The sequence below is a fragment of the Condylostylus longicornis genome, unplaced genomic scaffold, assembly GCF_029603195.1.
Source record: "Condylostylus longicornis isolate FDR11 unplaced genomic scaffold, ASM2960319v2 ptg000005l, whole genome shotgun sequence".
NCBI classification, from domain to species: Eukaryota; Metazoa; Arthropoda; class Insecta; order Diptera; family Dolichopodidae; genus Condylostylus; species Condylostylus longicornis.
Window position 1 is genome coordinate 3,261,026 of NW_026577974.1, and position 141,407 is coordinate 3,402,432.

Sequence of the window (141,407 nt, forward strand, 5' to 3'; positions counted from 1 at the left end):
TGTGGTGTGGTGTGGTGTGGTGTGGTGTGGTGTGGTGTGGTGTGGTGTGGTGTGGTGTGGTGTGGTGTGGTGTGGTGTGGTGTGGTGTGGTGTGGTGTGGTGTGGTGTGGTGTGGCGTAGAGTGGTGTGGTGATATATTCTGGAATCAAAAACAAGGAAATCAGACAGACAAATTTCGAATGACTAATCGAAACAAATACGTTATCTGAGACATCGTCATAATAGGATATTGTAAGTAAAATAATCTATGATGGCCTCTTTGATTATTTGTTTCAAATAATTTCTTCAATGTAAAAGTATGAAATATTTAGTATGAAATAATGCTATGAATATTATTCAGAGAAAATTCAATATAAACTTTATTTACTTAGAAAACAATTTCTAAAGAAATATTCAACAAATTTATGAATATACGAAGAAAATTCGATTATTATTAATAAAAATATCAAGAGAATTTTCTGCACAAAGAGCAAAAATAGAAAATCGTAATATGAACAAATTTTTAGTAAAAAATCTTACAATGTCCATAAATTCTAACAGAGAAAAAACTATATAATATCAAAGAATGTCTAACATATTTCTCTTTTCAGTTGTTTCAAAATTAAATAAATGTACTTAAATATATTTTGTCTATAGTTTATTATACATTTAATATAGAAAATATGCTATGTAGGAAATAAAATTTTATCCATATATTACACATTTTCTATGGTATATGGCCGGATTATTATTAAACTTTGTATAAGTGCTTACAAATTTTATTTAGCTAGAATAAAATTTATAATAAAAACTTTTTTTTCACAGTAATTATTTGAAATTAATGCAATTTTTGTTTTTCTTTTTTTGAGAAATTATTTGACAAATCTCTAAAAGTATTTTTTAAATAGATTATACAATAAAAAGTTTCTCTTCTCTTTCGATTTTTTTTTTAATATTTCAAATCATTTATTATTATTATCTAAATATACGAGTACATGTGTATGTCATGTTATCTGTGTATGTAAAAAATTGGTATAAATATGCAAGAGACTAAAAATTTTATTTGTCATTAAATTTGGGAAATAATCTTAAATTTTGTTATACTTTTAGAAGCTATATAAGGTAAAGAGAATTAAAAAGGGATGGAAGGAGGGGAGAGAAGTAGAAAGGGAATAGAGAATAGAGGTTAAGAGATAGATATAATAATAAATTTGAAAATCTTTTTCTAAAATAATCTAAAACAAAATATATTGAAATTTTCTCTTGTTTTTTTTTCTAAAAACTTCTTTCAAATCATATGATTAGTTTCTTTCCTACATTTTTTTTTTTTGTAACTAAAAGACCAAAATTTAGATAATTTAATAAATATTTCTGAGAAAAAGAAACTCAACAACAACAACACAACTTATAGTCGTGTCTCATGAAAAAATATCAAAAAGAATTTTAAATAAATTCAAGTAAATTATATCTGGAAAATGGAATGTCCTGGTTTGTCTTTTAGCTTTGATAAGTTGAAAACAGTAAAAGAGAAAATGAACCATATTTGGTATACGTGTGTTAAAATTTAGTCTAACATAAAATGCACGTGTGTGTGTAGATATAGACAAAAATAAAACAAGAAAAAAATAAGAATTTGGTTCTTATCTTCAAAGTAATAAATTTAAAGATTTTGTCCTGTATTTTAATATAATATACACAAACAATTTCTTTTCAGTAGGTGTATGAGGCCTTTATCCTATATACTCAGCTAAGTGCTCATATAAGAAGTTAGGATTTTCATTTTATATTTGAAATTCAATAAAGCTTCTTCTATTTTGTGTATATTTTCTTGTATAACGTACATATTGTATATACTCTATGTGTCTTATATGCGAGAAAAAGTGTAATATGCATAAGAGGCTTCAAGTATCATGATAACTACTTATTATATTTATATTTGTATATTATACATTTACTGGAGGCCGTACATATTTGACGAAGTTATATTAGAATAAGAGAAAATATGTATAATATATAATTATTTCTGTTTTTATTAGAAAATACAAGATGAATGGAACATTTAACATAAAATTTGTAAAATTACATTAAAAACAAAATAAATGAAGAGAAAATTTAAAAAAAAAAATTTGATATGGAACAGCACATAGCCGAATGAATCATGTTAATTTGAAATAATTTGAACGCTATTGAGAGTCACATTACTCGATTTATTACAAAGAATGTACAGGCTTACTTATTTTTAGGAATAACAGTATGTTTACAAAGTGAAATTTCAGTTCTTAATTTTATTTTTTTAAAGTTACCGTTAGTACCGTTAGTAGCATTACATTGCCAGGCCTCTATAAATGATTTTATAAAAATGAGCACCAAAATGAGCTCAAAAATGAGCCATTGAATCAAATTGGCAGAATGAGAAGGAATTCTTAAAAATTGCAAAAAAAAACAAAAATTCAAAAAAACAAAAAAAAAGAGAAAACGACTTGAGGGGAATAAAAAAAATAAGAAATTGAGAGGAAGAGAAAGTTCACTCACTAAAAACAAGAAAGAGATTCTTAAAGTGAGTAAAACAAACATTAAGATTTATTGCATAATTTTTTAACAGCAACATGTTTATATCTTTTGATCATATATTAAGAGTATATACTTGTATATTTTTATATATATGTACGTGTGTTTATTATCACTTCTAAAGTATATGAATGTCGCTATTTTAAAAAGATATAATTCACAAATACAGAAAACATATGTACACACACGTGTTCGTAATATACATATATATACACGTATATTTTGTATAATATGTGAATATAATGAAGAAAAAGAGAGCCGTTTTAAAATTTGTCACATAAATTGCCGGAAACAGAATTTCTAGTTTTTTTTTTTTAATATCCTTTATAATGTCCTTATATTGTAGAATGTCCTTCTTTTCATTTTGATTTTTATTGCACAAAAAAAACATATTATTATAGTCTAAGTTAATTGTCCATTATATGTACAATTCATTTTAATTTTTATTTTTATTGCCTCATGATTGTTGAAATTGCACATATTTAGGGATCAAAATTATTATGGATTATAAGAAGAGAGGGGATATAGAATATATTTATATAGAGGATAAGACAGGGATAATATTATAATTAATATCTGTAATAAAATATTATTTTTTATATAATATAGTCAGGTTGATTTTTCAAATTAAAATTTATTTTATTATTTCTTACATTGTACTCGTAATAGTATGGTATAGTGAAAATCTTGAATGCAAAGACTATAAAATTTAAAGATAATGTCTTGTCCTTCTATATTATTTTATTCGATTTTAATGGATGGAGTGAAAAATATGGAGTCTTCCTTATCTCAGTTTGTTTTAAGAAAATTAATAATTTTTATTTAATCTTTTTTTTATTTCGAATTATTTGTGTGCCACAGTTTTTCTCAATTTATTTAATAGAATTTTTAAATTAAATTGTGCGAAAAATTAAATTTATGGAATTATTTTCTAATTAATTACACTAAAATTTGTAATTGGGAATAAAAAAATTCTTTAGAACTTAAGAAATTAAATTACAATATTAAAATAATATTTTTTTGTTTTTTTTTTTTTTGTGACAGGAATATAAAATATTACAATTTGTATACTGAAGATAATAATTTTCTAGAAATCTTAAAAAATTTTATGTTGAGTCTGTTAAATGGCGTGTATAACTTGGAAGTGCGACCGTTTAAAAGAGTAAAACAAATTTAATTGCAAGACTGTTTAAAATAAAATCTTTTGCCGTATTAAATTAATATTTAAGAATTCTGTTCACATTTTTTTCAATATTCCTTACTTAGCTGACACATTTACACTATATAATCCTTGAAAATTCACTATTAAACTAAATTTTCTTTCTAATAAACATTATTACTTTCCCATATGGGTATTCAAGTAATTCTCAAGTATAGTTTTTGAGAATCAATTAAATTATACTACCATATGGAATTGTAGATGAAGCTAAGTGCTATTATTTTAATAACATAATAACAATATTTAAAGAAAATTGGATTAATTTACAAAATATACAAGAATAAACATTATACAATTACCCTGTTGTCACATTAACAATATTTTCAAATCTTATATTATCTTTTTAGAGTAGAACTCTAATTACACACTATTATGAACATATTCCGCAAGTGCACTTATTTTACACTTATACAATAGCTTTACTTTTATTTTTCTTCAATATGTGAAGTATATGACGTTATCTAAATGAAAGTACATTAAAAGTAAAGGCGTTTTATTTAATTGCCTTCTGGAGGATAAAGTGTTACATAGCATTTTTGTACTAATATTTTTTCTTTTATATTTTTAATTTTCAACACCATTTTTTCCACGAAAAATAAACCACACACTAATTATGTTCATAAACGCGATATTCTCATTTATTAAAAGCAACATGTTGTTGTAGTGTTAATAACCTTAATGACAAACATGCATAATATATATAAGTATACGTAGTATATACAATATATGTATAGATATTTTTTTTTACTAAAGTAACTAGGGTGTAAAATATGTTTATGTGCATAATATAAAATTATTAACTATGATTTCGGTATATAAAAAAACAAAATATTTTAATAATACAAATTTTAAGATGAAAGTCATTTTGTAGGAAATTAAAATATTGTGAATGTATGTGTGAATGTATTTGGTTAGAAAGTCATCATAGTTGCATGTTAATATTAAATTTGTATTTTAATTTAGAATTTTAATAATATATAGACTTTAGTAATAATGGTAAAATTTATGTTATAATAAAAAAATTTTGTATAAAAGTATTTGTAAAGGCCTTATACTAAATCATGAAATTACTTCAGAATTATGTGAGTGATTGTGGAATTATACGATTAAAGGTGTGGTTACTGAAAAATCGACAAATTATGCCTATTGATTGTGTGTTAATAGTCCTTCGATTTTGTCTGAAAATAGGACAAATTACAATTATATTAGCAATATTTAAAGATTTTCTTTTCCAATTCTCAGCGGGACCTTAAGAGCAAATTTATTCGGATGGTTGTTCATGAAAAGCAAATATTTCTGTACTAATTGTAGTGGTTGGATACATTGCAAAAGCATTGATCAAATTGTCTTTACTTTTTCTTAATATTTAATACACTCAAATCTAGCAGACTTCTTCTTAACCTTTAACTTCTTTATTAGGATCAAACTTGTTTACATAAAACTGACGCTATGGCGTTGGTGAGTGGATCTTTCAACTCTGAGTAATTTTCATTCTCAAATATTATAAAATTATTTTTTAATTAAAAAAAAATCCCTAAATATAATTAATGAGTTCATTTAACTATATGATTTTTAAAAATTTTTTAATAAATTGATTTCTTTAACTTTTATTCAAAAATTATTTTGTGTTTTTTTTTTCATTTTTTAAGATTTATTAATAAACATTATAATTTGTTGTTGAAAGAATTAAAAATAATAATCATAAATAAAATTTTTGTAATTATTAATTTGTATACATTTTATTTAATTAATATTTATTATGGTAATGATTGAAATAATGTTGAAATTTAAATTTATAATGACTTTATTTACCACACAATAGCCATAATTTTTACTTTTTGTATAATGGTGTTTATTTAATTGGTGCTAATAATATTTGTGTTATTGCTGATATTATTGCAGTAAAAGTTGAAATAAAGAGAGAAAATTAAATAGTAAAAGTAATTTGCGTTACGCATTTCTCATTATTTTCAATGGAAAACATTTGATGAGAAGAAAAAATAATTATAAAAATTGAGAATAATAATGGCACAAAACAACAATAAAAAAATTATTTTCAAAAGCTTTTAAACTATTCAGAAATCATATTAAAAATTTAGGTCTCTGGTGAAATTATGACCTTGATGTTAAGTTTGCGAATAGCCGCACTGAAAGCAAAGAAACAACGGCTTAGTTTACAAAAAAGGAGAGCACACCCCCTATGGTTTTCTAACCATTCAACCAAATTCAGCTAAGTAGAAGATTATGGTAGTTGCACCCCCCCTCAATCAAGGCACTTTCATTAGACCCAATGAACTCGAGAGTTTTGTCGATGGATGCAGTACAATAGCGGTTTTTAGTAAGCTTAACCATACTGTATGAACTGCGCGGGCATTTTTAAATTTAGAGAATCCCAATTGGCGTCAAGAAACGGCATAGCCTATGTCTTATAAGCCTCAAACCCAATCCAGTGGTGTCATAAGATCCGTATCCAGTGGATTATTTGGTAGTCGGACTTATAGCGGACTGTAGTGAACGGATTCTTTTCTATACCAGATCACCTCATAGAGTATATTGACCTTACTAGTTACGGGGCTTCGGCTTTGTGGGATACTGTTTACAAAAGTCAATGACGCCCCAATAAGAACAAGGTAAAAGTTGTCGAATGAATGAGCCAGAACCAACCACTGCATCTTTTTTTCGTTGACTACTCTTTGGGTCAACTTCGATGCTTCCATTAAATCATCATTGATGGTGGAGGCAATATCGCTGAATGGGTCATCATCGATGAACTGAGTAGGTGATTGAACTACGTTATCCAGTTTCAGAGACTCCACTTTAAACCGGGGATGATAATAGCTGATAGTCTCAGACGGGTGAACTGTAATGGCTGATTCAAAGTAAAGAAGTTGCCTTCCTTTGTACGGTGGAAGTTATTTGAGCTTACGAGGAGTTTCTAATAACAACAAATATTTTATTTTGCGAAAATATTCTTGCAGACTGTAAGTAATTCAATTAAAATGGAAATTTTTCCACAATAACATTAATGAAATTTATTGACATGAATATGCAATTTATTTTCTTTTCAGATATTTTTATTAATTTATTTTAGAATTTTATTATGCAAATTTTTTGATTTAAAAATAACAAAAAACGAAACGCTGCCTAGTTGTCTAAAAGTAATGTAAACCGTAAGTCAACTACACAATTATCGTATAAAATAATGTGAGTATGTATATGAATTACTCAATTTATATATACAAAAATCCCATAATAAAAATGTTAAATTGCAAATACAATATTGTGAAGTTCATTTTTTTATTATTTGTATATAATTTTTGGTTTATATTCTACTACACGACAGAGCAAAAAAATTAAAGAAATTTTGGGTGGAGGTCTCCCATCTCTTCTTTGGAAATCTGTACAACCATTACGTATATACTGCAATGAAAATATGGGAAAAAAATTTTTTTTTTGTTATAATTTTAACTACGTTACGGTTGAATAGGTTTTATGTTGGTATTTTCAATAAAATTTACATAATGGTATTTTATGTTTCCGCTCTAACTATACCAAAAAAAAATATATTTCTAATATGGTATATTGTATGTCCAACACATAAAGTGTCTCTGATTTCAAAAATTGGGAAAATTCATATATGCTTTTAAAGTTTCCATAACAAAATTAAACCTCCATTTTAATTTCGTCTTGTTTGTATACGAATCATATGCAATTTTGGTACTGCAACTTCAAAAGTAAAGTTTTTCTCTTCCTCTATTGCTCCCTCTCCGGTTTTTAAATAAAATGCTTTAATTTTATTTTTTATTCTCTCGGAAAAGATAGAAGTAAAACAGTTAAAACTAACAGAGGCAGCAAAATTTTGAGTGATTTTGAGATGGGAGGACTAGTTACCGGCTTTAAATTTATAATGATACTCTGCCTGGACAATATTTTGAGAGATATTTGAAAAAATCTTCTAAAAAATTTCAAACGCATTTCTTCGAGTGAAACTATTCAAATACGACGGTTGGCTTATTCCCATATGCAAGGACCTAGCTGTCTATGGAGCAAGGAGGGATCATGGTAAAGGCAATGAAAAATTTAGAAAATTCACATACAGTTGTTCTTAATGAAATTACAATTTACAAAGTAAAAAGGAAATATTTAATCTGTTTACACACCCTGTAAACAATTTTTTTTTGACATATGATGTCAAAAAAACCTAAAAAAATAAAATAATGTTTTATAAGGCCATATCATTATATTTAAAATAATATTTATAAATGTCCTAAATTGAATTATGGCTATTAAAAATTTTATGAGCCATTCGAAAACTAACTTCTGCAAAAAAAAAAAATTATTTTTGTTAAAGATAGAAAAATCAACCATAACATTCATATTTTTTTTTTTGTAGTAATGTCAAAAAATTTATGACAGAATACCAGATAATCACTGCAATGACACATTAACATAAAATGTCGGTCGAAATGCAAAGTAGTTATTTTTTTTTTTATTTTGTATAAAAATGGGTTTTTTCTAACAATGTTTTTTTTTTCTCTCTTTTTATGTTTTTGGCAATCGTTTTATGAAGTGGTAATTACACTATAGTACTTTACATTTAATGGATGGAAACAAAGGAGATTCGTACAAATAAATGAGTGGAACAGTTTTTTTTTTAATTCGTTTAAAATTATTATTTAAGTGTTGTGGAAGAAAATTGGAAGCTTTTCTTTATTAAAGTGCAGGTGTTCTTAGTTGTAGTGTTATAGATTTTGGAGACTGTAGATTTGCAAAGGACCCAAATGTGGTAAGAGAACATCTCCCACCGCAGACATTCGTGATTTATTGCATAGCTCCTTCTCGCTCCCGTCTATAATATGCCTGTTATAAGTGTCAAGCTCGAAATATTCGTAAGCAAATTGGTAGAAACAAGCATTATAGTATTTATGAGGCACTCTTGATATATGAAAATTCACTACATTATAAGACACATTTCTAAAACTCTAAATCTTTCTTGCAAAATACAAAATTAATTATAAAGTCTCCATTTCAACTTTTACAATTTAAAAAATAGACATGCAATACACTTTTCAATTTCATAATTTTTGTTATGAGGTTTTTAAAATATTCAAGAAAATTAAAAATTTCCAATTTTATTTTCCAAATTTTTCATAAGTTTTTATGATCCTAAGTTGGTTAAAGTGTAAAGATTTGAGAAAAGAGAAAAAAAAATTAAAAATTCAAATTTTTTACTCTCGCATAATAACTTTTTATTGGTGGGGGTGGAAATCTCTCTAAAGTCAATAAAAAGAACACAAGAGCGAAAAAATTACACAATTTTTTAATTTTTTATTGGACTCCAAGGTTAGTCGGTAAAAGAAAACTTGATAAAAAATTAGAATTTCTAAATTTTTTATTTTTGTAAATTTTCTGCTTTAGGTTTTTTTTTTTTTTGTTAGATAACAATATTTAGCGTCTTCGGTGTTTCTTGTACAAAAAATTTGGCAAATTATAACAAAAAACCGCAACTGAATTTCAAAAAGAATTGTACTTATAGCTTTTGAAAAATGTTCGAAATAAATTTTATTAAAACTTCCAAAATAATTGTATGCAAATTATATTTTTTTTTTCTTTAAGTAAAAAATTTTCATTCAAATTCTCATTAATCAAATAAAAATGATTTTTAAACTTTATCTTATAAACTCATAAACTTCAAATGAAATATTTAAGATGTATTCGAAATTTTATTATAACTTTTTAGACATTTAGACTCATACCCTCATAAATTTGAACATTATTTGTACATACATATAGGACCGGTTCTGATTTGTTTGACGCCCTACGCGATTTCCGAAAATTGCGTTCGCTCTCCCTTCCCTCTCCCCTCCTGATAAATTGCGAATACATCACTTTCTTGCGATAATTGAATACAAGATTAGTCATAGGGTTAAACTTTCAGCTTTTTATTTTAGAATTTTTCTGAATAGGAACATGTACCGTTAAGTTAATTTCACTGCAAATAGAAAAAAAAAATTTTTTTGGGAAAACACGTAAAGGAAAAAGTATTTTCTAAAATTTTGTTTTTTTTTGAGTCCACAATGGCGTCCATGTCTTCCCGCGCCCATTGCAAATGTTTACTTTGCCAATATGGTAGATCCGGCACTGCATACATATATTCGTTTGTGTTACCACGATGTACAAATGCATGTATGTATTTGTTACTTTGATATGAAATAAAATCTAAAAATAAGTTGGAAAAAAATTTGGACAAATAAAATGCATGAATAAGCTTTTTTTTTTATTTTGTGCTATTTTTATGCGGTACCTTAAGGACATAACAATATTGTTATATTATAAAAATGATTTATATAAAAAATTTAATAAAGATACTGAAAAATCTAAAAAAGAGAAAAATTAAACAAACGAAAAAGATCGAGAAATTATCGTCATCAATCATAAATCCTTGCAAAAGTATCCTTATCAAAAATCTTATAAAAAGAAAATTTAATAATATTTAAAATGAATTTTTTTTTTATATTTATCCTTGGATATTACATGACGTATAAAGTACATACACTATGTATTATATGATTATAAAACAACTACGTATGTGTATGTATGTATGTAAATTATGTGTATGTGTAAATAAGTAGATGCTATATAGGTAATAAATTCAGATTAAGTCAATTCGGTTTGTAATGTAGCACATTTCTACTCAACAGTTCAATGCAGACTTTTTGAAACTACTTTTTTGCAATTGCATACTTTTAGGATGAGACCTCCCCACTCCATATCAAAACAAAGCATTTTAATATTGTGGTCGAATTTGACGGACAAAAGGGTTAATTAAGATGAAAAATAGAGACCACACTCTAAAGGCGTTGCAATTTCGGAAATATAATATGCCGAAAACGGAAATTTAAAGTAATTTTTCGGGAGGCGATAACGTTATGTAGATGGGGAAGTAGAATAAAATTTTGTTCAGGTATAATTCTATGAGTAACAGTCTAAGGGAATTAGAATAATACAAATTTTATTAAGAATTTAAGAGCAAATAAAAGAAGTGATTCAAATAACCTTTTAACAGAGAGACAGAGATGGAGTGATTTGCCTTTAATAATAAGTCTCTCATAACAAAATCGCGAATGAACGGATCGATTAAAGATATTTAGCACATTTTTTTCAATATTTCAGAAAATATTCTAAAAAAGTGACATCTAATCAATTTTAATAGAAAAATTAAAATAATTTTTTTTTATTTTAGAACAATGAAAACGGCAACGTAACAATCTTTAAAAAAAAATAATCATTATGATCTTAAAAAATTGTTACCTCCAACTACCACTCTAGACATTCGAAATTTACTCTGAATATATAATGCAGTATTAATAGTTTTTCAGTCATAATTATGTGTACCTAATAGGCAACATTTATGTAATTGATGCCTCCCACTCTCATTCCAAGTTCATTTGAAGTGTAATTTTCGATTAATTTTGTCTGCATTGCATCCAAGGAATGAAACATCATTAATTTTACAATCATGTAAGGTTAAGATTTTTTTTTTGTGAAATTTTCAATACACACACATATAACTAAATAGAAAGTTTTAAAAATTTTATTCTTATCATTTGTTGTGTCATAAACATCCGCATTCTTATGACAAAAGAATATGTTACAGTTTTTAATGTGGTAAGAAAAGAAAAAAGAGAAAGATAATTTATACTCTTGTCAATTGATTTTCAAATGTAATTGATAAAGTGATTAGTTGAAGACATATTGTATAATACGTGTATGTCATATTTACAGTAATATATATATAGTAAATTAGGTTAATAAGACCTATTAAATTATATTGAATTTATACTGAAATTCTGAAAATTTTTAAATGAGTACAATATTTATGCTTTAAGATAATTTCTATAATTGTAGATAATTTCTATACCACGCGAATTTATTAAGATTATTATTTAATTTTTAAGTTATTAAATAACATTTTTCTGTCTAATAAAGTAATTTTATTATAATTTCAGAATTTGCAAAATTCATAGTGTAATTTACATTTTCAATTTAATTATTTCATTTCATTTCTTCTTACAGGATTTCATTTTTTAATCCTGTAATGATTCTTATTGTTGAAACGGTAAACAACTTTAACAGTTTAATAAATTTATGTCATTTATATAATTTTTAAATTATTAATTAAATTTTAGATCAAGAAATTTATTTTGCCTGCTTATATTTGTTCAACTTCTTTGTAATGATGCTAGGATATTCTATTGGAATTAAAGGTAATGTTGAATCCCTTACATTGTGCATTTGGACATTAAAATAGTGAAATTTAATTCGTTTACTTTTTTTGTTAAATGGCTGACATTTTCTTTTAATATTTTAGTAGTTAATTTTTTAAAAATGCGAAAGATAATTGAAGATTATTAATTTATCATTATCCTGGTTTATTTTGTTTCTAGAAAATTAGAAAATAATTACGTTTTGAATGGAATTTTAAATGGTAGATTTATCATGATCTATACTTCATTTAATTGAATTTTTCATATAATAGAACTACGTGAAGTGAGTCTATGTTTATATTATAGTGGTATACTAATGTCCCAATATGGAACTTTTCTTTTTTTTCTTCCTTGTTATTCGCCTTGGGAACATAGGGCTTCAACATATCTTCTCCAATTCTCTCTGTTTTGTGCCCACGTTCTGCATGATTGTTCTAGCTCCTTATTCACACTTCTTCTCCAGGTTTTTTTTGGCTTCCACACATTTCTTTTTCCTTGGGTACTCTACTCAAGAGCCTGACGCGTAATCGGTTTTATTTGGTGCTTTAGAATATGACCACTTCCATTTCCTTCTTCTTATTTGTATGTCTATTGTTTCTTGTTTCGTAATCAGCCACAGCTCTTGGTTCATAATTCTTCTTGGCCAGAATATTCGACGCATAAATTTGAGGCATTTGTTTACAAAAACCTGTATCTTCTGCATATTAGCTTTGGACACCAAGCATGTCTCACTTCCGTGAAGCAGTACCGATTTAACACACGTGTTGAATATTCTTAATTTAGTTCCGCGTACTATGTGAGTTGGCTTCCAGGTTACTCACAACCTGCCGAATGCTATTTTGCCTTAGTAATTCTATGCTCCATGTCTTTATTAGTTCCCTCATCTGTAGTTATTGTGCTGTCCAGGTATTGAAACTCGGATACCTCTTTAATTGGGATACTCTATATGTAGATGAGTACTCGACCCGTGCCATTAATTGCCATCAGCTTGATTTGTATTGTGTTTATTTTGAGACCGGTTTTCTCTAATTTTTCAACCAACTTGCTTCTATCATTGCTATTTTTCTGATTGTTCTCTGATATAATTGCCTCTACTATTTCTCTGATAGTTGGTGCTCTCTCTGCCGATAGTAGTATCTTCTCTAATGTTTGGCTATATATCTTCGAGTTCTGTAATTTGGGTTTGCATGTGGGTTCCTGCGAAGTCTTCTTTCCATTTGTTCAACTGATCTTGGGTTGTTGTGAAGAGACTACCATTCTTGTTCTTTATCGGTAATTTTCAGTACATTTTACTTATATAATTTTTTTGGAAACAAACCGTTGACTACACAATTCAATACTGTCTTCTGATTCGATGATACCGGAGTGTTGTACATTTAATAACACTTATGGAATATGTATCTAGATGAAAACAATTTACATTATGGGCTGATAAAACATTATTATTGTAAAGGATATTCTATGTTATATATAAAGTTAACCTTAAGTCTTAAATTTAAAAGAGAAAACAATAAAAATTAAGAAGGAAAAATTAATATAAATTATTAAGTTATAAGAGTTAAAAATGAGAATGGATAAGATAAGAAATGCATTTATCAAAACTACTATAAGTATCTCATTATTCTTCTTCTTCTTCCAATAAACAATTATTCTCATATACAATATACAATGTATTTGGAATAAATAAGTATGTAATATGCAATATAATAAGATAAATGCTTGCATTATTGTAGAAAACTATGTATACGTTATATATAGAAAAATATGAAATATTTAAATTGATTTGAAAGCTTATATACCAAAAATAATAACGAATTGGAAAATAAAATATTATCAATAAAATCCTGATTCTCGATTATATACCCGTGTATATATAGTGTATATTATACGTTACAGTAAGACCAGAAGTAAGAACGGAAATGATCCTTGAATAAAGCTAAAGAAATAATAATCTTTGTATATTATATACATAATATATAAGAATTTATTTTCGAAAGTAATTTATTTATTTGTCGTCTCAAAAAGAAATATTTCCTGTGAGATATTAATGAAAACTATGAGTATAGTTTTCATCTTAACTTTTATCCCACAAATATATTATATACATTTGGATTATATATCAATATATGACGTACACATATACGTGTTCAATTCTGTATAATAGAATATTTATCTTATAATAATAATAATTTGGTGTATGTAAGAAATTTTCTTTTAATTGAAATAAAATACAGAATAATGATGAATTTTCATATATGCAATAATAATCTAGAAAATATTGGTTTTCTTAAAATTTTGTAAGAAATTTAAATTTTGATTATTTCTGGTTTACTTTGAATTATTATTAAGGAATTTGAATTTTTATAGAAATAAGAGAAATATTTTTAAATTTCAATCACCATTTATCATTTCAATTGGAATTGAATTTAGAAATACAGAGTGCGACATTTATAATATTTATAATAGTACAAGGTATTTTAAATCCTGGCTGGTGGGCATACCGTTGTGGAATATCCCTACGGAAAAGTTGCTCGGATTTATCAGAAGGGTAAGTCTCAAGGAGGTGTTCTAGGCAGGACACTGCCCATTCGTGATGGGGGCCACAATAGATTTTTCAGGTCGCGGTGCAGCATTACGCAATTCTACAATCTACAGTCTACAATTTACAAGGTGTTTTGAATTAAGCGTATATATTTAATTAAATATCAAATATATTTTTCTAATTTAAGACAATATTTCGAATATATTTTCGAAAAAAAACTAATATAAATTTTCGGAAATGTTGATTTATTCTTGAATTGCTTTATGCAAATAAAAATATTATAAACGAAAATCACTTTGCATAAAAGAGTATCTAATTGAGAGGAGTAGTACTACAATTTTTTTTCGGCAGATGGCCAGAAATTTATTTTAAAATGAAAAATAAGAAAGCCATTAATTCTGACATTATTATTTAAGGTTTTATGCGTGTATAACAGAATTGCCTCTTAGAACTTAGAACAGCTCTCCTGTTCTTATATCTAAAGAGTTACTCTCACTTAATAATCGTTATAGCATTTTGAAATATTAAATTCTCTCAAAAAGAACGCTCTCATTTTATATGAATTCAAATGATTTTTCTAATATGACACAATAATTTTTGTCTTATTACTCATTCACCAACTCTTCCATAATATTAAATTTGATGGATTGTCCATTATTTCGAAAAATTATAATCTATTTACAGTGGATACTTTGATGAAGTTTCTTTTTTAAAATGTTACATTATAAATTGTTATACACATGTATAACAACATGTACATGTAAGAACAATGTATATAACGTGCAAATATCACTTAAATAAATTAAAATATTGGACCATAATAATAATTATTCTTATACTCCGTACTCTTATATTGAAATTATTAAAGAGGACTATGTGTATAAATGAATGAATAATTTGCAAATAAGGTGGAAATAAAAATAAACAAAAAATAAAAAATGCTTTTTTACCTTTTTGTTTGTTTTTTTTTTTTTATAATAATTCTTTATTGAATCATTTTTATTTTAATTATCCATCCATTATCATAATTATTTTGTATTTTATCTATGTACACACACAGCGCATTATTCACTTTTCTTTATTTTCTTTTTATATTATATTATTGTGTTATACAACTTTTCTGTTATATACGGACACTTGACATTTTATTTTAATGTGATAAAATTCTCATTGTTTATCACAGTTTTTATTAATTAATTTATAATTATATAATTAATGTTATCCTTTTTGATAAATTTTCTTCGCCTTTATTTTTATATATATATTTTTTTTTTTAATTGTTATATTGTATAAAAGTTTATAATTGTTATATGTGTATTACAGTATATGAGGAGAATGTATACAGTACTTGAATAATAAAAATTGCATATATTGGCTTTCAAAATGGTACACAAAATAATAATTGTGTTGTGACATTTTTAAGAGCTGATATAAATAATGATAATAAAAATAAAAGTGGGAAAAATAATAAAAGGGAGAGAGAGAAAGAGAGAAATGATAATGCAATGATTTTTGAATTTATATTAATTTTTTAATTGAATGGTAAGAAAAGAGATTGAAAGAGATACATAAGATTTTTTTTTTTGTGTTATTATAGTTGGTGATATATTGGAGAAATTTAATTGACATTAGCATTATTGAAGTAATTCAAAAAAGTTTTTAAAGTTCTCTCAATGTTACGTTGATTTGAGTGTTAAAAATGACATTAATAACAATTGCATTTATGACATGAATGCTCAACACTTTTGTGTTGTAAGATTTTATGAGTATACCTAAATGAAATTTATTATTGTTTCGTGATCAGTTGATATTACTCACTTTAATTTTAATTGTTCACACCAATTTTTATTACCTCTATTTTAAAGTTAACTGTATATTTTTTGTCCACTTAAAATGTAATTTAATTTAATATACAATAATGCTATAAATAAAATATGTGTGTGAAAAAGGGCAACAAAATTTAAAAAAAAAAATGAATTGCATATTCTCTGGTTAGATAATAGTGTGAAGAATCCTCAAAAATATTAAAAAAAAATTATACAACAAAACTAACAACTTGTTGAAACTATTTTTGAAACATATGAAAAATAAATAAAAAAATTATATTTGCAACAACAACAACAAGAGTGTAAAATAGAGAAAAAAGAGTGAAAAGTATAGAGTGTTGTTTTCTATTTTAGTTCTTGCATTCTGAACTTTTGGTTTTTTCTTTTTAATCTTTTAATGTTGCTTGCGCGTGTAAATAATATCATTCTTTTTTATGTTGTATTAAATTGCATTTTAGTTGGTTGTTGTTTACTTGCAATTTATGACCGAATACATTTTTTCTCCCTTTTTTTTGGTGCTTAAGAAGTACTCATGAAAAATTGCTATATTTTTATATAGGGTTCTCAAATTGTATACAAACTAAAATCATTTATGATGAAAATTATAAATTTTTTGTTTATTTTTTTTTTTGAAGAATTTGAGAGAAGGAGAGGAGTCACATTATACCTTTGGGAGTGTATTGAAATAGGTATCTTTATTTGGTGAAAATATTTATAACACTGAGCAAAACGACATCACTTTTCAGAGAGTGAACACTGGAAATGATAATAAGTGTGATAATAATTTTCTGTTTTCTCATTTTTGCTATACAATAATGTCAGAATGAGTAGAATTTTTGACTATTCTACACTTTCTTATTATAATACTAGTAAATTATATAAAGCCACATAGATTTGACAGTTAGAGAGAGATAAAGTGAGTAGAAAGAAAGAGTATAAAATGAGTATCAAAAATACGAATTCAAAAATCATACTACTACGTTTATTTGCATTACTTGGCATGTGTTGCTGTAGTTCGTAAACATATTCTTCATTCCGGAAAAAATCTTCTTACAATTTTGTAACATACTTCAGTATTTATGCTTAAATACTTTATATTAGAAGAAAAATACTAAGGATCTTTGCACTTAAGTGTACCTACGAATTGTCAACTTTCTGTGATACAAAAATATTTTACAATATAAAAACTTAAATTTAAAAACTTTTAACTTTAATTTTTTTTTGTTTTTGTTATCATCTTATGTAATTTAAGAAAAAATTCAAGTTAAGAGACAAAATGCAATCAAGTTCAACTTTTTTTTTTTATTAATTTTTCTATTTGTTTTCTTTATGTACTCATTACTTTAATAGAGTAAATTATAATTGTTATGAGAGAGGAGATGACTTGAATGACTCCATTACCCTGTAATGATCATTAAGACACATCTACACGTGATGTACGTATACTTTTGTGAGAGCACAAAACAGAGTCTCTATATAAAACATAAAAATTTGTATGAATTTTTGAAATTGTAATAATAGTGGTATAAAAATAAAACTTTCAAAAATAAAATTGGTGTGTTTTAGAAAAATTTTGAAATTGAGGTAAAAATTAAAATCAGTTCTATTGAACGGACCAAAGGATTGCTTTTTTTTAAATATTGTAAAATTATAAAAGAGGCAATGAGAGCTGTATGAGGGAACTGTATGAATGTATAAAATAGAGTGAAACGAAAATCGAGAGTGGAGAATTGAGAATAAAATGAAGAATGTAAATGAATTATCATGATTTATGAAAGAGAAGTTAGACTGCAGGAGAATATTCATGACAAAAAAAACAGATGGTATGTATTATTTTGCAGCTGTATGTAATGTAGTTAACGTCTCTCTTTTTTTTCTGTCAAACTAGGACTGCTTCCATTCAAATTGTTAGGAAATTCCGATAAACTTTGTCAAAATCTTCATTTTGTTATGACAAACTGCTTTTTAAAAGTGTATATGTGTAAATACTAAATTTTTTATGACTGAAACATCTTGGAAAATTTCACTTCAATATTTAAACAAGAGGATACTAACATTGAACCAATATCAATCTGGATTCACGTAAATAGACCGCCATAATGTTGCTTAAAAATGACTGAGTTGAAAACTTTTTCATTCATTTACTTCAGGTTTTATTTATTTATGCATATAGATATTGATGCAGCAGAGTTTTTTTTTAAAGTTCTCTTTACATTTGTTTTTAAGTTTTTATTTACTTTTGGAAAAGTGCAATCTCTCGACCTGCATTTATCGTTGTGCTGTTACATTTAGAATTATTGTAAGCATTATGGATGATTCATTTTTTTTTTATTTTTCCACTCTTTTTGCTCTTCTCTTTTTTTTTTATCATTATTTTCATTATTATTTTTTAACTATTACAATTATTATTATTCTTTATATTGTACAATAAGAGTTGCTCTTGTTGCTGTTCTTGTTCCTAGTGCCATGATGATGTTTTATTTGCAGAGAATTTTTATTCGTTTTTGTGTTGAAGAGATGAAAATGTGATAAAAGAACACTTGTATGACAGTATAAAAATGATATTAAAGTATAATATTTGTGTGCATATGTGTGTGATATTAAAGTATATTGGTATATGTATAAGATTATGTATTAATGCGGAAAATTTTTATTTTATATATTTTTAATGAGGGTTCTTTACGAAAAAAAAATTTTTTTTTCTATTTTTTATGGGATTTTTTGCATACAGTTTTGGTTGTTCTTATTAGTCTCCGTTTTTGGTTTTTTATGTTAATATAACTGTAATTTTATGTAAATGTTGTAAGATTTTGGAAAATAAAGAATATACAAATTATACTTATGCTTTAATTTAAATGGTGACTCTTTGACGGTAACATACTGAATGCAATTTTATTATAACAAACATCCGATGTTATAGTTTGCCTGTAGGCTACAATTCTTGAATGGCTGTAATGTGATATCCGTCCAATATAGAAAGTAGGGGGTTTGACATTCAGAAGCAGCTGTTTGCGACGTGACGTGATCAATATAATATGTGTATATATGATGCTTTGTATCGACTGCTATAATCACGGGGGCAGCTTAGTGTATCGACTATGGTTATATTCATACAAGTTGGTCATACATGTCGGTCATCCATGTTGGTCATGCATGTTGGTCACACATGTTGGTCATACATGTCGGTCATTCATGTTGGTCATGCATATTGGTCACACATGTTGGTCATACATGTTGGTCATACATGTTAGTCATACATGTCGGTCATACATTTCGGTTATACATGTTGGTAATGCAAGTCGGTCATGTATTTCAATATAAGTCACACAGTTTGAACGGATGTTTGAAAAGTACCTGTAATATACGGTATAACATTTAACTTTTGAATTTTAAAATAATGACTTTCATACTGCAACTTTCATGTCATACATATTGTCGATTCTTATACATTTTTTTTTAAAAGTTCACTTTTTTTTTATCAAACACAAACAATTTAAAAAAAAAAATTATAAAATAAATAAACATTATTTTCACAATGTTGATATCAACCGCTGCTACAGCTGGTTGAAGGGGACCAAATCGTTTCAAATAACAAATTTGACCCGAAGCAACCAGCTCCATACAGGGTTGTTTTTTCTCATACGGTTAATAATAAGTACAAAATGTTTTTTTAAAAAATAATATTTTAAATTGAGTACGTGCACAAAAATATATTTTTAAAAATAATTATAATTACATACATAACGCAATTTCATATACATACATAAATGTAGTGGTATGATTGCACACACATTTGAAATGATATAATACTATATACAAAATTGTGTACAATATAAACGAACATTTTGTATTAAATAAGTTAAATTTAATTTAAATGTGACCACTTTTAATTAAAAGCAATTATTACTTACCACATATCCCATAATTGTAAAGTTGGAAAATGGTTTTTTATTGTTTGAAATTAAATTTAATGTAATAAAATAAAAAAAATACAATAAAATAAAACTGCATATCGGAGCAGAAAAAAAAAATAATGAATACAACAATTTGTGGTTAAAATTTTATAATAAAAAGTTGATCCATTATAACAAATTTTTTATTGTTACGAGTATTTCACATAGCTAGTAGACTATGCTAATTTATGTTTATTTTAATGATATGAATAGGTTATTTTTTTTGTATTATTTTTGTTAATTTAAAGTGCGTATCATGTTGCAAGGATGTAAACGCGTTCAAAACCTTTTATGTAAAAATTATTTTTATTAATTTAACAAATTTTTTGATTTAATCTAGTTTTAAATAAATTCTAATTGTTCTGTGTTGTGATAATGTCGTAGTAAAGAGTGGCGATTGTTCCTTTTCGTTCATACCATATGTATGAATGTTGTCATAATTAATTTATTTCAAAAAATATAAATTTTATTATATTGACTATTATTAATCAGCTTGTATTCGCTTATTTTAAATTTAATTTTCTAATAAATTGCTACATATGTATCTGTAACATGATAGTATAATGATAGAAAATCAATGCCCCTAAATATATGCAAATAGTATTGTGTATGAGAAAAATAAATCTTAAAATATACAGTATTTTAATATAAGCTACTTAAACACACGCTGTGTGAATCAAAACACAAATGAATCAAAATTAAATATTAATAAAAAAGTAACACCAAAATTTTCTTTTATAATATTCTAATATGTTATACATACACATTTCAATATATACGCAATATAACAATAAAATGCGGTTACTAACAATTCATATACGTTTGATAATAAATAATAATAAATATGGGTAATAACAATGTAATGAAAAATCAAACAATACAAGTTATTTATAACGTCGTTTATTAAAATTTATCACGTGTATTCAATGTAATTTATGTAAGTATAATGGAAAAATGAATATAATTTGTATAACTTTTATCAATTATTATTGTATGGCATAAAAACCGAGTTTATTGTTCATCATTTCAATTCATTTTATTTTTATTTATATCATATTGGTGGATAGATGTCACTTCATTTATTCCAGTGAGTACCTTTAAGTTATATGTATTACAATTTCTATATGAATTGATTATGTTTGTTTATAACACTATTCTCGACAATTCATTAAAAGAGTGTTTTTCAATGAAAAAGTGAGTGAATGCTTTGAAATTGATGTTAAATAATAGGTAAAAATGAAGTGGATGCCGTGAATATAGGAATATGTAAAGAAATACATAAGTTTTTTGATTAGTATTGGAGTGATATTAATTTTCAAAAATATTGCATATTTATAGGGGCTTTAAAAAGCATGTTAGATTTTTGCATTAAGACTATTTGCCAAAAATGCAAATAAACTCTCATTTTAATTATTTACACCTGAATTTTTTATTTATTTCAAGCTTTAAATTACATTAAGGCTTAGTTAATCGGATAATTATGCGAATAATTAACCAATAAAGGGAGAAAAAGGGAGAAAAATGGAGAAAGTAAATAAAAAAAGGAAAAATTGATAACATTTTTCTCTTTTTCTCTCATGTTTTTTCTTTTTGAGCATCATTTTTTTTAATGCTCTAGCAAAATACAACAACAATTACATGTAAAACAAAAGAAAAATATTAAACTAAATTCTTAATTTTTTATCCTTTTTTTTTTTTTTCGTTTGTTTGTTTATTCTTGTTTTACTTTTTTTTTGTGATGTAGGTGCACACCTTTTAATTTATATTTGCGAGATTATATTTAACCATTCTTAGTTTAGTTAAAAGAGTGTGCCCATCCAGAGATTTCAATATAAAATATGATGAATGAAAAAATTTTGAATTTTCAATCCAAAAACTCGTAGCCCCCTTGATGAAGCGGGAACGAGTCTGGAGTCAAAGAACGCGAAGTTTGCTAGCACTAAGCGGGATTTCAGTATTGCGTTTGATATTTTGATGAGACACTTTGCTTATTGTGGAAGATGGCATGAAAGCTAGACATTGCCTCCTCGGACGTCTGCCCGAGTTGCTAGGTTTTTGAAGTTGCAAAGACCATGCAACACGTACTTTGTGAGTATCTTGGTCTTATACAAAGCAGTAGATACTTTTTCATGGAGTCTCATTTCGGTAAGTTGGAAGAGCTCTCGGCCGCGTATGTGAGCTGTGTATTGGATTTTTTTAAGAGACTTTGATGGATTCAGCCAGGAAGAACGCGTAGTTGTGGAGTCTTTTATTGACGTAGTGCTGGATGGCGTACAGAATGTTCGAGTAATTTCAATTATCATACTTATTTTTTGCCATTTTTGAAATTTTATTAAAATCTTCTTGGAAATTTGAACTTAAGATTGTTCTGTTTTAACTTTATATGAATGTATTTTATTTAAATGTGTATTATTGTTTTGGGTTCTAAAAATGTGATTATTGCAATATGGTCCACCCTGTGTTATGCATATATAACAACGATTATCTATATTTTTTTTTAACGACTGTATCCTTTTATTATCCTTAATGGTATCATTAGTCTTGATTGTACTGCTTGCAAATCACATAAATGAGTTGCGATTATATGGCTAATATAAATGAGTATAAAAGGATATTTAGTGGGAGGATTTTTATCTAAATATTTGTTTAAATATCTTAAATTTTCCATTTTTTGTTGTTTTCCTTACTTATTTCTTCTTCTCTTTTTCGTGGTGTTGATTCTATAGATGGTTTGGTTGTATGATATTTTTACGTGTTGGTTTTGCAAGGAAGAGAAAATTATTCTTTTATTTTTAGTAATTATTTATTTAGAATACTTTTATTCTTTTCTTCTCATTCTTCAATTTTTTTTTCTTGTACAAGTTACTCTTAAAGGAAAGTTGATATTTTATTTGTTAAATTAGAAACAAAAGATTTTTAGACAATCCTTAAAAAACTGATTATAAAAAGGTGGAAATAAGGAAATTGAAAATTTAATTACGAATTAGATAAGGAGTGGTTTTTAGGAAGAGGTAATGTAGAGTGTTCGATTGACTTTGAATTGGGCAGAGAAAAGACTGCTCATTGATTGGGTTCGGTCACAGAAATTATTCTATGCAGAAGAAATCTTAACGCTTATAATGCAAAAATTTTTAAAATAAATGGAGTAACAATGTTTGTTTTAAGTTTTCCAAGAATCTTTCGGTATAATTATGAAATCTCAATTAAATTTTTAAAATAATAAAAATGTTGTTTGCAAGTCGTCTAGTTGATTGTTATCATAATTAATAATTTGCAACAATAAGAAATTATGAAGTGAAATTTTTTTATATTTGTTTTAAATGCAATTTTATTACAAATTTATTCTATCATTAATGACTATTTTATATCGGAGTTTATTGTGTCTCAAATAAAATGATGAGGTCACTTAAAATTAATTTCAGTTATTATTTATACAAAATTTTCAAGTGACCATTAATAAATTATTTTAAAAACGGATGTAGGAGATGTTAATGTACTTATAGGATATCATTATAAGATTGCTATTCAATGAAAAAATGAGTGAATACTAGGAGTTGTGATGCCAAATTATGAACAAAAGTGAAGTTGCTGCTGTGAATAAAAATTTATGAGGTAATACCAGAATAATTTGATTAGTGCTGAAACAATATTGATTTCCAAGAATATTGCATATTTACAGGGGCTTCAAAAACATGAGATTTTAATGTGTAGACCATTTTCCAACAATGAAAATTTTACCCTCACCAGTTGACGAGTATTACCTCCGAACAAAATTAAGTTGAAAATTTTCAAAAAATTTTCCATCATTTTGGATATTTTTTCTTTTTTTCCATTATTTTACTGTTAGCAATTAAAAGAGTGTCTTCTGGTAACATTGTAAATACAAGCTCATTAGAAATTATGGTCAAAATTATTACTTTTTTCTTATATAGTGGAAATATATTGTATTTTTACTGTCATAAATCTGTGTATATATAAAATTGTAATATTGTCTAAGAAATTTTTTTGTGTATTGAAGCGTTAACCTAGAAATGTGGAAAATTAATGGTATAATATGAAAAAACAGAAAAAGGAAAATTAAATAGAAATAAAAATGAATTTTTATATTCATTTTCAAGGACTAAGATACTAAAATATCTGCAGGGTAATAAAATAAAAAATTTTATTACTTTTTTTTTTTGTGGGACATTCTTATATTTTATTTGGCAAGAAATAAGAAAAGTTCAATTAAAGGACTCCTTTTTCTCTCTTTTGATGTTGGCAAATCAATTTGTATTTATATTAATGTTTAAGAAACTTGTATAATATTATGATATTTCAAGTTTTTATATGACAATGCTATAGTTGTTCTTTAAAACACGTTTAAGGTCAGTGCTGTTGAATTTATTATAAACAATTAGAAATCAATTTAAAAATACAAACTTAAGAATTCTTCTCATTTTTGTACATGAATTTTGTTCTACATTATGTAAGGATTGGATTGCATTTTGCAAAAACCAAATATTTTTCAATAACCAATTAATTATATAGAATTTTTTTTCGCCTGTAATTATGTTATATTTACTAAAGAATTCAAATTTTATTGAAATTCATAATTGTTTACGATACCTAGTATCGTAGGTTTCTTATTGTTATTTCAATTTCATTTAATCGAAATTTCGTTAAAATTTACGCGATAAGTTAAAGATAACGATAATTTTTTATGAGCTCATCCTAAATATATGCAAATTTTTATATCTTAATATATAAATCCCTTATTGGTTACTGATAATGAAATATTTTATTTGAAGTCATAGATCATGATTTTGCTTATAAGAAATTATAATGGGTATTTTTGTTATAAGCGAAGTATAATCATCTAATTTTGTTCTATAAATATGGAAAATTTTGTTACATAATCATGTTATTAAGTACATAATTACTAGTATGACAAACTGCTAATTAATTGTAAAATAAGCACTCAATATTGCTACTATTCATTTTTTCTAGTTGAAAAAATTTCCTACAATTCTTTCTGCATTGTAAAATTTTATTTGATACATCATTGAGCCTTTTGAGTACCATATTTTGTTGCTTTTGTTTATTTTTTCATTTCTTGTTGCCAAAATAATGATAATTAAAAATTCATAGAAATGTTCATAACACAAGTGTAATGTTGCTCAAAATCAACAAATATATACGAGTAAATGGGAGTTTCAACTACAGGACACTAAAATTCGAATTGTTTAAAGAATATTTCGATCAAATTTATTTACGTGTTTTGTTTGCGTAAATGTGTAATAAGAGAAAATTTTGTTTTACTTCATATTATTTAATTGCATACTCTCAGTTAATTTAGGTTTTCGTCTTATATTTGATTTTGAATTTTAACTAATATGCTTTAAGTTTTTTAAAGACTATAGAGCTCAACATTTAGACCTATTTTTAATAAGGGTAATATGTGTAGTTCAATATTATTATTTACAAGGATACAGAACATATAGGCAAAAATTTCCTAAATTAAATTTCACAAATATCGTATACCATGCTGGGATCTACTTAAAGTTTAAATCGAGAAAATAACCTTAAGGATCCTTTTATCCTTTTTTTGTTTACATACTATCACTTATATATTGTCATTATATATTATCAATGTGTACAAATTTTCGTACTTTAAAATATAAGAAAAGAGCAGATGAGACAAAACCTATTGTATTTTCTGTGTTTTTTTTTTGCTGTGGTATAAATTATACAAGGAAAACAAAATGAAAATTTCACCAATTTACGTTTTGTTTTGTTAAGACAAAAAAAAACCTCATTTTGATGTAAATTTTAATGGAATCACCATAACCATGTTTATTTATAACTAAATTTTCTTTCTAACAACTCATTCATTCATTCATTCATTCAGTCATTCATGTCTTGTTTGCATTCATTTTAAGAATCTGTATATAAAGACATTTATGTGACGGAATACATGCTCATATGGTACTTGGGTATTATTAGAAATTCTCATTATTATTATTATTATTATGTAAAATGCCCCTTACATTATATGGATACTTTTTCTTTTTAAATTAAGGTTACTTACAATTTTTATATACATAAATACATATTGTTATTTATACTTTATAATTTGTGTATATATATGTTATGAATAATGCAGTAATTTTCGAACAAAAAAGAAGAAGGAAAAACGAAGAAGTATAAAATTAAAAACTCAATTTTCAACTAATCATATATAGTTAGAAAATTATTTTGATCCAAATAAGAGAAAATTGAAGATTGAATTACAAAATTTCATAAATGAATATTAGAGTTTTGTTGAAATAAAAAATCTACATAATACAAAATGTTTAACATTCAAAGTGGTGATATTGGTGATAAAAAGTGTTGAATAAAAAATCTTCTATTACAAATTATGTAATTATATGTGAAGAATATAAACGATAATTATTATTTAAAAAAATTGGAATTACGTTATTAATATCGTAATTTTTATATCTGCTTTACGTGAAATATTAGCTAGCAAATTCAATAAAATTCAAATTAATATTGGTATAAGTAAAAATTAATTTCATATTTGATTTTATGGTTAATTTATGTACAGAGAAGGTACAAAGCCGTATGTATGTCAATTGAGTTGAGTCAATTACTTTGTATAATTGAAATCATTATTATTTTTTTCTTCTTATGAAGCATAGTCATTTCATCATATTCATTATAAAGCCAGCTAATTAGATGCACAAAATTTTAGAATGAATATTTCTTCATGATTATAGTCCTAAAGTCCTAGTTAAACATTCTCATTGTAAAATTTATTGAATAAATTTTAAAAGGTAATTTAATTTAAAATGTAAATATCTTGACAGTAAATGTCGTGGCAGTAAATATCGTGACAGTAAATGTCGTGACAGTAAATGTCGTGATAGTAAATATCGTGACAGTAAATTTCGTGACAGTAAATATCGTGACGGTTAATGTCGTGACAGTAAATGTCGTGATAGTAAAGGTCCCAACTCTAAATGTCTTAAGAGTAAATGTCTGGACAGTAAATGTCTTAACAGTAAATGTCTCAACAACAAGGATTTTCATAATAAATGTAAATGATTTCACAGCAAATGTTTTAACAGTAGCTGATTAGTCGAGCTTGCAGTAAAGTGATGAAGGTTTCTCCATATTCCAGAGAAAATACTTTTATAATATTAACAACTCTCGCCTATAATATGCTACTATAAAAATATTGTCTCATATTAAAAATCTCTCAGTCGAAATTTGGACGTCGTAGAGTTCATTCATTTTTCTATAATAAAATGCAATTAATTAAAGGGTAAATATTACTATTATTTTGTATATATTTTTATAAAAGAACCTCATTATTCTCAATTGGAATACAATACTCAAGTATAATTAATTTACGATATTATACTTATACTATAGAAGAAAATTCGACATTATTTGATTAGAATAATGTAAAAAAAAACTCAATAATAAATGTAGAATAGCCAAAAATTGCATTCTCAGAATTACATTTTTAAATTGTATTTTATAATAGAGACTTTTCCATATCTTATCCATTTATTATGTTAATAAACGTAATTTTAATAAAGGTTATATTCATTATGTATATTCCAAAATAAATGAAAAACACTATTCTGAGTTCATAAATGAAATCATCATTCAGATTACAAATTATACACATTACATTATATTTTTAGATGTACATGCAAGTGTTTCCATAATAAATTTAGTAATAATTTATATTCATTTTTTTTTTTTTTTTGGAAAATGATGAAATATTCAAGTCACATTTTATATAATAAACTATAATAAGCATATGAGGAGATAACAAAAAGGCCAAGTTCTTTTGGAACAAAAGATTTTGAAAAAAATTTGTACGATATGGGTCCCTGTGACACACAACTTACACAATATTATAAATTTGAAATGGTACCAAATACAAAAAAGAAACTTTATTAATATAAAAAAAAAACTAAAAAGAAAGGAAAAAAAAAGAATTGTAATTTCATAAAAATATTTCTGTCATGTAAGCATCAAAAGAATTTTTAAAAGAAAAATTACAAAACAAAAAAAAAAAGGACATAAAAGGACCAAAACAAAATTCAACAAACAAAAGGCATATAAATGAATGAATAAATGGTTGAATGAATGTATGAATGAATGAATGAATAAAAAGTTGCTGAATAAAAACTGCATGAATAAACAAATGAATATGTGTGGGTCCTATACAATCTGCAACAAGAATTAAATACAATGTAAAAATAAATTATATACAATTCTATTTTAAATCTACATACATTCACAATAATTATTTTATATATACATAAATATTGTAGCCGTAAAAATGTCATTTGAGGTACGTACATAGGAATACGTAAACGAACAACATAATTATGGGTATAATAATTTCCATTTTAGCATAATTTACAAAAATTTCTTTAATTTTTTCTTTCATTTCAGTATTTAAACGCTCTAAAGCACCAGTTTCTATAGAAGACACCATAATCCAGGAGTATGCACGAGTATGCAGCCAAAAAGGGTGGGTACTATGAAATCTAAAGGTATTGTATCAATCAAAATCATATTCAATGGGTAAGTCCAGTGTTATCCATAGTCTCTTCAAAGACAACACATTAAAATTAAGACACTTAGCGTTTTTTGTCGTCGAAATTACAAAATTGGTAAGTTCACCCCTTTACAAACAAATAAAAGTTTCAGTGATTTTTTAGCACTTTTCTTTGAAACTGAATTTTTAGTTTAATTACTCGTAGCTTTGAATTCAAGTCTTTACTATAAGCATTCAGTAATAAAATTTCTGTGTCAACTACTTGAAATAAATGTGAATATTTCGTAAAAGAGGAAAATATCGATTGAGTTTTTTTAGGAAACCGGAACTATATTGATGACAATCGAAATGAGGAAAATGTGAATTTTCACATTAATTTGAAAAATTACTGACTTTTTTTTCTTTTTCAAATACTTCTTATTATAAATTATCCTTACTTTGTAAAATATGAAAGAGAACAAAAATATCCTTGGGTACAGTTGTTATGTAATTTGAGTTCTGTATTCGTTCCCTTCAAAACAAATAAAAATATCTAATAAGAAAATTACTTTTTTCGTAATTAATATGCATCAACATTAACCTAAACAAAACAACAAAAACAAAAGTAGTATTTTCCTTTTTCGTTACACTAATTACATGGTTTAAGGATAGTTTTTTTTTCTTCTTTCTTTTCATTTTATGTAAAAGGATTTTTTACTCTTTTTTGATATTTTATTGTGAATTCTTGTTTTTTCTAGTTCATTATGTAAAGAATTACAACTGGATGTCAACACAATAATGAAACCAATAATAATGAAAAAAAAAAAAAACAGCAAAGAAAAAAATAAAGAAGTAAAAAAGGATACGGAAATTGAAATAAATTTTTGAATAACAATATGTTTGTTCGTATATGCTTTGTTGGACAGAATAAGTTTTAGTTGATCAATAATCGTAATTGCCATTGTACATTTATGAATTTAATTAACAACATTTTTTGTTGGTATACAAGTACAATATTATTTAAAAGAAAGAAATTTCCTTAAAGGATAAAATTATACAATAATTGAAATATGAAATAAAAGTTTTCAGAAGGAAATTGGATTTAGGTTCAGATGGAAAATATTTATTGTACAATTATATTAAGAAAGGAATCCGGAAATTTAGTTGTTATTTATAAAAAAATGAGGTAAAGATTTATATTGACCGAATCTATATTTGCGTTCGTGATGGATCTAAAATGTGTGGCGAAATTTAACAAATATTCCTATCGGTAATTGCCTAGTAATTTACATTGTAAAGTTGTTGGCTGATGGAAGCCTATGAATGGGAAGTATCTGTCATACCAAATCTAAACAGAACTATGACCAAACATAGAGATACTACAATTCAGTAGTATGACCTCTCATATTAAATGGCTCAGTTTTTTAAGGTGTTGACGTTGAGTATATCGAACAAAATCGATGTTATGTGACAGATAAAACACAGTGATTTATAATGCTCAATGTCAACACAATTGTGTGAGAAAATTTATGCTTTCTGGAGCATAATTTTTATTCAAGCATTTATTGATATCTCCAACATTTATATTCGCTATGTCCGTATTGCGCTCGAAGAAGTAAGACTAAAGAAATCTGTACTTGAAGTTTTCAGGCGCCGGACACGATCATAGGAGTTGGATCATCGTTTAATCCTCCCTTTCGTCACATCAGCTTCTCTGGAGATCGTTTACCTATCGGAGGGAAAGCAAATCTCTTGTACAATACAAGTCATTCTTCCGCCATAACTGCCTTGTCACCGTTAACTGCCTTAAACGTTGTTCCATTCGCTCATATGAGGTTAAAACGCTACGCCGCTGCATTGCGCACCAGCTACATTGTATTTAACACTATAATTGAGTATTTTAAATTTTATAATTACAAGTCAGACACATTGAATTAATTACAAATATTGTGTTTAATTTTAAGCGATTGAAATTAAAAATCAACCGATTTTGTATAAAATTTCTTACCCAAACCAGAATTGGTGAATTTTTTGTTTATTTTAAATATAACCATGACTATTTTTTTGTTTCTTTTTTTAATAACCAACAATTTGTACATTTGAAATTGAAAAAATAATATGAATTGCATTTTTTGTTTCTCTTTGATGCCCTATTGCTTTAAGGAGTGGCAAAATTAATTTAATGCAAACGTTATTATCCTTTTTCCATTGTTTTTAGCACTTTTCCAAAAATTTTTTGAAAAAAAGTGCTTATTAGTTTCACTCTGTCCGTCCGTCCGTCCGTCCGTCCGTCCGTCCGTCCGTCCGTCCGTCCGTCCGTCCGTCCGTCCGTCCGTCCGTCCGTCCGTCCGTCCGTCCGTCCGTCCGTCCGTCCGTCTGTCCGTGTGTCTGTTTACAAAACTTCTACATTCTTAAAGATAGAAAGCTGAAATTTAATACGTACATAGATCTTTACTAGAAACTTATTTTCGTGGAACAAAAATTTTACCTATCTCCCCCCCTCTAGAAGTTATACCCCCCCAAAGCACTAAAAATGGCCTATTTTAACTATTTGTTGCAATGAAACCATAAGCATTTTTGAAATTTTGCAAACGCAGAAAGGCAATGGCTTGCTTCCCCTATCGCGGTATACTATAGTTAAACTTTAGAAAAACAAAATGGCCGTTCAAATTTACCGTTATCTAAAGTCCTTTTTTTCCAAATTTTTGATGTCGTTTTTCTTCTAGACCCCAGCCTGTAGAAGCTTGAAATTTTAGGGACTTTTAGACAATAACAAGTAGTTCATTTCGTTAGAAGAAAATTTTTTTCCGTCTCCACCCCCTCTCAAGTTATGGCCTCTTGAAATTTGTAAAATTTGCATTTTTGACACCTTATATTTCTGAAACCGCAAGTTTTTTCAAATTTCTATAAACGCAAAAAGTTAACGGTAAATTCTATGACATTAAAAAATATAATTATTTTTCTTAACTCACACAATTAACCCTTAAAATCGAGGATTATGTTAACCCCTGTTTATATTAAATTTTGCTTTATTTCAAAGACTGCATAAATGGTTCATCCTAAATATATGCAATCCTAGAAATAGTTTCGTTTATAAATGAAAATAATTTTAATAGTGTGGTGGATATACATAGACTGTTTTTAAAAGCAGTATTTTCACTTGTTGAAGGGAAAAGTGCTACAATACAAACCATTGGTTTGAAACAACTTTATTTATTTTTAAATTCAAATTATTTAATGGTGATGTTGAATTTTTATTTCTAAAAATTTTTTTTTATTAAATTTTAACCAATGTCACTCAAATTTAAAAGTTCAAATGTATTTTAAAATTTTCAATTTAAAAAATATCTCGCAAAAACGAAAACAATAAAATATGCTGACCAAAATAACCATTAGGATGGAAAAATCAACATCAAAACTAAAGAATTTTCCAATTTTTTTTTTTCAAATTATTTTTATTATTTGAAATTTGGTTTCATTCAAAATAAAATTTTTGTCTAATTTTAAAAAAAAAAAATGGAATGTTTTTATGTTGCAAAGAATTGGAAAAGTTTTAAACATTAAAAAAATTCAAATGCACGAAACAACAACAAAATTGAACATATTGCTAATAGAAAAAAAAACTATTGTGATTTCATATTGTGAATTAAACACAAAAATTTGTTTTTTTTTAATTGGAGCAGAATTTATTAATTGGACATATTGGTCGAAGTCGACATATGTTAGTGTTGCCGTGTATTTTAATCTGTTTGCTATAAATATTTTTATTGTTTGTCGAGCTTTCAATAACTAAACCTTGAGTCATGGATTTCATTAGATTTGTTCCAAGTATGATGAACAAATTAGTCCACCACACCCGGAACAATTGATTTTAAAGTATATACATCCGCAGATTTTCCGTGGTTCTCTATATCTGCTTGTGGCAGATGAACGTGTTTATCGCCGGTTAAAAAAATTTCCAAAAATTCCGTTTCTAAAAAATTATTCACATTAACCTACTTTTCAAAATTTTCTCATGAAAAGCCAGCAATCCATATTCTAAGTTTTATGATTATTCTAAGTCTCTATGCAAAAGCTGTTATGCTAAACAATTTTGAGGGTTTTCTAAACCATGTTAAAGCGTACCAAAACTATATATTGCAAATCTGTGGTGTACCAAACAGTTTTCCTTGCAAAATGTTTAAGTGAAGTTTCATTGTTCCAAAGACATTAAACAATTTTTAAATGATTTCAATGAAATTTTGCTCACAATTTGTTTCTTTTTATAAAAATAAATGTTGGTACTATATTGGAATAATCATAAGAAAAAACTGTGGTACGGCAGCTTGAACACTCAAACATTTTTTATTAAATAATAATTTGTTCAAGTTGTTTTTATTTAATTTTAATTTGTGAACAAAAATCTACAAAACGTTTAGGGTTCCTTTAAATATCCTATCGTAAGTCATTCCTATTTATATAAGTTCATATAAAATGAATTCAAATTAGAGCGTCATCAATATCACAGCTCTATACTAACCCAATATACATACATTGTATATCAACAATATCAATTAAAAATTGCATGGAATAATATTCACGTTTCTTTCATTTAAATATCCATGTAAGTGTATACTTCACGTATATTTTTTCAATTCGTTTAAAATAAATTGCAGTTCAGTAGATACTCGTATTTCATTATTTTAATTGTAAATGGCTACAGTTATAGTTTTTGCTTTTTTTTTCATTGTAATATTATTAAAACTGCAGAATAAAAAATTCTGATCGCGGCAAATTTCAATTTCTTTTGCCCTTTTTTTTAATCAATTAAATAAATAACAATGTTATGTGTGCATGTGGGTAGATAGGTCTTTATTGTAATATAGGAAATAATTGTTATAGATGCTACAAAAAAATTTTTTTACGTCATTTATATCCAATTATTTTATTTTAATTTTTATGTGTTTCGCAGTTTAGATTTAGGATTATTTATAGTTTTTGGAAGATACATAGATATAGGATCTCATACTATAGAAGGCCTAGTTAAAATCCTGGTTAGCCGGTAATTTTTAATATCTTATTGGAGATTACTAATTGGAAAAGTTTCTTTTATTTTTAGGTAGACGAAAAACCGTGTTGCATCTGCTACAACAATTTGTTGCGGACTGTTTATACTAAGCGGGATTTTCGCATGCATTATTTCGAATGACTTCATATTATAACGGTGCAGAAATGATTGAAACGGTGGATGGATGGAGAAATTGATACCTTTCTTCGATATCTGAGCCATGTGTAAATATTTTGGAACTATCTCAAGCAAGCTTCGTCCAGTTTTGGTTATAGTCGTGCATATCCAAGCAAGGTGAACAAACTCCTCTACAAATCGGTTCGGAGACTATGGTATTTCTCACAGATATATGTAAAAGTAATGTGGGGGTGCAACTGGGTGTCTACAGCGACAATATCCAACAAAATTTTAAGCTAAATCATATGTTATTGAATTTTGTGCTCTGGAATGTATCGAGAGGAACCCGAAGAGGTGCAGGAAATCGGTCAGTAGGGCCATTATTAGGGCCTTTTCCTCTAATGTAGCGTGATCCAAACTGTTAAAGGAATGTACTGATGCTCTTGACTAGGTTTGGCTTGAAGTGGTTGTCAAGACATCACGGCATAGAAAGAAATGAAACAGTTAATGGTCTCATCCAGAGAGGAGCGGCAATTCCATTTATTGCAATTATGTAGGGATGTAAACATAGAGATAATGTAAGTAGGGACGGGAATCACAAAAGATCTATGCGTCGACATGAGAAGGACGTTGGTGCTTCAAAAAAAGAAATATATGGAATAACCGTAAGTGCGAACAATGTCAATGTACTCTATGAGTAACGTACATTCATTTGCCATATTTGTTTGATGACAACATAGTGGAAGCAGAAGGGAGAGACTTCGTGGGAGTAACTGACAAAGTATACACAGCGGCAATGTAGAAATTTATGAAGAGATTAAAACGTTTTTCATTGTATTTGAATAGAATCGCGACAAATGAGAACAACAGTCATCTAATACAGAAATGACAACTGCTTCCATATCTTATGTTTTTAGGTAAAATAAAGAAGACCTGAAAAATGTAAACCGTTTTTAGTCTAATGCTAACTGCACATTATTTTCAGTCATAGAAATTTTAGTTATAAAATGGTTTCTTTTTTTAGCAATTAATGCAAATATTTTTTTAACCGGTTGCTATTGCTTTCCAGTTATTTGCTGTTTTTTTTTTCTCTTCAAATGTTAAAATAATTGATGTGAAAATTGCAATTTATTGGTAAATGTCATACTTTTTTTTTTGTTTTTTGCATGTAATGAAACATTTTTGACATTTTTCATGCGCAACGTGAAAAGTAGTTGGTTAATGTTGTTAAAAAACAAAGCGATTCTTAATTTGAACTGGTCGTGGAAAAATAACATTTAAAATAAAATCAATTAAAATTTTTTACAGAAAAAATCTAAAAATAAATTTAATTTTTTTTAACATAACTGTTCGCAATAAATTAGTGGTGAAAAAAAGTTTAATATGAAAGTGGGGGAAAAAAATATTAATATTTTCACCATTTTGTTTTTTTTTTATCATAATTTATTTTATTTAATTAGCGTTATTGTGGGAAAATGCTCGAATAATGAATGGCATTAAAATAATTCATTTTGTAAAATAAAATTAATGAAAATAGGTTGAAATTAAAATAATTTTTATTATTTTCTCAATATATTGCGTGTGCGTGCATTTACATTATTAAATTACTGTTAGGAAATTGAATTTGAATTCAATTCAAAAAACAAAAAACTAGAAGTAAGTGGCAATAATTACAGCTATAATGCCAAGTACACAAGTAATATATTTTGCAACCGCAGTCGTTAAAATTTAATTTGTTTCTATAAATTTAATAATCCAATTTGATAAAAATAACAATTTCAATTAAAATCAAATTATATTATTAAATTTGTTAGTGTTAAATAGATTCCTTTGGAATACTGTGTGAAAGAAAGTTCTTTAAATTCAAGTCTTTTAAGTGATAAAATGTTGAATTAGAATGCAAATTGTACTCAACATGTCGTTTAGAGTTATTATTATATAATGGGTTGAGTGAAAAAAATGGAACCAAAGAGAATCTTACTTTTTGCATTACAAACTTTACCTCAATTGACGAGGAATTATCTCGCAGGACTGGGGAACAGCTAGAAATATAAAACGGTATATTTCCAGGTTATTGGCAACATGAAAATCAACACACATTGCACGCGGTAGTAAAGCAAGATTGTTCAAAGCGTGTGTCAAGTCTAGCCCTGATTTGCGAAAGCGAAACATGTTTGGTGTCTAGAGCTATCACGCACAAGATACATGGGTCTTTATTAATAAATGCCTCAAAATTAAATACAAAAAATTCTGGCCAAAAAGAATTATGAATCAGGAGACACAAATAAGAATAAGAAATTGGAAATGGATCAGCCACTCTGGAATTGAATCTCCAAAGGCGAAGATGTGCTTTGAGAACTAGAACTAACAGGCCGCGCGTGTGCAAAAAAGAAAGGTAGAAACAAACATATGTAGAACTTATTGAAGGAGGCTTATTGAAGGAAATTTCCCACACCTTTTGAAGTTTTCGATTTAAAATTTTTTTTAAGTGTTAAAATTATTATAAATTCGATAAGGTCGGAACCCACAAAGCAAATTTTATTCATTGACATTAGAAGTGACATTAAAACCATAGAAAAACGACTCATAATAAAAAACTTATGTAACAATAAGAAATTGGATCAATTAAGACTTTTTCTGCCTCTTTTTTCTTGTAACTCAAAACATTTTTTTGTTTTAATTTTAACTTTGACTCTTTTTGGTTTAATCATTTTTGTTCCGAAAAATTTCCTTTTTGAAATGAGAATTCAAAAAAAAAAGGCAACCACACAATTGAAAACAAAATGCTATAAAAAATTTTCTTATATTTTTTGCTTTTAATTTTAAATTGCATAAAATGTTAAAGTCAAGGTTTTCTTGTCTTTTGTTTTTTTTTTTTTTTAAACAATTTAACAAAAATTAAATGGAACATAAAATTTTTACAAAAAAAACAAAGACACAAACAAAAAAATCAAAATAATAAAATAATTTTAATGAAAACAGAAAACAGAAAGAAAAAGAAAGAATAAGGGAAAAAGAGAAAGAAAGAGAAAGAATATAAAAAGTTACCCATAGATACCCAAATTCTATTAAAATGAAAATTTTCTTTTGTACGGGAAATTCTTAACTGGTTTTTTGCCTTAAAACATTTGAAAAAAAAAAGAAAACTTGTATAAAAAGAGGAAATTTTGGTTTAAAAACAAAAAACAAGTTTTTTTTATACTTTTTCCATATGATTTGCTATCTCAGAGAACATTTCCTTGTGGTTTTTTACCCCAAATTTCATTTTACTTAATCCTTTAAGAAAATTCCAGAATTTTTTTCTATTTCTGTTTTTTTTTCATTCTGTTATGTAGTGTACATGGTAAAAATGTGTAATTTTTGCAATTTTACAGTAGGTATATGGTAGTTTTTATAGGAATTTTAGCTTTTTAATGGAATAAGTTAAACACATTTGTATTATAAGTTATGATGTATGTTTATGTGTATTTATTATAATGCGTAATTGTGTATGTGTGCAATGATATGCTCGTTTTCTGATTCATAAGAAAAATTTTTTCATTTAGCATATTTTTAGGGGGTGGGGCGGGTGGGGAGTGAAGGGTCCTTATAATTTATTAGATTATTTCAATAACTAAGTGGACAGTGTTGAGAGGAATAAAAGTATTAAAATAAATTAATCAGGCAACAGTGTCGAACTTATTACATAATTTATTACACTATTAATCAAAAAAAAAAAAATTGTAGAGCGAATCAAATATTATAAAATTAGAGAAAATGTCATATAGACAACATTACACTGTTATGTTTCAAACTCGAATTCTTTGTAATTTATTTAATATTCACCGCCCAGAGGCACTCTTCTGATAAGGCTCAAAGCTCAACAACGTCCAACACTGAGCGAGAAGGTGCACTGAAGTCTCTTGTATTTCCTCACAGAACCTGCAAGCGTCCTCATTTTCCAGGCTCAATCCCTTCATGTGGCCTCTGAGTCGGCAGTATTCCATTAGCTGACATGTGGGCGAGGTAATTTTAAGTTTAATCTAAGTTTCAAACCTTTCTCGAATTCTTGCTAGATATACCACATTTGCACCTTAAAATTGTGTATCGTATGCCCATATTAGAAACATTTTGTTCCTTGCAAATTACTCCTTATGAAATCGCCTATAAATATGTAACCATAAATACATAAACCTTAACTATTGTGTGTGTGAAGATAATTTTCTTTTTTTCCTTGCATCCATTTATCTTGTGGTTTTTAATCAAGAAACATGGAAGAAAAATGTTTAGTTAAATATCAGAAAAAAAGAAAAAAGTACTCACATTTCATTGAACTAAAAAATTGGGAGAGAGAGAGAAGACTTTCTCTTTGTTGATTGAAATTTTGACAAGGATTTTTATATAATTATATACAAAGAAATAAGTTAAAATTTTTGGTAAGAACATGTAAAAATTTATGATTCTTTTTTTTTTACGGGACTTAATTATATTCGGTTAATAGAGTTAATTTTTGTTTATGCATATAATTAAATAATATACTATGAACGTATGTGTGTGTGTAAATATATTATCCCTGTGAGTAAATCTAACGGTTCGTTAAATTTTATATCTTAATATAAAGAATAAATATTGTTACTATAGTAATAGAGAGGAAGAGAATGATGTAGTGGAAATTGGGTGGAAAATCATGTGTTTAGGTTTGGTAAGAGGGAAGTGTGTGTTTATGATTACATGGAGTTGTTATATAATATTCTGAGTTGAAACCTATGTGCTGAATTTTTTAAAAGTCATGTAGTTTTTGTTCAAAATGATGACTATAATATTAATTTAAGTTTTTCAACCCATATTTTGATATAATTAGTTAAAGTTGAAACCCTTCCAGTGGAATGTGTAAAAATTTAGAAAAACTAGTCTTGCAATTCACAACCATAACGATATTTAATGAGAATGGATGATTTTTAGAAAAAAAAAACAAAACAGAAACCCTTTACAAACTGGATTCGATAATGATTGAATAGAATATTCAAGGATATTCCGGTGAAAAAATCGGACTGGAGCAATTCTATAATCAAAATGCCAAAATTAGGTCAAAGTAAGAAAGTTTCAATACTAAGAATCGGCACATTACGACTATTTCAAATAAGAGTATTGAAATTAAGTATTTATCTACAAAATAAATATCTGCAGATTATTTCATCAAGGCCCTTACATTTGGCAAACACAATTATTTTATGAGCAAGTTGAGCCGTGAAGACAATTCAAATTATTTTACAAGTTTAATTAAGGAGGAGTATTGAAGTTATAAAATCTACTGCTACAATTATACTTCAATCTAGTACATTTCATTATTTAATTTTAGTACTTTCTTCAATTTTGTATATTTGCCATTTATAATATTATTTGATAGTGTCTCCTCTAGGATTTCAACTTTACCTAGACCAAATACTTATAATGTTTTTGAATTAAATGTACCATAGAAATGCTTAAGAATAAAACATAAAAAATTGTTATTATTCTCTCTCCCGTTATATGCTTTTCACACCAACAAGCTTATACAGTAGTATATTTGTAACAAAACAATTAATTATTAAATATATATATGTATATTTTTTATGGCTTTATTTAAAAATAGAAAAATTTCATAATTAAATTTAAAATAGTATGTAAAATGTACTCAAATTTTTGTAATGATGTCAATTATGTTAAAAATTTTGTTTTTAATAAAATTAAAATATGCGGAAATTTTTTAATATTCATTTTTGTAATTTTGAAAGAATATTTTTGGGGGAGGCATTTTCTTGGGTAACTTAATTTATCAATTCATAAATTCTTATTAAATTTTATTATTTAATTATATCTATATGTATTTGTTAATTAAATTAAATCTTAGAAAATTTTTTGTAGTTAAAAATGGTTTTAAATTGCCCTATTAAGGAGTTGAATTGGATATGGCTGTAGTGAACAATTTTAAGTGTTATTAATTTTAAGTGTTACTAATATTTTTTATTATAATAGTCCTTATATATTATATATTAATCCTTGGTGTCGTAAAAAATAATCTCTCATTTATTGTAATACATATAGTTCAATTCCTTTAAATTATTCTAATAATTTAATTTGAGTCACTTATAAATAAATTGTGTGGTTATTTTCAACACTATTTTAAAAACTATATAGTAGCAAAATGAGCTCATCTCTTGCAAAATAATTTCTTTTCAATATGCTAGCTTATATTGTCTTTGACGGAAACTAAAAGGCATGTCACAATTTGTCTTTAAAATCACTCAAACAATATTATTCCTCTTTAGAATTCTCACTAAAATATTAGTGATTTTAATATTAATATTTTTGCCTGTTAATCACATTTTTAATATTAAATTTGAGAAGCAATTCATATACAAGAGTATACATAAGTGAATTTTATTAAATACATTACTGGAATTAATTATGAATATGTATATATGTATATATATATAGCATTGAATATTAATAATGCATGAGTAATAATAAAATAAAATCTCCTGTAAAACATATAAATGACAAAATTTAAATAAAATTTTTATGAATTTTCTAATATACTAAAAATCTTACACAAAATATTAATCTTATGTTATTAAATTCTTAAATTTGTCAAAAAAAAAAATATTCTATTCTCTTTAATCCAATTTAAGATTATACATTATATGTGTGAGTATAGCGTGTATAACAGTTCTATATATTGTATATAATATTTTTTGTTTTATTAATAATACAAATATTTTCTTTGATATATACGGTTCCCGACGTATCAAAAATATGAAAGTAAATTTAATTCGTCACAAATCCATCATTGCTGTTTTTGTTTTTTTTTTGAGTTCTTTTAATCAAATATACAAAGAGGAGCAAAATTTCTTTAATATATTTTATTTTAGTGGCACCCAGCTTCAGCAACATGTTACAAGTATGGCAAAAAAAAAAAAAAAAAAGCATGAAAAATAAGAAATTTGAAGAAAACAAAAACAGAGAAAAAAATATTTCTTATGAGTAACGGTTTTTTTTTTTGTTTTTACAGTCTCTTTGTCCTTGATATTTTTTGTCATTTTTTTTTCGTACTTTTTGTATACATTAAACGCAAACACAGAAACATACACGCATTCATATAAATAATGTACACACATGAGTATTAAATTTTTCTATTACTTTTTTCTTTGGGAATTTTGGGAAAATTTTCACTTAGAGGCGGACATTTTTTACTTTCATTGTAAGTAAATTATTGTATAGAAATCATGTATGAGCAGGATTTGAGACGCATAAAAATTTTTGGGGACATTGTTATACAAGAATATTGTAAAGAAAACATGATTTTTTTTGCTGTTATACATATAACAATAATGTCTATGATTATGACATCGAATTTCAATTTGGTGTTGCCGTCGTTTTAATTGTTAAAATGAAAGCTCTCTATTTTCGTAATAAAAAATTTTAAAACAAGCGAAATTTTAAAACTCAATTTTTCAAAGAATTCTCAAATGATGAATGAAAATTGCGGCACTTCAAAATGATGTTAATTTTATCTTTCAAATTTCTAATTTACAGTCTGAATTTAGAAAACTACACAAATATGGCAACTATAGTTGAACCAATTTTTCTGAATAACTAATATCTAAACCTAGGAAAAATGAAAGTGCACATTTATTTTTACATTTGCTAAATTTCTTGTTGCAAAAGTGTTGTATATTCTGTTGGCGGATTTTGCTCTCTTGATTTGCTCCTTCTTATGATATTCATTCAGAATTTTCAAAAACTTAAAACGACAACACTGTTTCAAATATTATTTTGAGTTCATTTCATAAAAATATACTTGCTGGTATACCGGCATTTCATTAAAAAGTTAAAAACTAAAAAGTATATTGGGAATTTATTGATTGATTTTAACGGTGGAATGCCTTAGCGCACTCCCCATACATTTTTCAAATTTTCTTTTTTTATTTGCTATTGCTCTTTCAAATTCTCTTTAATTAAAGAGAAGGAGGATCGAATTAACTAGAAAATATATTCGAAAGAAATAAAAAAAAAAAAAATATTCCTGAAAAAAAAATTTGAAAATTTTTTTTTCTTATGAATAAGCAACCAGACGAGTTTTGCTACAAGTTTTTCTTTTAAAAAGTATACAGAAAGTAGAAGAAGAAGAAAATCCAACATAGTAAAAAAAATGCTAAGAAAATGAAATGGAAAAGTTTCAATAATTTTCCATGTTTTTCCTTACTTGATTTTTTGTTTGTTTTCTTCTTTTTTTTCTGTTTACTCGCCAATAAACATTGCAAAAAAATTATTTACTTTTTCTCTTTTTTTCTTTCTTTTCTTTTATTAACTGAAACTTAAAATGTTCGACTAAAATTTCACATTTTGCTTTCGTTACATTAAAAAATTTTTCTCTCTTTTCTAGTTTTGTTTTTCTTTTTCTTCTCAATAATATTTTTCTTCAATTTCATAATATTACATTATTAACGACACCACACCATTTCTACAATCGTCGTACACACAATACACACTTGATATTCAAATTGAAATGAAATAAAAACCCGATTTGAAGAATAAATAAGAAAATGGTGGGGATAGAATAATATAGAGAGGAGTGGAGAGGAGAGGAGGAGGGAGAGAGAGAACCTTAAATCTTCAAGATCTGGAATTTATGCTGCGTTACCACAAAATTTTCAAATATCGTATTTACTGTAATCAAAAACCATTATGGGGCTGGGTAACTTTTTTTTTTTATTGTTTTCTCTCTTTCTATACTGTTTCTTTTCCTATATATATATATAATTTTGATAGGTTGTTTGTTTCTCTCTTCTTGTTTTCTTTTGTTTGTTCTTTTTCTTTATTTTATGATTGTTGTGTTTTTTTTTTCCAGTTTCTTATCCATTTTAACTCATTTCACTTTATCAACTAATATATACGCTACTTAAACAAAATTTATCCAGAAACTCTTCATATTCATATTATTATGGATGGAGGAGTATTAAAATGAAGAAGAGAGAAGAGAGGAGAGAAGAATGAAGAGAGACCTCAGATGATGATTGCATATTTGTTTTCTTGATAAAACTTTTATTTTTTTCTACATAACTAAATACATTTCTTAATACATAATTTAATATATTATGTACGTGTATATGTATGAATGTATATAATAATGTTTAAATTAATATATATTTATGTATGAATGTATTGTGTATTTAATATGAATGGATATAAAAATGCTGGTATATCCGTTTTTTTTTTCCAATATTAGCGTACTGAAAATCTTTAAGTAAAGTTTTTTATCGGTTTTGTAAACACTTTAATGGAGGGAAAAGAACTCAAACAAATTCTCTCAAAAGCAATACTTTGTTATATGTTTGCATAGCAAATTGATATGGTGAATGTTATACTTTCTTTCACTTCTCTTTTTTTTTTTTGTTTTTTGAAAAGTTTATAATAATATGACTGTTCGTATACGTATAATGTGTTATTATAGTAAATGTTATACTGTGTATTTTGTATATATTTTATTATATGTATATTATTATGTAATAAATATGTGCATTTATTTGAACATGGGTTACTTACAATATAAGAAAATTATTTCTATATTTAAATTTATATACACATACATATTATTATAGTTAATGCAAGAAAATTCTATTTTAAGATTATCATATATAATAATATGTAAACGTATGTACTATTAATATGTATAAATAGGGTATTTATATGTACATTATATTGAAATAGAATATAAGATATTTACATAGTACGAGCTCTAAATTGAGTTTACAAACGCGAAATAATTCTTAGTGAAAGTTTTGAGTAGTGTTGATCACATATTATGTATAATTTACTGTTATAAAATAAGATGAGACAATTTTTTCTCTCATTAGAAAGAGATTTTCTCTCACCTTAAATAGGAATAGCTATTGGTGAATATTTTTTTTTATATGAATATGATACTTGTGTTAATTCTGACATTTATTTAAAAATATGGCAGAAAAATCATTTATGTGTTATATGACTTTTGACATTTTATTCCTAAAGTCGGATGAGTTGACGATTACATAGAGATATTTGTTACTAATTGTAATATGGTAACAATTTACGAGCTAATACCGTAATTGTACGAGTGACTTTAAAGCCGAAAAATATAACATTTTTTGACGCAATGTTAAAAACAAACGACAGAGATTTAGTTTTTATTTAGATGTATTCGTCTCACTGTGATATTGAAGACTGCCAGAATAAGACGGCTCAGAAATTGATAGTTATGTCTTTTGGAATCATGTGAGAAAAATAGACTTTTTCTTTAAAACAATAATGTTTACATTTTCACGAAATTTCTTGTAGTATAAATTGCTCACGAGCATAATTATTACCTCGCTCTTAGATAGACTCAAAAAAATTCTACTCGTGAGTATTTCTCTCAACTAATTGAAATTTTTTATTTTGTTTTTATTGTTCAATAATTATTTTTGATGTACGATTTCAATTCTTTGGAGCTCGTATATTCTATTTTCTTATATTTTTCAATATAGAAATAAATTTCTAAATAACCTAAGGGGCAAAAAGAATACACGTAGTATCTGTAAAAGAAAAAGAGTAAAATATTTCTTTTTTGCCATTTTTTTTTTCAATTGGTACATTATTGGTATATTTGGTTTCTTTTTAATCTAAAATAACTCTTGACTCTAGAGGGAAAAAAAATGATCAAATGGGTGTAAATTTAGTTTTTATTTAATATTGTAAATTGTTATGGGTAAAATTAACCTTCTTTTTAATAATGATAAAATATGCTACCATAAAAAACTATGTACATACATATTTACATTCAATTATATGTAGAAAATATAGACATATATACATATACGCATTGTGTGTATTATTTTAGATAAAATGAATAGAAAATGTTAATATTAAAAATTTTGTGTAGATAGAAAAAATAGAGAAAAAATAGAGATAATGTGTTTTGCATAACTTGAAATTATGAAAATTATTTAAAAAAAAAAAAATATTATATTTTAAATGCAGAAAATTTTCATTCTATGAGCATATTTTAATCTTGATAAATTGTCTATATATAAAAAAAATTAAACAAAAAATAATAGCAAATAATTTGTTTGAAAAATTTTTCAATTTTCGAATTAAAATAAATTAAAAAATGTCATTCTCTTTCAAAGTATGGGGTGAAATGATTACATGAAATTGAAATTTTGGTTTTAATGTGGCACGTTTTTCTTTTTAATTTAATAAATTTTTCTTTAAAATTTAAAAATTTTTTATTTTTAAATAAAAATTGCAGTAGTAGCCAGTTTTTCCTAATTTACTGCCTAAAGTAGTTCGTCTGAGTTTGTAGTCCTGCTAAAAAAAATTTTGCCACATTATTTGCAGCAAAAATATTACTATGTATGTATACTTTCCTGCAACTGTTTGCTTACATTTGTTTAAATGTAAGGTTTTGACACCATTTGATTTTGACATATTTTGGAAATGGGAGCTTTCATTTTGGCATTATAACTGTTTTTTTTTTTGTTCAATAGCAGTATAGCTTTGAATATATAAGATCTGGAGTCGGTATAAGAGCTACGAACTTGAATTCAAACATATTTTATTTATGAATTATTTAAGGCTATTTTAAGGCTCTTTCAATGTAAAATTAATTTGAGTGAAAAAAAAATGTCTGGAAAATAGCACTTTCCACTTAATGAACAAGTGAAGGTTCGTTAACAAAAACAATGTTTTAATTAAATTTCTTTTAAAGTAAAAAAAAATAGTGCATACTTTTAGCATAAAAAAAAATATTAAAAAGATGCTTCAAATTTGAAAGTTAATTATGTATATTAAAATAAATATCTACAGTTTTTTGATAATTTTCAAAAATATATTTATATATAAGCTATGAAGTTTCGGAAAAGCTATGAAGTTATGAAAAATATTGAAAATATTTGAAAATTGCGAACTTTGTGAGGTGATCACCAGAAATTGGAATGAATTCGAATATGTCTTGTTCCGAATACAAAGAGAATATATGACGACATTTTATTAATTTCTACAAATGGTTGGGATCTATGCTGAAAAGGTAAAAATATTCGCTCTCTCGTTTAATTTCTCTTCGGGCTTTCCCAAAATCCATAGTCTAATAGCACAATACTGATTATTCAAAAAGCAAAATTCATCTCAATTTAGATCCTCATCCTTTTAATTTCTTTAAATTAACTCTTTTCTATATAATTGAATAATTTCATATTTTAAAAAAATTACCATACTCATATACACCATTTTTAAAGTGCTGCTTACCAAAAAAAAAAGCAAAAAGAGAAAATGAAAATCTAATAAACCGCAAAATTTTAATTTTTTACTTTTTAATTGTTAAAATAAAAATTTATAATCCTTGTGTACACTTCATACTAATTTAATTTTCTTTTTTTTTCTTAATTAAATTTCATTTAGATCTCCATATATAAAAAAAAGTCTTTGAAATCTGGTAAATTAAAAGTATTATATAATAACATTAATTTAAAACTTTAAAATTTTATAAATATTTTCATTAATGAAATTCTTTAAATTCTTCAAAAACTTTTATAATTCAATTTCTATACCACATCAAAATTTAAAGTCTATGAATTTTATAATAAAATATGAGTGTATGTGTTTGTATGTTCGTATTTTACAGTATGATGTAAGTATCTTCAATGTTAGTTTAAATTTATATTAGTTTATAAATGTATGTACATATATATATATATAATACATGTGTATTTATAGATCACATAGAAGGATTATATTCCCTTTTTGTATAAAAGTTTTGTGTTGTAACGAAAATCTTTAATATAAAAGAAAACTTTCTCTTCTTTGTATGTTTCTTATTTCTGTTTTTGTTCTAATACACAAGTATAAGATTACAATGAAAATGTTCTATCTATATAGATATAAGAAGGGCTATGAATTTTGCTAATATTTGACTTTAAATATATTTTTTTTTTTTAAAAAATAAAACTTATAATAACAAAATATTCAAGTTGCTACTATAGTGTACATATGTATATGTGTATCAGAGGTGCTACACTTCAAAACTGAAAACGAGGATTTAGAATGAAATCTGTAATAGATCTATTGAGGCTAAACAATTTATATAGTATGAAAAAATTTTTTAAGAAAATTTGTTTGGAAAATGAAAAATATTATGTTGGCACATTTAAATTTAGCACCTTGCTTGTAGATTTAACTTGAATTTGAGATTATAGTGATTGTAAGCGGAAAAACAGGTTTATATTTAGTTCAAATTTTATCTTGGCAAAATTAAATTTAATTTACATGTGAGTACGTTGAGATAAATTCAGAGCCAACTATACTTTCAATTAGTTCAATTATAAAATTTGCGGTTATAAGAAAAAACCGTCTAAGTCAATTTTTTGTCCTTTTTTATTTTATTGCAAATTCAAATTTTTTATAATTAAATGTACTCCCTGTCAAAATTTGATTGGCGTACCTTGATTATTTGCAAAGTTATGAGTAAAAATATAAAAAGTTCCGATTTTTTCGTGAAACAAAACTTACAATTTCAAACTTAATTTTCTAAGATAATTCTAAAAATTTTTATAAAATCTCATTACTATTTCAGTGTTAAGTGGTGTGATTTAAATTTGGATAAAATTTGGTGAATATATTCCGTTTTAATCTGTAGTTATGAATAAAATTATAAAAATCTGGAATTTTTTCCGTAAAGTCATATCAAAACTTTGAACTAAATTTACTCGAAATATGGTTTTCTGATTTATTAAGTTTTTCTCATGCCATTTTACTCAACAAAATATTTTTTTAGTTGAAGTTCTTTTGTTTTTTTTATAGTACTTTCAGTTTTTTACGCAGCCCAGCTTGGGTTTAGGAATAGTTCACATATTCATTTAACTTCCTCACATTTTCTGGATGTAGGAATCAAAATTTATTCCATAATATACTTGTACAATTTTCAATATCATAATATCGAATATAATCGAATATATAGGAATATTGTATAGAAATGAATATAGAAATCAGGAAAAACTATAAATAGGAAGGATAAAATAATAATATAAAAAAATGGAAAAATGATTTTTTTTTTCCTTCTTAAGTATATAGGTTCTGTTTTGTTGGTTTTCAAGTGAATTGATTAGAATTTGAAAAATAAATTGAGAGGAAATTAATGTTTATAGTGAAAATAATTTATGTATAAGAAATTTTTCTTATATTTTTTTTTCTATACAATTTATGTTTGTTATAAAAGCATAGTGTATAGTGTAAGTGAAATTCAAGAAAATTTTGTTTGGTAAGGAGTAGAAGACAAAAAAAAAAATAATGAAAAAACTTTGAAAAATTCATAAACTATTTGTGTTCCATGCCCGATTAATAATGATTGAAAATACAAAATCTATTATACGAAAAATTTCATTTAAAATCATAAACTTATTTAACGTGAATGAAATTGTTTGAAAGTTTCATTAATATGGGAAAGGAACTGCGGTTTTATATTGATTTCATGCCATGATTTTATATTGTTTTTTTAAGATTTGATGAATCGGAACTTTATATTTGAGAAGGTGTTCTAACAAGTTTGACAGTGAAACTTTAAACTTTGGTGCTTTAATATAATATGTGCATAATCAATAAATAATTGAATATGCGTAGACATATAATAAAGTGAAACAGTTTTTCCAGTCTGTTAATCCCTGCTGCGACGCTAAAATTTTATTGAACAGATTTGTTATTTCTTTTCGAAGTTGCTTTCCACAGTACTTTACGATTTCATTAGATATTTAATCTATATCCGGGGACGTTCAATTTTGCAACTTATAAAAATTAATTTACACTATATAGCAGTTGTAAAAGGGAACGTCTTCCCACATTAGTATGCTTCATGGTTGCTTGTATTGGTGGTTTCTATAGCTACATTTTAAAAAAATCACAAAAATATTATTTCCATGTTTCGATTGGTATGATGGAGAATGACAGATATTCGTTGATTGGCTTTTGTCTGGGTCTCAGTGTAGTCCACATCTTCTTTTGAACGCTATGCTTCGTCTCATTATAAAAATTTTCCCAAAAAGTTTTTTTTATATTGTTTACCAATAGATTCTGCAAATGCTCTTCATATATTTGTTTTAAGATAGTACAATGCGATATTCCCAACATCTTGCTGATTAATTTTGTTTCTCTTTGTATTTCTCTTTGGACGTTTTACACAAAATTTCATTAAAACCAGGATCTGATTCTTTCCCACCGGTTCGGTGTAAAATGCATCTTTCTCTGCTGGCATTTTTGAGATATCTGGAGCATAGATACTTATAATATGAGTTTCGCTGTAATACAGACCATTAAAAGACCCTTATGAGACACAGCCATTAAAATATTGTATATGACTAATATTTTTTTTTACAATTTTTCATGAATAAATAAAATCTACACCTGGCGATGCCATTTCTTTCTTATCCTTCTCACATCCTCTTACAATTGCTTAGTTCATTTAAAATTTCTTGATCTCTTTTGGAGAGAGGTGTAATATTCAAGTATCAATCTTCACATTGCTCTTTTCCTTATTTTATTCTTTAAATGTTCCGGGTCTTGACCATTAATTCCACTATAATGGTTGTCCGAGGTTTTTGTTGTTCATGAGCTTACATGTAAGTAATTGATCAAGCAGGTTGCTGGCCTTACTTTAAATAATTTTATTATTTTAAATTATAAAGCCACAACGTTCTTCTCTCAGAATATAAATAGAGTATAAATTTCTTATACAAATTTATTTTTGTAATTTCTCTTTAAAATTAAATAAGATAGATACACAAAGTGTTGTGGTCTTCAAGAATTTAGTGAATTTTACATAAATTTAACTACGAGTATATTCTTATTTCCTATTCAATGAACGTAAAGGTCATTACTTGTAATTTACATAATTCGCAATTAGTGTTGCAACAGTATTATGGTTAATTTGCTGCTCAATTATTCTTTTTTTCTCTTTACTTATTTATTCAAAATCCTAGAGCTTAATTATTATAACAGTGCTGCGTTCTTATAACATTTTTATGATTGTCATGATTGTAATTGGTAATAAATATATATCGCATGACAATGTTATTAAAACAATAACAAAATTATTCTTTTTTAATTTTAATTAGTAATGCGTATACAAAAATGTAATTATTATATTTTCTTTAATATTGTTATACTATATGTATAAAAAATTTATGTTCCGACAAATGAATGAATTTAAAAAAAAATAAATTAAAAGTATTATACAATTTAAAGAATTTATTAGCCATTTTTAATTTATAAAAAAAAAAAGTAGCAATTTTTAAAATTGTATTTATAACTATAATATGTATAATAGTAATAATATTGTATACTTACAAACAATGGAGATTAAATTATATATGAAAACGGAACATTCAACAACTAAATCCTTTTTTATTTCAATTTTTTTTGTATTTATATTATATGTTATACAGTAATACTTACATAATAATAATAATAATATGATAAAAAAAGTATGTATAACAAATATAATTTAATGTTATACAATTACGATTTACCAGAATATTATTATGGACGATTTAGTTTTAACGGTAGAATTATACATTTAAAATTATTGTGGGACCCATCTCTTTTGAATACATTTTTTATATTATGTTCTACAACATAGAAAGCTTTGTATAAATAGTATGATTATATATATTAAAATTATGTATAACAATACAAAGGAATTTTACTTAATATATAAGTAACTAAAATCATATTTAATCTTCCATGAATCTTACTCTAAAAAATGTGAAAAATAAAAAAAAAATAAGTGGCAATATTCTCTTTTTCTTTGCATTTGTGTAAATAACGAAATATATGTACAATATAAATATATAAATATATGTATAACAGTTTTGATATAGTGTAATATTACGAGATGGTTTATACTTTCACGTATAGAATTTATTTTTTTTTTATAGTGACCATATTTTTGGTTTTTAATACTAAAAATACTGAGAGAATTAAGGACGGTATTTTTTTTTTGAGAAAATATTTTATGAAAAAATGGCGTATATAATCCAAATATGAATGCAAATATGCAATAAAAATGCAATTCTAAATAATTTTTTGTAAAAAAAAAATTGTCAAAATATTACGTTTGCACAAAAATGTTTTAAATCTGTCAAAGTAAATCATAACATACACTAAATCTTGTCAGAATAAAAATAAGCTCTTTTTGATTTATCCCCAAAATAAAATTTTAATTTGAATATGGTTTTTCTTTGGTCAGTTTGTAGTATTATGGTGATCCGTAACCAGAAGTATCGTCGTTTCTTAAACTGCCCTTGGAGAATAATATTTCTCGTGAATAGTAAATTTATGTCCACCATTTTTTATGTTCAGAATGTAAACATGATTTTAATTTTCATGATAATTAATAACTAAAATATACTGCTATGCACAATGTCAACAAGAACAATGGTTAACCATAATTTTAAAGAGGCATTTAAATATATTTGAATTCACATGAGAATTATGTTAATAACACTTTTATTACGATGCAAATAGGTAAGAAGAAGTTATTTCCAACAAAACCAAGATAAGGCTATAAAGAAATTATCGAGCTTCAAAAATGTATTACACAAGAATGCCGAGTTTTATGTAAATAGCTTTATTTTTCAAATATTTAACATTGGCTTTTAGGATTGCCTGGTAACAACCCGATCCAGTCCACCTGTTCCATTAAAAGTTTTGGGATATAAATAAAAATTAATTGCTCACACACTTAGAAAGTTTCATATTTACAATAGCAGCCTTTCTTAACTAGAAAAGAAACAATTTCTGATAATTGGTTGCTGATTATTTTTTCTTGTTTTTGAGTTATCTAATGAAGGACGAATAAGTACACATATTAACATTCGCAAATGACTTCGATATTTATTATTGTAAATGCTCTCTGTGATCTTGCTTTATCACGGTTTAATTGTTGTATTGAATATATTTTACCCGTGGTTTGTTTTAAAACTTTTGCTTTTGCTATATTGCGGAATGTAAGACTGCAATGCATAATGCATCTATTGGAGTTCTTATTCTTTACACCAAATCATATTACAAAAACTCCTCAATTAAAATCGTCTCGTTTTATTCGAATACAAATGGTTCCTTACAACATAAAGTAAATTTCTTTAAAGCACTATATATGCTGATATACGAAGAATTTGTTGTATAAATGATACTTGGATATTATGCAAAAGTCAAGAGAAAATTTATGAAAATTGTAAATTATTTTTAGAGAAAAAAAAATCAGAATAAGAAAATAAAAAAAAAAATATTTGAGTGAAAATTATAAATACATTTTTAATAGAAAATTCTATTCTACCACCACTAACTATATCAAGTGATGATGACTATGAAATTTAAGAAATTACATTGTGTATAACGCCATCTATACAAAATAAGATCGTATATATATAGTATGGTTACACACATAAAACGATATTCTGTTCAACACTGAATAGATAATAAAATGGAGTATTAAGGAAAAATTTTGCTGACTCCTATGTATATCTAGAGAGAGAGAGAGAGAGAGCAACATTTAGGTGATTTGGATGGGTGATAAAAGAATATTTTTTTTAAATAAAATTATTATTTTGTTGTTGTTGTTTTCATTATAAATAATAGATATATAATGCTCCCATGGACAATTTAATGATGACATCGTAAAAATTAAAGATTGTCATCTCGTACAAATAAAAAATGAAAATTTTATCTAGATATAAGTTATGTGTGTGTGTGTATGGTGTAAAATTTTTGTATTTAAGAGAAATTTGCAACTTGTAGATTTTTTTTATTACCCTTAAAATTATATTTTTGACTACATATATTTTTTGTGTTAACCTTAAAATTTTAAATACCTATTTAATTTTGGTTATTAAATTTATTATTTAAATTTTTTATATATGTGTGTATTTAAAAAAGTAAATTGATTTTTATTAAGTTGATGAAATTATATGATCCTTAACTAAAGTGTAATTTAAACCATGATTATATTAATTAAATGTTGTTATTTATACGAGGAGTGAAAGAGTGAGCTGTACCTTATTGACACGTTAATTATTCAAAAATAAAAAAGTTTCTTCAACTAAAACTTTAGATAATTAAACTAGCCGAAGTAACTCGTGTATACAGTGAATTTTTATTAATCTTTTGGAATATCATTCAGGTTTAACCCATAGAATGCTACGTATCTGAATTTTTTAATGAAGTATAGTGGATTCTGGACGCTTAATGACAGCTAGTGATAATCGGGTTATGGTAGCAAAATGACACATTTACTAATCGAGGAGCGGTGGACCTAGGCATAATGTAACTAGAATATGTATTTTATGCAATCCTTTTAAAATTATTGATAGAATTACAGTGTATCTGAAAATGATTATGTGTTAGCAATAATTATAAATATAGTTACAAGGCATTATTTCTGTTTTATTACAGTCCTAGAATGGAAAACTCTGAAAAAACGCGCCTTCATATAAAAACAGTTCAGTGTTCGGTCACTCCCATTTTCAAGCTAAATACAACATTGGTCGAATTTGTAAGTTTCAAAAAGTTATGCCTGCCGGTAATACTCTTCGAAGAGAATCAGAAGTGATAGTCGGGCAGGCACTATAATTTGAACAGGGGAAGTGCAAAGTGGAAATACTTTGAGCGGAATGACGTAGAATATTGAAAAAGAAATTAGAGTTAATGGCAGAACACGGGCATATGTAAGAGTATTGGCGAGCAATTAAGCTGGCTGAAGAGGTTATGTGGATAACTCTATGCTATTGAGTGCAAGCAGTTGAATTGGAGTGACAGCAACAAGAAAAAAGTCGGAACACTGCTGTATCCCAGAAATCTTCAGTTTTCTTTTCAAAATTTTTTAGTTCAGATTTTCACTTTCAGAAAAACTGTAGTCTCTAAAATAAAATTACATAATATTACTGTGCTTTCATACTCAATACAAACAACTCAAATATGTGTGCACCTTAATAGAGATGCCTACAAAATATTTTGATATTTTTTTGATATTTTTCAAAAAAATTAAAATTTGTTTAAAAATATTTTATGAAAAATAAAGAATTCATGTCGGCATTTTGTTTCAAAAACAATTTAAAAAATTCGCTGCATGAAGTATGAAATTAAAGTTCAATTTGTTTTTGTTTCTGCTTTTATCTTGAAAAGATTTTATTGCTGTTTTTGGTTTTGAAATTTCAGTGTATTTTTTTTTTTTCAGTGTTTAATATCAATATTGCACGTATTTTGACTATGTTACAAAAGTATGAAATTTACTTTACATAGTTGCCGAAAAAATTCTGATGAATATTGTTTTTGTTTTTTGTTCTCTTCAACTAATTTTAATTTGAGTTAAGGGTAAAATTAGTGGTTTATAAAAGGGCTCATTTTACATTTTTAAGATTTTTAATTAAAATAGTTTTCTGAAGATCTTATTAACTTCAGTCAAAGATATTTAATTTTATAAGTATGCTTCAGGAAGGCATTTTTGAGTGTTCTTGTTTGTTAATTTAAAAAAATGATTGAATGGAAATTCTGACTCACTGAACTCAGAAGGAAATATGAAACTTAAAGTGTTTAAAAAACGAATATCGGGAAAAAAAACTTTGGTTGTTTGTGAAGAAGAAAAATTTTCTTCGTACAATGCCGTCCGAGTGACATATAAGTATTCGTTAAACATTTTCGACTACATTCAGCTACCAAAATTACAAAAATCTACTAAAATTACATTCAGTTGCAAGGATATATTCTTAGATCATGGATAATGGATGGCCTTAATGCAGCCAATAAGTACATTTTCTCTAATTTTATTTTTGAAAATTTTTTCACCAAATTACCTTAGTACAGAAATATTATACAAAGTCTCTTGTTTACAGATTTTCAATAATATAATATAATGAAGTTCATTGAGATGACAACTCTGTTCATACACAGAACACATAATTGTATTATTTAGTAAAATATTGTGAAAATTTGTAAAAGTATAGTTGACCCCTGTGATGCATTCACAATTTGTATACACAAAATTAATACTGATCAATTTTCTTTTTCAATATAGAAGCATAACTAATGAAGTGATGAAATATTTTATTGTTTAGTATTTTGAATAAGGATATAATAAGGAAAAAGGATATAAATTATACTTTTTTTCAAAATAAATATTTTATATTTGGAGTAAGTGACTTTGTATTAGCAATAAACTAGTTATAAGTAAAAGATATAAGGACACTTCACTTGCTACGACCCTTTACGCATAAATAATTTGGATTGAATGAATAATTGAGATGTTTAAAGATCTTAAGACTCAAGTATAGGTAGGTACAATTATTGTGATTTGTATATAAAGATTTTAGTATTAAATATACAAAATTTTAAGATTCAAGGTCAGAATGAGAATATTTTCTTGATTTTATTGAACTAATCAAATGCCTGTTTGTTGTTTTAAAGAAAATTAATTAAAATTGTAATATGAGAAATATAAAAAAGCCCTTGGTGCAATAAAAATTTTGTGAAACGATTAAAATTTGCTTAATTCTTGGAATTCAGTATTGTTCTCTAAATAATCCAAAATTGTTTAAATCCCTTATAATATGAAAATGAGATTTTGCATCATAAAACTGTTTTAGATTTTAGGATTAATAATAAAGTTCCAAAAATTTCATTTAATATTAATCAAAAATTGTTTTATTGGATTTATCATTTTTGGACGAAAGGATCAAATTTATTAAACCAAAATATTATTCTATTAATTTCGAAAATTAAAAGACTGTAAGTATTTTATTATGACGGTGTTCTTATCTAAATACAAAAAGTTATAAAATTGTTTTTTTAATTTCTCATAATTGGCAGAAGATTTCTTTCGAATATAAAGGTCTCTTAAAAATATGGTTAAGGTGGAATAATAAAATTCATAAGAAATATAAAAATGTAAATCAAAGTATTTTAAGAAAGCCACAGATTTTTGTATAGAAAAAATATGGCAACATAATGCGTACTTTGTGCAAACGAATGGGCAGGAAAGTCTTTGTTCTAACTCTTTTTGAGTCTATTAAATGGAAGAAAAGTACTATTAATAGTGGATGATTAATCTATGAGCCTGTTTTCGGGATAGCCATCTCAGACGTCTGCCTCACACCGTATAACTTTGATTGTGCGTACAAACTGGTGTTTCCTGTTCAACGTGTATAGAGACAGGGTAGTTAATTTTTTGAGTTTTTGAGTTGGCGCGGATGTTAGCTGAGATAACTTTCGTTCGGCCGCGGGACTGTTGAGGAGATTTCAAACCTTCGGTGGCTTTCGAAAGATGTCTTCGTGCGGAGATATTCTTTTCATCCCGCTTAAGGAAATTTTTCTCAGAACTTTCCGGGATGGATCGAAAACTAGTTCATGCTATTATTAGCTTTTTCACCGGGCATTGTCCTCATATCGACTATACATAGTCCATGTGTAGCCTTCTTCCTCTGTTCGTAAGAAGACCTCAACAGTGTTTTGGAACTCGCATCCAACTCCCTAAAAGATATCTCCAGGTATTTACTTGAGACCGGGATTGTATAAGTGGAGGTGTTCCTTTTCCCATATCTCTACCTAGTAGTCTACAAATTTACAGTCTGATATACTATTCACTATGGTGTAGGGTATAACAATGATTTTTAATAACCTTTGGCATTATTGAATTCCAAAATTGTTGCTTTTTCTTCTAATTACCGCTATATACAAAAAATTAGTTTCCATTATTATTTTTTTTATTGAAATTTATAAATTTTTTAAATATTTTTCCCATTTTCTTTAAGCTACACTCAAATTATCATGCAATGGTATAGAAGTATAATTTCTACTTTTGAAATCATTTTACAAAATTATCGAATTAGTTATAATTTTATGCTATAATTTAATTTTAATTAATTCTGTATTATTTTACAGCAATTAAACACAATTATTTTAAATTAAACACAAAATACATAAATTATGTTGAGAGCAAGTGATTTTCTTTCTCTTATAGCTTGACTTCTAAGAAGTAAATTAAACATTTTTTATGTTAATTGGAGAATAAAAAATTGCATTTATGCTCATATTGTATATTGAGAGATTTACTCGCTACAGCTTTTATTTACATTTACGTTTTGTGCAAACTTACCTTAAGATGAGACTATGAGAGAGATAAAAAATATGGAGTAAATGTAGAGCTGTATACTGCTTTGCATATGTTAATTAAATTTGTTATTGTGTTGCTGAGCAGTTTGATTTCTGAAATTAAAAAGAAAGGTAAGGAGAATTAGTTTTGTGGGTATTGTGGGTATATTATAATGTGAAAATTATGAGAGACACAATTGAGTATAATTTTTAATTATTGCTCAGGTAATTTGATATGCATTTTGGTTCAAATTGTTATTTTGGTTTTTAATCGTTTGCTTAATTAAGAGAATAATGAGAAGTACAGAGAAGTCACGCTAAAAGCTTTAGTGGTTTCGAAACACTGGTGATTAAAATTAATTTTTTCTGGTTTTATGATTGCGCTTCAGTTACTAGTATAACTTCGTTTCGGCAAGAGACAGACGGATATTCTTAAAAAAGACTTTGGAAGCTGGAGGGTGAAAAGGTTTTCTTACGAATATCTCCGCTTATTTTGATGCTTTCATTAATATGAAGGCATAATTGCCTTCAAATTTGAAAATAATTTAATACTTAATTTTTCAAAAAATGTTCCTGGTTCATAATTATAACAAAACTGCAAATTCTTTCTACTTTTTTGCTCATGTTAAAAATTAAAAACTTTTTTTTTAAATTTTGCTCATTGCTTCTCTCACAAACTCTTGTTAGTTTATTTTAAAAGTTAAAAAAACTTGGTGTACTAATAAGATGCGCTTGTTAAAACTTTTAATGGAATGAAAAACTTGTAAACATAAAAATGTACTGAATTGCTTTTTTTTTTGCTTCTTAAGAAAAAAAGGGAAAAGTTTTTGTTAAAATTGTAATTTGATCACATGTTAAGAATATATTGTGCATTATATGTACATACACACATACATACGTGTATTTATATAAAAACATTATTGGTAAAAAGTGAATCGTTTAAGTAATTGTTTGGTATAGTTGAATTTAGATAGGGAGATCAACCAAGGAGAGTGAAAAAATGGGATGGACCTATGATTTCTTACGCGGATGAGATTACACCATTCATCAATATTTCAGGCTGAAACATATTCTATATTTAATTATGCTCTTCGGACTGTTTCAGCAGAAACCTCAGCAGGTGGAGGATCGTTATTTTGTCGAAAAATCGGGTCGCCCTTGGGTTCCTCTCGTCTGTTCTACCTCAACTAGGTAAAACAAGGTAAATTTGATGTCGGTTCCAGATCATTACGGTGTAGAAGGAATTCAGGAAGCTGACGGTCTCGCTCAGACGGAAGTAGCAACTCCTTTTATAAGGCCGGTGCAAGAACTGGTCATACTTGTTCGTCCAAATTTGAAGGTATTAGAGGATGAGGTCTGATTACTGAAAAGGTGTGATTGAGTCTGCCCTGAAATTAACTTAAAAATTAATATAAGTAAGTGCAAACATATTAGTGTTCCATTTATAGTACGATGTAATACAAGTGTAGGTATGAGTGAACAACATTGCTCACAATCATACAATTTTCTTTGCGCTCGAACCAAAAGTATTAATTTCGAACATAATAAAGCATTGAAACTATATTTTGACGCGCAATAGTACTGTAATTAATATTACAAATGTAATAATATTTTAAGATCTATTTCCTTAATAATTTAATACATTTAATGTTTCACTAAATAATTTATTACCTTTGAAATAAGAAGAAAAACGAAACTCTTATACAAATTACAAAAAATATCAATAATAATTAAAGCTACTTAAGGGTGCTTTATTTTCTTTTTTTATCAAACAACTTAATATTTTGTGTACTGCATTAAAGTTTTTCACAAAAAAAAAGCATTTCTTGAATTTTAAAGTAAGGGTCCTTGAGAGGATGAAAAAAAGGATTTAAATATAATTCATTTATTATATTGCACCTCTTACTTTTAATGCAAAAAAGAAAAAAATAAGCAGGAAAAAATTAAAAAAGGAAAGGAGTAAGAATTTTATGAGTTTTTTTTTACAGAAATTCAACTACATAAAACATTACTCTTGAAGATTTTCTGAAGAGATCATTAAGAAAATACTTTGGATACATAAAAAGGGACCATTAAAAATTATGACTCATATGAATGCACATTAAGAGTGTAAATGAAAAATGAGATAATTTTCTTTGAATATATAGGTACTCATATTAAAGATTTATTAAGAAAAGGATAAATTTTATCTTTAAAATTTTTAAAGTTATGAAATTGAATTATATGCAAAATTCAAAAATATTGAATTATTTGTCATGTTTTTTTGATAATGGGAGAGGAATGCACTGGACCTATTTTGTGAAATTCGCTAAAATATGGAAAAATGTCTGTCTAGAACGCAGTTTTTACAAAAATCCATTAAAATATGGAACACTGTCTGTCTGGCACATAATTTTTAAGAAAGTTTGTTAAAATATGGAAAAATTTTTGTCTGAAACACAATTTTTATGAAAATTCGTTAAAATATGAAAAAATGTATGTCTGGAACGCCATTTTTATGAAAATCCGTTAAAATATGGAAAAATGTCTGTCTGGAACGCAGTTTTTACGAAAATTCGTTAAAATTGGGGAAAATGTCTGTCTGGAACGCAGTTTTTACGAAAATCCGTTAAAATAGAGAAAAATGTCTGTCTGGAACGCAGTTTTTACGAAAATTCGTTAAAGTATGCGAAAATGTCCGTCTGGAACGCAGTTTTTACGAAAATCCGTTGAAATATGGAAAAGTATCTGTCTGGAACGCAGGTTTTACAAAAATTCCATAAAATATGGGAAAATGTCTGTCTGGAACGCAGTTGTTATGAAAATTCGTTAAAATATGGGAAAATGTTTGTCTGGAACGCAGTTTTTACGAAAATTCGTTAAAATATGGAGAAAAATCTGTCTGGAACGCAATTTTTACGAAAATTCGTTAAAATATGGAAAAATATCTGTCTGGAACGCTGTTTTTACGAAAATTCGTTAAAATATGGAAAAATGTCTGTCTGGAACGCAGTTTTTACTAACATTCCTCAAAATATGACAAATGTGTGTCTGAAACGCAGTTTTTATGAAAATTCTTGAAAATATTGGAAACTGTCTGCCTGGAACGAAAGCGGGGAGTAGTTTGAATGGTGTGTATAGCAATTATAATCTAAAGCTAAAAATCTAAATTGCAATAATTACAGCTTTTTTAAACAAATTTACTCTACAAATTGTAAATAAGTTCCATTTTATCCCCATTTTAAATTGCTTTGCCAATAAAACTTTCGGGACGCATCTATTTTTGATTTAGTTTTGTTAAAAAAAATTTTTTTTTTTGTCAACTAATCAACAATAAAATTTTTAACAATTTTATTTTTTCTATGGCTGACAAAAAATATTGCATTTGAAGCAAGAAAAAAAAAAAAAGGGAAAAATCTAAAAAAGTTCTCCCTTTTTTTTTTTAATGTCCTCAATTATCAGGGTTTTTTTTTTTAGGTTTTGTTAAGTTAAAACTAATATTTTTATAAAACGATTCCGAATTTTATGTATGTAGCCTTTTTCGTCCTTATACACACACATTCAATTAAATTGATTGAAATTTTAAAAATTAAAAAAAAAAATGGAATTAACTGTCTTTTTTTTTGCTTTTTTTTCATTTCAGAGAATTGATAATTGCCGTTAAGTAAAATATAACACACCCATAGATTAATATTTTTTAGTGGCGGTGAATTTTGTGTGTCGGTGATTCCATTAAAATATTATTTTTTTTTTTGTTAGAAAAAAAAAAGAGTTATAAAATTGAATTCATTTTGTTTTATGAAAAAGTCGAAAATTTTATTGTTATTTTTGTCTTTTTTTTGTTTTTCTTTGTTTAATCCTATATAAAGCCTTTAACACTTTTAACTCAGTTGGAAATTTTTTAATTCGTTTTTTGTATTTTTTTTTTGTTGAAATTTTTCTTTACTCTGCTTTGTTCTGCGTTTGTTAAAAATTTTATAAGTAAAACTTCTGTTTATTTTTTTTTTCTATTTTAAAAAGAAGCGAAGCCATTATGTCGGATCCGACTGATTATGACTGATTTTTGTTGCTTTTAATTTAAAGGTTTTTTTTTCGAAAAATTCCAAGTACAATCGTTTTGTTAATTTTTATATTAAATTTTTTTGATTATAAAATGAAAAATTTTTTCAAAAAGCACCTGCTAATTTTATTACACCTTAACCTTTAATTTTTTTAGTATTTTTATTATAATTTGTAATATTATATTTTCGCTATTCAAAAGATTAAAGTTATTGATTTTATAATTTTGTTTTTTGTTTTATTTTTATCGAAAATTGATTTCGTCTTCTTGAATAAGAGGCAACAAAAACAAAATTCATTTAATAGCTTATCAAACATAAATCATAATGCTGTTCATAAATTTAAATTTCAGAAGAAGAAAAAGCATAAGAAATTTAAGGTTGGTCAGAAAACGAAGAAGAAAAATTAAATAGGAATTGATAAAGTGGCAAGTACAACAGGCAAAGTTTGAATTAGCTATATAAATTTTAAAGAAAAAATTTTGCTCAATAGATTTTTAAAAAAATAATATTTTTCAAATAGTCTTTGGGTCTCCGTTCGATTATACAAGGAAATGCCTTTTAATTGGGATTCCAAATCATCCAGATAAGTTAATTGGGATTGACAAATCCAGATAAGTTTCTAAAAGATTTGGGTATGAATTTTAATGGTCTCCCTTTAAAATTGGTTAAAATTGACAAATAGTTTTGGAAATCAATTTAATTTTAATTGTAAATATTTCTTTATTTTAAGGTTTTGATGCTCCAATGGGCCATGGCATGAATGCCCAACATGGATAACTCTGAAATAGCAAATATGTTGCCAACATATACAACTGAATACAGCCTGCTTTATATATACTGTGGTAATATTCTCATTTTTTTTAATTTTCAGTACTGGCGCCCGAGCAGATAGCAAGACGAAAAATATGTTTACGCTTATTCTATCAAAAAATTTACTGCCAACTAACTGATTGAACTAAAAAAAGAAGAAAATTTGTTGTTTGCTCATCTTTTTTCACTTATTTTAAAACATTTCTTAACTGATACATAACCAATATTATGCCATCATATACATACAATCTAGTAGAATTTTTAATATTTTTATGTTGATGGTAAAAAAAAAAATTAATCAAAAAAATTTTAACAGAAATGTGTAACTTTTTTTTAAATTTTTTTTTTTTAAATACTTAAAAATATTTGAAGAACCAAAAATTAAGAAGCAATCGTTTTTGTTTAACAAGAGTGCCTAGTTATTCTTTTAAAAAAAAATTATTCTGTCGTCCTATAAAAAACTAGGGGATCATTGATGTCTTTATATTTTGATAGAAATATCAAAGTCATAAAACCAAAAGTAAAGAAATGAAAATAAAAAATAATTTTAGTTGGTCTAAGGGTCCATAAATCATTTTTGGAGTTGAAAAATAAAAAAATTGAAATTTAAAAAATTTTTCATCAAATAAATAAATTTTTTTTTTTTTTGGTATATGCATTATAAATAAAGAAATAAATGTCAGAAATTTGACAATTTTTTGTTTTATGTTCGTTTGTATTGAATTGTTTGATTATGCGATTGATTTGTGTTCTGTTTGATAAAAGAAAACAAAAAAAAAAAAATTGATGTTTAAAATAAAAAAAATGATTTAATGTCAATATTTAATGTCTTAATTGAAAAATAAATTGGGTTCAATTAGAAATCATTTTTTTATACTTAGTCATAGGGGAAAAATTTTGTGTTTAGTACAAAAATTCGCTATTTTATTCGATATAATATGTACGCAAGCTTTCGTATGATTATTAGGAGTCTTATAAAGTTTCTACAACTGCAATTTAGTATTACTACGATAACTTCGATATTTACAAATAAGTTGGCTAAAACTTTACACATTCTTTTTTCCTGTTGCAGTATTTTGTGTGTGAGGGATGTAAGGACTATCATTCTAAATTGGGCGGCTTATTTAAAGAAATTACTGTATTCCTCAGTAAGCAAAAAGATGAGTACATGGTATTGGCCGCGAAATATATGGAAACCAATTGAAAAAATTTAAAATGTTAGGAATCTTCCAACTATGTTATGATAGTATTTCAACAAGTTTTTGAACTATTTACAGAAAACAATATTATTGCTACCTATAAGATGTTGTAAACAAGAATATGCAAACAATTTATAATTGGATGTCTGAACATATGTATGCAAGTTAAAAATAAATACCAGCAAAATCAAGCCAAACCTGCTAATAGTCTAGCAATACAGTACAATGTCAAATCTGAAATAACAATGAATTAACTTGGAATAATATTACACAATCATAAATGGAAAGGCCGAGCAGAATTTCGGGGTTACTCAAAATTATTAAAAAAAAAGTACTAAAATATGTTCTACGTTTCGACAACGTGTTCAATTCAAATCTGATGAAATACCTACAGCACACCTTCAAAGACTGCAAAACAGAGCAACTAAAAACTTTTTTAAATACCATTGGAGAATATTAACACAAGTGATACACCAGAGTTTAAAAATATTGCCTCTAAATAGTTAAGTTAAATTTAAACTAACAATTCGGGTCAAACTAATCGTAACAAAAAATATTCAAATTAATGCGGAGCTTGTGTTTAACAATAAAGTTCAGAAAATTTTATGTTATCAAAAATTTTATGTAGCAGACTGTTTTAAATGTTATACTTTGGCAGGTTGTCATGGTATTTATTACAATGTCTTTGGTAGGTATAAGCTGATATACATATGTACATATATCAAGCTTACATATGTATATTAGCCCCTTGAGTCTTCCCATATATTAAAATAAACTTTAAACTTGATTTTATTATGGCCTAAAAATCACTTTTCCAATATTTTTTTTTGATTTGATGTCTTAAGCAGGCGTACGTACGTACCAAATGTGCATGTGCATATTATTCTTACAATAAAATTAATTAAATTTAATATTCAATTTATGTAGGATACTGCAATATGCTTTTTCTGAAAAATTATGAAATGTTTTGTAATTAATTTTATTATTTGTGTGATTGTTTTTGCTATTTTTCTTTTTCAAATTTGAGAAAATTTTTATTTTTTAGTTTTATAAAAAAATTTTTATAGAAGTTTTTTTCATAGCCACATTTGTTTTATGTTTTTTGACCTAATTTTCATGAAAAAAATCATTTTAATTAGAAAAAGTTTAATTTTTCTCTTTTGAGTTTGCTGTTTTGCTAAAAAGTTTAAATGCCTTTTTGACATGGCAAAATGGTGACTTAAGTTTTTAATATTAAAGTATTTTCTTTTTTTTATTGTATACACATTCACATACCACTCGTATAATACTTAGAAATGTAAGAGTGTATATAATTATAAGAGTGAATATTTAATATAACAGTTTTTAAATGTAATTAATGAATATTAGCGCTGTATATTTTATGTGCAATATAAAACAAATTTTGAAATATCGCGTTTAATGTTATTGCTGTTGTTTATGAAAGTTTGAATGAATAATTACTAATCAAAGTGGTATAATACAATTTTACTAATAATCTAATAATAGTATATGTATAACAGTTATAATTGTTTGTTCAATAAAAATTTTTTAAATTTTATATTGATTTTGGAAAAAGTTTTATTTTAATTTTTAAATTGTTGCATTATGGACTTAATACCATATTTGGAGCATTTAATAAAAATTTGAAATTAAAATCGAATTTGAATTGCTGGCAATTCTAAAACAAAATATTTTGTGATCGAATTACGTTTTGTATGTGATATAATTAAGTAGTTTTTGATAAATTTGTACTGTCGTAATGGTATGTATAAGTATTCGCCATTGCTCGTCAGAGAAAAACTAAGCAAATACAATGACATTATCGTTCTTGAAATTTAGTTAAATATTGAAAGGAAGCTGATTGAACTTTAAACCCCATAATTGAAAAATTTTTGAGGTAAATTCAATTAATTGTGAACAACATCTTCTAGATTGTAGATTACTGGAGAAAGATATGGAGAAAGGAACTCCTTTTCTCCGGTCACCGCAGTCCGCCCTGCTTGAAAATAGCAGGACAGTCACACAGAATATGTATGGCCGTCAGAATCCACATAAAAGGGAGTCCGATTTGTGCAGATGATATTAAAGTAGATAATGCACAGTGAAGAAGCTATTAACAGCACGAACCTGATTTCCATCCATCCTCAGCAACTCCGAAGAGACCTTTCTATAGCAAGATGGAAGCAACAGCCCCGCATGATGGCATCCCTCAGTGACATCCCTACTAAAATTTGATTCTCGTTCAAGTAAAATGGCAAATAGCAGACATTGGTAGCCCAGTGAAAGGGACTGGCCGCACGAAAGAAGGCTCGTCACTAATCTCGTTGCTCCTATTCGATTCCATTATTATATATTTTATTACTATACTTCTATTCCGCTCTCTCACGCCATATTTCGTCTATGATCAACATTCGATAAATTTTAAAGTGAATTCAATCTTGGCGTATTTTTTAACAATTTAAATTGAATGTTCTCAATGTCTTTGAAAATATAAAAATTTAATTAAGCAAAATTTTAAGCCCACCTTTATTTTCTTTCCATTTTTATTTAAAAAAAAAAAAAAAACAAAAAAAAATGGAATAAATCGAATAGGTTGGACCATTTTAATTTTATTTTTTTTTTCATTTTCATTTTGTTATTATTATTCGTATTGTTAAGTGAAGAAAGAGAAAAAATTAAAATCGAAACAGAATACTAGAGGGGCGTGTAACAATATATTGTAAAATAAAAAGATTTTATTTTGAAATATGACGGCCATACTACAAATGCATATTGAATGCATGATGAAAAATTCGAAACAATTAGTGTTTTAATGCATCCAATCTATACGTATATCGTGGTTGTGTTTAAAATAAAATTATATATTTTTATATATTCAAATTGCAATACTTTTGTACTAATACACAATTCAGCAAATGGTATGTATAAGCTGAATTTGGTATTTGTGTGGTATATTGCAACAAATTGGTTCTTAGCGAATTTATGTGCAAGATATCAATAAATTTATGTTATTTTCGTATGTGCTCTTCATTGGGCGTCTACACAAATGCAGATTTAATGTCAATTGACTAATTCAGCAACAAAACGTTTCAATGGGTCTTGCATTCCTGCCTGAATCCATATTGACGTTGCATCTATATGTTTCTCTAATGTTTTGCAATCAGTTTGATTCGAACTATAGTTATTCCAGTGATTATGACGAATTGCTGAATTCAATATTTTTTTCACAACTAGAGTGTTCAATATATAATTCGGAAAAGCAGATGATAAAGGCATCAAATGCATATTGAATAATTGCGATATTTTTAAAATTACCCAATGAAAAAAAATATTGAAGTGTTGAATAAACTGTACATTAATTGCAAATGGAATATTTATAATAATAATTACAAAGTACATAATGAATGCGAATACATAACGAATATTTTTTTTTTATGAATGCTTTATTTTAATATTTACGCAATCAAGAAATTTATAATCCTTCAGAATTGAATACCCAATGGACTTATAAAATTATAAAGAATAAATATTTTTTTTTGTTAAATCGTTTCGTTTACATTAAGTCATTTTTGATTTATACTCGTATGTGTGCCTTAAAACTCTCACAATGCTTCGTGTATTTTTTAAAAATTTTTATATTTTTGTATTTAATGCTTTTTTTTATTCTGATTCTGTTAGTTTAACCTAAGTTCAATCGGCTTTATTTAAATATTATGGAAATTTTAAATATGTATATGAAAAATATATTAACTATGTATATCTTGGTGTGTATTTGCGTGCATATGAGTTGAGAAATGTATTTGTGCGAACATATAAAACCCAAAACCAGTGTATTTTAAAGGGTCATAGTTTCCCTTGAACTTTATAGTTTGAGTTGTTCAAAATTTTTTCCAATATTGCATTTTGAACTCTGAAAACTACCATTCTCTAAAAATTTATAAAAGTGACCCCTAATATTTTGGAGTAATATACATGTACATCGATTTTATCAAGAACACGAGGTGAGCTTATGACTGAGATAAAAAAACAGAAACATATTTGAACTTTTAATTTTTCAATAATTAAATACAATGGAGAGAACAATAGAAAGATAACAAAGATAATAGTGGTATATAACAATAGAAAGTTCTTAAATATGGATTCTCGGGGGATCATACATACCGTAAAATAAAAAGACGAAATGATCCGAGAATTAGTCACTCCAAGAAGGATTTCGTTGTAGGTATAGCTTGTCAAATGAAGAGGCATACTAAGGATTTAGGAGACACTAATTTTTGATAATTCATTCAAATTTTGGTGTGCGGGAATAGTTAAAATCTTTGGATAGAGCTACACAATAGGCTACGGAAAATATATTAGTGTTGGCTGCATTGTCACAAGACGCTTGGACATACCCGGACACTTAATGTTTGTTTAACTGAAGAGAAGGGTGTAAGGGATTTGCACTAATGTATTGGGAAATAAGGAATGCAGTAATTCACATTCAAATTCAAGAATAATTCAATTGAAATTTTCTCTATATTCTTATAAAAACGAATTTGTATAATATGGAGCATTGGTTTCAGAATCTCGTAAGGTGAAAACAACTTTTTCCTACTTTGAAAATAAAGTTGGTAAAATGTTATGATGATCGCAAAAAGTGCCGACATTTTGTTTTTTTTTTTTTTTTTTTCATTTTGTGGTTTTGTAAATTTATGCTGCCCTCAATTTGAAGATAAATGTTTATGCTCGTTTAAGGATTACAACAATGGCCTCTTTATTTTTTTGTTGTTTTCTGCATTGGTGGAAATTTCCCAGATTTTTTTATATGTATTTTAAGAATTGGTTAAAAATCGATTTAATCCTCAAGCGATTTAAAATTTTTATATCCTTTTTTTTGTAAGTTTATCAGAAAATTTTTAAAGATAAAATAAGAAAAAAAAATAACTGGACATCATATTTTTTATTATAATAATTTAAAGGATATTTTCGAAAATTAATTATTTTATTTTTATATGCGCATAAATAAATAGAAATCGTTTTATGTAAAGTTGAAAAAAAAATAAATAAATTTTATCAAAAAAAAAGGATTCTTAATGAATATTATTGTGATTATTTCGAAATAAAAGTAAATTTATCCAGCTTCAATATTTGATGATATGCAAAAAGGATTGCTATAAAAATTTAGTAACATTTTATCATATCACCTAGGTCATAGAATTCTATAGTGTCTAATATTCAACAGAATTATACTGTCTGTTTGTCAGACTATCATACTGAATTAACATTATACTGAATCAGACTGTCTGATTGCGACAGTCTGATTCAGTATAACACGAACTACCACGTGTAACTACCACGGAACACCTTATAATTGTTACACAATATTTATAAATATTGTGTAACATTTATAGCAAAATAATGGATAGGATACCTCGGGCACGAAGGTGTTCCGTGGGTCGAACAAGTCGAACGAGCTTTGGAGACATTGAACAACCCTAGAAATTCTATCTGATAAATAGAACATAGGACTCACATAATAGGCAGAACAACTCACAACGTCGCTCCCAAGTTATATTGCCGTATATTACAGAATGACAAAAATAGTGTCATAGTTTTTCCTGGCATCAATACGCTCGTGAAAGAAGAATACGGAAGACCACATTGTCGCTTACATTTGATTGCATTTTTCGGCTTGATTATGAAGTTTAGTTCCATTTTCATCATTTTTTAAGAGACGACAGTATAATTTTGAGGAGGCGAAAAGCAGTAGAGTAAACCAATCTCAAATGGGTAAATAGAACAACAAGTAACGTTACAAGAAAACTATAGCTAAAGCTTGATTTACGTCACACTTTCTGATGGAAGGATGTTGGTGTTATAATATAGGGGAATTTACGAGATACCGTAAGTCTGATTAGCATTTATATGCCACGAGAAAAGGACTGAGGTTTCAGGAGAGTCCCGTGATAATGATACCTGCGAGGTATTTTATTCGGTCTTAAGTGAATTCTATTTCAGCTGGTCTGAATGGGAGCGGTAAGAGGAGAGATCGGGAGGTATAACAACGGGTTATTTATATGTTTTCGAGTGGCGGTGTAAATTTTAACGTAGAGGACAAAATAATGTTTGCACTAACGATAATTAAAGTAAACTATTAAAGCAAATTCATTGAAAGAATTGATTAAAATGCAAAACAAACATTTGTTATTACAAATTAATCACATTGTAATTACTGGTATAGTGAGTTGTAGTACTGCTTTGTATATGTGGTTAAAATGTTCTATTACAAATTATATTAAAAAAAAATTATTTTTGCAATTTAACACTATTAATTATTCTTAATTAAAAATTATTATATAATATATTTTAAATTACCTATATTATAATGATATAATAAATTTTATAATATTAATTAACAAATTTAATAATATTAAATTTTCACCGTTAATTAATTATGACTAATTTGAATGATTTTTATAAAATAAAATATGTTTTATTGCTGTTATAGCTTTTAATGTCATTAAAATAGAAATAAATAAATTAATTTTATATATATTTTTTGGTTTTATTGTCAAAAGCAATAGGCAATGTATACTTATTTAAATAAAACAATTTTATAATTTTAATGACTATTTAAAATTTTATATACGTATGATAAGCTCGAAATAATCCAAGATTTGTGTATTTCAATTGTATACTTGTGTAGTACTTATAAGAGCAAAAAAAAACAGTTTTATCTCTATAATAATAAAAATTATTTAAAAATTAGTGAGAGTAAACTACAAATGAGACTACAAATGGAGATTGCAACGCGGTAGGCGTAGAACTGTAGTAGTGCAGTATTAGTAAAATCAATATTTTATAAATTATACTATTATTACCTTCTTCTTTTATTGTTGTAGCTCTTTATTTAGTTTAGAGAGAATTTTAATGAGAAAACGACAAGAATGAATAATATTAAACGGTAAATTAATTTTGATATTATGATTTTTTAATATTGTAATAAAATCAAGGTATTTAAACAAGCAAAATGAATTAATTTGAATTTTATGTATACCCACCAAAATATTTTCTATTATTAAAAAATTATTTCAAAATATTTGAAATAATTGAACTTAATAACAATTAAAAATTATTATCAATTAATATTTCTCAGTATATAAAATTATTTTACATATATAATCAATTTTTAATAACTTCATATTACAATTTAATTTTCAATAATATTAAATAACTTTCATAAAATTGAAAAAACCTGAAAAAAAAAATAATTTGTCACTTTTAATTTATTATCTGTATATACATATATACATATTACAAATATTGAAAATTTTACTGTTACAAATAAAATTTTATTAAAATTGCAAAATTCATAATAATAATTATTTTGTGTATTACAGTTTATCAAATATTTGTGTTATACTATAATAACAACACTATATATACATATTTATTATTATTATTATATTAAATAACATTGTATATATTATTTTAAATAAATTAATTTAATTAACATGGAGATATAAGTATAAGTATAGACAATACTACCTATACGTATATAAAATTTCATCTTATAATTTTTATGACACCAACTATTATACTCGTACATTTATATGTATAACATTTTATGATTATTATTATTATCAATATAAAATTAAGTAATTTTATTGTAAATAAATTTATATATATATAGTAAAAATAATTTATTATAATATTTTGTTTAGATACACAAATCATTACACACAATAATAATGACAATAAATAATAAAATAATATAATATGTGCGTCATAATAATAATAATATAATAATATATTTTATTATTTTATTAAGATATCAAATTGTTATACTATATTGTATAATAATTAAGAATATAATTATATTTATGTATAGACATAAGTATATCTTTTATACAAATTTGAAATTATTATAACAAATTCTTATTAATTTTTAATTAATTAAAAAATGAATGAACACTAAATATTTTTATTAAAAATTTTTATATAATAATCAGCTGGAACATTCATATTTGTGTTATACATAATATAGTACATTATTATTGTGTATAATTATTATCATAATTGATATATGCTTAGGTATTGTAAATGTTGAAATAAAATAAACAATTAAAACCTCAAAATCATCAACTGGTAGTTATACTTTAATATTTTGTACAAATTTAAAGTAATAAAAATATAATAATAAATTACAATTTTCATGTACTTGGTATACACATAATATTTAAGTACATAAAACAACAGGATATTTTTATGTTTTTATTAGAATATGGTATGCACTCGTATACTAGTATATTCACAAAATTAATTTGTTAATTATTGTTAAATTTTTAGTATTTTATAAAAAAATTCATTCAAGAAAACAATTTTTGATATTAATCAATGTAAAAAATGTAAAATAATTATGAATGTAAAAATTTTTTGTTAATTATTTCTCTTAAAGTTAATTAATTTAGTATAAGAGTATTATAAAATGGAAGGCAATAAATAATTTATGTAAAAATAAATAGTTATACCTAAAAACTGAACTAAATCTACCAAATGTTATTTAAAATTTTTTAAGAATTTTATTATAATGATAACGTGAACAACATGTTTTAACAGAAAATTTTAATTGTAGATACCTACCAGTATACTTCCAATACCCTTCCATATAAAAATATAAATTTTACTTATATATATATGTTTGTATTGTATGTAATTTGGGATCATAATATATAAATAGATATATAGTATAACATTTTGTCATATTCACAGTATTATGATAATAATATTTATGCATAAATAGTGTAAATAATTGTTTTGTTACCTAAAACTACAGTTTTCATAATGAATGGGTACCTAACATACATTTTGTTGTTTTATTTCTTTAACAAGGTGACATACAAAATATACTCAATATAATATTGCATTTCAAAAATTTTCAGGTAGGTAAATAATAATATAATATGTGTATTTGTACATACCTACTGCATTTATGTTCAAAATAAAATAATTAGACGCAAAATAGGACATCTACAATTCTTGAAAAATTTTTTTTTAAATTTTTCTCTTAGTTTCCATTTATTTGAAACAAAAAAAAAAATTTTAAATAAAATTTCAATTATAACATGAATGATTTGATTGTAACTACCTTAAAAATATGAATGCATATTGCATGTACCTATGTACATCCATATATGTAGGTATACACATGGGATTTGTACAAAAACAATGTTACACTACTTAATACAAAACAAATCAGATAAAAATGTTCGATTTAGATATGCTCTGTAATGTTCGAAGAGAACTAAAATATGGTAAATGTTTGAATTTAATATTTTAATACAGAATTTTCTAAATATACAACATAAATGAGAAAATGATATGGGAACTTTGAATCCTGTTGCTTAACCGTATTAATTGCTTTTCTAGTGAAACAAAAAGTTTTTTAAAAGATTGTATAAAAATTGAAAGATATTCACAAATTGAAATGCATGTGCGGAACAGCAAACATCTTTTTAACTTCTTACTGGTATTGTTTATAAATATTTTTTATACCATTCATGTATAATTTTCGGCACCCCATTGATTTATTTATTTACCAAACATTCAAAACTGTTATCAAAATTCAACTTTTACAAATATTTCAAAGAGTATAATGATAACAATAATAATAATAATAAGTCACTACTATTATATGATATTTTACTACTATATTTAGATTAAAAAATATAAGAAGATTATATTTTTATTTTATTACTTTATTAGTAAATGTTATACGAAAATACTAAATGTTTGGTATTGTAATATTTTAACCGAATTCAGAGTCAATTATAGGGAAAAGTATAAATAGAATTAAGGGCTATAACCCGTAATTGGGAAATTTGAGTTCATATTCCAGTTTTTTTTTCTATTTTAAAATTGTTATACATACTTTTTTTGGTGTTAATTTGAAAATACCATAGAATAAAAATAAATTGAGCTTTAAATAAATAATATATTTGTTTAGATTTTTAGAATATAATTAAACAATACGTCTCGTGTTAAAAAAGAGAAATATTTGTTTATTTATTTCATTAATAGACTATTACACGTATATTGTTTTAGTAAATAAGTTTAAAAAGTTTTAAAAAAACCTGAAATTTAAAACAATATTCTAATTATATTGTCCGATTTTTTAATATTATGCGTATTTATGACAAAGAAGTCATAAAATAAGAACGTGAATATTTGTCAAATAAATTAATGTATAAATTAATTAAATATAACACTTAGTTTTCTATATATAACAGTGTTATATAAGTATAAAATTTAACTTGGTAAAAAGGTAGTGCTGAACGTTACTTACATTCTCTTTAAATTATTTAATTAACACAATATACAAACATTTTTTCATTAGCATTTTATTTTAATTCTATAGGGCAATTTTTTACTTAAATTGTGTAGGAACGATTTGAGAATAATTGGTATAACACAATTATATTAGAAATATAGAATATAGAAATATGTGATTTATTTTGAGTTTCAAAATTATGGAAAAAAATAAAGACAAAGAGTAAAAGAGCTGAAAAACGTTGTAGTTGTATGTTCGATTCGATTTTAACAAGCTCACGAAATATTTTTACATTCAAAAAAATTTTAACACTTGAGTAATAAAACAATAAAATTCTCAATATAATACAAAAAAAAACATTACCTTAGTTTCGCATAATATTTAAGAATTCTTCATGAAAAAACTGGAAAATTTAGAAATTTCCAAATAAAACAAAAAATAAAAATAAATAAATATTTTCTTTGAAATCTGCCGCGTTTTTTATAAGAATTCGGCGCAATTTTCAGTCATAATAATAACAATAATAATACACCGTCAAATTTATGTAAACCATAAAAATTTTTAAGGATAGGCGGAAGGATTTTTAGTTAAAAAATATTTTAATTTTTGACATTTTTTTTTTTTTTTTTTTGGTAATTTTGTTAGTCTTCTCTTCTAAAGTGTTTTGACAATGGATATATGTAATCGCGCATGTAAATTCTTTAATATCCTAAATATGTTCAGCGAAGCTTTTAGCGGGTACATTAAAAATATTGCAGAAAAATTCGCATTTTTCTACCTTTAAAATGAAATACTTAAAAAAATTATTGGAATTTTTTTTTTTTTAAAAAAAAGTAACGGTCATTTTTGCTGAAAAAGGGTCTAGAAAAAAATTGAAAATTAAATAACGAAAAAACCCAGAACAATTTATTTAACCTTCAACATTTAATGAAAGCATTTAAGGCGACTCTGTGTTGCGTACCAAGAAGAAAACTTGAAAATTTATCGTAACAAAAATTTTTAATGTATTCGCAGAATCATTACCCATTTAACTTAGTTTACACTCAAAAATTAGTTTATGCTTGAAAGACTTTCGTAGATTCGTAGATTTTTAAGGGAACCGAGTGGGGAAGTAGTATCCTCAGGGTCACTGCAACCATTCGCGCAGTACACTATGAAACTCATACCATTATATTTGTGCAATAATTTTGAATATATAGGTAAAGAGTTTATTAAATAATTTTATAAAAAGTTCATTGAAAGTTGTACTTATGTATGAGGGCAACCTTACTCTCTTCTTAATAATTAAAATTAATCAAATTAATAAAATTAAATTTTATTGAAATAACTATTTCAACTTAATTAAATTATTCTGTAATAATTAATTTAAGGTACCTATAAATTTTAATAAAATTATTAAAAATATTTTTACAAAATTTTCTCAAATAAATAACAAAAAAATTTTGTTTTGCCGTCAATTTCAAATTTATGTTTTTCTTTTTATCATTTTGTTACCTAACTTAAATTCATCCCTACTCTACTTTGTAAACTCGTTTTCAAACTGAAAGACAATAAATAACAATTTTCTTTTAAAATATATTTTTGTACATACCTACACACTTAAGTGTCATTTATACCTTTAAATGCTTAACTAATAAGGTATACAATATGAACTACCTACAATTATACATGCAAGACTACAAAAAGACATGAAACTATTTTCCTCTTTTAGCTCTGGATTTTTAAGCGAAGTTTTAAAATTTTATGGATTTATGATAGGTTACATCTTAAACTAAAATATAAAATTTTCTCATTACGTTCCGAGTTGTTAAACGCTTAACATAGTAATTTTGTTTACCGCGATCAGATTTAGTGCTATAAATTTATAAAAAAAAAAACAAAGAAAAAAATGAGCATAAAAACAGTGAAAAAATGAAAAATAGAAAAAAAAAATTTAACAAATCGAAAATTTTATATTGAAGAGAAATAAAAATTTAACAAAAATCCATAAATTTCTAAAAGAAAAAAAAACAAAAAAAAAAAAAATTAACATACTGGTGTTAAGTGTCTTAAAATAAAACGAAAAAAAAAACAAATTAAAATCAAAATGGTTTCCTATTACAACTCACTGTCATATCCACAAAAACATCATACAACAAATTTATCATATCCAACAACACCGCATCAAGCATGGTTTCCTACCAATTATCATCCACATTCAGCAGCAAATCAACAATTTTTAAATGGAATGACCGGCCCACCTGATCATGCAACACATTTAAATCATGCGGCTATGTATTATAATTCACATATGTTTCATCAAGGACCACCACATTCAGCAGCACCACCACCACCACATGATTTATATGGAGCTAGAGAAAATTATCAAAATTTTTCTGCAACAGGTAGTGGAACATCAACACATCATTTACAAACACAATTACCACCACCACCACCATCATCAACATCTTCTGCAACATCATCATCATCATCAAGTGCATTTCATTATCCACATCATCATCATCATCATCATCCACTCCATTCTCATATGAATGGATTACAAAGTAATGGACATCATTTTTATTCATCAGCACATTTTGGAATTGGTACGCCCTCTATTAATAGTATTGGTTCACCATTAGATGAAACATCAAGTAGTGCTGATATTTTAACAGATGGTATACCATCCCCACCAAATACAACGGGTTCAGGTGGGAGTGGTATAAATAGTCCAGGTGTACCAAATTCATCATCATCACCACATGGAATAATAAATAACAGAAATACACCAATAGCAACATCAACACCAACAAATCTTGTCACAAATAATGCACGAAATAATAATAATAGCAAAAACAACAACAACAACAATAATAATAAAAGTAATAATGATAATAACAATCGCGATAATGATGATATTATAGATGATGATAGTATTAATGGTGATGGTGACTCTGTTATACTTGCAAGTAAATTAAAAAATCAATTACAACAATCAAATGTTGGAGAATATTATGATTGGATGAAAAAACCTGCATCATATGGTCAACAACCGAATCCAGGGAAAACTCGAACAAAAGATAAATATCGTGTTGTTTATACTGATTATCAGAGACTTGAATTAGAAAAAGAATATCATACATCACGTTATATAACAATTAGAAGAAAAACTGAATTAGCACAATGTTTACAATTATCTGAAAGACAAGTTAAAATTTGGTTTCAAAATCGACGAGCCAAAGAACGTAAACAAACTAAAAAAAGTGACGATCCAGAAATAATTACTGGAAATTCATCATCATCATCTCCATCAGCAATAACAGGATCGAATTTAGTTAATGGTATGAATACTAATACAGTTGCAGATGATTTAGCTCATTTCTTAGATATTAAACCGAAATTAGAAAATTCTCATAATGATTATCCACATAATACATTTCATCCACAATTATGTTCTGGAATAAGTATGGGACCACCGCCTCCACCATCAGCCTCATCAAATATATTGAATCATTATGGTATGATACCACCAACTTCACATCAAGGTCATCCACATTTAGGTATGTCATCATCTACTTCATCAATTGGACAAAATGGAATATTGTCACAGCCACCTAGTGGACAAAATAATAATGTAATGCAACATGCTTATACCCAAATGTTACAAAGCATGGTTGAACCTATTCCGTGAGCTAATTAAAAAGTGTTAAAAATTTCAATTTTTTCCATATTTCTTTTTTAAAGTTCAATAGCAGATTTAAATAATGTTTTTAAAATTTTTAAAATAAATAAAAATATTTAAAATTCAATTTTAATCAAATTAAATGACAAAATAAAGTGCAAAAATTTTAAAGTACAAAAAAATTAATTATTATAATTTATAAAAAAAATATAATTTAACTTAAATGTATAACAATTATTATAGTTAATATAATAAAAAAATCTTGAGTGTAAATAAAATTTTGTAAAATAAAAAATTTGTTTAAGTTTTTGTAATCAACATATGAAATTGTACTCACCTTATCGTAACATATCGTAAAAATGAATGATCAAAGACCGTAACTTATCTGAAAAGAATAAAATTATTAAATAATATTAGTCACAGTATTGAACATCAGGGGGATAAATGTAGATAAAAATTATTTTTCTTTTATGAAAATATTAAGAATAATTTTTGGTTTTGTAAATAATGATAAAGAAATTATTATCTCTAAATAAATAATTACCAGGCTACCTAAACATGTTCATACATGTTCCTGTAGGTACAAAATAATTTTTTAGGATATTTCGTTTTGAACCGAATGATCTTTTAAGAATATGATAACGATTTCGTAGAAAATAATTTTAATTTCAAAGAGAGATGAGTGTAATTTTACAAGATAAAAATTAACAGTGCTGCTGTTTGTTATATTAACAATGTTGTTAAATTAAGTGTTGTAACAGTGTCATCACTTTGCCAATACTTTTTGTATTGTTTTTATTATTGACTATAATATTAAATGCATTTTCAAGTCTTGTTCAGAATGTATGTTTGGGAATTATTTAGTTGGGAAGGGCAACTGATCTAATGAATTCGCCGCGTCAAATGAATTGAGCTCTCATGTTGGGTTAGTCAGTTTTCTAATTCAGACAAAAATTTCTCCAAGTTATATTGCTTATATGGGGTTTTAATAATTTCATAAATTATATTCCAATTTTACAATAAATATTTGAAATATTTTTGAAATTTCATTCAATTATTATAAAAGAATACACCTGTTGCTTTAACGTTATTAAATTATTCCATTGAATTTCTTAAAAAAAAAATTTTTAATTCAGGTTAATTGGTATTTGAAAAAAAAAAACCAACTTTAGACCTCGCCTGCGAAAAAATTCAAGAAATCAATTTTAAATGGTCGTTGGAATATTAAGCAGGAAAACAAATTATGTCTTTAAAATATAAAAACATTAAATATTAAATTATAAATACACAAGTATGTAGGCATGTATACCGTAAAAATAATGATCGTAGTTAAGAAAAAAAAATTATAATTTTCCTTTACTTTCAACTTAACCTTTTTGTGTTTTGTTTTCTGTTCAGTCACCCCCTTATTTTTGTATGAGTTGGAAATAAAACAAAAGAAAAACATAAAAGCCCTACCCCATTCTAAATATTTTTTTGTTGTTATACACAAATAAAATATAAATTTCTCTAAAAAGTCCAATGATTTAAAATTTTTTCTTTATTTCCTCTGTCTCATTTCATAAACTGTTTTACGTTTTATTAAAATATTCTATGAACGGAAAGAATATTTGTCGTCCTTTCTAAGCTCTTTTCCTTTCACCTTTTGCCCATTCCAATTTTCCCTTTTCCAGTTTTTCATGTTTTTTAGGGTTGCTTTGTTTTGTTTCTTGTTTTTGCCCTACCTTAAGGCTAATAATAATTTACACAGAAAAAAATATAAAACAAAAATGTTATCTTACAATAACTTAACCTTAAATTTTCCATTTTGCCTTTGTGTATACCAAGAAAATAAAAAGAAAAAAAAAACAATCCATAAAATTATTATTAAAAGAAAAACACAAGCGTTCCGAAATTCCTGTCAAACAAAACAAAAATAAATCAGTTAATATTTTACACGCTTTAAATATTTTCATGTTTTTTTTATTTTTTTCATTTTAATGTAGTGCTACAAATAATCAAAATATAAACATTTTTTTTCTAGTTACTAGAAAATTTATCGTTAAAGAAAGAGCCAAAAATAATATTTCGATTTTTATGTTTTCAAAAAAATTCTCAAAGTCATATCAATTGTTTTAGTTGGGAAACTATTTTATAATGAGATAGTATAACAATTTTATTACAGCAAGAGTCCTGAGGCAAACAATAAAATTTTTTTTTAAAACCAATACCTTGAATCACATAATCTTATATAACTATAAGTTGGAAATATCCTGTAATCGACTTTGAAATATTGAGCCCCCTTGCGTAGGCGATACGGTTCGAACAAGAAAACTGAAATGAACGAGTCCTCTCAATATACCCTAAGGTGTGAACATTTTATTTCCGTGCCTTCCACATATTTTATTCTATATATATGCACAAAAACAAGGTAGAAAAAAACTAATGGTTTGGCAGTTTGAATAGTTTTAAGAATTTATAACCACCTAGGAGCGTTTTAGCATAGGTTAAAGTCTTCACTATTAGTAGCTTGATGACAATTCGAATCCTTCTATCTTTGTCTCTGGATGATTTTAAACACCTGCATTTAGGAACGATTTTAATCATTTTTTTAATTATTTTTTATTCATTATTTTAGTCTAACCAAAATTTAAACTCATTATGAATTCAAAAAACACAAAATGAACAAATCTCGACACACCAAATATACTCTACAGACGGCCAAATATTCACAATTTATTGCAAATGACTATACCTAGAATATACCATTGGTTCTGTGTATTGATTTAAATGGAAAACATCAATAATACGAAAGAGAAAAAAAACGCGAATTATAAAAAAAAAGGTCCAAAAAGTAATATTCATTTTTTAATTAAGTAGATCCTTTTTTCTTGAATTCCTGTAAAATATCCTTGAATATAATATTGAATTTGAAAGAGCGAAAAAAATAAAAGAGATACGATATAAAAAAGGAAAAGGAAAGACAAAGATGAAATTAAAAATGTTAAAAAAAAAATAAAAACTGATAAAATTACAAAATTCATTTTGAAAATGGACAAAAAAATACTGACGTAGGTATACGAAGAAAGGCTCTTATTTGTGGGTGTAAGTGAATGTGTGCTTGAATTTTAATATTGTGCGATTTCGCCTTCAAAATATTTACTTTCTTTCTTTCTTTTTTTTATTTTAATAATAAAAATGGACTCTAAAATATAACAGTTTTCTTTTTTCAACGTTTTTCTCGTTTTTTATTAAAGCATATTTAAACGAAAAAATATAAATTAGTTAATTAATTTCATGTCGTGATATTTTTCTGTTTTACGATCCTTATTTTATTGGTTTATACAGTGAGCTATTCCTTTTTCGTGTGCTCATCTTTAAATTGAAGAAAAATTGGCAAACAAAAAAAAAGGAAAAATATTTTTTGTTTGTTTTCCTTTTTTTATTTTTTATGGTTAAATCTTTAAATTAAATTTTGGAAAATATATGAAAATTTTTGTATTTTTCATTTTTGATTTTAATATTCAAAATAATTGAAAAACTTTTCATACTGTTTTCGTATTCATTATTTTGGTATACGTGGAACGTTTTTATTATTTAATAAAATCATAATATGTAATTGAAAGAAAAGACCTTGTTAAAATTTAATCAATTTTTCATACATACATGATTTTGGAGGAGCAAAACGGTTAAATATTAAAACAAAATTTTATATTTGCATTTAAATAATTAGTTCTGTTTATAGTGGTATTGTATACATAGATTTTGTTGTTAAATTCAGAGTTTTGTAGCAAATATTGTTATATAAATGAATCTTGTTTACAATTTTATTGTGTAACACAGTCCTCTCGGGCAACGAGGTTGTCGATGAGCTGACAACCCATCTGGAGCTGAATTTGTGCGGCCGCTGCCGGTCTGTGCCTTTTTCCGCTGTGGGGGTATTGGTTAGAGTTTTCTGAACTATTGTGTATTTATTCTTTGAATCTTAGGGATATCTCTAGTTTTATACATGGAATAGTGATATTATGGGCGGAAGCGTGGCGTGGTTACAATAGATAACAATAGAGCAGCTTCTAAATGCAATCGAATTAAATTTTTAGCCCGAAAAGTAAGGCATTTTCTTTTCTCCTGGAACGTTATACGTAAAATATGAACACGACCTTAAAATTGAACTCAAAATGGATTTTCTTCTTATTTAGGATTAAGTTTATTAAATAGTGATTCGACATTTTTGAAAGTTTTCGGATTTCAATGTTTATAGATATAAATGAATCATATACAAATTTTGAGTGAAAGAATACCCACAGTCATAAGTTAGAACTTTAAAATTTAATAGACGTCATTTGTCATTGCCTATGCTGCTTATTTTTTTTTTTTGTTTAACTATGGAATTTTTAAAGTCTAAAGTTTCGAAATGCTGCTCACTTTTGGTATTTATGCAGCTAGAAACTCAAATTTTAGACAGCAGTTTTTTGCATATTTTACACATATTTTTCTGAAATTTAAAATTCATTAAAAATTTGCCATATATTACTCATTTTTCAAAAAAAATTATAAATTTTTTTTTTAATTTTCCAAGTAATTTATAAAATTGTCATACTACATTTTCTTTCCATACATTAACGTAGAATATTCATAAAATGAATTGCGCTTACTGACATTATAAGTTAAATCTCAATTTTTAATATTATTCTTAAGCTTATAACTATATATGTATGTATATTATAGATTACTTTTATAATTTCCTTAAATATTTTAGAATTAAAAGTAAAAATAACAAGGAAAATTACAAGAAGGATTTTAGCACATTCACATATTATACAGACATTCACGTATGTATACAAGAAATTATAATACATAAAATAAACAAAAAAATTAAAATATTTTATATTATTACATACACATAAAAATATGTATATGTGTGTATAATTTATAATATAATAATAACATAGTTAACATTTTTGTATTAAAATATTTTATTCTAAAGTAAATACATATACGTATAACAAGTATAAATGACACAAATTAAAAATGATTTACGCTAGAAAAAGCATAATTTTCTGTTGTCAGAGGAAATGAAATGCCTATACAAACGTACATACATATACTCTGTTTTATTTCTCCCATATTAAAATACAATGTACAATGAAAACATTTTATTTTATATATGTATGTGCATTTGGAATCGTACATACATACATGCATATTATATATACAGAAATTGAAATATATTTACACAAAATGTTTAATGTTCTAAGTAAATTTTGTTTAAATATTTATTTTTTATACTATATTTATACTATATGTATATATAAAATTTTCATTTCAAATTTCAATGTAAAAATGAGAGAATATTTATATTTTGTCATACTAACTGTAATATATATACCTATATGTATAAAACTCTCATTTATAATCTTTAATTTTATTTTTAAATCCTTTAGATTTTATGATTTTCTTAAATGAAATTTTATGATATATATTTTTCCACATATAAGTATGTATGTAATTATTGTGTATTATAATATTTTTTTTAAAAAGGATTTGCAGGTACACCACATGAAAAGAAGCGAATTTCATTATGAAGAGATAATTTTGTGTCTATTATGGTATATTAAATGATTTGCATAATTATAGGCAAATATTAACTGTTATATTAAAGATAATGCTAGCTTTCTGTTTAAAAATGTATAACAGATAAAATGTATAAGAATCTGAGTATATAAAACTCCAATAGGTTCTCGTATATACAGTTTCCTATAAGTAAACGGGAAGTTTAACTTGGAAATGTATTGGCAAATGTCATTTATAATGTTAAAGGGTCGTTTTTACTCATTTCCTTGAAAACTACTCACAACTAGTGCGGGCATAATTTTCTCTTTTTTTTAAGCTGGTGTTTATTTGGAAGTGTTATACAACTAAAGTGTTATACTGTTAAAGTGTTATACTGTCATATTAACCAAGTGTTATTTTGACATAGTGCTAAAGTGTTATATTGGGATAGTTAATTATAATTTAATTTAAAATTTCACCGTTTTTGGCGGAAATGATTCAATCATTTTAGACTTGAAAAATTCATTTATACAGTATTGATTTCCTTTTGAATTCTGTTATACGAGCTGGTTCAACTCATAGATTCAATCATAAATATTGTATTGTTAAATTTTGGTATAGAATTTTAAGAGCCAATAAACTGTTTTTGACACTGTGGTGTGTTCTTAATTTATAAAACTGCAGGACTCTGGTATTACACTGTTATATGTACAGTATAACACTATATGTGTACATACCTTAGATCGAAATCATTCCGATTAACTTCAGGATCAATGTGACTTGATTTTAAACGGTTTGGTAGCCTTTAAGTTTAAACTTTTTGCTGTGTTGTTTTTTTTTCGTTATTCATTATGTTTGCATTATAAAAAAGACGTAAAATTTAGATACGTACACATTTAACGAGTTAAATTTAAAAAATAATCTCATTCTCTCAATTTGTTTTTTTTTTTGTGTTTTTCTTATTATATTATGTGTATAATATAAAATTCATTTATGCTTTTCTTAATTTACTTATATACAACAAAATAAAGTTTAAGCTTTTCGCGTGTGTGTTACACAAGGATATAAAAATACGCTATAAATTACGCTCATATTTTTTTTTTTAATTTTCTTCTTTTTCTCTTATTTATTATTATTATTAAACATTCATTCTTATGTTCTCTTTTCTTTTAGGCAAATAAAGGATGAAGACAACGTAGGAAATATTCGAGACAGAAAAAAAAAAATAGGAGGAATAAAAAAGGAGTAATGAACAAGAGAAATTTTTTTGTTGTTTTCTATAAACTTACATTCATTTTTTGCAATGTAAAAAGAGAAGAGAAGAAAAACTCAAACAAAATGTTTAAAAGCTCTTTTTGAAATTTTGTTTTCCTTTCTAATTTTTGTTTTTCTTTTCTTGTTATTGTTTGTGTTTGCATTTATGTTTTATTTTTTTGTTTTCTTTTTATATATTTTTCGTCATCGTATAAAATTCGCGTTCATTTCTTTGGCTTTAAATTATTTTTTGCTGTTTTTTTTTTGCTGTTTTCTTTTTCTTTATTTTTTCTTGTATTTTGGCATGGAAAAGAAAATTTCATCTTATTGTTTTCTTTTAGTATTATTTTTTAATTTTCAACTTCAATTGTTTGTTTTGTTCAAATAAGACATGAAAAGCAAAAACAAAAAAAAAGAATAACAGTAATAATAACAAAAACAATAATAACAAAAACAATAATAACAAAAACAACAATAAAAGAAACAATAACAAATCCTAAATATTTGTATGTAAGAAAAGAAAACATAATAATAAAGAAAGAGAAAACAGAGAATATTAACGGTAACAAAAGCAAAAAATGTAAAAAGAAAGAAAACAAAATTCAGTTATAAATAATAAAAAAGAAATAACAACAGTTATGAAAAATAACGTCATACACTCATACATATGCATGCGTATATGAATTCGTACATACATACAACTTCCATGAATGTATATATATATATATATAGATATAGTGTGTGTGAGCATTATTTTTTATTATATTATTCGTTACGCATATATTTTTTTTCGTTAAAAAGTAAGTTGCCGCGGAAAGAAGAGGAGGAGGAGGGGGGGGGGGGGGGGAGTCTTGTAATATTATCGTCATTGATGTTTGTAGGTGGTGGTGTAAGAAGAAACAAAAGTATATAGAAGTTATATGTACAAAAAACAAGAATATTTAAAATTAAATTGGTGAAAAATAACAAGCTTACGAGTACAAATATTATTTTCTATAAATATAGAGAGAGTATTTTATTAATTTTTTCTGAAACAAAAGAGGATGAAGTTAGCATGATTAATAAGTAAAATACAAAGAATAATTTAATTAACAAAATATAATTATATACAATGTAGGTCGATATACAAGAGAATTGAATAAAATTTAGGAGAGTCTATACATTATGGGCTCTGTTTTTTAATAGAATTTCGCAGATTTTGTAAGAATTGTAAAATAATTTAAATTGTCTTCGGGTGGCATAAATAGCCTGTATCCCGTCTATTTTGGTGGCGCCTTTCAAACCCAATCGGAGTGCAAAATAAAAATTATTAATTTAATGAAAATTTTTTTAATGTACTGCTTCAATTCAATTTAATGCATTTGAATTCGTTTGAAATCAACTGAGTAAATCAAATTGATTTTATAAATCTAGTTATGTATACTTACATTTCCATTACAATTATTAACATTTTCAATTATATAATATAAACTATTGAATTTCTATGTTATATAAAATAAAATGCTTTTGATAATAAAAAAATAATATTCACTAAAATAGTTCAATTAAAATTAAAATTAACAATGTAGAATAATTCGAATATCAAATCAGTATTATAAAGCCAGTCCATACCTAATCAATTTAATTGGCAACTTATTTAAAATGTTATGCATACAATATGTACAGATTTCTTCAAAAAAAAAATTATAATTTTAGTTCAATACACACAGCCCAATCAGTATAACACATTTTGTTTTTTATTTAATAAAATTTTCTATTTTATCAAATAATTTTCATTTAATCGTGCATTTATTTATTAATTTTGTTTAAATTAGTTTTTTTAAAATTTTCTAAATAAATTGCGAAAGGGATTTGGTTTTGTCAGATTTCTTCTGTATACTTTGAAAATTTTAGAATATTAATTTTTTCGATTAAATTAAAATATTTTTAAAGTGATTTTATTGTAGCAGACGTTTTTTGTTAAATATTTTTGTAATTGATTTAGAAATTATTTTAAAAATATAAATTTTAATTTTGATATTATAAATTCAATTTTATAATGTTGGTGGCATTTATTTCGTATATATACAAACACACAGAATTCATATATGTATACTCGTATGTAAATAATTTAATTTTTTTTAAAATTTTATTTGAATAAGTAGACGCAACACTAATTTTTGCCTCATCAAAATTATAAATCTTTTATTTTCCAGTATGGGACTTAAAATCGCATTATCGCCTCCTAGTGGTGAGTGCCGGTTATGGCGATTGATTGGAAAGGTGATTGAAATGATCAAAGCTAATTTCATATTGTGGCAATGTCTTGCTGCGAAACAAACAAGGTGTTTTGTAAATTTCAGCCTGCTAAATTTTTTGTAAATTTCAACTATCGACAGTCGTTCTAAGTCAAGGTGAAACAGCATATGCCGATTGACTGCGTCACTAAGAGAAAGCTTAGTCGTTAATATGTGAACTCTGAATACCAAATTCACTGCAGTTTAAATAAGCTATTCCATGGTATGCCAGGCTCTGATATGATACTGACTTAGTTTCCAAAGTTGTTGGGATCTACAGTTGGGATTCTAGTCGGGCTTTTATTTAAATAAATGAATATCATTCCAAATTAATGTATATAACAAAATAAAAATAATTAAAATTAAAATATTATTAGGAATTTCTTTAAAATTCCTTTTTTATTTCAGTTAAAATGAAAAATTCCCTAGATTTTGTTTTAAAAATCCTTTTAAAAAATTTTTTTATATTAATTTTTATTCATGAGTACCATGAATTTAATCATCTACATATTTCGCATATTTTATGTTCAATTTCATTGTTTTACATAGACAATTTTAATAAATTATATGATATGTCGGTATGTCCAAATATATATGCTCGTATATGCTATATATATACTCGTACATAGAATATAATTATGTATAAATTTCACTTATAAAAGTATTTTATTTATTCCGCAACATGTTGCACATTTTTTTTTTTAAAGTATGACAGGATAATTCTGATATACACTGATATTCGCATAAAAATTTTTTTGTGTATTATCGGCAAAAAATGTTTTTTTTTTGTTTTTTACTTTTCTATTTTCCTTTTTATTTTTAATATATTCTTATTTTGCGATTATCATATTTTTAGCATATTTTTAGGCAATATTTTAAATAAAATATATATTGAGGGTTCATTGCATTTGTCTCACGTGTATCTATCTGTTCGACAACCATGTTGCCTGTTGCTATTGAAAATAAAACACTGTTTATGTGCGCTCAAGTAATGTAACTACAATTTTTTTTTGGTTCAGCATGGTTGGCTATTGTAAATGGATTCCCGTATTTATTTATGCAAGATATTACATAATTTTTATGTTTGATATTTTTTGGATGAAGTATTTTCACTCCCTTAAAGTTTTCTTTGGTAATTGTATAACTTATCTGATAATTATGGCCCCTAATGAGATATCGTGTGAAATGTACTAGATTTACTATTTCCCATGCTACTTTCCGATAATGATTGCAATTTCATTGAATTTATATTTCTTCTTAAAGACGGGGTCAAAATAACCGTTTAAGAATTTTCATCGGACCGATATTACAATTTTAAGTTCTAATACTTTGGAAAAGGACTGAATTGCATTTGTTACATTCCCAATTATTACGATCTCATGATCTTCAAGCAAATCGAAGAGATATTTCGTTTGGATGAGAGTAAAAAATCATAGGTTCCATAATGTGCTCTTTGCAAATCTTTTGCTTTACTAACAAACTTAAAAATTTCATTCTTTTTTGTTTATTCAACCTTCGTTCTTTTTTCTTTTTTTTGTGATTTTTTCTCTTTGTCTTTTACAATTTATATGAATTTTGTATTCCTATTATTACCGTTATTATTTTTTTTTTGTTTTATATTTACGTTAACTGTAAAACCACAATCATACAAAAAATCTGGAGCGTGTATAATTTAAATTGGAAAGAAATGGTATAGAATGTAAAATTCATACATTGGCAAATAAAAGAGAATCTGGCAAATAGCAATAATAAGCGAATAAAAAAAAATGCTTGTAAAAGTAAATATTTTTGTTGTTTTTTTTTTCTAGCTCAAATATGAAAATAATGAAAAAAAAAAACAAGCAGAAATTTGAATTTTCTTTCACTGTCGCATATGTGTGTGTTTACATTGATGTGTACGTGTATGTGCATAAGCAAGTATGTTTTTATTATAAATATTATTTTTTTTTTCTCCTTTTTGTTTTCTTTTAGTTCCGTTTGTTCTTTTATTTTCTTTTAGTTTGTTATTTCTTTTTATGAATATTCAATGACTCGTGCATATTATGCATATAAAAAATAAAGGACTCCTACGTATACGTGTGTTAGTGTCTGTGCGTGTGTTTATATTTATCAATATTAATATATAATATTCTTATCATCGTCAGTCATCATAGCCATATTACATTAATGAAATATGTTTGAGAACAATAATAATAAAAAAAATATGAATACGAAAATGTTAAAATATATCCGATAATATTTGGATTTTCTATATAGAACTAAGTTTCTCAACATATATTTAGTATAGATGCTGCTGTATAAAATTTAAGTTTATAAATAAGTATAATAGTTTATTACTTTCTTTGAATATTTTCAAAATTTTCCATAATTGCTGATTCGAAGCTAGATATTTAGACTTTCAACTGGAAATTAATAAGATGTTGAATAATATTTTAAGGTCTGATAATTTTCGTTTAAACATAAATTGTTGAATTACTGAATGTAAATCTAGTTTAGCTTTTAAAAATTAATTTCTGAATCTAGCTGAATCGTTGAAATAAATTGCTAAATTCACCATATAATCATAAATTTCTTAAGAGAACATAAATACCACATATTCTTATAGCACTATAGAACTCAAGTTGCTCTGCTATAGCATTAAAGAACTCATTAAGCTTGCTACCGTTTTTGTATTTTAAATTCTTTACGTTATTTAATTCGTTTATTCGCTGTTTTTTTGTTTGGTGCTGAGTACGGTACAACTAGAGCTGGAATGTCTTTGAAAAATATGGCTGTAGGTGTTGTAATCTAAAATAGTTTGAGAATAAATTTTATATAGCCTCACATATTTATATAAAATGTCGTGTAAATTATAATAAATGCAATGCTTACATTCAAAATATATGCAAATATTTTATAATTCCAGTAAATGTCATATAATTCAAAAAAAAAAAAACAAAAAAAAAAATGCTCTTTACATATTATAATTTTTTTCCTTTTTTTTTTTTTATTTTTTTTTATTTTTTTAAATCTAATGTAAACATTAAAAAAAAAACAGAAATGAAAAAATAAAAAAATCTGGAAAGATTTTTTATTTTTTTTTTTTTAAGAGATTTTTGTTTTGTTTTTTTTTTTCTTTGCATTTGTTTTTTTTTTATTTGCTTTCATCCCCACCATTTTAGAGGACAAAATCATGTATTTATACTGTAATAAAATATGTGAAATAGAAAATTTGCATAATCTGTCTTTATATGCTCTTAAAAAAAAAAATTTACATTTACATAAATGTATAAGTACGTGTCTATGTACAATTCAAAATAGCAGGTACATAACTTACATACATATATATGTACACATATGTATAAAAAATCCTTTTTAATAATATTTAAGAGTTCTTTCACATTTTTTAACACATTTCGATTACGATAAACAAGAGACGGTGAGAGCGTACAAGGGAGAGAGGGAGAGAGTGAGAAGAATTGAAATAAAAAATAGAGAGAGAATAACAAAAAGTTCATATTTTATTAATAAAATTTCCATTTTTGAAATGTTGCTTATTAAAATCAAGATTATTTATTATAATAATGTTGTCTGTCATTGAATTAACTAAGATTATGTTTGATATATAATGTGAGTATATTATGAATTATACTTGCGTTTTTGTATTGACTTAAGCACGTAATTAATTAGATATATGTACAATATAAATTTAAAACCTTATGGGCTGCGACTTAATTTTCTTTTTTAGAATATTGCTTACTTGTTTGTTTGTTTCAATTTTTTTTCGAGTATGCAAAATTTGAAGCAGTTTTCGAGCGAAGGTTTTATGGTTTCGGAACCAGAGAATTTTGTAATTTTCCCGCCTTCTTTTATAGTCTTTGTTATTATTTTCATGATGTTTTAATGTTAATCGTTTTAAAATTTATTTTGTTGCATTGTTGTTTTATTGTTTTATGTTAGTTCATTTGTTTGCTTTAGTGTTAGTGTGTGATAATTTGTTTTTATCGTTTGTTTACAATTAATTTTTGTTTGTTTTTTTCGCTACTTGATTGTTCCGAAATCAAGTAGCGAAACAATTCCGAAATTTCATACTTCGGAAATCGCAATTTGAGTGTTTGAAATTTTAGTTTATATTGTCATTTACTTTTTATAAGAGCACAAACATCAAAACAGCAGGTTTTAAATTATTTCTAAAATTAAATTTTTACATTACGATTTTGGGTAAGTGAAATTTTTTTCGATATCCTATAGTAATAACGATTTAATACTTTTCGGTTCTAATTTTTCTTTTTTTCATTTTTTCCTTCATTAAATTATGAAAAAACAAATGTACTTTAATCAAAACCTTTTCATTTCTTTAGAATGGCATTTCATTGTTCATTCAATTCATATTTTCCTTCTTTAATTTTTTTTTTGTATAAAATGAAAAAAAAAAAATGTCATAAGGAAATGTAATGAGAAATTTTCTCACGTTGATTAGGAGAAAATGAAAATGACAAAAATGTATAAGAAGCATATTAAAATAATAAAGGATTTATTTTCATACTTGTTACTTTATTGTATCCTTATCTATATACATATATACAAGTACAAGTATATTATATACACATGTCTATATGTATATGAAGTACATAAGTAAGTAAAAATACGTGCTTATTTTAAATACCTGTCATTCGAGTATAAAACAAAAAGAAATTTTTTTTTTTTGTAGTCTGATGCAATTTTCTTTATTTTCATTTCTTATTAAAGAAGGTGGATTTAGATTGTTGCGTGAGTGAAGTGTTTTTCGAAAAGATTTTTCTCTTTTCTTTATTTGTAATTATCTTTCAAATTAAATTTATTATATTTTTCCTATATGACATGTGCACGTACAAATCTACATACATTAAATAATTTCTTTTTTTTTATAAAAAATATGCAAAATATGCGTTCGTATTTTACATTGGATTTTATTAGTAAAGACATAAGATTCATTCATGTAAGTTTGTTGTATATTAATGCGTGATTTCATATTGGGACATATTATATATAGTGTCTTCATCAAGAAGACTAATAAGTTGATAAGATATTAAGTTGTCTTTTGGTATATATCTTAGGTAAATGTCTAATACTAAAACAGTGTATGAAATGTTTTTAAAGAAGAGCGAAAAACAAAAAAAAAATCTGCCAAAGTACATCTAATCTTTTAATATTCTTGACATTTTTAAGATTATTATACTTTTAATATGTTGAAATAAATATATAATTATAGGTATTTTTTATTTCGTTTTCTATTCAATTTGGGAGCATAGGACATGGTTCTGGCTACTCGTTTTTTACCCTGCGAATTCGATTCAAGGGCTTTTCTTGGGATGTTACTTATTGGCCTTCGAAGGGTGTAGCCTATTCATATCCACTTTTTCCTCATGATCTGGATATATACTGGTTCCTGCCCTGTTAATTCCCAGAGATCTTTGTTACTATGGTTATTCTTGACGTGAAACGAGGGCTATTATTTTGATAACAGAGTTCGGTATTGCGACATTTCGCCTATTCCGACATCTAGATAAATTACCCTTTTTTGGTTGTTGATATACTTTCTGTGCTCCATATCGCGTTAGGTTTAGGTATACTTCGCGATTGATATGCAATTATTAGAAAATTATATGTATAAGTATATATTTTTAAATTAGAATGTATTCCTAGACATTTTGTTAAGAATTTTAAAATTCATGTTAATATTTTTAACGGAATTATTTTACTATATTAATAGTTTTGACAATAGAACATTTTTTTAAAATTAGTTTAAGCAATAAACGCCACTTGGTACCCCTAACCCTCCCTACCATGCTTTTCATCAGCATATCTGTATATTAAACACAGCTACAATACGTACAACGCATTAATTTGAATGAATTTAACTATAAATCTACGTATACCCTGTATTTGCACGAAGTTGAAATAAAATCTAAGAAAAATATTTTGAAAATGACTACAAAAATCTTATTCAACAAACAAATCGTTTAAAAGCAAAGTTGAAATTCAAATTTTTACATGACCAAAAAATTTAATTAGTTATTGCTAAAAAACTTTTTCAAAACCCCAAAATGCATGCAATTTTTTATAAACTTAAATTTCTTTCTTAAATCTTAAATACACGCATACACATTTAAAATTTTTATGGTTTTCTCGTTGTGATTAAAAATTCAAATGCACAACAAGCTGATTTTTAATACTATTCTAAAATTAATAAGAAAAATTCAAATTTTCTTGATAATAATAATAAAATTCTTGGATATTGTCCAAAAATTTTTGAATTAATTACTCGCAATTTACATTTCAAACATTGAAATATTTTCAATGAAAAGTGAAAAATCTGAAAATTGATTTTTAATTTATTATGGGCCTATTTTTTTCTATTATTCCTTCATTTTCATGTTTTTACTAAATTTAGAAATTATTTAGAAAATTCTGTATTCTAATTAGTGTACATTCACATTTTTTTTATGCATAATTTAAAAATTAATTAACGAAAGAGCATTTTGGTTTTTCCAAAAATTTTGAGGCTATAATTTGGTAATAAAATGAAAATAATTTAATATTTAATACAAAAAAACGGTGCGATTTTATTACAAACCGTTAATATGTTGAGCTACCATTCGTATACAACCACATATTTATGTATTTGCATAAAATATAGGGTAAAGGTACGTGAACAAGGCATATAATGTGTAAACTTCAATTTTTTTCGATTTATTTTGTAATATTTTTTTTTTTGACAGAGAGTTTCAATTGATTAATGTGACTTTGATCAATGACACAAATTTACATTATATCAAACACAATTTTAGGCTGTTTTTTTTTTCTTATTCAAACAAATGTAAAGCAACAAAATATAAGAAAAAAAAATGGAAATTTTTACAGAAAATATTTACAAAAAAAATTCAACTTTTAAAGAAGAAAACAAAAATAAATTTAACTTTTTTTTTTTTTTTTCAGTTCGCATGTGTGCGTATACAAAAAAATTTCTCTTATATTATAATGGAAATATGGTAAAGACTTGCACATATGTGTGTACATACATTTATAAGTTGTAATACTTTTATCTCCGATATATAGGCTTATTGAATTTTAAAATGAAATAAAAAAAAAAAAACACAAAATGCGTACAAGTACGTGTGTAAAGGCTCTGTTTGTTTTTTATTTTCTTAAAATAAACACAAACAAACAAACAAAAAAAATTTTTTATTTTTCTATTGAATTTGGTGTTTTTTTTTTTTGCTTATTTTTCCTTGGATTTCTATCTCTTTTTACCCCAAATATAAACAAAAATATAAATTTAAAATATTTGCAAAATGGAAAATAAATCAATAAAAAGGAATTACCCATATAAGTGTGGGTAAATACTCACATGTATATACATAATATATACATATGTGTATATGCAAATTATTTCATATTGTGGGAGAGGGGGATATTTGTTTAGAATAAATTATAATATAAAGTTTATAAATATATGCGAATTTTTTATGAAAGATTAGAGCATTGAAAAGCATACATGAATTTAATTTTATCCTTCTCAATTTCGTCTTAAAGCTTATATATTACGTAAAATTTACATTGAATTTATATACAACATACACTATAATAAGACCAGTTGCGGATGATATACTTTGCGACTTGTCAGGGACAAATTTTGAGTCATGATTTTTCAATCAAATAACTATCAAAAATATAGGTTATTTTAGTATTATAATAGAACACTGTATGATGTCCTTAGAAATATTTGCTTGTACTTAAAAGAACAGTCTACTTTATATAAATTGAATTAATGGCATACGTATTATAGGATTTAATGGCATAGAAATAGTAGCTTAATTAGTGTAATTATGCTGGATAAGAATAGAGGAAAATTGCTTTCTGAATTGTAAAGTAAATAAATAATGAAAATGCAGTTTGAATAAGAAAATCTCGTCACAAATTGACCATGTTCGCTCTAGGAACAAGTAAAGTCATCTCAGTAACGGAAATCTTATTGTCATCTCTCAATATAATAATATTTACGAGTTTTGTTCTCGATTTTTAAGTGCAGTATAATATTTTCCCTCTCTTAGAATAGAGAAACTTAAAGACTTATTCTTGTTAAAATTCGTTAAATGAAATTCTGTTATATAACCATCTATGTATATACATACATAAGCAAATGTATATTCTTTTATGAAAAGGAGCCATATGGGAATTCAATATAATAAAAAAAAAATATTAGAAAATTAAGTAGAAAAAACCACAAAAAATAAAAAAAAAATATGACAAGAGATAATAAATTAAATTAGAAAACGATTATAATTTAAATTCATAATGCGTCTATCTATTTAAATATACTATATGTGAATGCGTACATACATATGTACACATATAGAATGTATTTATAAAAGGACAGCAACATTAGGGAATAATAAGAAAGTCATAGATCTATTTTTTCCCTCCGAAAAAGAAAAAATATAATAATTTTTTTATATTTGATATATTTGTATCCACATGTACACACACACACACATGCAAATAATCCATTTTTGCGGTGCTATAAATACATTTGTATGTATGTATGTATTTTTGCATATAAAATAATAATTTATTTTATTTTTATAGCCTTGGCATCGGTTTTTTGACATATTTTATTTGATGTTTTTATTTTTTTTTTCTATTTTTTTTTTATAATAATACAATGTATTTATGTTAACATGGAATAAAATGAGAAAGAAAAGTATATTACCCCCCCATCCCATACAATTATAAAATAATAATAAAATATGTTTTTGTATATCAACATACATACATATTTACGTACAATACATAAATATTATTATTACCAGTCATTGAATGCGAAATACTCGTATATTAAATTGAGAAGCGGAGAGAATTTTTTTTTTGTAATATTTTTAATATTTTTAACATTTCATCATACATCACACTATACAAAGCAGAAAATACCAAATACATTTTCTTATTTTTCAAGTCGACTTTGTATTTTAAATATATAAAAAAAAAACATGATGATCGCTTTTCTTAAACATTTTTGTTAATCTGACAAAAAAAAACCACAAAAAAAAGAGAATAAAAAAATTTGGTGTCAAAATTGTAATAAGTGTTATATTCAAATGAAAATAGAGTTTCCAAACTGCCATAAATTACCAAAATAGATTTAAAATTTATTTAGTAACTCAACTCAAATAAATTTGAACGTATTTAAAAGCTGACATTGAAAAATTGTTAAGTGGCAGCGAATAAGTTCTTTCCTGTTCGCTTATAAAAGCAGATAGATCTAAAATTACAAAATCCTTTCATGTGATCAGATTTAACCTCTCTTAAAATTGTAAACTTTTAATTTAATTTTAAGTATTCACTAATTAACTAAAGCGAATCTATATTAACAGAGCCGAGTTATGTATGCAATATAATACGAACAAAAACACAGTATAACAGTGACACCTAAATTAAATAGGTTAAACTTTTAGAACACATTCAGTAACTAACAATCTCTTTCCCAACTTAAACGGATTTAAAAATTACGATCACGTACAAATTTTAGAATAAGTTCCCAATTCCAAGCTTGTCGCATAAAACAGGTGCAGTTTAAAGTTTAATTTTTAAATCATTTATTTTTAAATTAAATTTCATTTTAAATGATGTTTAAATTATAATACAAAATTTTAATAGCTAATATATAGGATATTTTATTCAATGAATTTTTTACTAATTTAAAAATATTTATAATCTTGCTGCCATATTCGTTAAAATTTCATAAAGAGTAATCTATATAAATAAAATATTATTATTGCTTGAAAGTAGCTGGTACAATAAAGTGTAGATAAAATTTTAATTATTTATATATAATTATATAATCATCACTCTGGCATACATTCGTTTATATATATTGAATGATTATTTTGAAGCCTAAGAAACAAATAAATATTAAGTGATAAATTGGATAATTATAAAAATTAGGAATAGGGAAATTTAACAATAAATTACAATAAGAAGCAATTTATTTCAATAATATATTGCAAATTAATAATTTACTTTAATATAAATGTTTTTAGTGTTAAAAGTTTACATTGCTTCTAGCTGAACACATGCGTGCCATTTCTATAAAGATAATTAATTTTTCATACAGAATGTTTAATAATATTGATGTATAACACAAAGAATGGCAGTTGCATAACAGTTTTTACTTTCTGTAATATTGCCTATTTTTATTTATTTTATTTAAATAATGGTGTGACACAATGTATAACAGTTGTATAACAGTTTTTGATTTCTGTTTTATTTCGCATTTTTATTTATTTTATTTAAATAATGGTGTGACACAATTTATAACAGTTGTATAACAGTTTCTGATTTCTGTTATATTGCGCATTTTTATTTATTTTATTTAAATAATTATGTGGGAGAATGTATAACAGTTGTATAACAGTTTTTGATTTCTGTTATATTGTGTATTTCTATTTATTTTATTTAAATAATGATATGTGACAGATTGTATAGTAGCTTTATAACAGTTTCAGATTTCTGTTATATTGTGTATTTTTATTTATTACAATTCTACATAACAATTAAAAAAGAATGTATGTAAAGCGTGAATATTAATCGTTCTAGCTGCGTAGTTTGATTTTAATTATTGCTCTGGGTTTAATGATTGCTTCAATGTTTTAACAATGAAAGAAATCTTTAATAATTTTTGGAATTTGATTAAGGTATTTTAATGTTTTACACATTTTAAAGCACTATAAAATTTAATAAATTTATAAAATTTTTCCTAGTTGTATAACATTATTTAAAAACAACTTATAATTCATACTTACAAATTCTGCCTATATATTATACGTAATCAAATGTAACATCATTTCTATTTAAATTTATTAATATTTTTACTAAAATTTTTATTAAAATTCCACACTAGAAAAATTCCTTTCAATATTTTATTATAAAATATTCAAGGCAATGTCTTTTATTTTCATATAAAATACCTTATATATACTTACATGTTATGTGATTTACACAATAGTTTTATAAATGTACGACATTGTCCTTAATAAATAAGCGGTTTTAAAAACATGGTAACCCTAAGATGTTTACATTTATAAATCATTAATGTAAGAGGGGGAAAAAAAGTAGAATTTTCTTTCCTTCCTTTCTTATTCTATGGAAAAATGAATGAGAAAATAAAAGAAGTTTATGAATAACACAAGTGACAAATAAAAAAAAAGAAAAAGAGAAAACAAAACAATTTTATTTTTGTCCCTTATATTTTCACTTTGAATACCGTTAATAATATTTTATATATTTTTTTTTCATATTGCAAAAAAGGATCTTTGTGCCACCAAAAGAATGAAAGAAAAATTAATAACATTTTCTTGTTAAACGAGAATTTATTTGCATTAAAGTGATGAAAAATTATTGTCACACCTTATTTATGTGCCTACGTAAATGTTATACGTGTTGTTTTTTTGATATTTTGTTGTTTTTTTTTGCTTATTTTATGGATTTTTATATTGTTATAATAATTGTATGCTTAAGTATTATATTAAAGTCTATTTAATAGTTTTATTACATAATATGCTTATAATATTTTTTTACACAATTATTTAGTAATATGAGAGTCTAATTGGATCGTTAGAGACAATATGGAACAAATTCATTTCAGATTTATTTTCTAACAAGGAACTGTTTTTATATTTGGTTAGAATCCAAGTTCCATGTTAATTAATATTTCATTTGGTTTCAGTACCTTAACGGCGTTTTATAAATATTGCTCTCTGGGTTGAGAAATTTTCACATTCATATCTTTTTTCATTAAAATTGCATTTGAAACAGCCAAAATTTAATATCCAATGTGTCGGTTCAACCTCATGAAGAGAACGAAAAGAAATTTACCTTACTAATTGAAGAACACATTTTTTATAAAAATTATTTGACCTACCTAACACAATTTTTCCCACATTCAAAAATATTGAACCAAAATGCTTATATAATCAAAATAATAAAATTCAAAGAAAATTTTCCAAATTTTTCCTAAAACTTGTATATTCGACATTGATCTAATTAAAATTCCTTTTTTCGACAATTTGATATTTTGACTAAACTTTTCCTACATAAATTCAAGGTTTATTTTTCATATTATATAGAAATCTAAAGAACAATTATTCTAAAAAAGACGTGATCAGATTTTTAGTGTTTTCTGAAAATGAATTTTTCATTTTCCTGATAATCGCATCAAAATTTTTGCTTGAGGACAATATTTTCATAATATGTGAATGCTAATATTAATGAAATTTCATAGAATTTTAGATTATTGATATTTACACACATTATGTACATATATTATCTATATGCTTATAGTTTGATAGAAACTCAAACAGAATTTTATTCATAAAATTATTAAAATAATTGGAATTTAAAATAAATAAAATGATTTTATATAGAAAGAGATTTATAAATAACAAGATTGCATTCTTCTGGAAATTTCTACCAAAAAAAAAAATATTGTAAATTTAAAATCTATTGTTAGTATTGTTCTTTTTTAATTTCATTCTAAAACTATAAAATATTTTAGGGACAATTCGCATTAAAATCATTAATTATGCCAAAACAAATTAATTATAAATATTGGATTTGTTTCAAGGAATCTTGTCATTAACAACTATTGGGTATTCTAAGGGGGTAAGATAATTTTAATCTAAATTGAACTAAACTTTAGTTTCAAAACAGAAAATTTTCTTAATAATAAGTTATAAATAGACCAATAAGTACAGAGAAAGCTTACTTGAAATGAAAAATAAGAAAATAAATGAAATCCCGTCATTTCTCCAGAATTGACTCTATTTTCAGATAATCGCTATGTATTTGGACGTAAAATTTTCGTTTGCTTTATTGACTGACCTTATAAGAAGGGCTGCTCTCTCTTCTTTAATATTTTCAGTAATTTTGTTCATTTATGAATATTCTAAATTTATATTCGAATGGAATTTATACAAGAAAAATTTACAAAATCTTAAAGTTTAAAAATGAAAAACAATTTATTTGTAAAACTTAAAATTATTTTATAAGAATTTAAAAATTTAAAATTAAATTGAATTAAATTTAAATTGAAATTATAAAATAAGAAAAAATTAAATTGAATAAAATTCGAAATGACATGGAAACTTGTATAAATTCCATAATAGAATTATTCAAAAATTTGTTAAGCTTAAAGGCATTTTCCTTAATTTCTGTTGTTGTTCTCTTTTTCTTTTTTGTTATGGGAGAGAGTCTTATTTCCTAAAATAAGATAAAAACGTATAATAAGTATGTATATATATATATATACAAGTATATTCGTAAGAAATTTAGCTATAAACAGTTTTGATAATTTCTGAAATAAATATAGATGCGTGTATGTATGTGGCTATGTATAAGGAGACTTTCGTATGCTTATTACTTGCAAAAAAATTGTTTTGAAAACAGATTCTTATTACATTTGTAAATTTTTTTTTTTTTTCATTTCATTTGTGTATTTTATAGGGAAAACAAAATGAAAAACATGTAGGTAGTACGAAGGTAATTCATTTGTATACATGTAATGGGTGTTTTTGTTCAATACGTTTGGTTTGAAGAATAGAAAACAATGCTTGTAATTTTTATTTGAGTTGACAGACCATTATTATTGGCATTTTCTCTTATAATAGAACTTCATATTTAAGCATTAGTCACCATGTCGTTTAGGGTGGCCTATTCGATATACATATTAAATTTTAAGCCAAATTTAATGGAACATACGGAATACTGCTATTTTTTTTCTTACTCTTCTGTTACAGCACATCACGTCATGGCACTTCAATTCAAGTCGCGTCCCGTCACGTTACGTCAGGTTACGTCACATGGCGTCATGTCACGACACGTTATGTCACCTTACGTTACGTCACGTCACGACAAGTTACGTCTCATTACGTTACTTTACATCACGTCTCGGCACGTCATGTCACGCTAGCACCATTTGTAGCATCCCACCGGCAACATCTAAATCTAAATATCTAAATCCCAACTTTCTGAGTTTAGCTTACCTGTTATCACATTACAGTCATTCCAAAAGGATGATCGGCAGCCAAACATTATGTAAGCTTTATAGTAAGTGAATAAAATCACCCGTTGTATAATATGTATGTATTTTTATAAATATTATAAGACTTTTAAGTATTTTATAAGGAAAATGTAAATGAAATTAAATGAAAATTTGTGAGAAAAATATAAGAAAACCAAGGTTATTTTTGAAAACAAAACATTTTTTATTTGTTTTCTCATTCTTATTTTTCGTAAGTATATGTGTATATAAAATTCTAGTATAATATCTTTATATTATTTTAGGCTCCTTTAACATAATCCCATGTGACAATTTAAATTGTATAATATAAAATTATATATTTTACATAATATTATATAAGCATTTAAATTCGGAAATTGTATTAAGTATCCACAATTTTAAGGGCTTTTATTCAAACTTTAACTATACTTGTATAATTATGTATTGTGCGTATGAATGAATGTAGGAAGAATACTAAAAATGCTTAAAGGAAAATATCTTATTAGATTTTATTTTCGAAATAATTTTTGAATCCAATTTGAAATTTATACAATTAAATAATTTTTTTTCTGATCATGCAAAATATGATAACAGGGAAAAGTGTAAAAATCTAAAAATAAAATTGTTAAATTTTATTAGTTTTCAAATATATATTTAAATTGGAATTGTCAGTTTCGTTAAGGGGGACCATAATTAAAATTTAATAATATTGAATTTATTATTATAAAAAATAGTTAATTTAAAAATTTTTTATAATGTGTGGCATAGTTCCATTAAGTTAATGAATTTAAAAAAGAATAATTAGGTATATAATGAAAGTTTCTTACCTGAGCCCTCTGAGGCTTAAAGATTGCTTCTAAAACCATGAAAAATAGGGTTTCATTGATTTCAAATATTTCAATTTTAAACGTAAGCATTAAAAATTTGTTTAGAACCTTATTTTATCATTTTAAACACGTATAATTTTTGTTATAATGAAAGTATTTCGCCTAAATATATGCAATATTAGTTGTTTTGCTGTACAATAAAATCGCAGTGCTATAATAATAGGAGTAATTCAGTGAAAAACTAAAAAATTGAGATCTACTGAAATCTCAATAAATTATTTTAATTTTTATTTTAATAAACTCGCCTCAACAACCTGTTTTATCTACTGAACTCGCCTCAACAATTTGTTTTTCTTGTTCTGATTATGAATAACTATTACTAAAATCTGAAAATTTATAGTCTACCATACTACATAATAAATGTATATAAAAAAAAAATAATTACAAAATATTTTCTTCAATTTTAATGGCATATGAAAATGAGATTTATTTATTTATTTATTTAACAGGGCATATTTAGAGTTTTCGGGATAATAATGTGCGTGTTTTCTGATATTTATTTCAACTTAAAGTGAATCTTAGACAGTTTCTTTAACTTATTATCGTTGTGTAACTAAACATACATACAAATGGAGAATGGTTGCGAAATATGAAACATGATTTTATTTATAGACATTTGTTAATTTTTTTATACTTAAGGCGCCATTTAAAATAATAGAATATCTAGAATGTCTAGAATAAAGTAAAAAAAGAATAAAGAGAAAAATCGGTTTTCTTTTCGGCTTTAATGCTTTTCAAGTTCTTAATATCTATTGTCAATTTCTTTTTCTAATAAACAAAAATAACTTACATATATTATGTACATCATACACACACACATGCATTTATTAACAATACTTTACTTGTATTTACATACACAATGTAAGTAAGTAGTTATTTTGTAATTTGTTTTCAATAGAATTTCATTGATTCCGGTTTTGTTCAATTGAAAATTGAATATTTTATATAAAAAGAGTATTGTAATTTGAGCTACAGTAGAGCATACAATATGCAGTAAATATACACTATTTATGTATACATATACAATTGTATTTGTGATATATAAATCTAAAAAGGGTGATGTGATACTATTGTATTTTTTCGGTTTTAAAAGATGATATTCATTTGTTTTGTTCGAAAAAATACTATAGATGAGTGACTTAAGTAAAAAGAGAAATGAAATTCTTTTCAATGGCATATGTAGAAGATTTATTATTATAAAATATAATAGAATCTTTATAATGTTGTAAATATTTAATTTACTAAAAGATATAAGATTAATACAATTTATACATAAATCTCGCGTAAACAGTATTAAGGGCTAGCATACTCCAAATTTCCTTTATTGTATTCAGTGTTGAGTTCTATACATTTTGTAAGGTTATTAAAATTTTATTGAAAAATTTTTTGAATTAGTTTTGGACAAAAAAAATTCACTTTTTTGGTTAAATTTTTGTTTATAATTAAATCATTTTTAAACATCTAAAATTTAGTTTGTTTTTCAATTGGAAATAGACCCGGATTTCAGCAATTGTTTCTTTGAACTAAAAGACAAACGGAATTTATTTTCTACATCTTTAGCACGAAAAAACACATAGGCTTGTGTTTTCAAATTTGAAATTGTTTCAATTGCTGTAAATTTTCCCACAATTCATTGTCAAATGGCTATATTCTCGGAAAAGGATCCGAGCTTATATTCCATGTTACCATTCATAATATCGTTTTAATATTAATTTATTTCTCTAAATTCTTTAATAAAATCATTAAGAAAATTTTAATATTCTTATAATAAATTTACATTTTATGTATAGGAAAGGCTTAAAATAAACATTTAAAATTTTTTTTTAATAAAGCAATAAAATATTTTGTTTTTTTTTTTTTGTTATTGTATCTTAATACTTTTCTTTTATTAAGAATCTCCTTTAAAATATACGGTATAATAATATTTTCACATAAAAAGGATGAGATCCATTAAATTTAAATATACACTTAAAATGTAGGCATGGTGATATAAAAATATGTAGGCATCACATGTGTATAAATATTGACTAAATTCCAAAATAAAGAAATTAATAAAAGGAGTGAACAAGATATTACGCCTTATACTTAATATACTTAAAAAAAAGTATAGATAGCATTTCAATTTCCTTGGTAATATGCACAAGACATCCCAATAAATTTTAAAGAGGAAAGATCATAAAAGAAAAAATAAGCGCCGATTTTTTATTTACTAATAAGATGTTATCAAAATATATGTAATAAGATCTCGTTGTATCCTATAAAAGCACATTTTCTTAGCTGTTTTATGAAATGCAGGATATACCCTTTGGTAATAATTCAAAAGACATACAAAGAGATATACTTGTGGTCTTTTAACCACATACACAACCACTGTATTGTTTAGTGAGATGGTGTGCAAGTAATTTTCAATTATTGATAACACTGATTGATTTTAAGCTCTACCAAGAATTTCAATTTAGAAACAAATGATCTGTACAAATAATTCGTTCCTAATAAAGAGCGTCTTATAGGAAGATGAATTTCTTGTAGAATTATTTGTATTTCAACAGTTGAAACATCAAAACAAGGTTTAGAATAAATATTTTTCCATGAGTATTTAATTATCAGCTACTCAAAAGTCCTTTTATAGGTTATTACATGCATTACTTTCCTCTTTTTTTTTTCTTTCCTTTTATATGTATTCGTTAATATTATTTCGCCATCTTGTTGTAAATTACTCTTGCCATTTTTTTAACACTTTTATTTTTGTACTCACGTTTTATCGTTCAATTTCATCTGTAGACCCAACAGAATGAAAAAGAATGCAAAAATCATGATTTATAAAAAAAAAAGGTTGTGAGAAAACATTTGTTGTGTATCCTCTTTTTTTTTTTATTGCTGCTCTTTTTTTTCATAATTTTTTAATGATTTGAGGAAAAAGTTGACTAAAATTTGCAATTTGTTAAAAAAGGAGAACAAAAAAAAATTCGTACAAAAGTTATAAACTCATGCAAATTGACTAGGGATTTAAATGAAAGATCCTTAATTTAATCCCTTTAATATTAACTGGAGGTAAGGTCAAAGAGAGGCTGTTGCGGAATATAGAGCAAGTGAGCCAAAGCTAATAATCTATTCAAGACCATTGCGGTTTATCTAAGATAACATCCTGCGCCTGGTATTCCTTTTTATTCAGAATACAATGGATCTATACCAAAGAAAGTCAGTATACAATGCGATTAAGTAAGGCTAGCAACCTGCTTGATCGACTATTTACATATACTCATAGAAAAATAAAGGTTTCGGATAATAATTATAACAGAATTAATGGTAAAGAACCAGAATGTTTAAAGAATAAGTTTAAAAAACAAAACAAGAGAAAGAATAATATGAAAATCGGGTGCTGGAGCATAACGTTCGTCTCCAAAACTGATTCAGAAATCTTATAGTTCAACTAAGCAGGGTTAACTATAAAGGTATCTTGAAAGGCTCTTTGAATGGCTTGCATAACACCAAAACTCACATTCTCCAGATTGATAGACATCGATTCTCCAGATATCTGAAAACACCTGCAAAGGAAGATGAATTTTAAGATATAATGTGACGTAGTTACAAAATTGGTGATCTCAAACTGAAAGTGGTCTGTTATAGCGATAATTCAGTACTGATATTAGGCAACACAACGAAGACAATCTACAACTACCATTCTACTCGTTTGAAAAGGGTATTCAATATAAATGTAGTTCAACTTTAGGTGTAGGTCCGACATTTTTCTCTTTTTAAAGCACAAAAATCTAAACTTATTCCGTTTAAAAAAAAAGGCAAATCTCAAATAGAATTTTTTTTCTCCATCAAAATGATCATAGAAAACAAAATTATAAAAAAAGGGTCATACTATTTTTCTAGTAAGTTGTTTGTTTTTAAGACGCACTTTGCATCTATTAAAATTTAAAAGTCAAATCAACAAAAACTGGCAAAAAAAAAATTTTTTTTAAAAATAACAAGAAAAAAAAAAATGAAAAACAACATAGGAACTGATGAAAAATTAAAAGTTTCGAACAAAAAAAAAGGACTACCGTTAAAAAATTTTAGTCCTTTTTTTGCTTGTTACTTTGCAAAAAATCCCAAAATGGGCACATTGGATAAGATTACCAAAATTCTTTCAGCCCAAGTTTTTATTTATATATTTTCATATAAGGTGCAGATATTAAAAAATTTTTCTCTTCGAACTGGGCTCGAATCAGTGACTTATGGCTTTCTAGATGGATGCACTACCAATTGAGTTGCAGAGGAATAAGAAATTATCGGCGATTTTCGGGTTTTCTATAGTAATTTTTAAGTCTTTCCTCCTTTAGCCTCGGTGGATTTCAAAGTTCATTGTCATTTGCTCCCCATGTAATGTAAATGAGAATTTTATGGTGAAATCCTTAATTTACCGCTTGTTCTCTCCAATAAGACTTGCCTGCCTACTAACATTTTTATTAAAAAAAATATTAGCATAAAATATTTTTATACTTTATAACTGTTATTTTTTTTAAATGCACGCAAGAGAAACAAGCCATGTGTGTTGCTAATTTAAACAAGACAGCAATGAAAAATGAAGGAGCAAAACAAAAAACTAAGCAAAAAATGTGAAAAGGGGGGGGGGCAAAAAAAAAGAGTTATAATATGTTAAATTGCTTTTAGAATTTTTTCATTTTTTTTCTCTTCATACTTCTTGGTGTTATTACCGTTTTTATCATTTTTTAAACTTTCTAGTAAAAAGTTAAACTCAGCTTTTTTTTTGTGTATTTGTAATTTTTATCCTTTTCATTTTTATATGCTCGCACTCTTTATTTTTTACGACATCTTATTGTTTATGTTAATCGGAGGTGGGAGGCTTCTTTATTTTTTCCTTCATATCAAATGGTTGTTATGAGGACATAAATCTGTGCTTTTCTGCAATAAGATTATCCTTTGCATAATATTATAATATTTACACGTACATACATACATAATGTTGTAAATGGTAGATATGAAAAAATTTTTATATAAATTTTTCGTTTATTTTACTATTAATTTTAAAAATTATATTATTTTTTTTTTTTTGGTATTGCCGTTATTATTTCAATTTTCGGAGTAGATATGGATATTTAAGAGTGTTTGTTAACATCGTGTTGTATTAAATTTGGGGAAATAATGCCCAATGACCCTAAAGGATCTATGTGTCTCTCTTTCTAAGGTCCCTTGAAATCTACATCTGTGACAAATTTGAAGATGTCGCAAGAATCAAGCACTTGCAGTTCTATTGTTGTAAAAATGTAATGTCTTAAATAACTTTACACTTTTTTTTCTTCTGTACCTCCACAGTTTCATAGAGGGTGGAGATAGAGAAGAAATTTTTACAATTTGTTGACTCTATACTTCCCATAGTAATGGAATACGTATTACAATGTTATCGTTTACCTGGGAATGAAATAATTGAAAGCAATACAGTACATATCGCTTTGCGCGTCAGTTGTTCTGAGTAGTTCATTGCTTTTCCATTAACTTCGCTTTGAGATCCGAAAACAGATGTAACATTATGGCAACGCCACAATTTTAATGTTTTTTTTTTGTTATTTTTTTTCTGTTTTATTATAACAATTTACATTCTTATGTTAAAATTTTCGTCATTATGTTTGTTTGAAAGTTGGTATGCTATACAGTCTATTTGTATGTTATTTTGTTGTAAAAACAAAGTTATGAAATTTCATAAAGAATTTCTTTGAACAAAAAAAAAAGTTTTTATTTTATTATTTTTTTTCATTTTTGGTTGTTATCCTTTTATTATCCTTTTTATTTTTTTTTTGTTGTGTTGCCTTCAGTTTCATAACAAAATTCAAGCGAAATATGAAAAATATGAAAAAAAAAGAAGAGAAGAAGAAAACAAAAAAAAACTCTAGCAATTTTTTGAAAAATTAGGTTATAAACAAAATATTTGGGTTTTTCTGCTCATTTTTTTTTTGTTTTCCATTTCTCTCTATCATTTTGACAGTACAATGACAAAAGGAATGTCATTGACTCGAAGGCGTTTTGTTAGTAAAATAAAAACAGTTAAAAATTCTTTCATTCTTTTAAAAATATTTTTTTTTTTGTTTTTATGTTTTTTTACTTTAGTTTTTTTTCTCTCTCTCTCTTTCTTTATACTATTATTTTGCTGGTATACGAGTATTATGAAATTTTTTCTATTATTACTTGTATGCATAAAATATATTTTTATATGTAAATGTTTATGGAGTATATAGGCAATGAATTTTCGATGTCAAACATAAAAGTATAACAATTATAACAAAATAGCTATATAAAAACATCGATTAGAAACATGAAAAAATATATAGCAAATATTTTAGAAAAAGAAATCATCATCTTGTAAATGAAAAATATTTTTTTTTAAGAAGTTTAACTGTAATTTTAATATTTTTAACTTTAAAGGATGAATACAAAATAAGAAAATTGGTATATATTAAAATTCGGGTGAGAAAAAAACTGTTATATACAATATAAATTCGTTTATGCAGGACAGAAAAAATATTTTTGAAAAAAAGATATTTTCAGCTAGAGTAAAAACAAAGGAAGAAAATAGTATAGGAAATGAAGAAGAAGAAATGAACGAAAGCCGAAAAAAGAAGAAGAAAAATTAAAATAACTTTTGAAACTTTTCCAATTTTTCTACATTCGAAATTGTTTATTTTTCTGTTTCTTCTTGCTTTTCGCAATTTATTCTAATCTTTTCTTCTTTTTGACTAATATTACTTTTGCCTTTGTATAACGGTGAAAAATGCAAAAGAAAAACAGAAAAATTTAAAATTTGGGAATTAACTTTTTACAGCGAATAAAGGCTTTTAGAAATTCGAAAGATTTCTTTAAAATTTACTCTTTTTTTTTTGTTATATTTCTTGCGTACACATATTCATACTTAAGTATTTTGATATTTCTCTTAAGAGTTGAAAATTATAACATGTGTTTTTCATTTGTTATAATAGAGTGCTTGCACATGATAACTCTTGATGTTCCATAAAGTATGAGCACTTGTGATTAAAAAATGTTCTAAGAAAATTGAAATAAAGTTTTGACAAAAAATGCAGATTTTCGTCATTACCATACACATGTGTTCATTCAACACGTTCCTAGAGCACATGTTTAGAGATTTTCAAAAATTTTCACATAAAAGAGTACAGATTACATTTGAATACTCTTAAACGAAGTTGTAATAGATATTCTAAGTCCCGTCCTTTGGTCAGGAAAATATAAGTTCTGCCCCGTTTCAATAATCGTGACTTCCTAGTGATATGAAGCCTAATATTTTGGACTCCATGACTAACCTACCGCTTTGAAGTGAGTCTAGCAAGAGGTAGAGCTCATTGTCGCTCATTTTCTGCTGATTTATCATCCGGTCTTCTCACTCCCAAAGGCCGAAGCCATGACATTCACCTATTGTTAATATAAATACTGCCTCAAATTTCATGATGCGCATAAAAGGGCACCCTACCGAAATACTCTACAAACCTTTGTGCCGCCGTCAGAGCGGCAGTGCTCTATCCAGTGCGAAGTATGCGCATACCATCACTATTAATTTGTGTCCTATTGACGAGTTCCTTGTCACGAATTGCGCAAATAAATGAAATTTAATATTTTTTCTTATTAGAATGCACGTTCTAGTCAGATCTGCACACAATCTCATATTGCATTCACATCTCTAACGAACTGCCTTTCAATACGCCCGCATGAGCAGCCATGGTTCCTGTATAAATGCGAGTCGGCGATGCTGTTTGGCGAACATTCAAACATAGCGAGGTTTTACCTTGGATTTTGTTTGCTAGGTGAGTGTTCTTCCCCTATCACTAGCACCCTGATTGGTTATGTGGTATGAATGGAATGGACCTACACAATCGCCCGCTACTATGATCAAAATTAAGCTTTCAGCCGGAGGTTTATTCATGCTGATAGTGGTCTTATCGAATCGGCATCTCAGAACATAACCCGTTATTCTAATGGAAGAGAAAGCTATTAGAGATTTTTAAAATTTTTCATATAAAGCAGTACTTTCTGAATGTTTTCTGAATAATTGTAGTACCTCCTTATCTCTCTCCTTATCTCCTGTACTGGTGTAATTTTCATTTCTAAAACACCACATTGTTTTAATGAATTCTGGGAAATTACCCAATACAATTCCGAAATGAAAGATATAAATGGTGTTAAAAAAGTTTGAATTGAATTTCATGTTTGTTTTAAATTCTGCCTGCAAGTATACTCAAATTTAAAATTTTACAAAATTTCTTAAACAACATCTGTAAATGAATAATAAACTTTTCTTTTAAATATCTTGTTTTATTTTTCAATCTAATATTTTTTTTTAAAAAACAAATTTTTTCTAATTGTACATGAGAAATTAAACAACAAAATTATGAGCAATTTGTTGAGAATCAAAATTTTTCTGTTATACTGTAAATATTTTATTCATTTGTTTTTTGCATGTATGTTACACAAGTGTGTATATTTGTAATTTGAATACTTTGTATAAGTACACCCACATATATGCATATCATATAAATAAATTTTATAATTTTTAATTAAAATAATTTAATAGAATATTTATGTTTTTGAGTATGTAAAACACAATATGGGTATTTTATAAACATATTTTGAGTGTTTTGTGTTTCAAAAATATTAGAATGAGAAATTGGATTTGAATGAGTGTATTAAAATTGTAAGAGTGATTTTAAAACTGCAATGACGTTGAAACATTTACAAAGAGATTCAACAATATTATCTCTTTCGGCTCTATGGAATATTATAAATTATTGCATAAGTGTAAAAAGCTTGGGTGTTGAAAAGCTCAATATAACTCTGTTGTGTCAACAAAATATGTGTACTAAATTTTAATATGTGAAATAAATCATGGGGAAATTTAACTCAATTAACTCATGCATATTAAACATAATAATGACTTTAAATACAATTGTGTGAAAAATTTTGAAGTTCACTTGACGCTGAAATTAACATTGAATCGTCTGAGTGGGTATGAAATCCGTATTTTGAAGTTTTTCTGTTCACTTACAGAGATTATTTTCGGTAATGCCAATATTTCTGAGCTTACTGACCCGATAGACAGCGCTGGATCTACCATATACGTATAAAGTAAGCATATACAATGAGCAGCCCAAAACTATGAGCGGGGGCGCATTTTTTTATAAATCGGAAAAGGCACAAAATAAGTCAGAATCGGGGTTGTTGATTAATATATATGACATTATTCTTGGTCTAACTAAATGCTCTATGTTACGTAAGTCTATCTTAATTATTTTACGATTATATCGAATTAGATCTCTACTGTAGCTATCTATATAAATTTGTACACTATAATATATTTTCATTTTCAAGAATAAATATTAGTTAACATTATAATTAAAATATTTTTTTGCCAAAACATAACAATCATTATAGTACAAAAATAATATAGAAAACATGAAACAAACTTTTAATATGCTCTCTGTTTTTTGTTGGTATTGCATAATATGCTAACACAGAAGAAAAAAAAATAACATGGCACATCAAAATTATTCTTGGCACACAATACAATTTCTTTATATAGTAAAAACTTCTCTATATAAATGGAATCAATCCAAGAAAATTTTTTTTTTTTTAATTTTATTTAAAAGAGAAAAACATGTAAGAAATAAAGTATTTGGGATTCATTATGTTTAAAAAAAAAAAAAAAAACAAAGCATAACCAAAAATAATTATTTTATGAAAACATATTAATTTATATTTAGTACTGCAGTTTTAGAAACTGATGCCAAATATGAGAAATTTATTTATATTTTAAAAAAATAAAAGAAAATAAGAGGATGAAAAACAAAATTTGGCATCCAAATCATAAACATAAAAGACCTTAAGGTGTTGTTGTTTATTTTGGATCATTTATTTTAACAATACCTTGTTTTTTAATATACAATATAACTATGCAGTAAATTGAAGAGGGAAATTATGGTTAAGAAGAAACATTGTAGCAATTCGTTGAAGGATCAAAATCAAAATAGAAGATAAATGCTTTTAGGAATTAAAATTGCATACATTTAGGGGTTGATGCAGGAAATTATAATTCCAGAAATAAGAGTTACTTTTTTTTTAGTTCCCGTATTATGATAATTGCATATAAATATGCAAAAGTATAATGCACAGGTACTAGAGTATGATAGTATGCAATAAATTTTTTTTATAAAAGTTACAAATTTTTAATGACTGCGGAGTTTGAATTGCGCATCCACTAAATAATAAGAAAAATACAAAAAAAAAATTGATAGCAAATTTCAAGGTTTCTTGAATTAAATTTTAATCGTCCATAATTCGAAGTTCTAACCAATTAAAGCCGCAAAGATTAACTATATTACATGATGGCTTTCATCGAAATCATATTTTTTTTAATTCTTCATTATTATGTGCTTAATTATTAATCGAAAATTTTTATATTATACTTTTAAAGTTCTTAATATAATTGCGATTCGTAAGAACTTTAGAATTAAAAAACAAAAAAAAAATATTTCCTTAAGAGTTTTTCGACATTCTTTATTAAATATAAAATTTTATGAAAATTGACATATTTTTAATATTGTTGAATTTGTCAGTTTTCTATTTTCTTTTTCTCTTATACAGATGAAAACTTTTATTATTCGCCTCTTTCCAATAATACATGTATACTATAGAAATAAAATATAAAATAATTGCATGATATTATAGAAATGAGTTTGTTTCTTAAGTATGTATAAAAGAAAAGTATATTTATTACGAAATAAATTGAGCAAATGATAAACGGGTAAATTATCCGGACATTTCTCATAAAGTTCTTAATACTTTTTTAGTTTGTTGAGTTTTTATTTTTTTTTGTTTTTTATTACAAGACATTTCAAAATTTCTATGGTTACTTTATATAAATCTCAAATTAATACAGTAAAATATTCGTTGTGAAAAATAAACATTTTCGAATTTTTTCTAGTTTTTTTTTGAATTTATAAAAGAGATTTGCATATTTTTAGGAGGATATTATCAATTTGATTAAATTAAATTCGCGGTAAAAGCTGTTTAAAATTTTTTGCAGTATGTAATTATTAGAGCCTGCTGGTTCAGACTAGCGCGATCATGAAAATTGAATATTGCATGAATATTGAGAGTTTCGAAAGGAAGGGTCGCTGTTCTTATCCTCATTTCTTTTCTTGAAAAAGTATAAAGCAATCATGGAATGGATTTGTGTTAACTTAAATCTACATAATTGTCTTAATTAATTAGTTTAATGTCTTTTTTCGCCGTTCAAACTGAATTTCGATAAAAATTCTCATATTTTCAATGAAATTCGGAATTCAACTGTTTTCCTCCTAATTCCTTCCCCCTTCATGGTTTAGGCAGGATTTCGATCAAAATTTTCATATTTTCTAAAAAATTTGGAATTCAACTGCTTTCCTCCTAATACCTTCCTCCACCGTTTAAGAATGATTTATTTCAAAATTTTTATATTGTGAAAGGAATTCGGAATCCGACTGTCCGACTGTCTTCGCCTTAATGTTTTCTTCGGCCGTTCAAACTGGATTTTAGCCAATATTTTCTTATTCTGAAAGAAATTCGGAATTTAACTGTACTAATTGTAATGCCTTCCATTTCTTAATCGTTCAAACAGGATTTCGGCCAAAAATTTTCTAATTTCGGATAAGAATTTCGAAACTCGACTGTACATATTTGTACAAAATAATTAACCTGAGCATGTGTTATGTAACATGTCGGTTTTTTTTTCATTTCCTCTGCATGTTTTTTTCAAAAAAAAAAAAAAAAATTTTGGTTGTCTTGTTGAGTATTTCTAATTTTTTGTTTTGCCTCTTCTTTTATAAAAAGTTTTAATTGGTTTTCAAAGGCGGTAAATTATTTTCTTTAGATTAATATAACTTTTATTTTGTTATTTTTTTTTCTTATTTTTTTTTATTTATATACTTTTATCTTCCTATTATATTTATTTATTTAATTTGATTGCTGTTATATTTTGTTTCTTTATACTTTTATTATTACTCAGTTTTGAAAAACTTTATTCTTCTCCCTTGTCTTTCATTTATTAAACGTTTTAACTCACCTTATATATACCGTTATATGTGAGAGAAATTAAGGAGATAAAATTCTTCATTAATTACAAATGTATTTTATATTTAATTGTTTGTATATGTATAACAGTTATATACATTATATTTTTTCGTTCGGTTTTACTTGTTTTTAGAAATTATTTTATTTAATTATACGTATGGAATACTTAACTCAAAGTTTTTCCCTTCCTTACCTTCTGAATTGAAATTGAAAACTTTTTCATCAAAAAAAAAAAAACATTTTTTTTCTTGTTTGGTTGTTTTCTGCTTTGTTTTTCTTTATATATGAAATAAAAATGATGAAATAATTTTATGTTAAAAATAAAATTATATCGAAAGTAATAAAAATATATCAAATATTCTTATACGTACACATACTCGCATACATAATGTAAAACGTGATTGTAATTGTAATTATATAAGTAAAATATAATAATTGTGGGCGTTAAACTGAACTGGAATGAATTGAATAAATGGAGAAATTTTAATAAATAAAAAAAAATTAATATTAAATATGAGAGAAAGTAAACAGTTTGTTTTTTTGTTTTTTTTGTTTCTTTTTAGTAATAATATCAAAATTAAAAAAAGTCTTGAAGGGCGCTCGGCTTTAAAACTTTATTAACATGAAATTTATCTCATAATATCTTTTGATGAAATGATTACAAAAATTATAGGGATTAAGAATTAAATTCGATATAAGTACGAGTTTAATCCTTTTCTATTTGATAAGATAATCTGATTTTTTTTTGTAAAAAATTAAAATATCTATGATAAATCAAGGATAAAGATGTTGCTTACTTCAAGGGTGTACACACTAGTTCATACAATGCGGGGAACAAAAGTGAATTTAAAAATTTAAATGACAAGAATTTGAAATTTTTTTTTTAACAGCTCTGTCAGTATGTGAATAAATTGGGTGGCATTTAGCCTTCTGACAGGCCACTGTGGATTTGATTATCATAAACATAAAAACACGTACTGGGATTAGTTGTGAAACGTTTGTGTGGATTTAAATGGAGAGTACTACAGTGTAGTTGCCAAAGCTTGCCTTGGAGGGAATACTTCAATGGATCTCTATGATCCAACGTCATATTAAGTCTTGATGGTTACAGCGAATCGTTCAATTCGTTGATTAACACCCCTCAGTATCTATAAATGTGGATAAAATGGAAATATTTTTTAAAGGATTAAGTGGCCCCCGTACAGGGGATAAACAAAAAATAAAATGTATTCTCCATTATCCCTCTGAATATTTGATTCTACGTGAAGTTGGAATATGTTCTTGTGGTTAAATAAATTCACATCTGCTGGAAGAAGCTTAGCTGAATATTAAAAATATATATTTATATTTCTTAAATGAGCTGCAGTTGCGACAGTGTTAGACAATTCAGTACTTGATATATATAGGGACGATTTATGTTTTTATAGCAAATATAACCTGGTTATTCGAGCAGATTATAAATTTCAAATTGTTATTTTTAAATTTTACGACTACACTGGAATATTAGAACATAAATTCAGTTTTAAGGCCGTTCTGTTCATAATATCCGTAAAAAATGGAAAAATTCTTCGAATATTTTGTAACTTTTTTTTTTATACGAAAATTTTACAAAGTAATTAAATTCACAATAATTCTATGTCTAAAAATATTTTTTATTTTATATAAATTATAAATTGTGGTAGCTCCAGTAACATGAAATAATTAAAAAGTGAGAAAAAAAAAACAGCAAAACCACCTCTTTTTTTTCATTCAAATTTCGCTGTTGAAATTTATTTTTGATAATTTCATTTTCATTTTAACCAAAATTTTAATTATTTTTAATATTTTTTTTATTATTTATATGTAGAATGTTTTATTTATAAAAATATAATTTAACAAAAAAACGAGTAGTTAAATTTGTGTGTATGTGTAAATCCTGCACGAATAGACAAGGCTATTTAATTTTTCAACCAACAAATTCCAAAAATTATAAAATTTTTTTTATACAAACTAACTGTATTTTATACCATAACTGCCTATGGCAAAATATAAAAACTAAAAACCGAAAAAAAGAAAAAAATTAAAGCGTAATATGAAACTGAATTTATTTCACACCTTTACAATTACAGGTGTTTAGAAAAAAAAAGCGTGTATGTGTTTTTTATTTATGTCGTTAGATATTTTAAATATTGCAGTTTAACATTAAATGAATTTTCATAATTTTTTGTTTTATTTTCACGTTGGTTACCTTTTTTTTTGCTAAAAATTTTCATATTTATTTGAAATTTTATTCAACCGCACACATAGCATTATAATGTAACTAATAGTAATATGTAAATTTTACGAGTATAAATGTATATCTAATTTGTATACAGGGTTGTTTTCAGATCTAAAATGTTTCGTAAACAGATTCCTGAAGGGAGTAGTACAGCAAGTAAGTGGAATTCAGTTAAAGTAATTGAGAAAAGAACAGCAATATGAATATTTTATATACATTTACAAAATTTTTAACCCATTTGACCGCATTGTGTTAATTTGTGACCTTACTCTAGTATAATATTTTGGGTTTCAAAACATTTTGAATATTAAAATAATTAATCAATTTTAATTAATCAAATGAAATCTATGAATAAAGAAGCTATTTAAAAAAAAAAAAACTAGATTGGGTATGAAAGGGTTAATTCAATTATAGGAACTGCGGTTTACTGGTGTGAAAGCTGGTCACTGCTCGTCTATGATGAAAATAAATCTTTATAGCTAATACCGCGAGATTTAAAATTGAAAATTAATTTAATAAGTTCTAAACTTTGTTGTCGGAAGAAAACGTGTGTCCCTTACAGACATAATCTTTGTATTCCTTTAGAGGACTGCCTCTTTCCTTTAGGAGTCTGGAAATTGAAGGGATCGTTCAACGTTTCTCAATGGAGTGATGAGCCAAGTTATTCTACTTCATTAACTTTTTGTCTTTTCACAGTCTTTGATGCATAGCATAGCTACCTGCATAGTATATGGTCAACGATCTTTTAGTGAATCAAATATAACGACAGACTCTTACATAAAGAGTATTATTCGACCAAAGATTTCCATTCAAAATGGCAATATTATCGAAAACAAATTCCATTCTTTCAATAAATTCGGTATGATTTACAAAAAAAAAAAAAAAATTTATTTATTCAATCGTTTTTGGAATTTTTTTAATAACCCTGCGTAATAAAATAATTTTATATATATAGATTTTTTTTTATTATTTAAACTTAAATAATTTTTATTGAAAAATATTTTTATTTTCTTTTTATACAAAAAAAAACAAAAAACCTCATTGCTTTACCAAAAAAAAAAAAAAAAGACCATAAAATTTTCAAACTATTCAAAAAATTTTTTACTGTTAAAAAAGGATGCGGAAAGTGTTTTATTTAATATTTTTTTTCTATAGAAAATAATCTACGTAGATATTCCGAGGTCGAATATTAACCTATGGCACCAACATATAAATTATTCTCTTTTTGTTTTCTTTCTCTTTCAAAACATCTGAATTTCATATAATATTTAAAATACCTACATGCCTATTATGTAGGTATAAATGAATTCATCATGCATGTGTGGTTGGTTGTGTGTTATTTTTAATGTGAAAAATTTCAATTTAAACTTATTTTAACTGCATTTTTACTAGCAATTATAATTTCTCTTTCCTGTTTTATGAGCTATTCTTATAGATTTTTACAATTTTTTAATTTTTTGTATTCGAAAATTTGTTAAAAATTTAATTTACATGAGAAAAATATCATGGACGAATCAAATTAAGTGAATTGTAATGTAGGAGCAATTAATTATTAAAAATAAAATGACGTATAGGAAATGCGCCGTGTATCTAGAAATTTTATTTGCAAAGAAAAACCTTCTCAATGCCGGAGAAACGTATTATTCCAAATGCGAAATCAAATATGACACCAAAATCTTATTTTGTACGGGATGGTCACGGGTCGCATGATCATATTTGGTGAATTTTTTTAAAACCCGTATGAAAACTTGTATGGGGGTACCATTTCAAGTTGGAAAACCTAGGTTGCTAGATGACCTTATATTGGTATGTTACATACATCGTGATAAACCAAATACATCTCCTAATCATGTAGGCGTAGCGGGAAATGAGTTAGAGGAGACACTTTTAAGGAGAGAGCTAACATACTTTTCCTTAGACCGGAGTCCTCCAGCGGAGTCGGATCATTTTTCGTTGGGAACTAAGAAAGAAATCAGAGAGAGGAGGGAGGAGACTTCCAGGTCTATGGAAAAGCAAGAAGCTTTCGGAAGATCATGACCAGAAGCGATTTAAGAAGTTTACAGGAATAGGCAGAATCAGATGAGAGGTAGATGTGAAATAGTGCACCTTCTGGATATTGAGCAATTGCTGTAGGGACATGCCCAGCATTCAGGGGGAGGAGGGTCATTAGATTTTTATACATGGTCTAGGTACACTGTAAATAATGTATTAAAGACACCAAGTGAAATATAAGAATGAGATATGAAAAATTGTAAGAGAAAAGAATAAAACCGGAGATCATTTTATATCACACACATGTATTTCCGTCTCTTTTTATCATTTTAACAAAAAAAAAGCGTTTTATTGTAAAAGAATATATGGGCTTTATGATAACACTTTTTGTACTCTAAGGGTAACAAAAAACAAAGAGGAAAAAGAGAAAAAAAATAGACAAAAAAATAAAATGTGCTCGAATTTTTTTTTTAAATTGGACCATAATTTTTGATTGGGTATTTTATTTTAATATTATCATTTTCTTCTTCTTCTCTTGTTCAATCCCGGATGACTGAGGATGGTTATTATTATCCGACTAAAAGACTTATTCTTTAACATTATAATTTTTTCGTTTTTTTTTTTTTGCTTTTAAATATAGCAGAGAGATATTGAAGAACAGATTTTTATAATAGGTGGTGACATTTATTGTATTACCATAATATGAACATTATGTATTACTTTTATCCCGGAAGTATATATACATTCATATTATAATGTGTATATAGCATGGAGAATATTGGATTTAATATATTTAAGGATAATCATATTATATATTATGTATATACCCGATTTCATAACATTCCATCATATATACACAGATGAGCTGTCTTCATATTTAATATTCAGTTAATATTCTACTTATTTTTAAGTGTTATCATCAGCTGTTATCGAAATATAAAAGTATAAAATTTATATTAATAATAATTTTTATTAAATATTATAAGTATATAGAGGAGAGTATTCTCTGAATAAAATATTGTACGTATATTTGTACAAAGATAATAGTGTGAAAATTGTTCAAGAATAATTTTAAATGTGAGTTCAAAAATTAAAGATTACATCGAAAAATTTTTCAAAATTTAAGAATGAAATTATGAAAACTTCGTGTAAAACAAGCTAGCCTGTCATTTTTTCAGTGAATAAGACTAAAATTTAGAGAATGTAGGGTTAAAAAATGCGGTTGAAAATTTGAGTCCATTTGAAAACAAACACATTATATTATTCTTTGTTCACACCCTGTGTTGTCAATGTACAGGTAAAGCTTAAACAATAAATTTTATCATGATGACATTTAAAATTTAGTAGTACAGTCTGTGAATTTTTAATTTTTTTTTTGGACACTTGTAAAATATGAAATTGTAAAAATTGTCAAAAAAAATCGGGATGAAACATTTCGTAAAACGCTTCATGTAAGACAAAATTTATGTATGATCTACAATATCGATTTTTTTTTTTTTTAATTATTTGGAACAAATTTTGAAACCCTTTTTTAATGAACTTATGCAGATTAGCCAACAAAATTTTGGAAATTATAATTTCTAGTTTTGAAAAAATTTGAATAGAATAAGAAACTATTATCAACTTACCATTATTGATTTGTCTGCTTTGTTTTTTGTCTACAGTGGGCCAATAAATCTCTGTAAAGAAAAATAAAATTTAAAGTGGTTAACAATAAAAAAATAAATATTTGAATATTTTAATTAAAACTATGCCCACAATATACAATGAGCCCATTCAATACAATTCAAGGGTTTCGATGACCCCGATGGAAGTCTCTGTTATACTACTTTGGGTGGCTGCTATATTGAAATTGGTCAGGGGTCTAGGACTAGGGTTAATCTAGATGAAGATATGAATCACAAGAGATCCTATAGGTCGACGTCAAAAGGACCTAGAAGCTCTGGTCGCCCAAAGCAAAAAAAAAACAAAAATGCCCACAATACAGTTTTAAGTTCGCGAATCTTCAAGAAATGACACGAAAATATTTAAATTCTATACTGAGCTCGGACATTTATTGAATTTCTATCTACAATATTCCACATTATTATACTCTTGAAACTATTAACTCTCTTCTTGATCAACTCATTGAATTATAAATTTTATTAATTTAATGATTTTCCTCAAAATTTTCTTTATTATAGTCCAATCATGCTGTGAACTCAAAACCTAAAACAATGAAAGAAATCCATGTATGTTTGTACATAATTGTAGACCGTAAAAATTTCTCTTTATAGTTAATCTATTATAGAACTTTCTAAAATAAATTGATAAACCAATTTAAGATGAATTGAACCATACACATACATGCATACCAATTGAAATTATCTTGAATTTATTGAAATATAATAAAATTTTTAAAGTTAAAGACTCAATATAGATTTAAAGAAGAAAAAAGAGGAAGAAAAATATTTTAATTTAATATTATCGTATTCTGTACACGATCGCCGCACATAAAAAGGATAAAAAGGGATATGGTATTAAAAAATATTATGATTTTTAGATTTCTTATTACCTTCTTCTCAAAAACAAAAAAAAAAAAAAAAATATGAGGAAAAAACTAGAAGGCCAGGGATAGGTTAAAATTTTATGCCAAGATAAATGAGTTTTTTTTTCCTATGTTATTCCTTCTCATCTTCTTTTTCTTTTATTTTTTTTTTTTGGTTCTCCACCATTTTGTTGTAGGATGTATGTACCATCTGGTTATGAAAGCCTTTTATATTTTTTCATTTTATTATTTTTCATAATTTTCTTGTTTTCTCAAAATGCCCAAAGAATATAGCAGTCATAGTATTACGAATCTATAAGTAAGAATATAGAGTAAGGATGTATTGTATGTGTTAGGAATACTGCAATAATGAATATATTATATTATAATAATGGAAACAATGTACACAGACATACAAACATATTTGCTATTATATTCTTTGGATTGTATTCTGTTTTGATAAATTCAGTTAAATTTTATTAAAATGAATGAAAATTAAAAAATGAAAAGAAAAACATAAAATTTGTAAAAGAATCCAAGGATGGTTTAGATGGTTATGTTAAAAAAAAAAATTATCCTTTGACTTGTAACCATTTTAAATTAATGAAAAAATTATTCTTTATTTCCTTCTTTTTTTTAACTGCAGCACGCTAAAATATAATATGGAAGCCCATATTTTCTAATAAGCATTAAGAATTATATTTGATTCTTGTATTAACCACAAGATAATTTAATTTCTATATATTTAAGTATTACTTTAATTAAATTAGTTACTAAAGTGCTGTTAACATTTTCATGATTTCGAAATAAATATCGAAACAATTGCACCATAGTTGTCATATCCTTGAATTCTTGGCATAAAAATGATAAGTTAATAACAGAAAGCTACTACCAAACTACCCAAATATAATTTTAAAAGCACTGGAACTCATTGATTTTCTTGAAAATATTATAATAGTATTCAGTGATTGACACGATGATTTATTGACTTAGAAGGACTCAGCACAATTACTTCATATGACTGAAAGCAAATACACAGGGTATTGTTTTACCATATGTAGCCTGGCCATTGGAGCCTTGGAGGCAAAATGGCTCATTGTTTTTGATCTTTGAATATTGAAATAAATAAACATGTATTTGAATATTGCCCAGAAGATTTGGAATATAGAAACATATGTAAGTAAACAAACAAAGTGCCGACTAATGAATGCTCTCATACTCCCCATAGTAACTTATACCGCAGAAACATGGGTCGTAAAGGAAAGCGACGAGAAAAAGATTGATAGTTTTGAGTTGTGGGTATACAGAAGAGTGCTTAGAATATCATACACAGAACACCGTACCAACATTGGTATCGTACTGATGTAGAAGATTAGCGAGTCATATATGAAATATTTTGACGATATTGCTAGACGCGATTGAAAAATGGAGAAATTGATTGTTGAAGGAAATTAGATAAAAAAATTGCTACGGGTCAATCACCTAATAGATAGGTCTATCAAGTACGCAAATTTACGAACAAAACTGCTGCAGAATCAACTCACCTTGCGTAAGACATAAAGGTTTGGAAAGAGCATCTATAAAATAACAGGGGCGATCAAACACATAGTGCCTCCACACCCTTAAAAGGGTATAAAGAAGCCGAGAAAGAGATTTCATTATAGCATTTCGATAATATTTAATAAAAAATTGAATTACATGTCTCATTCAAATGGTAGTAAATATGATTTAGAAAATTTTGTAAGAAACTCAAGTATTTTTAATAATAAAAGTGTTTTTAGAAATCATTATGAATAAGTTATGTTAATTATGTTGAATAATATTAAATATGAATGTTAAGTTATGTTAAATTTATTGCTCCTATAGCAGTTAATTAATTCTGCAGAATTCTAATATTATGTTTAATTTGTGGAAATAATAAAAATTAATCTTATTGTACATGCATAATTCATTTCCAAAAAGTTTTTCTGTTTTAAATCTTTTACAAAATTCTTAGAAAATTTTTTTTTTTGTAAAAATCGCAAAGACTTATTTTGAAGAATTTTGTTATTGAAAAGTATGTGTACTTCAAAATTTATGATAATGAAGTTTGCTTTAATCAAGTTGCTTTGGAAAATTGGAAGAGTGAGAAGGAAAATGCTTCAGATTCTATGGTAATATTAAGATTTTTGAGAGAGCTGTTCAAATTATCAGAGAAGATTTTGAAAATATCAAGAATTAATATTCGATGTTTTCGGTATTCTTGTTATTTTTTAATTTTTGTTCTTCTATTTTGAAAGCTTCATAGAGGCGTAAGTTACGAATTAGTTCCGATAATCGAATCACAGAGAAATATCGTATTTACTCCCGTGATATATTGTTGAAAAAGTCTTTAAGAGAAGTCTTTTTTTTTATTAGAAAATCTTAAAAGACTCAAAACTTCTCGTATTTTGGTTCTCCAATTATCAAAGCTCATATTTTGCCTTCCAAAAGCTCACATTTTGCCTGCTCTCCAATTATTTTAATAGTTGTCTGATGAAAAAGAACAAATAATTTAATATTTAACATTTATGCATGAATTTGCTTAAATTTAAATTTTTTACCTAAGTCGACCATATTATGTAAGCTGATACTACTAGGTTATTAGACCATTTAAATCGATTTATGACAATAATAAAAATTTAACATTACCAAAATCTTCTTATTAAACAAAATAGGTACTATAGAGCGCAATGAAAATATAACAACATAAAAAAAAATTAAGGAAGAAATTCTTGAGCCAATTGTTATTTTCCCTTTTTAATTTAATATTATAGGATTTAAGTTGTAAGATCTTGCTTTTACTTTTTGTTTTTTATTATATAATAATATTAGAGAACTTTAGGCTTTATTTGTAAATTTCATTTTTATTTTTATAATAATTCTAGCATAAGATTCTTTTCTACTTTTATCTATCTACGAAACTTACCATACACTTTACACGTGTAAATTTACATTATATACATATATAAGGTACATCTATACTCATAGTTGAATATGTACAGGAAAACTGAACCAGTATTTATTTGTATTGTATTGGAAAGAACGTACTTATGCGAGTATAACAGTGTAGAGCAATCAAGTTGAGTGCGAACATAAAAGACAAGTAAAGAACTTTTTATATATGGAAAGAAAATTTTTATTTTTATGACAGTTTCTATACAACATGTGACATTTAGCAAAAAAGATTATTTTATATTTTCGATATAAATATTAAATACATACATACATGCATATATATATGTAGATGTAAAAGATTATTAAATCGGGTGATTTATTAAGCATTTGGTTTTTAGACTTAACGAAAACATTTCCAAATTTACATGTAATTTTTATTGGAATTCCTGAATTAACCGTTACCATTTCATTTTCAAACCCAATTTCATTCATGTTCAAGAGGCATGTTCAATAACATTTCAATAGTGCCTTTAGTGATAAAATTCCGAATGCAACTAAATTAATTTGATGCTGACGAATCATTTGTGAAATTTCAGAAATTAAAACATGACAAGTTAAAGAAACAGCAAAAAAAAAATTAGCTCCATTTTATACCCCGAAAATGAATTATTTTTTGCCGAAATCGGTCAAAAACAGGATATCCCAAAGTCAATTTTAAAAAAGAAAATCTGTCGCCTTAATGCGGTTCACTGTGTTGAAAGCTTACCACAAGATTATTCTTTGACTACAATGTTCTCATCTCTCTCTCTCTCTCTTTCTATATGGTACAATAAGTAAGTTTGAAATGGTGACTTCATTAATTTTTTAAATGCCAGATAGTTTTTAGCACTTTTCCAAAAAATTTTTGAAAAAAAGTGCTTATTAGTTTCACTCTGTCCGTCCGTCCGACCGTCCGTCCGTCCGTCCATCCGTCCGTCCGACCGTCCGTCCGTCCGTCCGTCCATCCGTCCGTCCGTCCGTCCATCCGTCCGTCTGTTATACGTACATGGATCTTGGTATACTATAGTTAAACTTTAGAAAAACAAAATGGCCATTCAAATTTACCGTTATCTCATCATTTTAGCACTTTTCCAAAAAATTTTTTGAAAAAAGTGCTTATTAGTTTCACTCTGTCCGTCCGTCCGTCCGTCCGTCCGTCCGTCCGTCTGTCCGTGTGTCTGTTTACAAAACTTCTACACCTTTAAATATAGAAAGCTGAAATTTAATACGTACATAGATCTTCACTAGAAACTTATTTCCGTAGAACAAAATTTTTACCTATCTCCCCCCCTCTAGAAGTTATACCCCCCCAAAACCCTAAAAATGGCCTTTTTTAAATATTTGTTGCAATGAAACCATAAGCATTTTTGAAATTTTGCAAACGCAGAAAGGCAGTGGCTTGCTTCCCCTTACGCGGTATACTATAGTTCAACTTAAGAAAAACAAAATGGCCGCTCAAATTTACCGTTATTTAAAGTCCTTTTTTTCCAAATTTTTGATGTCGTTCTAGACCCCAGACTGTAGAAGCTTGAAATTTTAGGAGCTTTTAGACATTAACAAATAGTTCATTTCGTTAGAAGAAAATTTTTTTCCATCTCCTTCCCCTCTCAAGCTATTGCCTCTTGAAATTCGTAAAATTTGAATTTTTGACACCTTATATTTCCGAAACCGCAAGCTTTTCCAAATTTTTATAAACGCAAAAAGCTAACGGTAAATTCCGTGAAATTAAAAAATATAATTATTTTTCTTAACTCACACAATTAACCCTTAAAATCGAGCATTATGTTAACCCCTTTTTATATTAAGTTTTGCTTTATTTCAAAGACTGCATATATGCGTCATCCTAAATATATGCAATCCTAGAAATAGTTTTGTATATGAATGAAAATAATTTTAATAGTGTGATAGCTATACATAGACTCTATTTAAAAGCAGAATTTTCACTTGTTGAAGGGAAAAGTGCTACAATACAAACCATTGGTTTGACCCAACTTTATTTTTCCAAATTTTTGATTTCGTTTTCTTCTAGACCCCAGCCTGTAGAAGCTTGAAATTTTAGGGACTCTTAGACATTAATAAATAGTTCGTTTCGTTGGAAGAAAATTTTTTTCCATCTCCACCCCCTCTCAAGTTATCGTCTCTTGAAATTTGTAAAATTTGAATTTTTGACACCTTATATTTCCGAAACCGCAAGCTTTTTTAAATTTCTATAAACATAAAAGGCTAACAGTAAGTTCCATGATATTTAAAAATATAATTATTTTTCTTAACTCACACAATTAACCCTTAAAATCGAGCATTATGTTAACCCCTCTTTATATTAATTTTTGCTTTATTTCAAAGACTGCATGTATGCATCATCCTAAATATATGCAATCCTAGAAATAGCTTTGTATACGAATGAAAATAATTTTAGTAGTGTAATAAGTATACATAAACTGTATTTGAAAGCAGAATTTTCACTTGCTGAAGGGAAAAGTGCTACAATACAAACCATTGGTTTGACCCAACTTTATTCTGTCATGTTTTAATTATACTATACAATGGCAATGTCCCAATTTGAACGATTATCGGTCGCACTTTAAGAAATTTAAATAAATAACAATTCAACACGATTTTTTGATTACAGGTAATTCAATTTACGTCACTGTATCCATCCAATTTTTCTTATCTTATTTTTCTAGACAGATTCAGAGAAAATCTATATTGTATTTAAGTATATTTTGTTGTTGTATGAATGCCTATTTTTTTTTTATATTCAAATCTTAAGTATCGACATAAGATGTAAAAAAGTTTTGAAAAGACAAGGTGGACGGTAGTGTGTAAGGGGAATGGTTCCAAACGAAAAAGTTTTTCCTTTAGATTTATTATTAAAAAAGTTTAGTCTAGCTGTTATTTTACCAATTTTTCAATGGTTTTGATATCAGAATATCTTCAAGAATTATGCCAAAAATCCTTCATAAACTTGTTTATCTATATTAGATTTTATACAGTGAAATAATAAGAAAAGGGGATTGAAAGAGATTTTCACCACTTCATATTGTATACTTATATTCAGTATATGTTGGGTGTTGGGGGAATAGAAGGTATATAATAACGGTTTCTTCTTATTTTATGTCGCCCCTTGTTGAATCAAAACAAAAACTTTCAAAGATGATAGAATAAAAGACAGAAAAACAAAATTTTCTTACGAAATATTTTTATTTGATTTTTTATGCATGTGTGCGTTTATAACACAATAAATTTCTGAATGCAAGTGAATAAAGAAGGGAAATAAATTTAATTTTCAAGAGATTTTCAGAAGAATGATATTGTGTAATGATTTTGGAATATGCAAAAAAAAATATGAGAAAACAATAAATGTCACTGTAGCCTATGTAAAACAAAGATTTTTGAATAGTAATTGTGGAGGTTTATGTGTGCGAGAATTCTATTAAGAAGGAACATTATTATTATTCTTAAAAATTTTTCATTTTCCAATTTTCAATGAGGGTAAGGGGCAATATAAATGACACACAATATCATGTTCGAAGTTCGTATATTGTCTCAATTGGCAACATGAATCATTAGATAGACATACTTAACTTATATATAGAGAATTTCATAATGTCATTGGAAAGATGAGAAGATGAATGACTGAATTCTTGTTGAACAATACAAACACCATTTTGGAAGAAATATTGAATTTGAAGAGAGGGAATATATTGCCTTGCCCAATTTCTCTTAACTTTCGGCTACGATTCATTGAAAAAACTTTGTTTATCGAAAGCTTAATAGAATCAAGCTTCATATAATCAAACTTTAGTAAAGTATAACCTTATATCAAGGGAAAGATCTAGTTTTAACAAAGAAACCATATGACATAATCGCTATAATTATTTATACACATAAAACTTGACTGCACTCGCAGGGTAAACGCTGTACAGTCGTGAATTTAATTAATTTTTTTTAGAGAAATATTGTCATATAACATGACGTAATTCATATTTTTTTTACTTTAATGTTATAATTAATAGCAAGTGTCAAAAATCCTATAAAAACTTTAAAGAAAGATTTTTTTTTTGCTGTTTTTAAGTGAAATGTCCTCAACTCTTTTAGTTCAAATAAATTTATTCATATGATTAAACTAATGTAGCAATAAGTCATTCTATATAACACTTGGCTTATAACATATTACATACTATGTGTACTATGTGTACATATGTATATCTATTACAAACTGTTATACATATATATAACAAATTATAAAATAAATAAAAAAAAATTAAACTTAACTAATTGGAATTTCAAATTTTTTTTTTTTTTGTGCATGCTTTCAAAATAGCAATTATTTTTACATATAGAATTGTTTTAGTTTTGCAGAGTATGTTTAAATTTGTTATTCATTTGTTATACTGCAGAGTTTGATGAGCATAGAAAAATAGAAATTTGTTGAGACAAGAAAAAGAGAATAACAGTGACAAAAAGGTTGTGATAAATATCAAACAAATTCTAAATTGTTTTCATTTATCAAACATTATCATAAAACTTGTTGTCAAACTTCAGAGTTAACAAACTTGTTACACGCTCATACCATAGATATGTATGATTAATTAAATAAAAATTTACGTCACTTGAATATTTTATTGCGACTGCCATCTTAAACGCAGATGTCATTCTATTCTACTTTTTTATAAGATTAAACCTTTTAACACATGTTAAGCGTTCAAATTTTGTTAGATCGAACAAAATTTCATGAACATGAAATCTTTAAAGAATAAACACTATCTATTAATCCACACATGCAGTTCTCACAGCTAATTACTAAGGATTTCATAAAAATACGACGACATATGATTCTTTTACTAGCTTGCTATATTGTTTGATTGACATCTGCTTGGTTGACATTTGTATGAACGGTATTAGTTTGACTCATACTTGTTTGACTGATTTTTGTTTGGTTCGTGATTGTTTGATTGGCATTTGTTTGATCGACATTTGTTTGAGAATCAAAGAATTACTCGAAGAAACCACGATTTTTTTGCGACCAGAATTTTCGTTAATCCAAAGAAAAGCTTTGAATGTAATGAAGTTACCGTTTTGCATGAAGGAGTATTACCAACTAATAAGGGTAAGTTAAATCAAATCTTAATACCAAATTTAGAATATTAAGATATCCTAAAGTTTTCATGATATTTTATTAAAATAATTCAAAAAAAAAAGAAACATTTTTATAGTTATATATAAATGAACCCTCTAGCATAGCAACAAAATAAAAAAAGAAAAATTAGATGAAAATGAAATATAATTTTTGTGTGTTGCAACATCCTTAAAAGTAATTTGAAAGAGAATTTTTTACATTCCAATTTTAAAAAAAAATTTATTTTCTCCTTTCAACCCTTTATACTCGTACTCGTATACATTTAGACTGTATGTAGGGAAACACATTGTGCACCTATCCTTATGCTCTTTGTAATGTTTTTAAAAGTATCATAAATTTTAGTAAGTAAAAAGTTAGTTATTTTATATACCAAATAAATTAATTTATTTCGTGATGTACTTAAAAAAAAAAACAGAAAAAAAAAAAACAAAAAGAAAATTTATTTTGAATTTTTTTTTTAGTTTTATATGAAAAAAATGGCATACCTCCTTGGCGCTAGCTTTTAAAAAATTCTTTCACAATTTATTTTGAATGCTCATGCATGTATGCATGTACTATATTGTTATGTTAGTGTGTGTACAAATAAATATTTGAGTTTGTATTTTTGATTTTTGCTTTTTTAATGAAGTGGGTGTATGGCATCGTAAAAATGTGCCATACCAGCTAGTGAAATCCTTATATTTCATTGGTGTATATAACAGTATTTTTTGGTTATCGTCTACATGGCATCTAATAAGGTGGGATATGCGATGCTATCAAGTTTTAGATGTCGAGTTTTCGACATGATAGGGAAGTGTAAACAATTCTTAAATGAAATGTCCGTGGCATACCAGCCGTATATGCACTGCTGTATCTAAATTACGACTGAACTGATTTTCATTTAAGTTTATACTGTAATTTACTGTGATTTATAAAGTTTTGGGACAGGTCAGGTTCCGGGAACTGGACCGACCCGGCCAGGTCCGACTTTACATTTTTTACACCATATCTTAGAAATGTAATATTGGGGCTCTGTTTTCCACCAGAACTAACTAAAGACCTTGTCCTTGAATTCGAACTCTATGAGCCATATTTTTAGATACATATTTCAGCTTACTAACGCTCTTAAAATTTGATACTGACATTTCTATATAATCCTGTGCAATACTTTCACCAAACTAGAAAATACATTTTGCAGTCATTTATGTGTTGACCACATTACACTTTTTGTTATTTATAAACTGACATTATATAATTTACGATATATTAACATTAAATGAAATTCATTTTCATGACTTTAAATTTTGTTTTTTGGACATTTCCCCTATAAATATGTACAATTCTTAGGAAAAAAAAAAAAAATTATATTTTATATAATTTTAAGAGAGAAAAAACAGTTAAAAGTTAAGTTAAAAATTATTTGTAGGAAGAGAAAAAGCTCATATATTTTCATTTTCGCAATTTTATTTATTTCGAAATTTTTATATAAGTAGGATTTTCTAGCCATATTTTTTTATTTAAAAGAGGACATCATTTTTGTCTTTCACTTTAAGTATAGTTGGCAGTTTTAAGAATTAAGAAGAATAACTACATTAAAAGAAGTCATATTTCTTACAGTTTTTCTTTGTGTGTTTTGGTTTTTGGTTATAGTTACTAATAAGTATTATAGGTAGTTGATTAAGTTGAATTTCATCTATGTATATAATTTAAGTTTCATTTTAAATTAAAAAGGTGAAAATAATTAAAATACTTTTAAAACTAAAGAATGTTGTGAATAAATTTGAATAAGCAAAAAGGAAGAACTCTATAATAACCATATTTCTTGATTAAGCAAATAGAAATTTAGGAATATGTTCATATTTTGAAATTTTTATTAGGTTGTTGTGAATTGAATATTTTACCATTTATTGCATACTCCCATTGCATTCGCTTATTAGTAATTGTCAGCACAGTTTTCTGAAGGAAAATCAACGGTGGCTAATCTGGGGGAAGCTACCTCTTTTTCTTTAAAAAATATGGCAGACGGGTGACAGACGGACGTGATTTCCACTGATTTAAGCAAAGCCTTTGATTTTTTACCCCATCGTGTAATTCTTTTGAAGTTTATGTTATTTGGATTTCCAAACAAATTTGTAGATTGGGTTTGCTCTTCAGTCAGTGTCATCACAACTTTCGAATAATTATGGGACTCTCCAGAGAAGCCACCTGAAACAATTGCTTTTCATCATCGCTGTTAATAATGTGTTGTTCATTTTGGTTTTGCAGTGGGATATTAATTAATGCTGACGATATGAAAATTTTCGAACAAATCTATTTTTTAAATGATGCGACTTCTCTTTAAGATGATCTTAAAATCAATGTCAGTATGTGCTAACTAGTATGTTATTCCAAAAAAAAAAACCAATGATTTCAGATTATACATTAAATGGCCAAGTACTTTGTAGAGTTTGACTCACTTAAGGATCTGGGGGTTTGCTCTGATAACAAGTTATCATTCGTCGATCACTTCAATTATATGACTGACAATCTCTATGTTGGGATTTATCAAGTGCTTGTCTAAAGATGTTAATGAAACTTACATTTTTAAAATCCTCACATATATGACTCACAGATTTGATGACCCTTTAAGAATATTCATAACAGTAAGATTGAGTTCTTCAAAAAACAATTTTAAAAATTGCGCCTCGTGACCTTCCTTGTCAAGATCGCAGGGTTCTTCTCCCTTATAAAAACGTGGTTAAATTGATTAACTTATCTAATTTAAGTAATTTCCTATTCTTTTTGTAGTTCAATAATCGCAATTATGATAATAAAAACTATGTCATAGCAATGACTGTTTCCATTAAATCAAATTTTAAGTTGATTAAAAACTGAAAATTATATAAAAAAATTTTGTAATATTTTAAAACTAAGGAACTCAATTTCTACAGTGTAGTGCACTACTTTTTCTGAAATTTATGTTCTTTGAACATGAGAAAAAAATATTATGTGAGATGAATAAATCTTTAAAAAATTTTAAGCTCACTTCCTTATACTTACATTTATTACATTTAAATATATCGTAATAGTTTAAGAGTGTATTCCTGAATAACATCTTATAAATTTTATATTGTAAAACTTGGAATGAATAAAAATAAGAGAATAAGAAAATTATTTTTAAAGAAAAAAAATTTAGCAACAATTTTGGTTTTTTCTCATTTCTCATCTTATTTATCACTGCTTTTTCTGCTTTGAAAGGAAAAAATGCGAGATAGCAGCAATTCTCTTAGGGATTTTTCCTATTTAAGGGATGATGCGGCGATTTTAAAAAAAGAAAACTATTTTGCCGGAAATAAAATATTATTTTGAATTTACGTGATTACAATTTTGTTTTCCGATTTACTTTTTTATAATGTGTTTGTCTTAAAATTTTTCTTCTTGAAATAATAGCATATAGCATAACTTAAATGAGGAGAAAGAGAAAAAGGACATTTTTAAATTGAATTGAATCGAATTTATAAACTATTTACAACATACACCCATACGTAATTGTCTTGCTCTTTATGTTTTTTTATGTGTATTGAGGTTAAAATATTCCTTGAGTACAGAAGTTGTACAGGACACAAAAACTATTATTTTTTTTTATGAAAATTCGGTTCTACAAATAATTACAAATTCAAGTCGTGCGTACAATAATGTTAAACATAAGAATAACAAAAAGAAGAAAACGAACTGAAAACTAATTTTGGAAATATTAAATAAAAATTCGAAAGCTCAGAGAAATCTTAATAGATGTCGCACACAAATTAAACTATACTGCATATGGAATAATTTTATATTTTACTTTTACGTTAAACAGGCTTCCAAATTATTCTTACGTAACAGCTTTGAATTCAAATAGAATTTTAATGATATTGTCTGATATTGTCCTTCCACCGTCCATAGGAAAACTTATATTTAAAAACAAAATTATAGAAAAAGAAAATCTTAGAAAAACCAAAAAAAAAAAATAAAAAATAATTTTAAAAAACTTATTTTTAGCACATCTTAATTAAAAATCAGGAATTTAGGGTCGTTATTTTCATATAAGTAAACATACTTAAGTTAATTATTTCCTAACTCAATATTTATACAGAATGTGATGGTAAAGGTAATTTGATGGCACCAAATCTTTCATATTGAGCTTTCGGTAAAGACGCACTTCTCCTTGATAGGGAATCGTAAATAAGCTATTTTAAGAGGGATGTCGCTCTGTAGGTCTGCCTGATCAATTTAATATTTGAGTGTTGGTTGTTATCGGAACTAACTGTCGAATTTTTCAAAGAGTTTGGACGATTATGACACAAAGCGAAACTCTACTAGCAACCAAATTTAAATAAAAACTAACTAGCATCCTTTAAATTGGAAAGAAGGTGTTTGAAATGCATTTTCATAGTCTTCTTGCCATCAGATTTTTTCCAGCTTCTAAAAATGTTCATTATTCTTCAAAATATAATTTTCTGTCTATCAGTTCACTAACAAAAAATAAATGACCAAATAATCTTCACTATACAATAAAATTAAAATAAATAAACTTTACCATTATAATAATAACATAAAAGTATACTCAATGTAAATATTTTAAATACTGATTGTACATAAGAAAATAATATTTTCTTTATAGGTTTAACAATTAACTTAATGTTAAATATTGCTTATGCGTATCACCACTAAATGTTTAACAATAAAATATCTTAACAGTAATAAATGTCTCGACAAATATCACGACAGTAAATGCCTTAACAGTAGATGTCGTGACAGTAAATGTTTAAGTGTCATGACAGTAAATGCTGTGACAGTAAGTGTCGTGACAGTAAATGTCATGACAGTAAGTGTCATGACAGTAAATCCCATGAGAGTGACTTTCATGACAGTAAATGTCATGACAGTAAGTGTTGTGACAGTAAATGTCGTGACAGCAGATCCCTTGATAGTATATGTACCTTTAAGGTCGAAAACTGTAACCTAATTATTCATTAATGACCTATACGGATTATATTATTTATGTATACGTATGTCCCGTTTAGAATTTGTTTTCTTTTTTTTTGATATAATTCACGCAGTCTCTCTTCGACTGCCTTAGTGATCGGTTGTATTTTACCAGAAAATAATATTAATATATACAAGTACATTTAGCGATTATACACGTGTTTAATTTAAAATAGAGTTATTCAAAATTTCAATTAACTTGTACAATACATAAAGCATGTCGAAACACAATTAAAAAAGGGAAAGAATCTAAGAAAAGAAATACTTTATCAGAAAATGACAATAAAGTCGTAAATAGTTCTATTTTCTAGTGATATTTTGAACACTTATACTCGTACAATAGATGACAAGATTAGAAAAAATAAACCGCAAGTTTTGGAAATGCCATCTTCAATAGTAATCAACACTAAAAATCCAAACGTATTAATTAATCCATTAAAGCAAGAAAATAAATTTATAGAAAACATAAAATTTAAAATTCTTAACAATAATCAATTAAAAGTTATTTTAGTTATATGTATATACTGAATATTATTATGACTATTATTGTTATGATGGTAATAATACTCTCACAAATGATTTAAAACCTATTATACCGCCTATCATTAAAGTTTCATTTCTTAATGACAACAAAACAAAAGGCAACGTTATAATTATATGGTGAGTTTCGCTACATCAACATTGGTTTTTCATGAATTAAATACACAATACAGATCCATTAATGATGTTTATGTATACCAAATCGGAAAAAAAATTAAAGAACCAGGTAATGTGTTAATTGTATAGACTTTGGTCATGGCGCAAAACATTGTTTTCGTAATTTTAAATGCCGTAAATGAAAAGAACCTCACCAAAATAACGTAAATTTAAGTTAATTTCAACTTTTTATTAGCCTTTAATTTCCAGACACACTTAAATTAACGTGAAGTGCAAGGCAGACGAGTTTGTGAGACATGGAATAACCTTGGGATAGAAAACACTGGGAATGTTTCTTATTACCCAGAAGTTGTTCTTTTAATAACTAAACCTGTACTTTTGAAATTTAATTCTTATATTTTATTTTAGTTTGTTTCAAACAAAAATAACATAACATAAAATATATTTAAACTTTTCACAACTCGATGTAGCAAATTTAACTTTCTTTGATTGCATCTTCACTATAACATTTGTGATATTGAAGATATGAGAAAGAAGGAAATCGAAAGTGTACATAGAATCTGTATAGAATCTTTTCAAGAAACTTTTCAAATATTGTCAAAACTAGAATTGAATTCCATCTTTGCCACGTTCTTTTCTATTAAAAATTAATTTTTTTCCTTTTTCTTTCTGTGTCTTCCTTTATTAATATTTGTTTTTGACATTATCGTTTTATGAAAACATTTTGAGTAGATGATAAAAATAGCAGATAGTTTAAAAAAATACTCAAACAAAGGTGAAGAGAGAAAAAAAACAACAACTCTGCAATATCGTTTATTTTCAAAGAAAATTATTATTAAATTTTCTTAGGGATTTAATTAAAGTCGACACTATGTTCATATGAAATTGGAATGTTTCTTCTATGATTGTGGTGTTTAATTCTGTGATTTTTTGATTAAAGTTGGCGTTTCTAAAAATTCCTAAAAATTTCTTTATTTTGATTCGAACCACTTCCACTAAATAATCTATGAAATGAGCTTTAGTTGATCAGGTAACTTAGTTTGTGTTATTTTTTTTAACAAAATCCCTACAATTTAGGATCAAGTTGACTATAATGCAATAAAAAATTTTAAATCATAATTCGGATGTTGCAAATTCAATTAGAAATTTATGGAAATTTAGGTGCAATTTCCTATTAACTCAAAATTAAACGCCATATTTAATACATACTTATAATATAAAATATGAGAATATTTTTATAGCAATGTATGACAAGGTTGGCATGTCATGTACGAAAAAATTAATTTGTGAAAATCTTTAAAGTATTTACTTTTATTAACAACCCTGCTTTTTTTCCTATTTTGCAATGAATCACAATCAAAGATGTACAATGAAATAAAACTCAAATACTACATGGAAAGAAATCTATGTCGTTAAAATTTTTTTAAGAAAATACTAGAATCGATAAAAAGAGAACTAAAGGAAAAATACAAGCTGTCAAACCTATTAAATAAACTCAAATATCTTACAAATTGTATGTTAAGAAAAATCAAAAGAGTAAAAAGTTAAAAATATGAAAAATTTCAAAAAAAAAATCAAAATGAAATAATAATAAAATTCACTTCAAATGTCAATTTTGAATCCTTTGACATAAAGAAAGAATTCAATATAAGTTTCTAGTTCTTTTTTAATCCCTAAGAATTTTTTTAACTTTTTCTTTTCCGTTTTATATGCGTTCGTTCATTTGATTTTCATTATTATTTTGGTACTCTTTCAAGTACAGTTTATGTGAAGTACAATACATTGAATTTGAAATTTCGTTTACAACAAGTAATAAATAGTCTTAAACTGTAATACTATTGTATCTTATTATACGGCAGTAAAAATTGTAAAAAAATTACAACTATTATTAAACCAGTTATGGACCAGGTTGGCGTTCGAAGTTAGCATGAATCCCTATGTTCCCTAGGGGAATAATAAGGATAATAAAAAAAATTAAACCAGTCATAATTCAAAATAATTAGCTTAGTAACAAACTTTTTAAGAGGGTCTAACTTCATCAATAAAATTTTACATGGGAGATGATCGTGCTCTAATTCTCTAATACAATAAAAATACAATAATTGGCAATTGTTCTTAATTTGTTGTTAAAGCGTTAATAGTGTTCATATGTTACAATATTTTTGATAATTACTCTCCTCCGCAGATTCTCGCAAATGTTAATGAACTTCAGTTTGAGTGATTTAAGTCAGAGTCAATTAAATCATAATTACGAAGACACGATTCTAAAATGATGCCGAAACATTTCAAAGTTCTATTTTTTTGCATGACAACTTTCTTCAGAAATTTTTAGAAAAATACTCTAGAGCTTGAATTATTAAGTATCAAATTTAGTTACTGTTCTTATTTTTCTTCCCCAATTTTCTTTTCTTATTTCTCTTTTGTTGATTTCACCGCGAAAATGACTTTTTAGTTAAAGTATAATACATTAGAGAATATTTTGAAAAGTTGAAATACTTTATGTTGCTTCTCTTCTCTTCTATTTTGTTCTCTTTTTTTTATATAATTTTCTATTAACAAAACTGATGATAAATCGGTTTATATTCGGTTTCAAATGATTATTATATAGTCACAAAAAATCTAATATTTTATATTATTGCAGTAAGAAATTTTGAAAAAAGAGAAAGAACAAAAAAAACTGCAGAGAGTATAAAAAAAGTTTAAATATGTGCACTATAAATTGTAATTGAGGAGTGATGTTCGAAAGAATATTATATTGAAAAGTATTTGTTCATGTCACTTAAAAAAATATTTTAGAAATGTTTTACAATAATAAGATGTTGAAATTTTTTTTTATGTTCTCATTTTTATTGCTGTCTTTTTCATATTTATTATTCTGTCATATAAGTAAGAGAATTTTTTTCTAGTTTTTGTTCTCTTTTAGCAATTTGTTACTGTTATAATATTGTAATTGAGTGTAACTGTCGTCCAGTATATATTTAATAATATTTTCTATTAAGAGTTAAAAAAATAAAATTATTTTTCTTTGTCATATTAGATGGTTAGTTAGTAAGTGAACTTGAAAAAATCAAACTTGCAAGTGAAACAAATAATGGAAAATTTGTTTGTTTGCGTTTATGAGATATTGAAAAAAATTGCATAGTTTTTGGGGTGTACTTACCTTGTTTTTTGTTTTTTGATAAAAGTATTAACAAATAATAGATTCTAAATATTTAGATAATGTGTGAAGGTCCGAAATGTGAATGCATTGAATATTTTCGCGAAATTTCTACTTACTCATCAGATTTTTATTCATATAGCGAAAAAAGGAAAATGTCATGGTAGCCGAAAATTAAGAACTGGAACAAAAAATTTCAGCGTTTAATGGTGGTACTATTGTAACAGATAAAGCTTGAATTGCTATCGCTAACATTCTAGAAAGTACACGAATACAGACAAGAAATCGGAAAGAAATTCTGTTAGACTAGAAAATATATTAACTGTATTTATATAACACAATACTAAACAGTATGCGAACAAATTTAGAGAATTTAATAAAAGATTTTATAAATTTTCTTGAAATTTATTTGTCACCATAACAACTTTCTAACTTTATCTCTTTAAATTTTTCAAAATTGTAGAAAAATATAGAAATTAAATTTTATTTTAAGAGTTTAAGCGAATTAAACTAAGATTTTGTATTGTAGAACCGAAAAAATATTCTTTCAAATAAAAAAAATTTAATAAAGAAGCCGAAAACTCTTATAAAAACCATGTGCGACAACGAAACTTTGACTATGAATAAATATTAACTAACATAAATACCGTGTATGCGGATACAAGTATGTCTAGAAAGTGCTGTACATACAATAGAATTAGGAAGAGAAACTTAAATTTAATCTAAACATTGAAATTCATTACAAAACAAAAAAAAAAGACAACAAAAAAAACTTTGTTTTTTTGATTTGTTATTTTAACATTCTCTTTTTTTTTCTAGCTTCTATCTTCTTGACGGTACAAACATTTGTAAACTTTAACTTTTTCCTTTTCAAAAATTGTTTTTTTAGTCTAAATTTCTATGGTTGTTAGGGTTGTTATTTGGTACTTTTCCTTCTTAATTTTAATATTCAAAAGAGGAAAAAAAAATTTTGTTTTTTTTTTGTACCCAACATTTTAGTTTACGGTCTGTTTTTTTACGTTGCTTTTATTTTTTGTGTTGCTTTTTAAGGATAAAACTCAAAAATTTTCAGCAGTATAAAAGCAATTAAAAATAAAAGCATCTCCTCATCTAAAACTTTTCTTTTTCTTCGTAATTATTTCGCAAGGGTTATCCTTAGAGAAAAAAAAGGGAAAGAGAGAAAAAAAAAATGATGAGGAAAAAACTGAAAAAACAAAATGGTAAAAAATACTTTTGATTGTTTTCAGGCTTTTTTTTTTGCATTCACTGCTAAAATTAAATGAATACCTTAGAACTTGGAAATATATTTTACTTTTGTTTTCCATTTGTAATTTTAAGGCTCAATTAAAATCAGAACTGTGTGCGTTTTAGAGGTGAGACTTTTATTAATTGCTATGCAATATAGATGCAGGAACGCGTTGAGGAGATCCTATTTATAACTTATTGCATATAAAGAAAAGCATGGCCGGTGCATTCCGTGAAAAATTAATGTGAAGTTACAAAGGCATTCAGAAATTAAATTTAAGCAACATAAATTTAATAAAAAAATTCAAATTAATTAAAATTAAAAACGATAGCATTAATTTCATTTATTATATAATTATTTCGGAAGAATTTCCAGTAAAGATTTCAAATTTATTTTTATTTGAATGAGACAACTATAAACAAAACAAGAGTAAGGTCAGTCTCTACATCAATAACTTGAAATATGGCTGTCATTTCTACTTTTATTTACAAAATATAAATATTTCAAAGTGAAAGCTCTTACAAATATGACCAGTTATCCAAATATTATTCTAGTAGTTTTGGATTATTTTGCATGTTGAAGTTATCACCGGCTGCATTTCTATTTATTAAATCCACCACAAACTATATTTGACAAGAGACGAATTTATTACATTAAATAAAAATTTGAGCTGCTACAATAACGACTAATAAGTTATAATGCCTAAATTAAATAGATATTTAGATAATATTAAATAACTTCTGTATATGTTTGAAAGTGGAGGCCAAAAAACATTCTGATATTTGATCATAAAATTAACTTTTAAGGCAATGTTTAACATGTCGCTTCAATTATTTCATTTAGTATATTTAATTTTAAAATTGCATCGTATTCTTCCTAGTGTAAATAGACTTGATTCATATATAAAAAAGAAAAGTAAATAATATTTAAAATTAAATTTAACTTTTGACACAAGTCCAACATGAAATTTTTTTTTCACATTTTCTTTACTCTTTTATTTTGTCATTTATTTTTTTATATTTTTTTTTATTTTCACTTTATATTTGGTTTTCCGACAAATGAAAATAATAGAATTTTTTTTTTCTAATACTAGATAAAAAAAAGTAATTTTATCTTAGGCGGTATAACTGCAAAATAGAGCAAAGTATGGCATTAAATAGAAAAAGACAACAAAAAAGTTTTGTTTGGCAAACGTGAGACATTTGAAATTTGGTTGCCTTCACTTGCTTCCATTCTTTCTTCTTTTCATTATTTTTTGCTTATTTTGCATCTCGGTCTTTATTGTACACTCTTGGTTTTTTCCTCAATATAATTTTCTTTTTTATCTTCAACTTCTTGTTAGTTATACTAGATTTTATTTGCCGTTTTTTTTTTTGTGTTAAGATCCCCGTTCAAATTATTATTTGGCAAGTATATCAAAAGCCGAACCAATTTTTGTTAAAGTTTAAAAGGAATAACGAATAAAAATAGGGCGGCATGTAAATATGTTGGCTCTTTTGGAATTCATATAAAGTTCTTAGTTGAAGTTGTTTACATAGTATATGTATGAATACCTAACTGTAACGTATATGTTGTGTTAAAGAGAATACTATGTTAGTATAGCAAATATGCCCTTATTACAAGTTATGTTTACAAACTCATTTTATAAAAGTTCATAGTTTATATGACTTTATATTTGCACACTTTCATTATTGCATAAGAATATTATTGTACATAATATTAATTCACATATGTATAAGTGCATACATATTAACATATCAGAACCAAATATACACAAACTAAAATAGCAAATATTTCGTTTTTAAGGATTATGTTATATAAGAAAAGCAAAAATGTCTAATATAATTTTATTCTAGCTTATATTTATATTACATATTCATATATGAGCATATTAACAAAAGATCCTTTTAAAAAATATGAAATTATTTGCTTACATAAAACCTATTCTATGAACCTGAAATAAAAGAACAGAAGAGAAAAGGACACTAAGAGGGAATTTGGAATTTGAAGTGTGCATATGTCATTTTGTTTTTCTTCCTTATACATAATGTGTATATAGAATTTATAGCACTATTATAAATTCATAATGATTCGAAGATGATTTACTTAGTTACACTAGTGACTCTATGACAAAACATTTAATATTACTGAATTATATAGAGATTACCTTTATGAATAATATAAAATTTATTTTTGTTTAAAAATTTTACTTTAGTATTAATGGTGTTTTATATGGTGTGACGTACAGATATGCTATCACAATAGGAATTTATAAGAGCTCGGTGTATATAATGTAGGAAACTTCGCGACTTTTGTCACTAGGAGTAGAGAAGGCGGGCAAAATATCACATTTAGCAGTAATACTCGTAGTGTGAGAAGCCGGAGCTTGATCTTCTGGTTTTATTTTGACGGAAAAATTGAGGAGACTTCCTTCTCAAGAAATGCTCGAAACACGAAATACAAAGAAGACAAATAAAAACTTTCAATTAGTTTGGGTCGAATGGCGATTAGAAAACTTTCACGGTCCACTTCAAACTAGATTAACTGGTCAACGAATTGAATAGGACGATCATCGAGACAAAAAGATACGACCTAGTAGAATCGTGTACTCGAAAGTCTTGGAAGTGGTACTTGACCACGGTGGTGTCTTTCACTAGAAAGTGAGGTGACGAAGATTCGCATGCAATAAATTTGCATGAAAAAATCTATGAGTAGAAAGCAGATGAAGTATTTAATTTTAAAATTTTACTAAGGAGCTTTGGTAGAATAAACACGAAAAAGTAGTCAGTGGGCTATTAGGGCGGTTGTTATATGCATAACTGCCGTGTGTTAGTTGGCTTTTTATCCTGAGGTGGATGTATACCATTATGATGATCAACATATAGGGCGCTTTCAAGAGCTTGCAAGTACAATAATTAATTTAGTGAGCCTTCATAGATTGTCTTTCGTGTGCAATATAGGTGCCATGTCACCGCTGTATTTGGTCAAACTCTCTTCAGAGTGTTAGTCTAGAGAAGGGAAAACTATCATCGGCTAAAAATACTTTCCATAAGGATTTTACTGTTCTCCATTCGGTAGGGGTATTATACGATATTTTTTCAC

At 25.9% G+C, this 141,407-nt stretch overlaps 1 protein-coding gene and 1 long non-coding RNA gene across 2 annotated transcripts; one reads left to right on the forward strand and one right to left on the reverse strand.

The window, feature by feature from the left end:
• Positions 1 to 57,106: 57,106 nt before the first annotated feature.
• LOC129615444 (uncharacterized) lies at positions 57,107 to 119,316 on the reverse strand. The gene is made up of 3 exons (XR_008697456.1): positions 119,266 to 119,316; positions 77,586 to 77,633; positions 57,107 to 57,340 (listed from the first exon to the last, which is right to left on the reverse strand). It is a non-coding gene; the product is annotated as an uncharacterized LOC129615444 (long non-coding RNA).
• LOC129615430 (homeotic protein caudal-like) lies at positions 75,611 to 77,504 on the forward strand. Its single transcript, XM_055530642.1, has one exon. It carries the CDS (start codon positions 75,674 to 75,676, stop codon positions 77,255 to 77,257), a length of 1,584 nt encoding a protein of 527 aa, XP_055386617.1. The 5' UTR covers positions 75,611 to 75,673; the 3' UTR covers positions 77,258 to 77,504.
• Positions 119,317 to 141,407: the final 22,091 nt, after the last annotated feature.

Bases quoted from the DNA above. Each gene is read 5' to 3' on its own strand.
- LOC129615430 (XM_055530642.1), top strand. From the start codon at position 75,674: ATGGTTTCCTATTACAACTCACTGTCATATCCACAAAAACATCATACA.